Below are 144,179 nucleotides of genomic sequence, written 5' to 3'. Positions count from 1 at the left end.
CCCTTAGAGTTCATGGTGGGTGATTGCATGTGGCTTAAAATATCGTCCATGAAGGGTGTGATGAGGTTCGGAAAGAAGGGCAAGCTTAGCCCAAGGTTTGTTGGCCCGTTTGAAATCCTGAGGAGAGTAGGTGGAATGGCGTATAAGTTGGCCTTACCCCCTAAATTGTCAGCTGTCCATCCGGTGTTTCATGTTTCCATGCTTCGCAAGTACATACCGGATGAGTCTCATGTGATTTCTTATGATGCGCTAGAGTTGAGTTCGAATTTGACTTATGAGGAGGAGCCGACAGTTATTCTAGATAGGCGGCTTCGTAGACTCAGGACCAAGGAGGTCACTTCGGTCAAGGTGCAGTGGCAGCATCGGCCTGTTGAGGAGGCGACTTGGGAGTTAAAGTCTGATATGCAGGCTCGGTACCCTCAGCTTTTTGAGACCCCAGGTACTTTATTTTATCTTATGTTCGAGGACGAACATCCTTTTTAGTGGTGGATATTGTAATGACCTTGAGGGTGATTTTCGTAAATTTGTACAAAACACGCGTGAACAGTAACACGCGTGAACAGTAACACGCGTGAACAGTAACTGGGCAGAAAATGCCCCTTTCTTCTCATTTCAATATTTTTCAACATTTGTTTGAGTTCTTGAACTCCTTGAGGTGATTTGAGAAGAGATTTTTGAGGCAAAGTGTTGGGTAAGTGATTTTTGACCTAAAACCTTCCTTTTTCATTAAGTTTTTGACGATTTTAACTCTTAAATTTTAGTTTCAAACCCCAAAAATCCTTGTTTCTTCCCTAATCCGAATTTAAGGAAAATTGTGATTTCCAACTCGTTTTGAGCTCTATTTTTATGGGTTTTTCAACCATGAGTTCCTTATTACCAATAGAATGGGATTGTTCAATAAATTTACAGATTTGACCCTTTTCGAAAATAGTTAATTTTTGGACCATTTTACCCCCGGTTCCGAAACCTATCAATATGGGTGTCATTGGACTCCTTGTGATGTGTATGTTTCATTGTTGATAGTGGGTTGTCATTCCGAGCGCTGAATTCGAGAGTTACTTGTCCGGTGGAGGTATTCGAGTGCGGTTTTGGCAATTGAGGTAGGTTTGGCTATCTTTCTTTGAGATTGAGATGGGGTAATTAGTCATTCATATGTTATAGACTTTGGGATGGGGTTGTAGTATGAGTTGAGAATGTTATATATATTGTGATGTCTGTGTGAAGGCTTATTTATTAATGTGTTGCCATGACGGGGTTTATTTGTATTACATAGCCCGTGTGGGGGCCTTATTTGTTATCTTATTTGCTTTGAGAGCATGTGAATTATGATTTGCCTAAGAGAGAGGCTTGAGTATATTATTTGACTTGTGATGCCGCCTGAGAGATTGAGTTGGGGTTTTGAGCATACTTGAGTATTGAAATATTGTTGAGAAAGGGGTGAATATTTAAATGAAAGTGTGTTCTTCCCGTTACTATTTATTGAGGGTGAATATCATGTGTAGGTTAAGTATTGAGAACTTTGAACCTTATACCACATGTGAGTCGATTATTACTTCCATGCATATGTGTTTTGATGCATTCATCCTCATTCATCATATCATGAAACATGGAAAGTTGAGAAATATGGAAATTCCTTTTGAGAAAGAAAATGAAACACCTTTAAACCTTTGTATCTTGAGTCCCTGGCCGAGGCAGTTTTCCGGCAGGGTAGTGGATGCATTGTGATCCTAACCTTTGTATCTTGAGTCCCTGACCGAGGCAGTTTTCCGGCAGGGTAGTGGATGCATTGTGATCCTAACCTTTGTATCTTGAGTCCCTGACCGAGGCAGTTTTCCGGCAGGGTAGTGGATGCATTGTGATCCCTTGACCACGAGGAAGTGGCAAGGATAATGAGATATTGTGATTGAGTTATATGGTCTGCAAGACCCCCATGTGCCTTGATTGGTAGCACAGCTCAGCAGGTGTATACGACAGGCTGTGCGACAGTCTTGATTCCACCGTACCACCACATCATTGCATCATCATATTGCATTGCATTGCATTGACATTTGTGCTGCTTGAATTATTTGATTAATTGTGATTATGAGTTGTTATTATACTTTATTCGTGCCACTATATATATAAACTGGCGGCACCGATGCCGAAGTGGGACTTTTCTATATGCAGGTGGAAGCATTCCTTAGTTTATTTCATAGGTTTGATTAATTCCTTATACTCAGTCAGCTAAAACCTACTGAGTACATGTGAATTGTACTCACCCCTACTTTTGTGTCCCTTTTTGATGCAGATACTAGTCGGGGTATCCCACATGGCAGTTAATATTCTAGCGGATTGTGTAATTCTCATATTAGTGGTGAGGTCCCAGAATTCGGATCGTCACTAGTCTATCTTTATTTTTCAGTCTTTTGTATCATTCAGAGACTTATGTTGTATCTTCAAATTCGAACCTTGTATTAGATGCTCTTTATACTTATGACACCAGGTTTTGGGATAATTTCTTCATTGTTTTTTTTTCTTTTTATTTAAATCGTGGAATCACTTTCCCCTTTGGGAGTTTTGTATGAATTTTATTTTTAGGGTTACACATCAGATTGGGTTTTGAGATGTGTGCCATCATGACCTCAGTTTTTGGGTCGTGACACTTATTTAATTTGACCTGGATTGCCACCTAACTTTGACATGTAGCATGATTTTAGTGGCTTATTTAATTTGACTTGGATTGCCACCTAATTTTGACATGTAGCATGATTTTAGTGATTTATTTAATTTGACTTGGATTGCCACCTAACTTTGACATGTGGCATGAAAATGTATCTCTAGGATGAGATGATATTGGGCTTAACAAAGTGGAGTCATCTTTATAGCCCAAATCAATGGATTTAGGTTTTTAATTAAATCCACATTTATTGGGCTTAAATAATTGACCCAATTTTATTAATCCAAAATATTTATTTAGACTAATATATCTTGAATTTAATATAAATTGAACCATTCTACAAATTTATATTTAATAAATTGTAAATGATTACAAACACCTCCTTTCAACTAATAAGAACTCTCTTTTTTATATAAACTTAACTCTCTCAATTTTTTCTTCTCTTATCTTACATTTCAAAACAAAGAAGACCTCTCTATTTATAGGAGAGAAAATCATACAAAGATGAAAAAATAATAGAATGCCATCATTATCATCATTTAGTGTACCATTATGATTTAGTGCATCATTATGATTTAGTGCACCACTTATTAGTGATAATTAGATTAAAAATACATAATAATATGATTTAGTGCACCACTTATTAGTGATAATTAGATTAAAAATACATAATGGAATGATTTAGTCTTGCACTAAATAAAGATGATAATGAAAGATATTTTTATGCACTAAAGAAAGAATAATAAAGATGACATTAAATGTCATCAATGGACAATTGCTAAAATTGCAATTTAATAAAATGTTAAAATGCTCACACTAACAATCCCCCACTCAGCTGAAGGAAGATTACTATACATAATGAAGGTGTGATTTGCATTGAACCTCCACTTAGTGAAACAATAACTTTTACTCCAGAGTTGTAGTGGTCTCAGACTTGAACTATGACTGCTTAAGGGACATAAAATATTACTGCTCACACATAATAATCAAGGTATTGTCACGAGCTTTATAAGCCAGCACATTATGGCCTTGTGTTATCCCGGTTTTATGAGTGCTTTTGAGAATAGGCCTAATTCTCATAAGAAGCGGCCTACTTCCATACTCACATAGGTGAAATCTGTCGAGAGTGCTTCTGTAAATTTAACACTCCACCCATACGAGCTACAGATTTTCATTAAGAGTTTTTTTAAACTCAACCTCCATAATTCACTACACGAAACAATGCACTCACATCATAGGGAGGGAATAAAAAATAGTGTATTTTTTTTCCACAACAAGTCATCATATGATTCGTTTTTCCCATTAAACCTGGTTATAGGATCTCTAGTCTCCAGGTTGGGTTTCTTCATATATGACTCATGAATTTATAGGCTTCAATTCCATCCCCCTCGATGTGCTCCAGACCTTTTCTCTTGTTAAGGCCTTAGTAAGAGGATCTGCAAGATTTTCACAAGATTTGACATAATCAACATTAATGGTACCACTTGTCAAATACGATCTTACATTACTATGTATCTGTCACGACCTAGCCCCGTGACTAGTGTCCAAATTGGACCCTCGTATACACACATATTATCTATAGTCAATCGGCAATTAAGCATGATAAAGGATTATATGGGTAGCACGTTGTCTCAAACTGTTACTTATATATATACTAAAATCACCTATTTCTTGGGGAGTCTTAATTGTCAAAAATAAGATAACATAATATGTAAGCCGACAAGGCTTCCATTCTGAATGTAAACGTCCAAAAACATAAGTCATACTAGTACACCGGACAACATCTATATACAACCCACTCATATGTCTACAGACCTCTAAGAGAATTAACAATAGCATATGACGGGACAAGGCCCCGTCGTACCCCTAAATACACAATATATACATTATAAGGATTAGTACCCAAAGTTTGGGCTCCGAGACAATGGAGCACTTCAAACCCGTTGAGTAGAATCCTAAGTTGGCGGCTCTCCAAAATGAGTATTTGTACCTGCAGGCATGAAATGCAGCCCCCCGAACAAAAGGGGGTCAGTACGAACTATGTACTGAGTATATAAAGCATAAAATACCGTAAAGGAGATCACATCTGAAATAAAGATTCAGGAGTCAAGTATCATAATCAATAAATCACTGTACCTATGTCTTATAAAATGAAGACATGCATATCATCATCATATATCGTACCTGGCCCGTTATGAGACTCGGTGTCACAATTATATCAATATATCGTCATATGTATATATATACCATACCCGGCCCTCTAGCAAGGGACTCGGTGAATAGAGTAGTGTACACTGATACCGTACCCGGCCCATTATGGGACTCGGTGCCATAATCATATCGTCATATCATCATAATATCATATTATCATATCACGTACCCGGCCCTCTAGTAAGGGACTCGGTGAATAATGTAGTGGAATCCATACATGATAACATACCCGGCCTATCGTAGGACTCGGTGAATAATACCATAACAATATGCACGAATAAGGTATCATTAGCAACCTTGCGAAATTTGATCATTATCGGAGACTTAATAGAATAAGCAAAATAGTCCATCATTTGAAAACCAAGACAATAGTCATTATGAATCACACCAATTATGGATTATACTAAAATATGAATTATACCACAACATGAGTTATACCAACTAGGATGGCTGGAATCATACACATGAGTCAAGACATAACAATATAAATTTTGAAAATCAAGAACGGTAGCCATCCGAGTATATCTACGAATACGAGTTTCTTTGGAATTTAAGCATACGTCATTCGTTCGTTTCATATGGATCATGCCAAAAGAAGAAAATGTTAACTTTACATACCTTTAGCGTTTATACGTATATGTTGTCCAATATTGTCTCAACCTATATTAAAACGTTAAGCACTATGATTAAGCTATGGACAAGAATAAAACGTAGTCTATCGTTAGTAGGTTATTTCTAAAAAAAATTGGACAGCACCTCCCCTATACCGCTCACTTTTCCCACTTTCAAACCAGCCATATAATCATCAACCAATATCAACAATCCAAAATATTGACACAAAATAAGATTTATTATTCATGTTACCAAAGTAGTAAATTCGGAAAGTCAAGTACCTCACGTTGTATCTAAATTTTGAAAATGAAAACGGAAAAACTGGACTTTATAACCTTCATGAAACATTTATATCTCTGTCTTAAGTTTCCAATGCAAAAGAAATCAACTCAAAATTCATTTTCTACAAAGAGATATCATCAAAATACGAACAGCTATACATGAAGGAATTTTCAATCCAGAATCTGGACAGAATTTGTCTTATGATTCATGCTCAGTTTTTGACATAATAACAGCAGATATAGACTAAGACATAAACATAAGAGTTGTAGGTACGTGTATTAGCTTTCCAAAACATGTTTAATATCTAAAATCGAAGGTCTACACAATGAGATATTCTAGAATTACTACCAGCTACTCAATTCCAAAAACGGGTTTGAACATTCAAAATCTTCATACACCTTTTTCCTCCAAATTCAAGAACAACAACTCATCAACAACATCAAAACAATATCAACCATTATTATACATCATCACTAACCTAATTTCATCCATTTAATCTACCTAAAACAACCCTTTAACCCATAAATCTCAACAAATCACCAAACTAGTTTATAACACTATTTTCTCCGTTCTAATCCGTTAAAACTCTAACTAAACTTGTTAACAATGAAAAGGAGACTTTAATATTACCTTGAATTTGCAGCACCACATAAAATCTTCTCCTTATTGGTTGATTTCTAGCTCAAATTGAAGCCAACACGACGTACAACAATTTTCTCTTCATGAGCTTCGGATTTCGGGACTTAATTTTGGTCGGATTTGGGATTTTTCTCAAGAACTCCCTTTCTCTCTCTCTTTGGAAATTTCCAGAATTATGTTGATCTTTGTATGAAGGAATAGTTACAAAAAATCAGATTTAATTTTGTGGGTATTGGGCCTGACCCGAATTAGAATTGGGTTGGGCCGAATTCACTATTTAGTTTGGCCTGTCAGATTTAAAACGTCTATATCTTATTACTCCGATATCACATTTCGTCCCACGACCTATGGTTGGAAAGATATTTCAATTATCTACAACTTTCATGTTGAGAGTTTTCCCAAATTCTCAAATTATAAAGAGGTTATGGCCTCCCGAAGTCAGCTTACCCGAAACGTAACTTTAAGAAAAACATATTTGATGGCTTCTATTTTGATTCGGCTTAAGGGTCCTTCTTGAGATGTATTTTACTACACATAATTTATTCATATAACTTGGCATCTACAACAAATCATGTCCTTTTAAAAATTCAAAATTAAAAGCCCTTGAATTTATAATCGTTAGCTTACGAATAATTCAAAATGCAAAAATACGGAATGTAACATTCTTCCCCCCTTTAGAACATTCGTCCTCGAATGTTAAACCCGCCTCATAAAGTCTTATAAGAAATTTGGGGGAATAGTCTTTTTTTTTTTTTTGCAACAACAAATAGTTTCATATGTCAATCAATATAATTAATCGAGAGGTTTAGATTACCTGTAGGCGTAGAAAACAAGTGAGGATACTTATCCTTCATCTCTTCCTCGGCTTCCCAGGTCATCTCTTCTCTATTGTTATTTTGCCATAATACTTTGACGGAAGCCACATCCTTAGTACGTAACCTTCTGACTTGGCGATCAAGTATAGCTATAGGGTTTTCCTCATAAGAAAGCTCCTCCATCACCTGGATATCATCCATGGGGAATACTTTAGAAGGATCATCAATGCATTTGCGAAGCATCGACACGTGAAAAAAAGGGTGCACTGCTTCCAAATCAGATGGTAGGTCCAACTCATATGCAACCTTGCCTATTCTACGAGTAACCTGATAAGGGCCAATGTAGCGCGGGCTAAGCTTTTCTTTCTTACCGAATCTCATTACCCCCTTCATGGGTGACACCTTTAAAAATACCCAATCACTAACCTGAAACTCTAAGGGTCGACGTCGATTATCTGCATATGATTTCTGTCAACTCTGGGCTGCTAATAACCTTTCCCGAATAAGCTTGACCTTATCAACAGCTTGTTGAATCATATCAGGTCCGATTAACTTAGCCTTACCAACATCAAACCAACCAATAGGTGACCTGCACTTCCTGCCATATAAAGCCTCATACGGTGCCATCTGAATGCTAGAATGGTAGCTGTTATTATAGGCAAACTCAATAAGTGGCAAATGGTCATCCCAAGTACCTCTAAAGTCAATAATACAGGCCCGTAACATATTTTCTAGCGTCTGAATAGTGCGTTCAGCTTGCCCATTAGTCTGAGGGTGAAATGTTGTACTAAGATTTATTTGTGTTCCCAATCCCTTCTGAAATGATCTCCAGAAGCTAGCTATAAATTAAGCCCCTCTGTCTAAGATAATAGATATGGGAATCCCATGAAGTCTTACTATCTCTTTGATAAATAACCTCGCATAGTCCTCTATTGAATATGTAGTTCTAACTGAAAGAAAGTGGGTTGATTTTGTCAGCCTATCTACAATCACCCATATGGAATCATACTTCTGTGTAGTGCTAGGTAAGCCTGTAAAAAAAAAATCATATTAATTGCTTCCCAATATTTTCTCAAGTGTTCTCTTAGTTAATTATGCCGTGCATAGACCTCCTCCGTTTGTCGACTCGCTTTAGTTCATTATAACGCACTCCAAGTTCTACTAGTAAATCGAAATTTCACCAGGGTAATATTTTGGTACTCCAATATTCTTTCTTTACCCTACTATGACAATCCGTATTCTGGAATCCTCGGCATCATGTGTAACTTTCTGACTTTGACTTGAAGGTCTTTAACTATCATTTGTTTTTACCTCTTGATCTTGATCTTTTGGGTTGGTTATCAATTAGTGTTAAGGTTCCTTCATCTTATAACCTTACCGTCATCCAGTAACCAGTAACCCGCCTATTCTGATTGTCTCGGTTAAGTCATTTCATAATTTCCTTTACCCTAACTGGCAATATTTTAGGCATAATATCTTGAGTCATTTCTCTATTTTTGACTCAAACTTTTCTATTGCCCCTTTACTCTAATTTTCTCTTACTTCTCTTACCACACATACTATTGCAATCTTTATACGAATATGTGTAGGTGCTTAAATCAGCCCAGAAAATACCTAAATGTCGCCACGTTAGTCTTTATGCAGTCCCTATATTTTCTCTTACCTCTTTCAGTTGATATCAGGACTCACCTATGGCTTTTGCCCCCAATACTAATTATATCTCTATAGTTTTTCCTCAAACCATCTTATACTTTTCTTTGATGTATCCGGAATATTGCAATCGCATTGTGGTTACTAAATTCTTATTCTGCTTATCAAGTAATCACTTGATATCACCCTTAGCATACCAATATTCATAGGCTGCATAACCAATCTTGTAGAATTTGTACAACGTGTATTCAATTCTAATCATAGTCTTTCCTTCTCTTGGCTTATTCTGCTATAAATTTCTTATTGTACTAACACTCACTTGCTGTCTATTTTGTCATACTTGCATCCCTTCCTTTACTTACTATTAAGTTTTCTCATATTCTACCATATGAGAGATTTCTCTCCTTTGCTACTTGTATATCCCAATCTTATTAGCCGATAATTACGTTGCCAACATCTCAACCTCTAATCCAGTATAACCTTGCTATCATTTATAATATCTTCGAGCTACTTGTTACTATTCTCATGTTGTATTCGTCCTTTTTATAAGCATCCATCTTTTGATGTCACACTATCCAAGATCTTTACCAATAATTCTGAGCACCGTCTCAAATATCATCTTGGTTTTATTTTTCCATTTATTGTTGACTTTCAAATTTTTCTAACTTGTTCCAGCATGGGATCTCATATGAAATTTAGGTGTTCACCTTAACGTGTTGCAGTGTCAGTTAATTTCATTTTACAGTTATATTTTTCTCATCCACTTCCCCCCTTTAGGGTGTACCCATAGCATTATCTATTTATATTCTACTCTATGTCCCCATTTCAAATTTTCAAATTCATGCGATTCTTTTCCAATACATTATCTCTGTCTTTCTTTATATCATCAATAACTTAGATTACCCATGTACGAAACCTTAACACAATCACAAGGTGATGAGAATTTCCGATATATAGTACAAAATCTCGTCTGATAAATGGTACTCAAATGATATAATTAATGTAGCAATTCATTCAAAGCCACATTCCATTTATTCTAATCAGTAATTAGCTAGTGTTTATAATCGTTTTAAATTCTCTATTCGGTAGCACTTATATTCTAGTGATCAGTGTTCCAAGATTTCTTATAACGCTATCTTTATCTCAATAGATATCACATGTTCCTCTAGTAAACTCACAATACATCCGTTATTTTTGCAAATCTACATTTCCTATCATCTAAGGATTTCACTATTTTTCGAGGTGAAGTCACATATACACAATACTCCTTTATGCCTTATACGCTTTCACCCTTGTCGTGTACCCAATACTAACTTTTAATCTTACTCAAAATCATATCCATTAGCCACTTTTCCGCTAGACTTTACTTATTTTCATAACGATTCTCATCATACTCACATTATATTCTGTTCTTACTCAATCCCATAGTGTAACACTTTTTAACCTTATTCACGATTCTTACTAAGGGTCAATTATACTCGGTGGACTAAGCGTACTTAACCTTTTTGTAAATTATCCCTTAGTATCAAAATCCCTTTCGAATCATCCTAGCATTTCATGAACAACACATGAAATACATGATCCTGAATATTCCACAAGTTTATGTTTTCCATTCACCAGTTCCATCTCCAATTAATTGGTTAAGGACTAATAAAATGTTATCATAAGGCATTCTTCAACCACCACCAAAAGGAAGCTAGAATCCAACGAGCACCACCGGACCTCTTAATGCTTGATGCACCTGGTTTACCTCCAAGGTTATTCTTAAATTTTGAATGAATTATTTAATTCACAAACTAATTGTTGAGTGCCTTGTACTTCTCAATGGAAGTAAAACTTAATTATGAGACGTATTTTTTTTTCCTTCAACAAAAGCTTCTTTTAAGGAAAACATGCGATTGGAAGTTATCTTGGTTCGTTTAAATCAATTCTAAATAGGTTTTTTCCGAAATAAAATTTCCCAAATAAAAATGGTGTCCCTTAATGATGACATTGGGGTATTTCTTAACTCTTTACTACAACACAATAAATTTACCTCATGGTTATCAACCTTCAAAATATATTATGAACTTATGCCCCACTTTCTCTTCTTTTTTTTTTTTCTGAAAAAAAAAATGGGTAGAGTTTCCTCTGTATTTCTTACTATCCCAAAATTTGCACGCAGAAAATACCAACAATGCCTCACAGGTTCAACATATATATATTCATATCATATCGCAGCCACACAGGGCACCCAATATCAACAACAGTATGAAAATGATGGACTTACCTCTTATGTCCGACTCGAACTGCACCTGTTACACTTTCATGTCTACTTTTTCTTTCAATTTTCAACTTTACATTTCAATCATACTTCAATATGCTTACCTTATCCACCATACCTCTTTCGCATCATTACTTACCCGTTTATTGTGTAGCTTCCAATATCATCAATCGTTTTCTTCTATCGATGTCGTTCTTCAGCTGAAATCAAAAGATAGAAAAAAAGAATTTCATGTCCTATGGCTGGGCTCTATCGCACGATCTTAGATATGAAAGAAAGGCAACGTCCTAAATGTCCTGTAGCCTCCTGTTTGTAGATGTGGTGCACAACACACCGATAAACAAGACTCTACTAGACACGGTCTGTAAACACTCCGAGGATGAACTGCTCTGATACCACTTTTGTCACGACCTAGCCCCGTGACTAGTGTCCAAATTGGACCCTCGTATACACACATATTATCTATAGTCAATCGGCAATTAAGCATGATAAAGGATTATATGGGTAGCACGTTGTCTCAAACTGTTACTTATATATATACTAAAATCACCTATTTCTTGGGGAGTCTTAATTGTCAAAAATAAGATAACATAATATGTAAGCCGACAAGGCTTCCATTCTGAATGTAAACGTCCAAAAACATAAGTCATACTAGTACACCGGACAACATCTATATACAACCCACTCATATGTCTACAGACCTCTAAGAGAATTAACAATAGCATATGACGGGACAAGGCCCGTCGTACCCCTAAATACATAAATATATACATTATAAGGATTAGTACCCAAAGTTTGGGCTCTGAGACAATGGAGCACTTCAAACCCGTTGAGTAGAATCCTAAGTTGGCGGCTCTCCAAAATGAGTATTTGTACCTGCAGGCATGAAATGCAGCCCCCCGAACAAAAGGGGGTCAGTACGAACTATGTACTGAGTATATAAAGCATAAAATACCGTAAAGGAGATCACATCTGAAATAAAGATTCAGGAGTCAAGTATCATAATCAATAAATCACTGTACCTATGTCTTATAAAATGAAGACATGCATATCATCATCATATATCGTACCTGGCCCGTTATGAGACTCGGTGTCACAATTATATCAATATATCGTCATATGTATATATATACCATACCCGGCCCTCTAGCAAGGGACTTGGTGAATAGAGTAGTGTACACTGATACCGTACCCGGCCCATTATGGGACTCGGTGCCATAATCATATCGTCATATCATCATAATATCATATTATCATATCACGTACCCGGCCCTCTAGTAAGGGACTCGGTGAATAATGTAGTGGAATCCATACATGATAACATACCCGGCCTATCGTAGGACTCGGTGAATAATACCATAACAATATGCACGAATAAGGTATCATTAGCAACCTTGCGAAATTTGATCATTATCGGAGACTTAATAGAATAAGCAAAATAGTCCATCATTTGAAAACCAAGACAATAGTCATTATGAATCACACCAATTATGGATTATACTAAAATATGAATTATACCACAACATGAGTTATACCAACTAGGATGGCTGGAATCATACACATGAGTCAAGACATAACAATATAAATTTTGAAAATCAAGAACGGTAGCCATCCGAGTATATCTACGAATACGAGTTTCTTTGGAATTTAAGCATACGTCATTCGTTCGTTTCATATGGATCATGCCAAAAGAAGAAAATGTTAACTTTACATACCTTTAGCGTTTATACGTATATGTTGTCCAATATTGTCTCAACCTATATTAAAACGTTAAGCACTATGATTAAGCTATGGACAAGAATAAAACGTAGTCTATCGTTAGTAGGTTATTTCTAAAAAAAATTGGACAGCACCTCCCCTATACCGCTCACTTTTCCCACTTTCAAACCAGCCATATAATCATCAACCAACATCAACAATCCAAAATATTGACACAAAATAAGATTTATTATTCATGTTACCAAAGTAGTAAATTCGGAAAGTCAAGTACCTCACGTTGTATCTAAATTTTGAAAATGAAAACGGAAAAACTGGACTTTATAACCTTCATGAAACATTTATATCTCTGTCTTAAGTTTCCAATGCAAAAGAAATCAACTCAAAATTCATTTTCTACAAAGAGATATCATCAAAATACGAACAGCTATACATGAAGGAATTTTCAATCCAGAATCTGGACAGAATTTGTCTGATGATTCATGCTCAGTTTTTGACATAATAACAGCAGATATAGACTAAGACATAAACATAAGAGTTGTAGGTACGTGTATTAGCTTTCCAAAACATGTTTAATATCTAAAATCGAAGGTCTACACAATGAGATATTCCAGAATTACTACCAGCTACTCAATTCCAAAAACGGGTTTGAACATTCAAAATCTTCATACACCTTTTTCCTCCAAATTCAAGAACAACAACTCATCAACAACATCAAAACAATATCAACCATTATTATACATCATCACTAACCTAATTTCATCCATTTAATCTACCTAAAACAACCCTTTAACCCATAAATCTCAACAAATCACCAAACTAGTTTATAACACTATTTTCTCCGTTCTAATCCGTTAAAACTCTAACTAAACTTGTTAACAATGAAAAGGAGACTTTAATATTACCTTGAATTTGCAGCACCACATAAAATCTTCTCCTTATTGGTTGATTTCTAGCTCAAATTGAAGCCAACACGACGTACAACAATTTTCTCTTCATGAGCTTCGGATTTCGGGACTTAATTTTGGTCGGATTTGGGATTTTTCTCAAGAACTCCCTTTCTCTCTCTCTTTGGAAATTTCCAGAATTATGTTGATCTTTGTATGAAGGAATAGTTACAAAAAATCAGATTTAATTTTGTGGGTATTGGGCCTGACCCGAATTAGAATTGGGTTGGGCCGAATTCACTATTTAGTTTGGCCTGTCAGATTTAAAACGTCTATATCTTATTACTCCGATATCACATTTCGTCCCACGACCTATGGTTGGAAAGATATTTCAATTATCTACAACTTTCATGTTGAGAGTTTTCCCAAATTCTCAAATTATAAAGAGGTTATGGCCTCCCGAAGTCAGCTTACCCGAAACGTAACTTTAAGAAAAACATATTTGATGGCTTCTATTTTGATTCGGCTTAAGGGTCCTTCTTGAGATGTATTTTACTACACATAATTTATTCATATAACTTGGCATCTACAACAAATCATGTCCTTTTAAAAATTCAAAATTAAAAGCCCTTGAATTTATAATCGTTAGCTTACGAATAATCCAAAATGCAAAAATACGGAATGTAACAGTATCCTCCTTATAGGTCTGGATTTACCGTTGTAATAACGATTTTGAACTCTATCAATTGTTGCAGTGCTATCACAATGAATTAAAATTGGAGGAATTGGTTTTTCAAAATAAGGTATTTGAAATAATAAATCTCTTAATCAATTCGCTTCCTCACTAGCTGAAGCTAAAACAATTAGTTCAGCCTCCATGGTAGAGTTAGCAATTATAGTTTGATTTTTTGATTTCCAACAAACAGCACCACACCCAATGTAAAAATGTAACCAGTGGTAGAACAAGAATCACCTGCTAGAGTGTTCCAATCTGCATCAGAAAAGCCTTCAAGTACAACAGGATATTTTTTATAGAACAAACCACAAGTTTTTGTTTCAATTAAATATCTCATAACTCTTGTTATAACATGCCAATGTTAATTACCTAGCTTGCTAGTAAACCTGCTAAGTACTCCTACTGCATATGCAATATCAGGCCTAGTGCAATCAGTCACATATCTCAAACTTCCAATTACGCTAGCATATTTCTTTTGATTTATCACATCATTTTCACTTTGAAAAGGAAACAAGTGTACACTTGAATCAAAAGGAGTTAAAACATGCTTGCAATCAAGAAAGTTATATTTTTTAAAAATTTTCTCAACATAATGTGACTGGTCAAGGAAAATTCCATCACATGTTCTAGTAATTTTTATTCCCAGAATAAAATTTGCCTCACCAAGATCTTTCATATCAAAATGGCTTCAAGAATGTTCTTAGTATTATCAATAACATTCATATTCGATACAAAGATCAATAAATCATCAACATATAGACAAATAATAACATGTGTATTATTCCAAGACTTATGATATATGCACTTATCACACTCATTTGTTTTAAAATCATTTTCAATCATGCAGGAATCAAACTTTTCATGTCATTGCTTTGGTGCCTGTTTCAAGCCATATAGGGATTTAGTAAGTTTACATATTTTTCTTTTTTGGCCTGCTTCAACAAAACCTTCAGGTTGTTCCATATAAATTTCTTCATTAAGTTCTTTATTTAAAAAAGCAGTTTTTACATCCATTTGATGAATATGCAAATCAAAAATTGCAGCCATAGCAATTAAAAGTCTAATGGATGTAATTCTTATAACCGGAGAAAAAAGTATCAAAAAACTCTAGGCCTTCTAGTTGCTTAAATCCTTTAGCAACTAGTCTAGCCTTATATTTATCGATTGATCCATCTGGCTTTAACTTTTTTTGTAAGACCCATTTGCAACCAATTGTTTTACAACCTGGTGGTAAATCAACTAACTTCCAAGTTTTATTAGAAATTAGTGATTCCATTTCATCATTTACAGCCTCTTTCCAAAAAATAGAATCATGCGAAGATAAAGCTTCTTGTAAAGTGAAAGGGTCATCTCCAACATTAAAAACATAAAAATCAGGCCCAAAATCTTTTTCTACTCTAGCTCTTTTACTTCTTCTTAACTCAAAATCATCAATTTCTTTATTTTTTTAAATGGAAGAAGAAGAACTAGGTAGTGATAAAATATTTTGTTCAATTCTTTGACCTCCACTATTTTTAGAATCAAAAGGAAATTTATTTTCATGAAAAATAGCATCACCTGATTCTATTACAATATTAGCTTCAAGATTAAAAAATCTATAGGCTGTACTATTTGAAGCATAACCAAGAAAAGCAAAAGTAGTAACTTTCTTACCCAATTTTGTAATTTTGGGATTCATTAGCCTCACAAAGGCTAGACAACCCCAAACTCTTAGATATCCCAAATTTGGCTTGTGACCTTTCCACAATTCAAAAGGTGTTAGTTTAGTCTTCTTATGAGGCACTCGATTTAACACATACCACGCAGTCAAAATAGCTTCACCCCAAAAATTCAAAGGTGCATTTGACTCAATAAGCATGGCATTAGTCAATTCAACCAAAGTTCTATTTTTTCTTTTCGCTACATCATTAGATAAAGGAGAATAAGGAGGAGTAGTTTCATCAATTATTTCCAATGATCTAACAAAAGAATTAAACTCATTTGACTCATATTCACGGCCTCTATCACTTCTAATTCTTTTTATTTTCTTTCCAAACTGATTTTCAACCTCATGGAGAAAAAATTTAAAATTTTCAAAAGCATCACTTTTATTTTTCATTAAGTAAACATATGTAAACTTAGAAAAATCATCAATGAAAGTGATAAAATATCTATTTCATCCATGAGTTAAAATTCCTCCAAGTTCACAAATATCAGTGTGAACTAATTCTAATAAATCAGTTTTTGTTTCAACTTTAAAATGAGGCCTTTTAGTGATTTTTGCTTTACTAAAAACTTCACACTTTTCAAAATTCTTTTTAATCACTGGGATTAATCCTAAATTACTCATGATTCCAATATAACGATCATTAATATGACACAAATGAGCATGCCAAAAATTAGTAGAAGAAAGCATGTAAACAAAAGTAAAATTTTTATTCATTTCAACATTCAGTTTAAACATCCCATCACAAGCATACCCCTTTCCCACAAAAATATATTTTTTCACAATTAAATATTGATCAGATTCAATAATCTGTTTAAAGCCTGCTTTATTAAGAAGAAAACTAGACATCAAGTTTTTTCTCATGAAAGGAGTATAAAGTACATCTTTCAAAGTTAATATCCTTTCAGAGGTAAAACACAATTCGACATCTTCCGTTCCAAGCACTTGAGTAGTATGAGAATCACCGAGCATGATGGTTTTGGGCTCTCCAAAAGGAGTATATTTTTTAAATCAATCTTTTTCATAACAGACATGACGGTTTGCACCAGAATCAGCCCACCATCCATCAACATTCTCAATCATGTTTATGTCTGTAATCATTGCCACAAAAGGCTCTTCGGTAACGTTTGCCTGAGGTATAGGACCACGTTTCCGGTATCTGCAAAATCGAGCAATATGCCCACTCTTGCCACAGACAAAGCACGGTCCTTTATCATAAACTTGTTGATTTTGTGCTTGGCTATTTTCACCATTATTTTTCTTGGGAAGTCTACCATTATTTTTCTTGAACTTTTTCTTCTGAGGCTTCAAAGAGATATTTTTGTTAGATTCAGGAGTAGCATATTTTGAAGTAACTAAATTTACCTTCGTTGTGATGTTGCTCTCTTTATTTTGTAAAAGTGTATCTTGGCCCCTTGCCTCCTCTTCCATGCGGATTTTCATGATCAAAGTCTCAAGAGAGGTTTCCTTTTGTTTGTGGCGCATAGTTTTTTGAAACTCCTTCCATGAAGGTGGAAGTTTGTCTATTATGCCACAAACAATAAGGTTGTCTCCAATTTTGACTTCCTCGGACCTGAGCTCTCCAACGATCATTATAAAATTTTGAGCTTGGTCTATCACTGATTTATCATCCACCATTTGGAAAAGAAAAAATCGACTAGCAACATATTTTTTCGCTCCAGCTTCTTCGGTATCATATTTACTCTGCAATGCTTTCCATATTTTCTTTGCACTAGAGTAAGTTCTATCATAATAATCATAAAAATTATCAGATAGACAATTAAGAATATAATACCGACACTTGTAGGAATCATTATTGTACTTTTCCACTTTCTCTTGATGAGAAATTAGTTCATCGTTATCCATGGAGAGGATGTCAACTTTATTAGGATTTTTTTGAGTTAACACATATGAAACATTGAGAAGACTTAAGTAGAAAAGTACTTTACCCTTCCATCTCTTGAAATGATTACCATTAAACCGAAATGGTTTGTTTAGATCTCCCATCTTGATATCCGCGGATTTTTCAATTGTAGCCATAATGAATCTCCTTAAAATTGTTGGTGAAATTATAAGATTACAAATTACAATTGAAAAATAAAATGAAGAAATTAACTTCAATTCTTGGCTGAGGCGCGGATATCTCGCTCTCTTTAAGGAGATTCAAGCCCACTGCAGTAAATCGTTTCACTGGTCTAGCAGTAGTCCTCTTGACTTGTCCCCTCAAGGATACAACAGCCTTATCACAAAAATGTAACTCAACAAACTCTCGACAAGAGTTGAGTTTAAAGCTTTACACAAAGAACACCTCCCTTCAACTAATAAGAACTCTCTTTTTTATATAAACTTAACTCTCTCAATTTTTTCTTCTCTTATCTTACATTTCAAAACAAAGAAGACCTCTCTATTTATAGGAGAGGAAATCATACAAAGATGAAAAAATAATAGAATGCCATCATTATCATCATTTAGTGTACCATTATGATTTAGTGCACCATTATGATTTAGTGCACCACTTATTAGTGATAATTAGATTAATATTATAAATGAGGAAATCTGGGATAAGGTTGGAGTGGCTTTGGTGGAGGACAAGTGCACGAAGCAAATCGGACATTTGAAGAGGAGATATTCATATGCCATTGGGAGATGTGAGAGACTGACTATGGATGGTTTTAAAAAAAAAGTACAGATAGACCAAAATAGTATTTGAACAACATTGATTAGACAGGACATGACACAGTTCCAACTTACTGAGTACATTGCCTTAGATAGAAGACAATGAAGGATACAAATTAGGTGGGTATAGATATGTTGTTGTTACCAGAAAATTGGCACCTGGTTTCACAATTCAATAGAAAACAGTCATGTGCCTCTTTAAATTCAGTCCTTTAATATAATTTGGGAGTTTCATAAAATAATAACTTATTTACAGATCCAATTGTAAACTAGGATTGGTCCTAAAAGAAGATCTAGTAGAAAAAAAGTCGGTATGGGTATAATATGGACGTCTTTTCGACTTTTACTAATGTAGCATATATATGGTTAATTAAATAGTGAACCTAAAATAAATAAATTAAAGAATCCAAAGAAACAAGAAGTACCTAAACCTATAGCTAAAAAGTGATAATATATTCAACTTGTTCCGTAGAAAGATTTTGGCAACAAAGATCAGAAAAATTTACTAACCAAAGCCAAACTATATATGCCAATTTTAGTTACAATTAATAAGGTACGTAGTAATGAAAGGCTTCATGAGTACCGGGGGTTCATCCGAATCCGACCTTTTTTGGCAAAAAGTTGCACTATATATATTCATGTTAAAATTAATATCTTTTATGCATAACAATAGATTTTGAGTTCTCTTGATTTCTTAGTGTGTTTACTTCTTTATATTTTGAATCCATTAATCAAAATTCTGGCTCTGCCACTGCTCACGACAGGAGATGGAGGGTGCTTACCATCTGAGCAAACCTCTCTTTGTCCATATCTATAGTAAATGTTTAGTCTACTTAAATTCTTCGTATATTTACTTCTTCATATTTTAAATCTCTTAATAAAATTTTTGACTCCGCCACCTATACTAACTATTTGACATGTCTCGTATGTTTGTACCTTCTTTTTCCTTTTGGCCAGCTCCTTTTCCCCTAAATATTTTGTCCAGAATACTGTGAAAATCTCTGTATCAATCTATTAGTAAAGACCACCTGTCACTTTTGTCTCTTTATTTCTTTTCCTTGGTTAATTAATTATTACAAAACCAATAGATATTGATGAAAAGATGTTAGTTAAAAATTTAATGTCTACTATTACGCGTAATTAGGCAAGTGTTTAACATAATATCTTCTAGGTTTGATGACATTGTAGAGAATAGCAGAAGAAAAGTATATCTGGGAAGATCTTCTACTAGCCCTAGATTGTTAATTAAGATCGGAAGATTCAACTAAACAAGAGAAAGCTAGAAAGGAGAATGTGTTTTGGCAAGAGAACTTTGTTATGGAAGAAGACTCTTTTATTTTTGTTCTTGGGTTGATTACAATATTTATACTTGTGTGGGATGGTTCTACATATTATAAGTTTTAGACTATTCTATGACTTACTACAAATATATAACTCTCTAAAATATCTACACATTTCTTAGATACATCTACAAGAATATTCTAGTAACTTTATCTTCTACTCTAGAATATCTAGACATTTCTTTAAGATAATTATTGTAGATACTAACCCTATTCTAAAAATTATACTAGAAAAATCTATGATATTCCAAAAAATCAACTTTATCTTTTTTCACGGGTTGTTGAAAATCGACGTCTAAATTGTAAAGAGTTTTAGTTTCTAATTAAATGATTGAACTAGAATTAGTGCATGCTTATCACTTTAAACAGCTAATTTCATGGATGAATCTTTTTGTTATTTTAATCTCCCAGATGAATAATAGTTATAAGATGCTTGGTTTGACTCATTTTCATTATGTTTTTAATTGTACTTTGAACATGATATCACAACAACAGGGCCTAGAAAATTGTATTTTTAAGATTCCAGTTATTAATAATTTTGATTTTGATTCTTGTGATATTTCGTTAGAAATATCTAAATCTATTCACGAATTAATTAGAGAACTTTGATGGAGAAGATTCAATTTTTCCTCTTAAAACTAAGGTTTGATTTGGGAGGATGAATCGATTTGTAAAATGAGAGAAAATCGGATTAGGGTTGATTATATTAAAAGTCGGGTAGGTTATAAATCGGGTAAGAATTAATGACCCATAATTTAGTGAGAATCCTAGTTAACAACACTTAGATGGAGGGATTAGTCCCACTTGGCTTACTACATCACTAAAAATTTGGATTGTTAACTCTTGAGTATATTTGTGGTCTCTTGAGATAACGGTAGGGACATTTTTTATCCCAAAATATAACGAAGGGTATAATTGGTCTATTTGACATAGTTCAAAGTCAATTTTAATCCTTTTTCGTTAATAAATTCATAATATACTAATATTTAATTAAGAGATTAAAGCGCAAATTTTCCATACGACAACAATTACACCCAAACTTTCCAACCCCAAATAAATAGAAAGAAATGAATGAAATTAAATAAAACAAAAGAATTTAAACTTTGATAATGACAAAAAATAACAAGCAAAGTCAATTACGGTTCTGAGAAATAGCCAATTGAATAGTATTAAAAAAAATGAAGTGGGAAAAAAGCTTTTGAAAGGGATGGAGAAAAAAGAAAATTAACTTAAACATCAAGATGAGTAAAAGACAAAAAGATAAGAATAGGTTCTTTTAGTAGTAGAAGCAAATGAAGAAAAAAAAATAGGAGCAGGTGAAGAGAATATATATACACACCTTACTTTTATTTTTTTTAATCTAGTGTTTGGTACGGTACCACATGAGAACCCAATTAATCTGGATTCATAAAAAATATTTCAGACCATGAATTTTTTCATAGTCAAGGCTAGAAATTGAAATCTCTGATTAAGAAAAAAGTAACATCATCCAATGCACCACATTCTTGCTTATGTTATTATTTGTATTTCCTAGACTATAAAAAATTATAATAGAGTGATAAGTACTTCTTTAATTTTAATAAAAAATTTAAATTTAAACTCTGGATATATATAGACCCCAAAAACATATCGACATTGGGTGGAAAATAAATAAATAAATAAAATTATTTCTTAGAAGTAACATGTATATGTTCATTCCTCCACACTATAATGATCATTACAATTATATTGTTGTGATCAAGTTGTCCTCATATACTATTCTTCCTCTTTGATGATTAATAGACACATGCTTTGAACACCTTTTAGGGAAGATTTATGGAGAAGCTCTTTTTATTAAAGTTTTTTATCACATATTTTCTGCCAATTGCTTGATAGGTTTTTGTTTTTTTGAAAATTAGGAATGAGTTTGAGTGTCAAAAGAATTTACTCTTCTTCTTCTGCTGCTGCTGTTTTTTCCATCTGCTCCTTCCATTTCTAAATATTTGTCATGTTTTTTTTGACACATATTTAAAAAAAACATAAAGTAAATGATAATTTAACTAAATTATCCTTATTTATTACTCCATCAATTTAATATTTCTTTCTTTTACACCACATTAATATCTCAATATTTTATAATTAAGATAATTAAGTAAAGAGGAAACTAAACAACTAATTATATCTTGATCTTTTTTAAAATGAAATATTATGAATCATCCAAGAGTGTTCTAATTAATGATCATGTTTTTGATCGATGCATATTTTGTGCGCGCGCACATATATATATATATTATATATATATATATGATATATCGTTCACTTTCATGAAAGTAAAACCATCCATTGATTGATGTGGACTTGGCTTATATAATTTTTACTATTCTATTTAAGATTTTTATGCGCTACACCTAGTAATCTCTTACTTTTTCCGATTACTTTATATCAGATTCATGTATTTAGTTAGTCAAGAATTTTTTTAAAAAAAATCTAAAATATATGATATTGTTGACCTAAGGTGTATAATATGGTATCAGAGTTTACTCATACTCCTGATAGTCAATCCTAGATGAGAAGGGGTGTTGAGTCTTCCACATTAGTGATAATTTGGTATTTCCATAAGGTCATGCCATAACATTTTGTAAAATTATATATATTAAAAATTTAAGTAATTATTTTTGTTAGGAATAGCAGTCGACATATTTAATAAGAGAGAGGCAACTGCATCGCATTAAAACAAAAAGCGTAACGTTTTTTGGGTTTTGCGTCTGGTAATTACTAATGGTAGTATTTCTTAATAGTGACAGCTATATTTTAATCCACACTAACCCCTACAATTATAATCATTATTAGGCTTATAAGTTGTGATGTTGAGATCAAATTGTCCACATACTTCTCTTTTTGTGACTAACACCTACATGCTTTCCATTATTTTCGAGGTAATTATCTAAAAAAAGCTCTTTTTTGAAGAAGTTTTATCAATCATAAATTTTTAATACTCTCTCCGTTTTGTATTATTTAGCTCTTATTAACTTGACATATGACTTCGTGAAAGTTTTTTACCAAATTATGTTTTGGAACTTTATATTTAATTATTACTATTTTATGTAGTTATTTAATAATAAGAATAGTGTGAAAAAAAATATTCTTCTGATTTACTAAAATGTATTAAGTAAAATAAAATATTTATTTTTGATAATGAAACCAAGATAGTACTTTTTTTTTGTTTTTGTAAAGGAATAAATCATTTGCCTATTTTCTCTTGTTACCATCTTGCGTACATATTTTTTGCTATTTGAGGAAGTTCCAATCCATCTATCAATTTTACTATATGCTCCTCAATATCCTGCACAAATGACCAAATTAAACACATTTGTATTTGGTAAGGAGGAAAATGTTTTTTTACGAATTTTTTTTTTTTTTTTTAAAAAGTAAGTTTCTTATTTTATTTTTATCTTGTTCGTTATTTAAGTTTAAAAAATATTATCTTAAAATTATTTATATGTATTTTAAATAAAGTATGAGAAATAGGGGTAAGCGTAGGAGTGTGGAGTGGTGAGGACGGGGCTTTTGAGGAATATTTTTTTTCATTTTTAAGAAATTTCTTTTTCTTAAAAATAATATTTTTTTAATAAATTTTGACTAATCAAACATAAGCATGATTGGAAGGCTAATCTTGTTATTGATTGAATTTGAAAATAATTGAGCGTTTTACATCATTTGACATGTTAGTCAGTCAACTAATTACTTGATCACTATAAAATTATGTGTACCCAAAAATATGTATTTAATTATATTCTCAAAACAAGATCAAGAAATATGGATAAGAGAGAACCCATTATATTCATCCAAACAAAAAAAATTGCTCCCAGACGCTTTTTTCCAACTTCTTTTCTTGAAAACTTTTTAAGGAAAAAAAAAATAGAAACAAGTAAAAAGCTTGCAAACTTTTCTAGAAAAGTTTGTGGTCAAACTTTTCAAGAAGAGACTTTATTTAATAAGGTATCCTATGCCTAAATTAATAATTTCTCCGTCCATTTTGAGTTGTTTAGTATTGATTTAATATATTTCTTAAAAATTATATTATTATTTAAATTTAATAAAAATAAAATTAAAAATTAAATAATAAATTATCTCTTATATAGATTCAAATCCTTCAAGTTGCAAACAAAAATAATGGTTTTTTTTTGGGAAGATGCAGAAAATTTCTAATGTTATATATATTTTTTTTGTTTATTTTTTGATTGGACAAAAAGAGGGTCTCTTATTGAAGATAGTTTAGAAAATCAAAGAGGAGAAAATACGTTTTTGAGATAGGAATCGATATCTAATGAATTTCATGGTTCCATTAGAAATGAAAGTATCTAAAATAAATTTAAATGGAAGAAACGTGATCTAGAGGTGAATTCAAATCTTAAACATGATTGGGTTCAATCTTTATGTTTTTAATTATCATTGAGTCTATTGTACTTTTAAAATTATGAAATTTAAAAATGTAGAACTTGTTGTTTTAAAAAAAGAGTTTACTTCAATTTGTATTTTTAAACTATTGTCGGTAATCAAAATCTCACTTTGATTATATCGTGAGTTTGATTGATACTGAAATGACGAGTGAAAACTACATAGTTAATCTCAACTTATTTTAAATTAAGGCATAATTCTAATTGTTACTCGATTAGTCATTTTTTTTATTTTTCATTCGATATCCGATATCCACATTGAAGTTTAATAGAAGCGTATTATGAGATTTCTGAATTGTTTGCGAGTTTCCTTATTTCAGATTATGTAAAGTACCCAAGGGCGTAAGCCTTTCGGCTGGTTTAAGATGATGAGAAAGAAATGAAAGTCCATTTCGGGTTGATTCGATTCCCCCGCTTGGTATTAAAGGATTTACATTATAATTTTTAATTATCTACAATCATACGAGCAAAAAAAAAAAAACAGACAGACCGACAACAAGAATACATTAGTTTCTAAAAATTTAAAATAGAATACACATGAGTTTCTAATTTCAGCGCCTACATTTTTTGTTTAAAAAACATCACACTCATAACTAATTCTGACAAAATTCAGATTTCAGAACAGAAAATCTAAACAAATAAAATAAAGAAATGAGATTTAATACTGTGGGTTTATTCCGGGTGTCAAATAAATGAATCAAAATGAACTTAATTAATAAATAAGTGAGTTATAGATTAAATTAATAAATAAGCTAATTAATAATTAATTTAAATTTTAAAAAATTAAACAAATTATATTTTCATAAAGTAATTTTCTCGTCATTATTTATCCTAACCCAGAACAATAGTTACAGCCCAATGATTCTTGTGCCATTTTCTTTTTTGTTCTTAAAAGGTACACCTTTCGTACACACGCCTTATTTGGTCCCCATAAGCAAAAATATCTGTACTTATCAATTATTTTTATATGTTAATTTATTTGATATATATTTTTTATTATTTTAAAAAGAATGATATATTTATAATTAGTAATAATTTAATTAAAATATTTATTTATTTTTAATGAGATAATTCATAGTAACGTAGATATTATGATGAATTTGAGATAACAAATTTAAACTTCATCTCAAATTAAACCACATCACATAAATTGAAACGGATGGACTATTCTCTTTTTTGTTTTGTTTTTTACTTTATGTTCGGAGTCCGTATTGGAGTTCTGATTAAATTTGGACAGCACACTATAGGGCTTATTTGGAGATGGCGTTGCCAATAAAATTTTCTTCATATGCAAAAAGTAATTTTATCACGACACCACAATTCAGATCGGTAAATGGACTACTATGCTATTGCTTTTGTAGGCACTTTTATGGTTTTCCATGGTTGCAATCTAAAGTCACCTTCAAAGACAACTATTATTTTTCATGATATTCTTCAAAATATTACCTCCACATTTAGTGCTCTCTACTTTGTCCCACTACCCATATCTCCATTCGTAGTTTCCTTCAACCCATTATTACATCATTTCTTTATTTGTTTCTTGTAATTAGTGCCTTCTATTTTGGTCCCACTCTATACCCAAAGTATACAATTTTCTACAATATGACTTTTGTTATCTTGTCACATCTCAACTAAGTAATATTCTACCTAGAGCTGGATGGGCTTATAAGTTAGTTAAACTAATTTATAAGTTCTTTTTAGCTTATTGTGGTGTTTGTCTAATGTTAACTTTAAGCCATAAATTTCTTAAAGTCAATCAAAAATAAAAAGTTAGAATTTCTAAAAAAAAAATCTGAGTCCTTAAAACTATTTTTTTTACCATAAAAATTACTTTTATATCCCTTATATTTTAACTAAATTCCCAAACTACCCCATTTATTCTTTTAACCCTAAAATTCACATTATTTTCCTCATTTCTTCGGCATAAGCACTTTCATCCAAACACTCAACTTTTTATTTATAAAAATAACTTTCAGTACTTCAAAATTCTAAAAGTATTTCATACATAAAAGTTATTTGTTTTAAGCCCATCCAAACGGGCTGCTAGTTGTATACTTGTTCAGCATAGGTGTCAGGTTACTAACAAATCGTTTTAATCGATGGGATAATGAATTATAATTTCAAAAGATTATGAAATTATTTATTTGTCTGTGAATATTAGCTTATAGTGATATCATTTATGATATTTATTGAGGTTAATGAAATAAATCAAGAGTATAATTAAACTATAATTAAAAAAACTAAATATTTCTATATCAAAAATTAAATATATACAATCTGTTATAATTTGTCAGAATATATTTTCATATATTCTAACATCTACCTTCAATAGTGGTTTCAAAGATGTAGTTGAAGCGTGCTCGTCCAAAGTCTTTTCTTATAAAAGATAATTAGGTCATTCTGCTTCTTCTTTTTTTAAGTCTATTTTTGTTATTGGAAGGTTCATATTTTCGTTTTGATTTTTCTTGTTGGTTTGAAAATGGATTCCAGCTTGCACATGCGAACGACTCCACTCTTAAGAGGCGTTCAGATATGAATTTGTAGAATATATTGGAAAATACTCATTTGTATTCGAATTGGCTATATATAATATAGTGAATTTTATTTTGATGTGAAAAGAAAATTTTTTTAAAAGGCATTTCGGTGAAAGAGGCTGGTTTAAAAATCATAATAAGGTGAGTGCCAAAATGCTAAATAAACACTTTAAAAAGAAAAATAATAAAGAGAAGGATAAATGTATACACATATTTATTAAACATCATATCAAATAATTAATAACAATCCAAATCTATATTTTTTCTATATGAAAATAGAAGAAATAGTGTGAATTGATGCCCAGACCATAAGGGTCATGCAGATTTGACTCTCCTAGAATTATAATCTTCATATAATTTTGTTAGCCAAGAAATCAACTCCTAATTGTAGTAATATTTTTATACCACACTACGTGGGATAACAATTTCGAAAAAAAACAATACAGGGCTAAATTAACAAAATGACAAATTTGCCCTTGTCAAAAGCTCTTCTCTCAAACTTTTTTGAGAAACATTGAATTAAAAATAAAAATTTATCCTAATTTATCCCGTTTAAACCAAACCACATTTTATATTAACTCCGTTTATTTCATTTTTAATCCAATAAACCTAACATCTATTAATAACAGTATATTCACAAAATAATTCTGTCATTATTATAATTTCCAGATAACTTATTTTCTAATCAAATTATAATTCATTTTTTGCTAAAATTTAAACCCTAATCTTTCAAAATTTATATTCACTTCATGATCACTAAATCATAACTTTGTTGATCCACAACTTAATTTAATGATTCATTTCTTGTAAATTTAATCCTATTTGCATGGGTTGTGATTAGATAGTTACCATCCACCATATGCCAATGTTTTATCCATATTTATGTAACTTGTATATTGTATGTTTATTTTGTAATTATATACCGTCCAGACTATAACTTTACAACTGTTTAATTCAATGTTAACGCTAACTTTTTAAATCAGTAATGACGTATTGACTTATAATTTTGTTAGTATTTTTTTTAATCTGAAAAATTTTATTTTATTTTACCATTCATAAGAAGGTAACCACATATTTTTGTTAGTGGGGTCTTTGGAATCTTTATTTATGTGCAAGTCAGGCGGTGTCTTTTCTTTACAAGTTGCATTTCTTAATTACACGTTTTAGGTTTTGTTTGTTATCACTCACATCTAATTCACTAAGCAAATTGACTTAACAAGAATTGATTATTTTTTTTAAAAAAAATGTTGTGGTTAAGGTTACATTGGAGCAGGCAATGCGGAAACCAGAGCTGGTGTTATAATCATAAACTATATATATAATTGTGATGGGATGAATAATTTTTTTTTATAAATTGATCACTTTTTAGTTCGTGACTAATTCAATTATGGAGCTAGGTGTACACTATTAAGTTGAGACTCTTTCGAAAGTGAGATACCGTGTTGGTCTAATAAATCTAGCTAATTATTCCTGGCTTCCCTCTCCCCCTTACTTCACTTATTAAATGGAAAAAATAGTCTCGATATTCTGTAAGTGATTTGATTGAGTCTATATAGCTTTGCTCCTCTTGTATTCTGACCTCATTTCTTGATTTAAGATCTCGATTTTGATCTCAAAGAATTAAAAAAATCTCAATAAATAATGTTTTTCCTTTTAATAGGCCTTAAGTGGATGGTACTAGAAAAAAAAACCTTATGTATATAATTTGTTTTTTTTTTTTTTTTTGCATGTTTACAGCTTTTCGTTAAAAACAATTTGTTCAGTATTTTTTTTTATCCCCTCACTAGGAGTATTGGTGGAGCCACCTTTTGCTAAGGAACGTCAAATTTTAATATTTTTTTTGTTGAAAACTTACATTATTTAGTAAGGTTAAAATTTTTATTTTATGTGTATACTTTATATATTGACTCCCCTTGTTTATCAATAAAAATTTTGGATCCGTCAAGTTAAAAAGCTTTCACCTTTTTTACGTTCTTGACGACTCAAACTCACCAGCATGGACCAAAACTTATTAAACTTGAGTTTAGTCCATGAGACCATTCTCATATCAGATTGAACCCAAAGAACCGACCCTAAATCAGTCATTATGAGGGAGAGAAAGAAGGGGTAGACAGCCTAATTATCATTGTTTGGTCAACGCTAACTTAGGCTCTAGGTGCAATGAGGAGCCAATACCTGTAGCTTGATCACTCCACAGTGAATTTTAATAAAGCCTTAATTAAACAAACTAATAAATTATTTTACAAATAAAACTAGATCCTAATCTTGTTTTAAATATTTCACATTAATATATATGGTCTGTGTCATTCTTCAATTTTTAATTAATTTTTGTCTTGTAGTTACAACCATGCAATAAAGATTAAAGCAGCTGATTTGCATTTTGGAATATTTTATTAAACATAAAATCTGTCCTAACTTTTGGTGTCAATGGCTTATATTTCCACAACTTCCCTTAAGGAGTGTAATAAGCACTACTCAACTTTTAGTATTTGAGATTTCTTGAAATTGATAATGACTTCCTTGAATTATGTTTTTTTTTTAAATTTGAGTTTACCTGTTGTCACTTGTACTTTTATTACGTCCGGTTTTGTCTTAAGTCAAGGTTCTATTGGAGAGAACCTCTTTACCTCACCTCTAAAATAAAGATAAAGTCTACGACCCTAGACCTCACTCCGTGGAAATACAATATGTATGTTGTTGTTTATTTCAGTTAACAATAATATCAAGCTTTTTTTGTTTTCAATAAAAGGACAAGTTTCAGGACCATTGAATTTTTTTTATTATTATTATTTAATTTTTTTGTTGGTGATTTTTGATATGCAAGTTGGAGGACAGCATATATCTGTTAGTTTTTTTGGCCAATAGTTTTTCTGTCCTTTCCATTTGTTCTTACTAAGAATCTTCTTTGTTAGAAAGTCTAAACAAATTGACAACCTATTTTCTAGCCCCCTTAAATACATAATACATATTAAACTCACAACAACACTTGCAATCTTGAAACATTTACTTAACTCTCTTCTTTCTTTTGTTCCTGTTTTCTTGATTGTCTGTTATGCTAATGAAAACAAGAAGGGGCAAGAGATCATCTCAGGTGTGTGTTTTCATGTTCTGTTTATAGTACTAAAAGTATTAATTAGTCATTTGATCAAATGGTAAGCTGAGATTTGGTGTTTTGTTTTTGTTTGTAGGCCTTTTGGCCATCCATTGTGATGAAAAAGTGGCTGAATATTGCACCTAAGGTGTATGATTTTAGTGAAGATGAAGTTGACACTGAAACTGAGAGCGAGGATGATGGTATGCAAATTTTCATAAGTTATATACATGAAAAAAAAATTGTTTCTTGATGTTTGTTTTGTTTTGAAACGAGGTTTTTCGAAAACAACCTCTCTATCTCCGTGAGGTAGTGCTAAGGTCTACGTACATCTTACTTTCCAAAATCCCACTTGTGGATTTCACTGGGTATGTTGTTTGTTGTTGTTGATGTTTGTTTTGTTCTAGGATTGATTAGTTGTTTTCTTGGTGAATTTATAGCTTGTTCACTCAAAGATGAAAGTATGATTGAAGATCATAGACATCGAAAACCGGGGAAGCTTAATGAATGCCAGACTCAAACAACAGGTACTAATGAAAATTCCAACGAATACATCAACCCCTTTTCATAGATATGTGATTTCTGTTTTTTGCTTATAGTGGAGCTTGACTTATCAAGTAAACGGAGACTCATCAGTTCAATCATTAAGTTTGTGTCTTATTTATACTAATTTAGAACTCCTATTATGATATTGACTAGTTGAACTTTAATTGATCAGGGAAACCTTCAGTTGAGTATACACCAAGACACAGGAGAGGGAAATCAGAAACTTTGAGAGCTCAGTATATTAACACGAAAGAAGTGAGGTTTGTCTTTAGAATCAATTACATGGTGGTTTGATTCTTTTATTTTTCGGACCTGAAGTCCGGTTGGAAGAGTTAAGTGATTTATATTAGCCCTGATTTTTCTGCAGAGTTACAGTTGGAACTTGGAATGTAGCAGGAAGACTTCCAGATGAGGATCTTGATATTGATGAGTGGCTTTGTATGCAAGAACCAGCAGATATCTATATTCTTGGGTATGCATAAAATGTTTTTAGGCACTTTCCAATGAACTGTGTATCAGATTTCCTGTTTTCCTTAGCTTATGTGTAATCCTTCGCGCTTTAAATCCACGTTGAAGAGTCCCAACTTTGAGTTAGCTTGAAAAATCCTCATCTCTTTGAGCTAGCTTTTGGGATTTAGTTAGGCCCTATTTTCATTTCTTTAACATGATATCAGAGTCAAATCAGAACCCATCCTAATTCTTGTTACTTAATGTTAGGCCTCCATATTAAAAATTGTTCACTCTTCAGATGTCCAATCCTGGGCGTATGGGAGGTTGAAGAGTCACACATTGGGCTTTTACCGGGTGGGTGGTCTCTTTTTATGACTTGGACATTTCTCACCTCTTGAGTTAGGCTCAAAATCCATTTGCTGAATCTATCCATTTTATATGATGTAGTTGTATATGACCTGAAACATGTTGGTTGTTGAAAATTAGATGAGATAAATGAGTTCAACCTAAAAAGGTTGTATCTGCTGTTTACAGATTCCAAGAGGTGGTCCCTCTGAATGCTGGAAATGTACTGGGAGCAGAAAATAGAAGGCCAGTTCCGAAATGGGAGGCGATCATCCGAAGAACGTTAAACAGGACAGAGGAACCTGAAACTAAGCTCAAGAGTTATAGTGCTCCACCCTCTCCAGTTTTAAGGACTTCTTCTGCTGATGACATAATTGCAGATGTTGCGGATGTGGTTGATACTCCTGAACTGGATAGAATGGAAGATGAGGCATCACTTGACACAGCTTTGATTTTCGAGAATAATACTATCAACCTAGGAAAGAATCTCTATTTAAAGAGGATATATGGCATTGATTGTGACAGTAGATTGGATTGGCCTGAACGTCCCCTGGATGCGACACCTCAAGTTCTTTCTTCTAATTTTAAGTTGAGGAGAGTCTTCAGTAGTACCGCGAGAGTTGGTTTTGGTACCATAGACAATCCTCTTGCTTTTGACACTAGTGGATTAGACGGTAGAGGGTTAAAAAGGGTGCATCAAAGCTCAGGAAACTTAGGATTGATGTGGATGGATCAAAAAGAAGAACCTGTAGTTCTTGATGCTCTTTCTGATGGCTCTGATCAATTTTGTGATGAGGAAAATGACTTGTTTGAAGAATTTCCAGAGGTTCAAGAAGAAAATTCACTTCTAAATCATACAGTGAAGTCTCGTCCAATGTATGTACGTATTGTCAGCAAGCAGATGGTTGGTATATATGTATCAGTTTGGGTACGTCGAAGATTGAGGAGACATATAAACAACTTGCAAGTCTCTGCTGTTGGAATTGGACTTATGGGATACATGGGCAATAAGGTAATGCTTCTTCTTTCAGTATGTATTTATTGTTCAAGTTGTATAGTACAACTAACTTTGGGAGATCCTTTTCGATACTCAATGCTTATCAGCTAAGACAATCAGACTCCCCCCCACCCCCTGCCTCTTTTTCCGACCCCTTTATGTATCTGTTGATACTTCTTTGTTGAAATTCATCAATGGAAATGATCCATAAGCCAGTTAAAGAACTAAGAGCTGACTTGTTAGTGATGCTATTACAGGGATCTGTTTCTGTGAGCATGTCTCTTTACCAGTCGCGGCTATGCTTTGTTTGTTCTCATTTGTCATCCGGACAAAAGGATGGAGCTGAGCAAAGGCGTAACTCTGATGTCAATGAAATCATGAGGCGTACTCATTTCTCATCCATATTTGACACAGATACAGATGAACCACAAACAATTCCATCTCATGAGTAAGTACTCTCAGTTGATTCTGGTAGGAATTCAATAATCAGTTCAGTATTTCGCGTTAAGAGATGTTAATTCAGCAACTACTAACAATATATAACTTAACTTCAATATCTACAGTCAGATATTCTGGTTTGGAGATTTAAATTATCGAATCAGTATGGAGGATGCTGAGGTACGGAAGCTTGTTGCCAAAAAGCAATGGGATGAACTTCTCAACAGTGATCAAGTGAGTCAAAACTAAAATTTGTCTTAAGTTTTCATTGTATGCATAAGTTCCTAGGAAAACTAAGCTAAATAGTGTTGCATCTCATGAGCAGTTACACAAAGAACTCCGAAATGGACATGTCTTTGCTGGTTGGAAGGAAGGGTTGATTAACTTTGCTCCAACTTACAAGTATGAATTCAACACTGATAGATACAATGGTGAAATTCTGAGAGAAGGGGAAAAGAAGAGATCACCAGCATGGTAAGTGACAAGTTTGAGAGTCAAGAAGAATCGCGAGAAGCATGACATAAATTTTAGTAACTGAGTATTTTCTTCACGTTTATGCAGGTGTGATCGTATACTTTGGTTGGGAAAAGGTATAAAACAGCTGTTTTACAAGCGCGCAGAATTAAAGCTATCAGATCATAGGCCTGTAAGCTCAATGTTCTCAGTAGAAGTGGAAATATTTAACCACAGAAAGCTACAGAGAGTTCTCAATGTTAAAAGTGCTGCAGTACATCCTGACATTCTGCTAGAAATTGGAGAGTACTAAAACATGAAGCTTTCTGCAGATAACTGACATTAGGTGAGTTGCTAGAATACAACTCGCGACGAAAAGAACTACAATAAAACAATGAACATATCATATATTAGAGTTGGCTACAGGAACATGTATCTAATGTTTGTATAAATCAAGATAGTCAATGATACAAATTTTTAGTGAGTTTTCCTTTGTATCGAACTTTTTGCTAGCTTTGAAACATGGGCCGAAGGAAAGAGGGATTTTGATCTGGGACATCCTATAATGTATTTTTCATAGGCTTGTATCCCAGAGTGTGAATTTAGTTCATTCTCTTTTTATTATTTCTTTGTTTGTTTACATTTCCCTATTGAAAAGAAGGGAACAACTGTATATTTTAGTAGCATTATGTCTAGGTAGCAATTTCAAAGTTTGCATTTAGAGTAAGTATTATGCTTGTAACTTGATTAACTGAACAAGGTCAATTGAATAAAATTACTAATTGCATTCCCTTCAATCTTCATTAACTCATGGAGGACAGTTCTGACTGGCAAAGGCTCAGAGACACTTAAATTTGGCCTCAGCTGCCAAATAAGCACTCCAACTTTGAGAGAGCACATCTACACAATTCAACTTGGTTTCAACTGACAACTAAATACTCTAACTCGTTCCCACTGTGTCTCGTGGACACCGGAAGCTTATGTGGCAAATAAATTTTGGAGATATCTAGATGATCATTTTGTAAGTTGGAGTGTTCAACTGACATAGTGAAAACAAGTTGATATGTTTAGATGTGCATACTCAAAGTTGAAATATTTACTTTTAAGATTGAGGCATATGAGTGTGTTTATGTATTATACCAAAGGGCTTATTCTTAGTCTATGGAAAACATTTACATATAGATTAGTTGTTTAAAATTAAAGCTCTTCAGGCTACATTTGAGGGTTTGTTTTTAATGATTCAAAGATAACTTTTTCTGATTTCTTGAAAAACAATCTGTTTATTTTTTTTCAAACCAAGCAGTGACAATCTCTGAAGTCTTTTTTATTGCTTAGACAAAAATATCCAACAGTCAAACCTCCTTCAATAACAACATTGTTTGAACACTTTATTTAGGTTGTTACAGAGAAATGTGATATAACATAACATGAAAAATTGATTCCATAAAAACATGGTCGCTATAACAAAAATATTGTTATAGAGGGCGGTTGTTATCTTGCTCATCTATGCATTGTCAAAATAACAAGAAGTTCTGAACAAATATTCATGCACATGATATTAGAATCAACTTGTCTGTCCCTTCCAATAGGTCTCACTGGACCAGCTTCTACTAAAACAAATAAATGTCAATAAAAGAAAGCTCCCTATGTGTGGCAAGAGTCAAAATTCAGACAGGACCTGAAGCTCGGACAGGAGTTTCATATCGAGGTTTGGCAAAGACGAGGGATAATGTCACAGCAGCATTTTCAGGATTAATACTATGGCGTAACGGTCATCAAATTTCAGAGCATGAATCAATCCTAACTGAAAAATAAGTACATGGCCTACCATCGTCTTATCCTTCCAACTATCTAACTTAAGAAGAACAAAATATTCTAAAAATGGACTTATCGTAATTTGGCTACAACCAAAAGACGAGCGAAAAAAGAGAAGAATATGTTCACTCTGCATGTCAGTCACCTCTAAGGTAAAGGAAAGATGCATGCCAATGGAGATGTCAACTGATGGAAGAGCAAACGAGAAGCTAAACGAGTGCTTCGGTAACCTGTAGGGTTGCCAGTATCTCTCCTACCTACTGGAAAATGCTACTCACAGAACAATCATCATGCACTCGCCAAATTGTTTCACCAAGAAGATTTGCAACTGAAAGAACAGTCAGCTGTGGGAAATAGTTTTTTTCCATCGCAGGAATTGTGTTTGTGACGATGACCTCTTGAAAAAGGCCACTTGACAACCTCTCAATCGCAGGAGGGCTGTCAAAACAAGAATACCAAATAGTAAGTTAATATAAAGGCAATTCAAGCAACACGCTTAATAGGACAATTTTCACACAAGATAGATTGTGTTAAAGTGGATCCATTTTCTTAATGCAGTATAATGTGTCAATTAAATGAGAAATGTTACCTAAAAACAGCATGAGTACAACATGCATAAACTTCACGTGCACCCTCCTGATGCAATAGTGCTGCGCCTTTGGCAATAGTCCCTAAGACCCATAAGCATAAAGTTAACAAATAATTTCAAACCTGACCTCATAACAAGAACATAAGCCAAACAAAAACGAAAGAAACTCCACAACGCACATGTGCACCTAGTGGAAATCCTAATTGAGACAAAATTAATCTGAAGAAGATGCAGAAATGGAAAAAAGATAAACATATAAAACTAAAAGTTTTTAGGCAAACAACTAGAGATAGAGGATACTCAATAGATCACCACAGTATTTTCTTAGTTCACTGCTTCAGTTAGTGCCCATGCTAGAAAGAATGAAGAATAATAAACCATTTTTGTTTTCCAGGTTTTGGATTGACCGGATTATTTGATTAATGCGTCCAACTAACCTGCTGTGTCAATCATGTCATCCACCATAACAGCAACTTTTCCTTTAACATCACCTATCAGGTTCATAACCTGCAACACAACAAAATAATGACTCGAGGACAAAATAGGATGCATTGAAAGCGATGTTGCGAAGAAATACAAACACAGTTTAATGCTTTATGTAGTATAATAGCTTATAACATCGTTTCATTTGCATTCAAGCATATCTTCTATGGGGGTTTTCCCTCTGTTGTTGGATGCTCAACTAAGAGATGTAAGCAATAAATTAAAGGGCAACCGGGTGCACTAAAGCTCCCGCTATGCGTAGGTTCCGAGGAAGGGCCAGACCACAAAGGTCAATAGTACACAGTCTTACCCTTAAAAGGAATAATTAGGATGATGATCCCCACATAGAGCAAACCATATCTAAAAGCACCAAAATCATGTTGAGATAGGCTAAAGAAGAAGTGCAGATAGATGCATGTCATAACACAATCAGTGACCCACGAAAAATAATTATTTGATGTCTTAGCCAATATTTAGCATCACATAAAGGAGTTACGTCCATATAATTCATACATTTACAGTATCTTCTCGGTACTTTGTTTGTGGATTACATTACTTGTCCCAAAAAAGGAATTAGTAATAATTTACTTGACTTGGGAGGAATGCCTATAAACTAAGAGAATTGAACATAAAAATACTGCCTACTTTATAGAAAAGAACTTTTTTAGATTGCTAGTCATTTGCAAGCCATAATAAACAGTCCTGAACCTATACAGCATTTTCAGACAGGAGGATCTCAAAGGACCTTCTCACCTTCCATCATTCCCCTTAAAACATGGAAAGGCAAAAGAGAAGGAAAGAAAAGAAGAGGAGGGCGGGGTGTGTGTGTGCGTGCGTGTGGGGGGAGGAGGGGATTGAACCGATAATGGTAAACAATTGTAAGGACAAATCATTGCTAGAATTTTTAAGGAGAGGTTCACCTCATCTATTGCGAGATCAGAACTTAAGACATTGTTTCCACGAGGAAAAAAGAAACAGAAGAAAACCCTCGAAAATGCATATCAACGCAATAAACTGCAGTACCAAGGTTTAGCTTTGTATCTACCTCGGCTACATTATGCCCATGCCGCCTTTTGTCCACAATGGCTAAAGGTGCATCAGATAACTTTTTTGCGAAGGCTCGTGCTCTAGCAACTCCGCCAACATCAGGAGAGACCACTACCAAATCATCAGAAGAAATTTTCTTGCTAGCAAGGTAATCAAGGACAACAGGCTGTGCACGCAGAGAATGGAAACTGCTTATTTGCCAATTTAAAATGGACAATACTTGAGCATTTATAACAGTACAGAAGAGATTACCTGACAGTACACATGGTCCACTGGAATGTCAAAGTAACCCATGGATTGCCCAGAGTGCAGATCACAAGCCAAAACACGATCCGCCCCTGCTTCAGTTATAAGGTTCGCAACCAATTTGGCGCCAATGGATTCACGACCTTGTGTCTGTAAAAGGAAAATTTATGATTATTAGAACGTAATAAAATGCAGTAAAACTTGTCTGCACATTTGTAACTCCTTAGAGCCAACTGAAAAAAACCCAATGCGTATGAAAAGAAAGTAGTAAAAAAGGACACAAAGAGAGACTGTCCGACATAATCATTGCACCAACTCAAGAGTAATGAACACTAATATATTGAACATCCAGAAGAAGATGCAAGAAAATAGTGTCAGTACTTGTAATCATAAGTGCACAGAGAAATGTCAGGTTAGGCTCTACCCTCCTTTTGTAATCACTTTTTGGGTATTATCATACTGGTATATAGAGGTCAATGCTACACCCATTCCCACTTCAAGGTGGAGTAGAAACAAATAAAAGGAGACGAAGAAACTTGACCAACAAAATCTTGAAGCTTGCAAGTTGCAAGCATATAATTTGCAACAGAATCTAACTTGCCTTTCTATCAGCTCTGGCATATCCAAAATATGGAATAACTGCAGTAATGGTCTTGGCAGAAGCCCTTCGGCATGCATCTATCATTACCAGAAGCTCCATAAGGTTTTCATTGGCTGGAGGACATGTGGATTGAATCAAGTAGACATCACAGCCTCGAACACTCTCTTGCAACTGAACATAAATTTCACCATCAGCAAAGCGCTTGATGTTGACCTTTCCCAGCTCAAAGCCCATGAACCAAGCAATTTCCTAAGTGACAAAAATGCTGCATCAGTTGTAAAGAGAAATATAGAATAAACTTGAAAGAAGTCGGATGGATTTCATAGCTAGAAGTAACAATGATCCTTATATTTTGAAGATTGAAGAGAAAAGTAAATAATTACTAAATTAGCATATGAAGAATTCTTCCAATGGAAATTTCAGATATCTTTGTAATTGTGTCTCTTTCCTACTAAGAGAGAAAACAAAGAAATGTTCCTTAATCTTCCATCTTTCTATGTTCTTATGCTTCGCCAGGTATTCAACCAGTTAGATTCTAGAAAGTAAGACTAGAAACAGAGGAAAGAACATAAGAGTATTAAATTCTACACCCACTTCTTATGCAATATTTAAAAGGAAGAAAATCTGAATAATTGACGAGGACTGAAAATTTAAAGCTAAAACATCCAGCCTGAAAGTGAACCATTCTACATCCCAAAATCCCGAAACTATATCCCTTGAGTAGGCTAGTCTGCTTAGAATAGTCAAGAACAATATATAAGTGGAGGCAGTCCCCCAAGGACTTGTTTTCTTTACATGTTAGTAAGGCTATTCCAATTTCAGTAATTAGTTAATAACAAATTTAAACCACTGAACTTTTATTTTGAAATTGAGGAAGCACAAAACTGTGACATTCTGGAAGGGAAAGTCAATATGTCATTGTTCACACTGCATGAAGTAATTAAGAAGATCTTGCTTGTCATTTAATCAAATATGATTGAAAGATATACTAAACTGAATTTGGAAATCACAAAGCATTGAATAAAATACAGTGAATACACATAACTCCATTAACAATCGTCTGGTGTACCTGAGAAAGCGAAGGATTTGCTGTTCCAGTGAATATCTTCAGCCTATTATTGTTTCTACTAATTGCATTCTGCAGGCGACTTGCTTGCAAGAACTTTGGAAGTGTTCCGTCATTGATGATTGGCACGTGAGGCTTCCCATTCACGGGTTCACTTATTTCACAATTCTGATACCCAAACAAATGATATAAGATAAAGAGATTTGTAGAGGTATTATAATAATAAAGCAAGCATCATAAGCACCATAAATTTTTCACCAGCCAAAGTTGGAGCTTGAATAAACTTCCAACTCATATCACTGAATCCAGAAAGGAAGAGCAAACTCAGGTTCCTTTTTCTTTTATTGGGTCAAACTCAAATTCCTAATTTGTTCTAAATTGCAAAATTCATATAAATAGTCAATTTTTTTGATCACTTTAACGTTTTTCAAACTATCCTTCACTTAACAGTACAAGAATAACTACGACCCCTTAAGACAGATATCTGAGAGGGTGTTTAGGTTAACTTATATAAGCTGGTCAAACCAACTTATAAGCACCAATTGACTTATCTATATGTTTGGGAAACACCAAAAGTGCTTATAACCCAAATCATTTAAAAAGCCATACAATGTGCAGCCCAACTTATGTCTTTAGCTTATAAGCACTTCGGTTTGACAAGACTTATAAAATTTTATCCCTAATAACTTTTGAAATACCCAAAAGAACTCTTCCCAAAACAAATCCTAACTTCTTAGGCATTCCATTTCTACATTCATCTTTCTCCTTGTAAAGACACTTTTTAATTTATATTATTTGTGAATAGCTTCAAAAGCATTTGTCATTTTAACCATACACATCAATGGTTTATTAACACTTTCAACAGTTTTAAGTTTTATCCAATCACATAACTGCTTATTTGTAAAATCAACTTTAGCACTAAATACAATTTTCAGCATTTACATTCTTATGAGTCGCTTTCAAGAAGAGCTTCTACATAGAAAAGTAAGAATATCATTTAAAAAGTAAAAACAAATAATAAAGGCATCTTAATAAAACAAAGGCTTAATACATCGACAACCCCTTAAACTTGCCAGAAAATTTTCAGTTAGACACTTCAACTACAACCTGTTCTAATTGAGCGCCTAAATACATGATAAAATCTTTATATTAGACACTTTCAGCTCAAGTTTTGGAAATCTTTTTGCACTAGTTCTCAAGTGTCCACTACATAGATAAGTTAACCACTTCAATTATACAACCTACTCAAACTATACCCATGAGCTTCAATACGCCATAAAACCTTAGGCATATCCCAATTGGGGGTGATGTGTACAATTAAAAAGAAATGACACACCTAATAGACACATGAGAATGCGTGCAAAAAAATAAATCAAAACTTAGAATTGGAAGCGTCTAATAAGAACATGTGTTCAGGTCCTCAATCGAAACAAACACAATTCGAGTGTCTAAATGAAATTTATTGGTTGTCTATGTATTAAGCCTAAAATAAACAAATACCCATAAGCAGCATAGCATACAGTTTTCAGCAACCAAAATTGGAGCTTTAACAAAGTTTCAACCGATAAAACAAAAACATATAAAAGAACAGAAATACTTTTTACTGATCAGGAAATGTAAATTCATTTCCATATGAGCGATATACTGCACAATCAATATAAAGAATCAATTTTTCAGAGACCCTTTATATCAAATAGGTACCAGGCATTGTTTTACATTAAACAAAAACAAAAAAAAAATTAATTCATGTAAAAGGACTTACAACGGAGCTGGGAAGACGGGTTCGTTTGGGAACGAAGCTTTTATGAATGAGAGAAGAACGAGAAGGGGAAAATAAATGAGTAGAATAAGAAGTTGAAGCTGAAGAAGGGGAAGGCAAAGCCAAGGAAGAAGCCATTGAAGAGGGGATTTTCGGAGCTTTTGGCTTGGTTTTCACCTATTTGTATGGCGCTGCTTTATTTTGTGCGTTCCACTTTTGAGATTTTGTTTATTAGGTAAATAGCAATTTCAATATGAGCTGGAAATAGGAAAACCTTTTTGTATTCTTTCATTTTTTTTCCATTTTAGGAGCTGTTACTCGTTTTTATTTTTATTTGTTTATTTTATTTTTCATTGGGTGTTAAATATTTACAGTAAAGCTCGATTGTTTTGGGAAAAGAACACTTGTGCCCAAAAAGAAAAATTATTTACAAGCGGTTATTTCCTTGTTTTTATATCCGTTGTTTTTAACTGTTAATTCGTGTTTACTGTTTGATATCATCGGAGTATTTGATACTATCGGAGTATATATACTCTGATGGTATTAAAGAGGAGAAGCAGTCTTTCAGTGAAAACACTACTCAATTACTCTTTAATACCATTAGAGTATATATATAACAGACAGCGTTTAAGTGAAAAGATTGCTCAATTACTATTTGATACCATGAAAGTATGTAGATACAATCAAGAAAAAAATACTTGATTAAGTGCTTTTTAAAAATTAATTACTGATTTTAGCGATATTTTTTATTTATTACCATTTATAGCAATATATAGCAATATTATGATAAATCTACACTTGTATTAAAAGTGAATTATGCATACAATATAAATGTATTATAAGTGTTTTAAAATATATATTATGTTTGTGTAGTAAGAAACTAACATAATGTATTATAAGTCTATTAAAATATGTGATAAATGTATTATCCATCTATAAAACTTGTATTATATATGTTTTATAAATAGTTCTCTGCAATATGTATTAAAACTGTATTATAAATGTATTATAAGTGTTCAGTGAAATTATTTTTTTATTGCTATAAATGGTAAATATTTTTTTAATATTGTATATTTACGTAAGTTTCCCTACGATCAAAGTATGAGCCCGTTTGGATGGACTTATAAGTTGGTCAATGTTATAAGCCCTTTTTAGCTTATTATGGTGTTTGGCTAATGTTAATTTTAAGTCATAAAGTTCTTAAAGTCACCCAAAAATAAAAAGTTAGAAATTCTAACATTTTTTTAAGTGCTTAAAGCCATTTTTTTTACCATAAAAATTACTTTTATATCTTTTATATTTTAACTAAATTCCCAAAGTACCCTTTTTATTCTTTAACCCTAAAATTCACATATATTTTCCTCATTTCTTCACCCAACGTCCTAGACAAATTCTCCCACCAACGTCTGGAATTCTCCTACCAACAAGATCCATCTGCTTCTTCCTCTATCACTCCACAATCTCCAATAATTGTAGCTGAATAAGGTCTCAAATAACCAATAGTTTCACCAAGAAAAGGCCAACCCATGTCCCCTGGTGGAAGATTTGGAAATTTTTGTTTTCTTTTGAATAGATTAAGAATAATAAGTACTGTCAAGATTAGGGGAACAAGAAAAAGAAAAAACTCCAAATCAGACATTGATGATTTCACTCTTTTCCTTTTCTTCGTCTCTGTTTTTTTTTCTTTTTCTGTTTTTCAGTTTGAATACTCAGTAGACTCTGTTGCTGAAGCAGAGGTAGGAATAAGATATTTAGTATTTAAGGGTATTTCAGTCATTTTGACAGAAAATAAGTGTTTAACAACACTTATTTGCCAAACACCCTTATTTTCAGCATAACCACTTTTATCCAAACACTCAACTGTTTATTTATAAAAATAACTTTCAGCACATAAAAGTTCTAAAAGCACTTCATACATAAAAGTTACTTTTTTTAAGTCCATCCAAACGAACTCTATATAGATATAATGAGAGTATATTTTCCTTAAATTTAATTTGCATATGGCAAGGCCTATTTTAGAGATAATGCTTTTAAGTAAAAGAAAATTTTATTTTCAAAAGTCAAATTTGAGACTTTAAACATAAGACGGGAATAATTGAGTTTGTTGTTTTTTTCTGAGAAAAGTAGCCTTAGATATATTACTTCATAATATGTTGTACATGTCCGTAAAATTCTTACGCATCTTGTACAATCCAACTTGGAAAATCAGAATCCCAAGATACCTTATGCAAAAGGAACAGAGAGAATTTAGCTATATTATGAGCTAGTGAATTACATGCGCGAGAGAAATGTACAAAGTTGATTGCTTCAAAAGAATCCATCAATCTCCATATATCCTCGCAAATAGTCGCTATCTCCCACAACATTATCATCTGTTTTTATAGCATTTGTACAACATTATCTGCATCTGATAGTATAGGAACCTTTGACCAGCAATTTTGTAACGTTTTTTTCCGATGCTTGTCGAATTGTTGGTGCTTCACCGATGATGACCTTCCCCACAGATTGAATTGGAGCACCAAAGGCATGAAGCAAGTGACCACAACTATCCATAGCCGTCATTCCAATGCTTGCCTTTTCCTTTTTCACATGCAGGCCTGCATCTGTAAAAACAACAATCCCATCTCGTGCCATAATAATATTCCCATCCTCAGTTTTATTAGGCATGCAACTTAAAACTGATGGAGTTAGCAAAGCATCATTATATTCTTGGTAATCAAACATAATCTTATTAACTATATCAACAGGTACAGAGACATAATTTCTTAAGTCCTGCGGGTAAAGAAATAATGCTTAAGTCTATGTTTTCTGTTATTCCTACGTATGCATTGTCTTGTTTTCAATTCCCTTAGAACCTATGTAAACAAATTACTGCTATTTTCTCTGATTTCTGGTAGGAATGAAAAGAGGAGAAAAGAAAAACGCAATATGAAAATTGGCAAAATCTTTGTTAGGCTAAATTCAAATAAGGTCTTGGTTTTAGGGATTTGAAACTTTTTAACAAGGCTTTATTGGCTAAGCTTGCATGGAGAATTTTAAGTCAAGAAGAATCCTTACTTCATAGGATGCTCAAAAATAAGTATTACCCGAACACGTCTTTTCTGAATACTAGTTGCCCCTCTTCGAGTTCGTGGATTTGGAAAAGCATTATTTGGGGTAGATATTTACTGCTAAAAGGAATTAGATGAAGAGTTGGAAATGGGAAAAATATTAAGGTTTGGAATGATCCTTGGATCCCCAATTCAAATGGCTTTAAACCTCTCCATGGACAACAAATTGAATGATAAATATTCTTTTTCATTTCTTTTTTTGGCATTTAAAATATTATTTAAACTTACAGTTGCAAGTCAATGATCTTATTGATAATCAAAATCATATATGGAATGTTCAGGAACTTCATAGATCCTTTTGTCCTAAGGATATTAATTCTATTCTCTCCATCTCTTTATCTATTACTGGATCTTCAAATAAAATTATATGGCATTTTACCAATTTTGGTAAGTAGAGGTTAGATCTGGCTACCATCTAGCCAAAGATCTAGCTCGTTGTTGTGATACGAGTATTAGTAGGCCTCAAGCTAGTTCTCAGTCTTTCTCAAAACCTTTTTGAGAATTTTTATGGTCACTTAAAGTCAAGAACAAGTATAAACATTTTCTTACAAAATGCATTCTAAATGTCTTACCAGTTAACGATATTCTTTCCAAGAGATTGCCTTATATTTTTAATGCTTGCTAGGTGTGTGGAATAGAATTCAAAACAGTTGATCGTATGTTTTTCAGGTGTTCGAAAGCTCAGTTAGTGTGGAAATTGTGTTCTATCAACTAGCCTGATTTAGAAAATGTTATTGATTTTTTGATTTGATAGCATACTTTGTTTTCAAATACATATCAATACCCTGATTCCATTGAGTTATTGAGCTTAAGTGTGTGTTGTTGATCGACAGTAATTTAGTCAACAATCTAACATCATACTTTGATTGTGGAGAAAGGTGACATGGAATAAAAAGTGCATAATTTTGGGCAACGGCCCAAAGGGCCCTCATAAAAGGAAGCAAATTTGAGCAAGAGTTTTCCAGTCATTTGTTCATAATGCTTCTTCGGTCTTAATTTCTATGATATAATAAAAAATATAATGTGATTTGGAATTAAAAAAGTTTTAAGTTTTTTAAATAAACTTTTTATATTTATAAATTATACTAATAATTAACAATATAAAAAATCTAAAAAGTAATATCAAAAAAATTTGATTGACTTGATAATCATAGCCTAAAATCAATAAGTAGTTTACGAAATCAAGTGTTTAAAAAATTATATGAATTAGTTAACTTTGAATCTTATTGCATATAACAAAGGATCTTACGATAATTTATATAGTGAAATACAAATTAATATGATCAAACAAATAAAATGATATTTTTTTTCTCAAAAGACTCCACGCATCTAGTATCAATTGTGCCACATAAATTGGAACAGGCAAGTCTATATTTTTTAGGTCTAACTTAGCTTGCATTTGGACATGTGATATGAAGTTATAATTTTGAATTAGTGTTTGGACATGTAATTTTTTAATCCCAAAATCTCCACAAAAAAAAAAACATGATTTGAAATTCTAAATCATGATTAGTCATTTTTTTTAAAAATGTAAAACTTGACCAATAAATTTATCTTTTATAAAAAAAGATACATCATTTTAAATTTAAAAAAAAAAATGGACGTGAGAAAATTATTCGTACCATGTGTCGACACCAAATTCATTTGTATGGTTTATGTCTAACTTTTAGAATTTTGAATATCAAATTTGGAGGTACTGTATTTGAAATTAATTTTACAGCAAAAGTGTATTGGTGAAATTTCTCAAAAACGCTAAGATTAATGAAAAACTTGTTCGAAAGTTAGGATATTGTTTGCACTAATAACTAAAGTTTAGATGATTTGTTAGGACTTGTGACAAGTTAATTCATCAGAAACTCGATCCAGCAAAATATTTTTTATAGTAAACCTTGGAGATTCCTCATTCGCTAAGATTACTTCTCCTAGTTGTTCCTCTTTCCAAGATCACTTCTTCCATCGATGGACAGCTTCCTATTTGTAGTTTCTCGGTTTACCACACTAGATTACTTCCAATTTTTCAAGTTTGCTGAGGTAGCCAATCGGAAGTTGGTGAGAGAATAGAACAGTTATGCTATCAGCCCCAATGAGGTCTATCCGTTCCAGGCTTGGACAAATAGAAAAAATGGAACCATATCTCATCTTTATATCCAAGGTCCTCATCATCAGGGCAAGCTACTTTCAAGTCTTCAAGTTTACGAACGCCTAGCCAAAGACAGGCAAGTAAATATATTGTAGACTATCACAGGAATTTACATGAGTTTCGGGAACATACTATTTTTTTCTGACAGTGGTCTTCAATAAATTTGTCAGTGGATCACAACCATCCAGGCAGAGATCTTTCAAATTCTGGAATCCATCCAACAGTAACTCGGTCAGCACATTCTTGGAGCCATTTCCGCTTGACAGTACCCATTCGCTGTTTCTCAACAGGCAGCAAATCCAATCACCCAATGAGGTCATTTCAGTGACATGAAGATCTATATTTCTGTCACAAGTATTCGTCAGCAAAGACAGGGTAAACACACCCATGGCGCACTTTTTAAAGTGTATCGTGTTAACTTGGAGCAAAGGTCCAAGTTACTGTGAATCACGTCTCCAAAACATCCAATTGAGGTTGGTGCAGTCAATTACAATTAGGATGTAACTTAAGTGTTCTAATTTGACAATATATAGTTCATATAATGAAACTAGTCTTGATAAGACCCCTGGTGAAATCCATTCAAGTGTTGCTTCCTCATTCAAAAACTCTTTAACATATTAGATTGGTCAATTTTCCTATCTCCTTTGTAACATAATCTTTAATGTTGAGTGTTTCTAAATTGCCAAGTTTGTCAATCATGGATATGTCAAATCCAAACTTAAATAAATCAGAAATATTTGATAACAATCAAACCGATGCTGGAAAGGCATAATGAGCTTAACATATTGAGACATTGAGTTTACTCATTCCAACAAAAGATTATCTTGTAATCTAAATGGATCAAGTTGCGGGCATTGAAACAATTGACAATTGACTGTATTATTCGTACCTAACTTATCACTTTCCAAGAAATCATAGCTTAGATTAATTCATATTCCAGGATACTTTTTGCTAGTGAAATTTGACATCGTTGAATGTAGGCAACATGTTGCGTTGCTTATGATGATCAGTTGAATTAACAATTTTCTGCCCAAAGAGAATCCATAACTCCTTTCCGGATAAGGTTCCAACTTCCGCGATTTCACAAATATTCCGATGACACTTAGTCAATGTGACTTTGCATTGATATTTGTGGTTAATGCATTCGGAATTTCATTCTGAATTTTTTTTTAAGTCTGGTTTGTAATGCACAGTCCACAAAACAACATCATCAAACAACCTTTCCTATTTTTCTTTCCTACTCCACCCATACCACATATCCCGATAATACTAAAACTTACCTCTTCCTCTTTTGATTTTCTTGATTCAAACTCCTGTTCATCTTTAGCTCCAATTCCAACAGGTGGTGCACGAGAGCTAAAATTAACATAATCTTTGCGTTCGGTTTGAATTCCAAGCACATCCGCTGCAATTTTCTTAGCTCTCCTGCTCAGCCAGTGGCTGTTAGATCTACAAAATTGCAGATCCATGTATGAATTTGAGAAAACCCTAAAAGGGAGAAAGAGGGGAAAAGATATTATTTCATTGTGTAATGAATTGGTCTGTACATCTGTGATCTGTCTAATTCTAGAGACTTCACTAGGCATATTTACCTTTAAATAAAAATGGAAATGGACCGGGCCGATCCTAACTTGGACCTGGATCAGCATCTGAAAATATGGGCCGATGTCAACACCCCCTCCGATTGTCTGAAGTTTTGACCCGATGTTTTTGTATTTGCTCGGTAAATTAATATTTATTAATTTAAAGAGTGTTTTTTAAATTCAAGAAAGGTTAAATTTTAATTACATCAAAATTATTATATTTTACTTATTTATTTATCATATTTATTGAATTATTATTAAAAAAAAATATTATACGTAAAGTACAATGTATGATATTCGATTCACTTTAAAAAATTTTTTAATTGATTCATTGTTTATTCATTGTAATGTTTATTGTTTCTTAATCATCCTTTGGAACTAGTTACGCGTAAGGAAGCACTTACCGCGTCTAGAACTCGTCACAATTTTTTGATGCAGTTCGAGAAGACAACACCGAAACATTTGAATGTAATAAGAAAAGTTAGCGATGAACTTCAATTAAATTTGAATTTTAACAAAAAATAAAAAACACTAATCATATTTCACTAAATTGTCTTTCTTTTTGCAATTTTAAAGAGTTTTTAATTTATAATATTAATGGAATCATATATTTATAAGGGTCTTCCGAAAATATATTATCTTATTATCTTATCGAAGTCTTGAAAACAGCCTCTGGCAGAAATGCAAGGTAAAGCTACGTACAATAGATCCTTGTGGTCTGGCCCTTCCTTGGACCCTGCGTATAGCGGAAGCTTTAGTGCACCGGACTGCCTTTTTTTATCTTATCAAAGTCAGTAATTTTTTAACTAGCCCAAATCGGGACCGGAAGAAATTATTATTTTAGAAAGTTTATTAATTTACCGAATATTAATTTAGAAAGGTTCTACGTATATATTGGAGTAGTGCATAACCCTAAGCTTACAAAACTTATATAAAAGTACATTACAGCTGAATTTCACTTAGTTAAAGGAAACAAGATGTATGTAAAATCACTCTAATTATGTTTATACAAACTTGAGGTTTACTAAACGTAATTACATCTTCTAATGTAGCTGCAAATACATTTTCACAACATAAGGCTGAGTGTACCTCTTCGTAGATAAATAAAAGGAATGCATTTTAATTCATATTATTCATGTGACCACGAACTAATCTGTTTAACTCTTCTTCTAGGTAATTTTTGTCTCATTGAGTTCTTGATTTTAAAGTAAGTTAATCCTTAATGACGGAGCTAGAATTGTTATTAAAAAGTTTAAAATTAAAATAATATATCAAAAAAATTCAATATTTAATATATGTATAATAATTTTAACCTTATATATATAGTGTTTTTTTCCGACCCCTTTCATCCGCTTGGCTCCTACTCCTAAGGTCGACTTTACAAAAAAAATGTTGCCTCATGCCCCAAATCTTTTTTGGGGAGAGATTTTCTAGCTATAACTGAATTATTTAAAACAAATATTACTATTTTATAAAAGAAAGTAAGCTTTTCACAAGAACCTTTTCAGATCGAAAATTAAGTAGAAGTTGTTGACTAGCTTAAAAATAGGACGCTTCCAACCGATAAGAATTTGATTTGACGTTTGAGATATGGTCATTTCATTATTTAGTTTTTCAAGCTAGTATTGAGATACACAATTAGATTTTTTTAAAATCCAAATGTTTATATTACAACAACACCAATATATTCAATTAAATTTTATTAAATGGGATTTCAAGAGGGCAGAGGTACGCAGATTTTATCATTACCTCGTGAAAGTAGACATATTTTTTTCAAAAAATCCCCGATTTGCATCAAACTCAAGTAAAAAAGAAAAACAGCGAAGAAAACATAGCAATAAGAATCATAAAGTCTACGAGAAAGAAATAATAACAACAAAAAAATAGTGTGTTAATTGAAGTATAAATAAACAACATATGACAAGAACTACAAAGGGTATGACTAGTATTACGACAAGCACTAACAAGTCTAAATCTTCGCAAAGCAAGACAACACTATACCCCTACTAACCTTCAACTCTAATGCACAACTTTCATTTCCTCGCTAATATAAAGTTGCGTCATGTCATGTCTAATCACCTCTCCCAATCATTTTTGGTCTACCTCTACCCGTTCGCGTACCCCCTATAACCAGTCTTTCGCACCTCTTCACTGGAGGGTCAGCGCACCTCCTCTTTACATGTCCAAACCATTCTAGTTTAGCTACTCTCTTCTTGTCTGCCACAAAGACCACACCTACTTTTTCCCTGCTAATGTTATTCCTAATTTTATCGCTCCTAGTATGTCTATACATTTATTTCAACACCTTATCTCCGCAACATACATCTTTTGAACATGTGAGTTTTTGACTGATCAGCACTCCACCCTACAATAATGTCGGTCTAACCACCACTTTAAAAATGATATTTTCGACAAAAATATACTTGTTAAGTTATTTTAAAATTTACTCTAAAATTTTATATTTTATAAAAAGATTCATCATTATGACCCCAATTATAATTCTATCTACCCGCCTTTTCATTAAATGCATTCCTATTAAAGAGATCGTCAGTAGAATGTAGGAAAATCATATTAAGAATAACTAGTTACTATCATTTTTTTTTAATCTTCTTAACTAATTGTAATAGCTAGTAATTGCGTTATAAATTTGTCACACCCCAGGAGGGTACCCTAAGCATGACTGGCATTCAGAGACTATTGCTAGTCTCTAAGAGAAGACACTTGGCCTGTTCACGCATTCATTTAATCAACACTCTATCCGTTAGTTTAGCTGCAACGGCCGCAGAAAGCAATTCCTCTATGGCAAACTTAACTCATCAAGAAAATAACTCAACATGATATCAAAATAGATAACTTATAGAATAAATTCAAATGCCAACAATCTATCTAATCCAATCAATAAGACTAGTATGAATGAAACTAGCCAAAAGACAATATCCAATCAACACATCAACAATCTAGTCTATAAAGTTTCTATCAACTGTCTATGTGGTGCTAATGACAGGTTCATGACTACCTCAAATCAAAATGAAAAAACTGAACTCAAAGTAGGAATAACATAAGTGGTATCGTCCGAATGTAGGGGAGGACTCACCAATCAGCTGAATGCGAACAGATCCTCAACGGTGCACCTGTTGATGATCTCTAAAACTTGTTTCTGCTTTATGAAATAATGTAGGTCCAAATAGACGTTAGTATATGAAATATACGAGTATGTAATATGATCGAATGAAACATGCATTAAGGTAACTCAATCAAGAGTAAAAACTCAATCAGGATGTCATAAGTCTAAAGCAAGAGTAAGGTTCAGACAGAGATCAATCATATACAATCTCATCCAATCAGAGGGGAGGTCATAAGCGTCTATACCGTAAAATCGATTTTCGACGGAATGAAAAAGACATATATGGTAGAATCGTAACCATAGAATACGACCCTAAGAGTACTATCAAGACTTATATGAGAGTTTCTCTATCCGACAATATCACTTATGAGCCAGTAATTGTACAATAAGCTCGTTGTTATTGCCACAATCGTCCAATACTTTTCCAGGATAAAAGGACGAATCAACTAATCATGAATCAAACAATCAATCAAGTCATATCATGTCAGGATAATAAAATAGGGAAATATCCGACTTAATGGTTCAATCCTCTCCTACATTTGGCGACGTAGTTATTGAGTTTGAGTTTTTACTTGCTATTACCTAATTCGGTACTCGATACTCCTCCCAAAACTCAATGCTCATAAAACAATCAATTCCAATCAACCAATTAATAAGTCTCATATGAACTCTAATCATTTAATCAGTTTTATCCAATCAATCCTTTCAACCAATAAATATTCCAATCATTCCTAAACATTCATTTAATAGTAGTTGAGACAATTATTTATGACAACATTCAGTTGAAAATATTCAATTGAGTTCAATTATGAAGATATAAAGGATTATCAAGTTTCATCAAGACTATCATCATGCTCACATCCCAATCACAATCATGCATTCACAAGTTCAAGGCTCTAGACTCAATCCTTAGGCATATATATCAAATATTAGTCAAAATACTATTAGGGCTATTGAAATAAGTAGTTTAAATCATTTATTGAAGAAACAAGTTCGTAGAAAATATCAATTACGCGATATTATGTAAAATATGTTAAATTTAAGGAAATTCTCAATAACTCAATTCATATGAAAACTCAAACTCATTTAAACTCTATAATATATACATATATATATTATTAGTCCAAATCACTCTATTCATCAATGCATAAAAGTCATCATCTGTACTAAAAAATATATATATAGAAATCATGATTATCAAATCAACTAGGATTCATGGAAAAATAGACATGAACGACAATTTCAATCAAGTGAGAGATAGAAAACAACAACAATCTCAATACATAATTATACGGAACTCAATAAAAGAAGAATTAACTCATTCGAAATTCAAGAAACCAGGTTAGACTCAACTCTGTCATGACTCCGACCTACCGTGACTGGTACCTACAATAATTTGAACAAACTTCTAATCTTTCAGTCGAGGTCTCTCTGCAATCGGCCGAATATGCCCTGTACTCAACAAAAAGGCAGAGCAAGAGTAGTATCAATACACAAAGATACGATATATATACTGGTAGAATCACGCAGTTAGCCAGTAAACGGTTCATAGATAAGTAAATTCAACACAATAGGCATATACATATACAGAATAAGTGAACAAATCTCAAGTTTAACTATTATTCAGCAATATCACAACTCAATAACTTTCACATGCTATAAATTCACACCATGGTTCTCTCAAGGGACCTACAAATAATCAAATTTGTGTCGGAACGTGACACCTGATCCAATTATGTGTCAAACGTGACACCCAATTCAAATATATGTCGGAACGTGACACTCGATCCAAATTATGTATCGGAACGTGACACCCAATCCAAGGTACCACAATCACAAATACATTCAGTATTTATAATATTTATATCACCAAGAATAAGTTCATCATATAAATAGGCCAGCAAATGATCATTTCACACATAATCTAGCATGTTTCCCTATTCACATACATACATGCATATCATGAAATAATTTAACAAGTATATGAAACACATATAGGAAGCTAGACCATGACCTACCTCAAATTCTAGCTTCAACAACCTTACAATGCAAGAGCCTTTCCTTTTCGGGTTCTTTCTTCTTGTTCTTGGTCTAGAAAACAGTAAATACATATAAAAGATCAACAGAATGACCCAACTATCAGAAAAAACAACATAATTTCACACCTTATGCCAATCCTTGATCCTAACCTTACCCTAGGGCTAATTCCCACTATAGATTGTCAGTTCAAACCCTCCCCCAATAATTACCACCCATACTTTCTAGTTTCTAGAAATCAAAGTATGAATCTAGGGAGTAAGAACCTTAAGAGTGGAAATCCGTGCAAAATTGGCAGAATTTGCCCTAGGTCGCCTCTTAAAGTTTTAGAAACTGATTTTGCAAAAAAAAATCATTTCTGGACTTTTTCATGACTTAAGTCGTGCGTCCCTTTCTGACGGGAATAATTCTGCTCTGGCGGGATATACAAAAATAGTGAGCTCAACGTTTGTGCTCCAAGCTCCCATTTCACAACACACCCCTTCCAAAGATGTATTAAAATTATACCCTGCACGCCAAATTCAATTTTGAGAGTTTTATTCGCTCAAATGCAATTCCATAAAGCCGTAAATGCTCGTATCATCTTGGCTATCAGCCTGTCTAATCAAATTATAGATTTGATCTTTCATTATTCATATGATATCCCTAGACTTTACCTAATTCAGAATTCGTCCATATCTTGCCTAGACTCAAATTTTCTGAAGTTACTATCCAAAGTTTTCTGGCCCGAAATCATTTCCTATATGCCTATTTCTAATGACGGGGAAAGGTCATTACAAAATCATTCTCAACAATAGATAGAATTAGATGTAGGGCACGTGGACAAACTCAATCCAACATTGTGGTTAGCCTTACATACCTTATACACTCCTAATTCTTGAGAAAAGTGAGATCTTTAGAGGAAGAGATGGCAAGAATGCGTTTCTTGAACCTTAGAGGTAGATTTTCTTGAAAACCTATAGATTCTATGGGTAAAAGTTATTAATTGACGTTAAAGATGAAGAAATTATGGAATTCCATAGTCAAATCTAACCTTGGATGATGGATGAACCTTGGAGGAAGTTAGTTTCGTAAGAACTTCTCTTTCTAGGGTAACTATTTGAACTAGGAAGAGGAACTACGTCTCTAGAGGTTATTAAAAAGCCGCAGGCAAGCGGGCAAGCGAAAAATGCTTCGGGCGTTCGGCAAGACAGTGCTCAGTAAAATAGGCATATCTTTTTACTTCTAATTCCAATTGATGCAAACTTGGTGGCGTTGGAAGGAGAACTCATAGACCTTTAATTTGATACATCATGGGTCACCTAAATCCTTATATATTGAGAGATATGGTCATTTGAAATTGACCCAATTAAATTTTTTTATCGAAACTTAATCGGTAAGGAAGCTTTCAGCTCGACTTTGTGCTAGAGGATCCTTATGACCTTAATTCATCTCCAAATCTATTCTCATGCTAAAGAATTAACCCCCACACATGCACACAATTATGAATCATCTAGTACAACCCTATACACATATGAAGGATGGCTCGGTCTTAGCTTAAAAAAATTGAGGTGTGACAAAGTTGTTTTTATTTAAATACTGTGTTATGATTTTTGAATAATGTATTATCTAATTCATTTAAAAAATGATATGTTTTTGTCAAAGTTATGAGTGTTTAAAATAGTTTTTAGAACTTAATTATGTGTATAAATCATGTTCCATATTTATTTTTTTTTAAAATATGTTTTCAAAAACTATAGCGACACACATATTGAAATTTCAATCCAAACTTCATTCAAATCTAACTTGTGTTTGGACATGCCATACAAAATTATGATTTCAAATCAACTTTTAGACATGTCCCTTCTTTTTGTAAAAAATTAAAAAGATGGGTCTTTTGTTTACAAAATATAAATTATAGATCAAGTTTTGTATCTTAAAAAAAATTGAAACCATGATTTGAAACTCAAATCATGCTATTTAGAGAATTTAAGATTTTAAATCATGAATTTAAGAATTTAAAATCTTAAATTCTCTAAATAGCATGATTTGAGTTTCAAATCATGGTTTCAATTTTTTTTAAGATACAAAACTTGATCTATAATTTATATTTTGTAAACAAAAGACCCATCTTTTTAAATTTTTACAAAAAGAAGAGAAATTTACATAAATGTACTACATTAAGAAAATATTTATCATTTATAGTAATAATATATTTTTTTTACTGAACACTTATAATACAATTTTAATACATATTAGCGAGAATAATTTATAAAACTCATATAATACACGTTTTATTCATGGATAATATATTTATCACATACTTTAATACACCTATAATACATTGTGTCAATTTCTTACCAAACAACTATAATATATTTTAAAACACTTATAATTCATTTATATTGCATGCATAATTCACTTTTAATACATGACAGATATATCATAATATTGCTATAAATAGTAATGAATAAAAAATATTGCTAAAATCAGTAATTATTTATTAAAAAAATATTTTTTTCTAGTTAATTTTCCCAAAAAGAGACTCCTGTTGGGCTTGAGATTTTTTTTTGTACCACATGAGAAAATTATATTAAAAAATAATTAGTTATTATTATTATTGAGTAATTAATCTTTACAAAGTTATGTGTATTTGAATATTTGAAATCAAAAAAATTTATTTATAAAAGAAATATGAAGATGTGTGATTTATTAATACCACACCTTAGCCTATTTTATATGTTATCTATGCTCTATGATTTACTCTTTTTATAAAACTATATTAGAATTAAATAATTTTTGATAGTTTTCATAGAGGTGAGATTTTCATATTTATAAAAAGATATATAACTTAAAATTTTCAAATTATATATCAAAACAAAATTAGCTTCCAATCAATTTAATTTTAAATCATAATTCTATATCACATATATAAACAGAATCCTAATAATTGATTTTTAAATCATAATTCTATATCACATATATAAACAGAATCCTAATTTCTCAAAAATATCTGAGAATGTAGGTCCCAACGTTAGTTAATTGTGGTGTTTGTCCTTATCACACGACAACTTCAATCTGTTTAACAATGCTCGCCCACATCCATTGTCGTTATCCTACTTGTCATAGTTGTTATCAAACCAGGGATTTTAAATATCATAATATATGTTGCTATAAGAATTTTGGACCCACTCTTCAAAGTACACATCTCGTTTACATCGACTAATAGTACACCTAACAATTAACATTAGTATATACGTTCATTCGTTTATTTAAATTTATTTACTTTGAACTTTACCTATTATTTTAACTGTGAAGAAAATATAAAACGAGTCAAAATGGAACCATTTTCCAATAATGAGGAGAGTGTGAAGCAAACGTGCGGTGCGTGGAAGCAGGGGGTGGTGGGGACGACCTACAGTTAAGTAGGGCAGAAAGGAGAAAATGAATCCTAGTCGCAACTCTCTCTATTTTTTTTCTGAGCCGCTCTCTCACTTCTCTTTTCCATCATTCACCACATAAACACACAACATTTCCTCCATATTTCTTCTCCTTTCTCCATAGTTATCAACTCTTCTATTATTTCTTCTTTAATGGCGACATTGAATCTGCCTACAGGAGGACTACATGCCGCATTGAAATCCGACGCGGCTAAATCGTTGGATCGGCTTTCATCGGCGAAGAACATAGGTGATTTGTTCTTCTCGGATTCTCGTTTCTACAGGAAACGAATCAACGGTTTGAATCAAATCGTGGCTGTTAAATCACCTGACCATATTCGTGGCGCTAATAACAATGTTCATGCCAGTTATGATGATGATAACAGTAATTTCAATGTACCTGTTACGTCATCTGTAAGTTATACGCTTGGAATTTTGCTAGTCAATTATGTTTTTTCTTTTGAGTTGTTGATGTAGTTTTCCAATAGACAAATTTTTATTTCAAAAAAATATTAAAAATTTGAATCCCGAAATTTCAACTGTCACATAAATTGGCATGGAGTATGTATTTATTGATGTACCTGTTAATGGCCTATTTCTGTTTATTGATGGACTTTTTATTTCAGCTCTTTATGGAAGATTGATTAATGACCTGTGGTTATTCCTCTAGATTTTTCTGGCAATGGATGCTTATTTAGTATATAGCACTCTGTTAGCCTGTATATTACACTTTGACTTTCATTCATTATCAGTGGTCCTATGTTTGTGATTTAAGTATCTTATAGCTAACCAATGCAGAGTGGTGTCCATGAGTTTGTCTTAGGTACATGTGAGCTTGCTTTGTGGAGCTGCTGTTTTTAATTTTGATGTCTTATGTTCATCATAGTAGTATTTTCAAAAGCAGGGTTACTCCATTGGGTCATTAATACAATTTTTGAAGGTCTTGAGAATTTCATCAACTCTTTATTAAAGTATTTTGAAACTCCCATAATAATTGGTGATACTGAATTTTATTGGAACTGCAAATCATATTGACTCATGGTCTATATTTTTGGATATCCCAGAGAAGGGCAAAAAGAGGAACAGATGAAAACGAGAGTAACAGTTTTCACGTTTAATAGATGTTTTCTATCTTGAGCAAATGGAAACTTATATTGATGTATTGTTTTTCGTTATCAAAATTCTCCCTTTTCACCATTTGTTTCCTGTAACAGCACATACTTTGAACATTCTAATGAATCCTTTTTCTTAAAAGCAACTTATGGTAATTTTCTCTCTTCTGTGGTTCAGTCCAGTGCCTACAGTCTGGGAAAAGAAAGTGTATATCTGAACTCTCCAAGAAAAACCAAGATAGTTTGCACAATTGGTCCCTCTACAAGCTCAAAGGAGATGATCTGGAAATTGGCAGAAGCTGGAATGAATGTGGCCCGTATGAATATGTCACACGGAGACCATGCATCACATCAGAAAACAATTGACCTTGTTAAAGAATACAATGCTCAATTTGAGAACAAGGTTATAGCAATAATGTTGGACACTAAGGTAATGCTTATTATTAGCTCTATAGCTGCAATTATTAGTGTATGTTTAAAATATGATCGCATAGTTCCAAGCACTCAATGTGTGACCTAGTGGTCAATGAAGTGAGTGTAAGCCTTGAAAATCATGGTTTAAATCTCAACAGAGACATAAAAAACTAGGTGATTTTTCTCATCTACCTAAGCTTTGATAGGCAAAGTCACCTGATAAAAGTAACAAGCACCCGGCGGAACAATCGAGGTGCACACAAGTTGACCCGGACTTTAATGTTATAAAAAAAGAAGAATCAGTTATAGGATACGTCTAATATTTTCTCGATTGGAGTGGGTTATTTGAGTCCAGCAAATTTTTGAGATGACCTAAGAATTTCACTATTTCGATTTAGCTAATCCTTGGGAATAACATGAGAAGGGTTGGGTGATGGTAGAAGAGTAATCAAGGTGAAGGGACAAAACAATATATCCAACTAAGACTTGTACTCCTTTCTCTTATAAACTAAGCCTAGGACGACTAGATGGTAGAAACTGCTTTTCAGGTGATCTGTTCGGTATGTCAAGGGTTGATGGACATGTGACTGATTTCCTTAATATTCTTTTTCGTGTTCTACCAAAGAGAACATAGTGAACACTGAAAAGCCTGTCCATTTCCTGTTCTTGTAGCTACCACTTATCACTAGCATCTCCAAGAAATAGACTTGTAACTTTTGGGAATGTGGAACTTAAAAGCTGATATTCTGTTCACTTGGTTTTGGATTCACAAGTTTGCGAATGGGTGACGCAATTTAATTTTGTTTTTTTTCAACTGGTATGAAAGTCGTGTTGGAACTGAGCTATCGACCAAAAGGAAATGAAAATTGAGATCCATTTTCTGTTGATTGTTATTTTCATCTCCAGTTGTAAAGAATTGCTAATGTCACGTGTTGTCCTATAGACAACTGAAAAATTAATGCATTGTGGATATTTATCCAGTTGCCAATTACTTTTTTTATAACCATGTGTTCTTTGTCATGCTTGACCTTTGTTTTATTATGAAGATTGTGAAACCTGTGACGATAGTTTTCCACTTCCCAAGTGCAATGTTGAAAGTAACTTGTTTATTTAGTGGTTTAAAATGAGACATACGTTCTAGGACAATTACACACTTCACTAACGAGCTCCTTCGCGTTATATTCTTTTGTTGCCTATGATATATCTTGCAGGGACCTGAGGTGAGAAGTGGAGATGTGCCACAACCAATCCTCCTTAAGGAGGGTCAAGAATTCAACTTTACCATTAAAAGAGGAGTCAGCACTGAAGACACTGTTAGTGTAAATTATGACGATTTCATAAATGATGTGGAGTCGGGAGACATACTACTCGTTGATGGTAATTGAATTTCTTCTAATTCATTTTTTCTTGATAAACACTATTTGCGTTGCTAAAACATTGCTATAACACAAACAATGTTTTTAAAAGTCAAATCTGGGACTTGCTTCAGTGCGAGAGACTTAAAAAACGCCTTTGGGGTGAATGCGGGTGGCGCTTGTCTAGTCTAACAGTTCCTGTGCAATACTGGAATTGTATTATGTAAGTAAGTTTTTCTTGGTTAGTAACTAATCGGAGCACACAATATTGGAATTGTATTATCTAATTATGAATAGTTCTTGCAAGATTATATATCATTTTGTGATTATTTTGGAACGTAGTTGCATCTCAAGCAAAAAAATCAATAATGAGAAGAGTGCTCGTTGGATCCAGATTTGCTATTTTTGTCTCTTGGGGAAAAAAATAAACTTTTTGTTTTGTAATCTCAATTACCTGCTCTTGTTCATCCAGGTGGGATGATGTCGCTAGTTGTGAAGTCAAAAACCAGCGATGTAGTGAAATGTGAAGTTATTGATGGGGGAGAACTGAAATCAAGACGGCATCTGAATGTAAGAGGAAAAAGTGCCACCCTACCTTCAATAACAGGTTTGTTCAAATTCTGGAACCCCACCTCCCTATAATATTTTACTTACTCATTTTTTCTTCTAAGACCACACTTTAGCTTGATCTTTTTTTGCAACTTATATAGAGAAAGACTGGGATGATATTAAGTTTGGCGTGGACAATCAAGTTGATTTCTATGCTGTTTCCTTTGTGAAGGATGCAAAGGTGGTCCATGAATTGAAAGATTACCTTAAAAGTAAAGTTTCTACTACCTATTATTTTTTATTTTTTGGGATAAGGATCTCCTACCTATTATTTTTATGGATGTAACCTTGTCAAAGGCTTTCATAGTTGCATTCCTTCTCCTTTTTTTTCTTCTAAACTTGGAAGAGCTACTTTGCAGGTTGTAATGCAGATATTCATGTTATTGTAAAGATTGAAAGTGCAGACTCCATCCCAAATCTCCACTCGATCTTAACTGCATCTGATGGGGTTAGTTCAGTGTGTTGAAAATTTGCATATTTAATTAACTTCAGTACTCATGCTATTTTTCGTATGTCAGTGTGTGACAATGTGTAGGGTAAGGCTCCGTAACGAAAATGATAGCAGTATTATTATTGTCTTGTTTCTATTTATCGAGTGATGGATGATGCAGTGAAAATGTTGGTGCAAAATACAATGAATTTGATCTCTAATTTGCTTTCTTATTTCTTGGTATACGTGTGTTGAAGTATTTCTGGCTGCAGTAGAAATTATTAATAGAAGTAGGAAATTTTACTGTAGAACTATAGTTGTAACTTATGAAGAAGGGATGGTCAATCTTCTTGTGTAGTTCTAGTTGCTTTCCCAGAACCCTGATTGTATTAATGGGTTGTGTCTCAAAGGTTTTGATTGACAATTATACTGGTGAAGTCATTTGTTTTATTTAGCAGATCAAGATGCCAATCTAAGCCAAGTTACTTGTACTACATCGATTTGATCTTTTAAATGACAACAACAATTATTTTAAAATTTTTTTGGACATCTTTCTAAGTTGTATTATGCAACTGTTGATAGGCAATGGTGGCCCGTGGTGATCTTGGAGCTGAGCTTCCAATTGAGGAAGTCCCACTGCTGCAGGTAATCTCAATGCTGATGCATAGAGCTTCATTTCATGGGCCTTTAAATAGCTGCTATCAAGTGCGGAGATGGTGAGATCTTTATAATACCATCTCTTGCTAAAGAAGACTCATGTTCCATCACATATCACATCATCTTGGTTAAATCATTGCTCTTTGGTCAATATGGTGAACAAAATATAACTAAATTATTGAAGGGAGGCGAGTAATCGTTGAATATATTTATTTAGTATTACTGTTGGTTTTCACAAAGTTTATGCTGTTAGGGGTCGTTTGGTAGAGTGTATAAAAATAATGCTAAATAGAGTGTATTAGTAATGCTTGTATTAGTTATGCTTGCATTAATTATAGATAGAATATTTCTTATGCATTGTTTGGTTTAGTGTATTTAAAATAGCATGCATTGCATAAAAATATTTACTTACAAAAATATCCTCAATAATTATGGTGGAAAAGATATAAAAAAGATTTTGAGGGGTAATTGGGTCTTTAATCATGTTAATGCATGCATTAAATCCCCTTGCATTACTAATACCTAGAAATCCATGGTATTAGTAGCACACACCTTAATACACAATAAGAGTGTACAACTAATGCAAGCATTAATTATACATAACATGAAAAAGTGTACCAAACAAGGTACTACTAATACACCTAATTAATGCATGCATTAATTTTGCTAATATACTCTACCAAAAGACCCCTTACAGTCCCATCGCAAGTTAACGAGCATGTTCAAAATACGCATAGGTTTACAATTTGATATATTTCCGTGGCATCATGTTTTATCATATCACTCAATTGCATAGATTTTCTATCAAATGTTCCTAGTAATTCGGGAGGAGAAACGCAGCTCTGACACTTGTGAAAAATCTACATGTTAGTCGACCTACTGAGCTGAGGAGTTTCCTGTTTTGAGCTATTTCTCCGTGTCAGTTTGTGTACTTGTTTTTCCAATATAAAGAGCCGTTGTGCCCAGCGAAACAAACCTGTCCTGTTCATTCAGCCTTTTAACCCCCTGTGCCTCTGCAGCAACCAAACCCCATTGCAAATATAGGAGAATTATTGTTCTTCATTAATCTTTCTTTCATTCAGCATGGTTTTCTTTCTAACTACATTTACACCTTTTTCTCGAACTGAATGTTGTGTGGTATTATCATACTCTTGTGAAAGATTAGTTAGTTATCGTGAATATTTTGTCATAAGAGAATGATTGTTCTCATTCCTGATGTAAATTGGAATAAACCAATACCGAAACATTCACTAGTTTAGGAGGCTATAGTTTCTATTTTTTAACATAATCAATTTGATTCTCTTAATTAATACAATATAATAGTAAGTGCCAGAATTACTGAAACAGGATTACAGACCACTGAACTGCATTCCTTCTGGCTACCATCAATGATCTTTTCTCTTGGAGAAATTCCTTCCTCTGCAAACCCTTTTGTATCTTACTTCATGAATTTAGTCAGAGAACTGAGAAACTGCTATTACATGTATCCACAGGAAGACATTATTAGAAGGTGTCGGAGCATGCAAAAACCCGTTATAGTAGCCACAAACATGCTTGAAAGCATGATAGATCACCCAACCCCAACCAGGGCAGAAGTCTCAGACATTTCTATTGCAGTACGTGAAGGCGCTGATGCTGTAATGCTTTCAGGGGAAACCGCTCACGGGAAGTAAGTGTTGTTCTAGACACAAACTATTCCTATTAGAATCCTTTCTTTTTATTTTGTATTTTTTATGTGTTATATTGTGTTATATTCAGTAGCCTGGAATAGATGATTTGTAAATAATGAACCATCTATTTCCATAAATGCATAGGTACCCGCTGAAGGCAGTTCACGTGATGCATGTTGTGGCATTAAGGACTGAGTCAAGCCTACAAAACAGCACTAGTTCTCCAAGTCAATCTGCCGCCCATAAGGTATATATACGGTGTATGAATTATATGTAGTGTAGTTCGTAAATTTCACGTTTCGTTTGCCCTTCTCTCAAAAAGAGTTATATGTATTATTGGATCTTTATTTGTTTTTGTTCTATGAACTCACCATTCAGTCAGCGGGGGTTTTTATTTCCTGTTTTATCCAACAGGAAATCACGTTCAAATCTTATTGTTACGCACAATGCTTAATCTGTTTGATATATTTTGCAGAGCCATATGGGTGAAATGTTTGCCTTCCACTCTTCCACAATGGCTGATACCCTTAGCACTCCCATCATTGTCTTCACAAGAACTGGGTCCATGGCAATAATTTTAAGTCATAATCGGCCTTCATCAACAATATTTGCTTTCACAAACAAGTAAGTAACTAAAATTTGGTCATAATTTAGTCTAATTTAGTCTTTTCTCTAGTCACAATTATAGTCTTTACGGACTTCTCCTGATTTGTTCCATTTCTGAGCTATTTTCTTCAAGTAAAGTGTTAAGTTCTTTCACGCTATATAAAGAATAATGTTACCTCTGTGCTGAGCTGTTGAATAAAACATTAAACTTAGTTAGCAATGGCTAGGGGTGTCAAATGAGCGGGCTGAACTGAATTTGAGCAGGTCAAAAATGGGTTGAGTTAATAAGTGGGCGTGCCAATAACCTGCCCAAAAGTTACTTGGGTAGAAATGAGTTGGGTTAAAATGAGCTAGAAAGTGTTAAGTGGGCGGGTTGAACTGAATTTGAGCGAGTCAAAATGGATTGAGTTAGTAAGTGGGCGTGCTAATAACCCGCCCAAAAGTTACTCGGGAAGAAATGGGCTGGGTTAAAATGAGCTAGAAAGTGTATCATAACCCAACCTCCCATTCTTACTAAGTTTTAGTTTCTTTGGTTGTTCTTTTATAATTTTTTAGTACCTTGTAAAACTATTTTTTTCTTCATTATGTCTATAAATATATATCAAATAAAAAAATGACTTTTTAAAAATGTTTTGACAAGATTTCTGATGGGTCAGTTTAAGCTACATATCAACCCAATTTTATTGATTGGCTGAAACGGGCTGAGCTAATAAATGGATGGGTCAATTGACCACGGTCATGATTTCATGGGCTAATATTGCCACCTCTAGAAGTGACCACTCCATCTCTCTATTTATCTATCTATATGTGTTTATGTATGTACTTATTGACATAGGACATGAATTATCTTTTATGCCAGTGAAAGGGTGAAGCAGCGTCTTGCTCTGTTTCATGGTGTTGTGCCTATATATATGGAGTTTTCAGAAGATGCAGAGGAGACCTTTTCCAGAGCTATCAAGCTTTTAGTGGTTAGTGACGTTCTCCTGTCTTTTTAATGTGTTTTTCCCTCAGCATTTCATGTTTGAGATTGAGGGTGCTCCATGCACACACGGTTAATTCTTTTGTTTCGTGCATCACGTAGAGCAAAAGCTCGGTGAAGGACGGACAATATGTCACTCTTGTCCAAAGTGGAGCACAACCTATCTGGCGTAGGCATTCTACTCACCACATACAAGTTCGTAAGGTCCAAAGTTGATATGTGTATTCTTTAGTCGAATCATGTTGAGTGGTAGACATCTAGGATACAGTTTCTTATATACAGTTCCGCATTTGATGAAATTGGAGAAATCTTCTTAAAAGTTAACAATTTTGAGATACAGATGTATCTGTTTTGGCATTGTTTGTATCATTTATGTATGAACTTCTTAGCAAATCTGAGAATGGAAGCTTAAGGTTTAGCATCATTTTAAGTTTATCATCGTCAAAATTTCATTTGGATATGTCATGGTGTATGAGAAATCAGAAAATAATTACTATATCAGGATCACAGGCAAAGCAAAACTGAACTATTTAAAGATTTTTGGAAACAGTTTCCTCTGTGCCTGGGTCAATTCCCATTCCAGAAGCTTGCATTCTTTTGATTGTCCTCGAATCCCCACAGCAGAATCATATTTTGCAGTTAATGAAATTGGTACAGTTGAATTTATAAAAGAGATGCCTGATGCTCAAGAAAATAGTATTATAGCTGTTGTATTGCTTGGAATCAGAATGCCTTGAGGTCGAACTTGTATTAAAAAGTAAATCTGTACATAAGTTGAGGAGATATAGTTCTTCCTCTTATTTATTTATTCTGGCAAATATGCCTAAAAGTATGACAAAGTTACATTAAACTTCACATTTGTCTTCTTCTTTTACTTTTTGAATCATTTCACCACCATGCTTTATAGGCTTGTACCACTTGGCACAGGTTGTGAAAGCAACTAAATCTAAGATTGTCAAGCCAGCTAACAGAAAGTAAAACCTGTCTAAGTGACCCTCATTGAGGTTTCCTGGGATCCATCCAGACATGTTATCAGTTGTAGAAATTTTCATCACAACGCTCACGAGTAAGCTGCTCACGTAGTTTCCTAGTGATATCGATGTCATGCACAGTGCACTTCCGAAGCTTTTGAGACCATCCGGTGCTTGCTCGTTGAAAAACTCCAGCTGTCCTACGTACATGAACACTTCCGAAGCTCCTATCAAAGAGTACTGAGGAACCTGCCAGAAGATACTCAGAGAGCTTGAGCCTTCACAATGTGTGCAGTCTTTTTTAGCATACTTTAGCCTGTAGCATTCCACAATTGCTGCTGAAAGCATTGCCATCACAGCTATGACAAGTCCGATTCCCATCCGTTGAAGTTGAGTTATCCCTTGACCCTCGCCCTTGATCTTCTTAATCTTTTTGACTACAGGATCAAGGACTCGGCGATACAGGAATATTAAAACTGCTACACTCATGATGTCAAAACTAGACATACTCGCAGCAGGAATCCTGAATTTTCCAATGGTAGTTTTCATGGCGTCACCTTGCTCAACGAAGATGGACGCCATCTGCGTGAAAACTACAGAGTAAACTATAGTACATAGCCAAATTGGCAACAGCCTCAAAATGCACTTAACCTCTTCAACTTGTGAAATAGGGCAGAGGCGCCATGGGTTGCGATTGCTCTGCTTCTCATTGTCATGTTCTTTGGATGTGATCAGGGCCGCTCTGTCAAAGAATCTGCGTTTTAACAACGATTTATTAGAACGGGAAAAATACAGAGACACAAGTTCTTTGAACATTAGTGTTTTGCTACTCACTTGAAACCGTGAGTATGGAGCATTTTTCTACCAACAGTTTTGGAGCTCTCATCATCGCCTTCATATAACGTGTCTTCATTCTCTAGCATTTCTACATTCCACTTCTTTGATGCAGCGACTATAACCTGAGAAAACCTGATTATAGGATTGCCACTAGACCTGAAGTGCCTATACTTCGCGGTGCCTCCAAGAAAGAGCATCAATCCAGCGAAGGCAGACGCAGAAGATGCCCAAAAACCAAGAGCCCACATACCGTCATCCTCAAAGTAGTCTAAAACGGTGTTAGAGAAAAGTGAACCAAGGTTCAGCGCCAGGTAGAAGTAGCTGAAGAAGGACTGTTTGGATTGTTTCTCCTTAGGATCACATGCATCGAACTGATCAGCTCCAAAGGTAGCGATGTTAGGTTGATAGCCTCCGTATCCTAGAGCTATCATGTACACAGAAATGTAGAATAGACTAATCTCCATGTTTGAACGCTCTCCACATAGAGTTGTTCGATCCCCACAACCTTCCGGTTTGAGCAAGTAACGTTGTGTTGTCAGTGATAATAATACTAATCCCTGTTAACAAGTAATTGTTGCATTAATTAATAGTAGCTGTATTTTGAGAAAGTGCTAGATGTTTGACACAATTCTGTTTCTATACAATTTTCATGGCTTCCAAGAATTCAAGATCATTGAATTCGGATGTGTTGTTTTCTTTAACATAACTTTTCAACTATTTACCTCGTAAATACAGAGAGGTTGTTTCTGATAGACCCTTGACTTAAATAAAGCATTTCCAAACAGTTTTAAAAAGGGGATTCATAATCACTACTAATATACAACATAAGTTAAATTAGCATCATCATAAAATTTGTGTCAACTTGATTACTGTCATACAAAATAGAACAAAGGGAATTAATACTTAGTGCAGTTAAAGTACTCCGTATCGACTTAATTACATTTTATATTGTGTCATTAGCTTTAATTAGTTGCAGATGTACTATGACAAGTAGTAATATATACTTACAGTTACATAGATGACTTGAAAAATGGCACAACTTTTGAATCTTCCCCAGTAAGAGTCACTGAGAAAAGCGCCAAGAAGAGAGAAGATGTAGACAGTGCCAGTCCATATGCTCACATTATTCGCAGCTTCAGCGTTGTTTTGTTGCAGCACTCGTGTTAGGAACAACACCAAATTCACTCCGACACCAAAAAAGGCAAGAGTAGCTAAACCTTGATTCACTAGATAAAATCACAAGGAAATAAAGTTATAAAACGGATTTACAAAGTTAGGCGATACTTTTGTTGTTCAATTGATAGAGACAAGATTGTTTTATCCGTGTTATATTCTCGTTTTCTCTCATATAGTGCTAAGTCAATCAATTAAGGCTAAGACAGAGTTGTCTATGAGATAGTTGAATCAATACATTTGGTCATGTGGATGTTAAATTCCCCCGAGTAGTGGAATTTAACATTGGTTAACTAGGTAAATCGATCAATCAAGCTTAGGGGAATGTAACATCCACATGATTAAGCATGGTTAACTAGGTAAATCGATCAATCAAGACCCAGACACACTTGTGAAAATGTGTAGAACTTTCAACTATATCCTCTCAAGTCTCAAGTAAGATAAAAAAAAACACCACAAATTGTTCCAAACTATTTAATAGAGTACTAGGTTTGATAATTAGGTAGTAACAACAAACATTTCATTCCTCTCTCTTCCAATCAATTTCTTGTCAACAGGCTTTAATTCTTAGTTAATAGTTAATATTCGTGATAATTGTACACCTAAAAAGGTAGTTAACACTTACAAAGGTAGTTAACCATGACATTGACATGGATGTGATATTCCTACTTCATTTAAATTCATTCAATAGTGGAAGGTATCATTTTCTACACTATGTTGTGGAAAGAAATAAAGGTGCTACCTCCTTCCGTCCATTTTTACTTGTCCAGGATTGACTTGGAACACCTTTCAAGCAACAATAAATATAATGACAATTTTACTATATAATTCAATGTTTTAAAAATGCATTAGAAATGACTATAATTAGTAACAAGGATAAATTAGGAACTAAGTGATAAATTATATCTTGGTTTTTCAAATTGGATATCCATGCATTTTTAGGAACGAAATGATAAATTATAACTCTTGGTATATTGGACAACTAAAGTGGACAAATTAAGTAATATTTTGTTTCCTCTTTCATTACCCCCCCCCCCCCCCCCCTTAAATCAAGTAAGTACCTAAGCAAGCACTCAAATGTCAAAACTTGCCAACACTATGCCCTAATGTCAACTTGCCAACATGATATGCCATAATGTCAAAATTTGCCAACCTTATGCCCCTTTTGTGAATTTTGGGTGTGCGAAGTACTTTAATCATAAAATATTTTTCTTCGATAGACCTTATGTGTGACCATATTGTCACCTTATTGTTTTTCCAAGAAAATAAAGCACTCCTAATTATCAAGACATGCCGATTGACTTTTCCATTGTTGAATATAAACCACTTTCCATACTCTATTCCCAACTAGTAGAATGATCAATCAAGGCAGGTAAATATCCTCCATTCCAAACTTGTTACTACACTCAAGAAAGGCAAGGTATATATGACTAATGACCAATCATAGAACATGATACGAACAAGGCTTATTTACCCATACATCTTTATACCTTTAATACGATCATCCTTTTGTGCACTATACGCCAATGATAAGAACACTTCGATTTGTTGATACGTTTTTCGACTTTTAATACGCTATCCTTCTATGTAGTAGTTCAACAACCAAATAAAAAACGTTACAATTAAAAACACTTATATTCATTGATACACCTTTCAGTTTTAACACTTCATCCTTCTACGTACTAATCCAATGACCAATCAAAAAATAGTATAAAAAGACTTCATGTTCATTGATACACGTTTCAGTATTTTATACGCCATCCTTCTACATACTAGTCCAACGACCAGTCAAAAAGCCGTATAAGGACACTAATATTCATTGATACTTTCAATTTTTCAATATGTCATCCTTCTAATTAGGGTTGTACAGGGCAAACCGATAAACCACACCAAACCGACAAATCGAACCAAACCGGAAAAAAAACCCGACTAGTAGTTTGGTTTGACTTGGTTTGGTGTTTGGAAAAAAAAACCCGACCATTATAGGATTGGTTTGGTTTTAACTAAAAAAGTCAAACCGAACTTAAACCGACCCGATTATAGATATACTACTTTTAAATTATGTTATACATAAAAATATTTATTAAAATATAATTTATATATTTTTTTAAAAAAAATTCATAATTTTTGTTTTCTTTCTTACATTTAGATTTGGACTTGAGAAACCATCTAAATAATATACAAAAAAAGTCCATCTTATAAAGTTATTTATAAAGTTAAAACTTCAAACAGTGTTCTGCTTCCATTTTATATGTTGATATTTTGTACTAGAACTCTTTTTAAGAAGCATTGCTCTATGCTTTTTATTAGATACTATGAAAAACACGAAAAACCCGAAAAAAACTGAAAAACCCGAGAAAAATTGATATTGAAAAAACCGACTTTTATTGGTTTGGTTTGGTTTATAGATTTAATAACCCGACACAAATGATTTGATTTGGTTTGTAAAAAATTCGAACCAACCCGCTCCATGTACACCCCTACTTCTAATGGGCCAATTAATGCTTATATCAAATAGGATCCAAACCCTATATATTTACACATGTTCTCCTCTTGCAACTTGACATAGTTATAGCAAGTTTGGCACTAAAATTAAGTTAAATTATACAGTATCTAGTTAATGCACTTCCATTTTGTTTTCCTTCAACTTTTTTTATTTAACACTCACAAACTTATTATACATGAAATACACACACAAAAAAAGAAGTAAAAAAGTAAAAAAGAAAATTAGGATAAGCAAAAATCCAGATCAATGATGGGGTCCACCAAGAACAATTTTTTGTCATTACATGACGTGGCACCCACATTGACATGAATATATTTACGTGTCAGAAATGTCTTTTCTATTATACTGCATGCTTTTGTCACCACCCCCACCCCCGTAACTAACCTCACCCCCACTTTTCTCTCTTGTTTTTTTCCACTGAATTTTTGCTATTACTGCCAAAAAATCCTATCACAAAGTACAGAGAAACTTGAAGTTCCTTCTCTGAACTCTCGACACCCCCCCCCCAACTCCCCCACATAAGTTTCATATACATACAAGTTTTATTATATGTATATATATATATATATATATATATAATTAGAGCTGTAGAGAACATTTTTTTGACACATGTCCTTAATATCTTACTTGTAAAACTAGTCTTTGCTCTTATAAATCTTTGGCATTTTCCCCATATGATAGCTGGCTTTATTTATTACTCAACTCTCACGGTTTCCCATAGTTATCATCTTTTTCTTTTCTTTTCATTTTATTTATTTGTTTTTACACTAAAAATAGAAAAGAAAAAAAAAGAGTAGAAAGTAAAATACATATTGAAAAAGTTGGAAACTGTAAGGAAAACTTGAAAAAAAGAAAAGAGGAAGAATTCTTGAAGTTGGAATTATGTTTGGACACGCATTTATAGTAGTTATATCCAGTATAATTCTATCAGTGGAGTGGAGTCTCCCTTCTTGGAGGAGTAGAATATAGTCATATATGCGACTTTACCTTACCTCGTGCGGTAAAAAAAAAGTTATTTTCGGTAGATTAAAATTGGTGAAAACAAATTTTCAAGCTTGTAAAACTCATTTGCAAAATCTAACCAAAAAATTAGTCTAATGTATAATTTATTTAATTTTTTAAAAAGGGATTATTACCTTTCCCCAAGCCAAATCAAAAACAAAGGAAAACAAAAAAAGAGTCAGTCATGAAGTCAGAGAATTAATACCAAATACAGAGTGTGACATATCTTAACACATATTTTAATGTGGGAAAAACTATAGTTTATAAAAGAAAAGATAAGTGCATTGAACTATCAGTTTTTTTTCCCCCTCTTTCCTTCTTTTTTTCCTTTTTCAAGAAAAAATTCAGTGTGTTTTTTTGTGTTAAAAAAAAAAAAAAACTTACATAGAAGCATAATTCCAGCTAGCCATTTCCCAGTTTTTCCTCTGTTTGCAGGCATTCCATAAAAATCAACAGTTCCATCATTAGTACACTCTTCTTCTCCTCCTTTCACCTTCACCTTTTCATGATCAAAATTTCAATTCCAACAAAAAAGAAATTAAAAAAATTTTAAAAATACAAAAAAAAAAAAACAGACAAGTTAATTAACAAGATTTTAGTGAGTAAATACTAGATAGGTGGTCATTCTCTTTTCACTTTCTTGAAAAAAAATATAGAGAGAAAAAAAAAAGAAGAAAATGTGTTCCCTTTGCATGAGAAGATTATAAAGATAAAGATATAGAAATTAAATCTAAAATATGTGATTTTCTCTAGAACTAAATATAGGTGAATGGTTGGCACTAAGAATAAAAAAGAGAGAGATTGATTTTGATAACTAATTAATACTCTTGGTCATTACAAGAAAGAAAAAAAAAGATGAAGAGTAGAAATTATTATATATATTACCTCTTTGGAGAGTTCCAAGCAAGCCATTGATGATGATGACTCAAAAAAAGATTAATTACTTCAAAGAGGAGATGTTTGATAGTGGAAATGAAGAGAGAAAGTAAGTTGGTTGAGAGTATAGATGAAAGTGAGTGACACATTTGTTTGTATTTATAGAGGTTTGAGGCACTTATAAACTCTTAACGGTGGAGATTAACTTGGTGGTAAAACCAAGTCATAGAGAAATACTAATAATTAACTAAATAAAAATGTGTTATCTTTTTTTATCTTTTTAGTTTTTAGATGAGATAATCACATATTTTATTATGATATCATTATGGTATTAAAGTATAACTTATCTCGATTTTTATTTTTGGTGTTGGACTCTTCATATTAAATTATATTGCTTGCGCATCAGATGTCCAGCCCCAAATCAAGTCTGAGGGAGGTAAAGAGTCCTATATCGGCCCTTTAAGGATGATTGATTTCTTTTTATGATGTAGAAAATTCTTACCTCTTGAACTAGCTTTGAGGTTGAGTTAGGCACAAAATTTATCTTTTTACAAATTTAAATTATATTTATACACTAACATTATAAAAAATTATTATATGTAATAACTGAATTTAATTAACTTTTTTAGTAAATTATTATTTATCAAAAAAATTAATTATTGTAATTACATACTATCAATAAGTGGTCTCATTATATAAATATTTAACCTATATTGCATAGGATTTAAACTCTTTTCAAAATATTGTTTAGGACCGGGGTGGGGATAGAGTAGTGGAGAAATCAAGTTAATAATTTTTTATATGCGTAGTACTTTCCTCTCTCAATTTATATGATTTACTATCTTTTCGAATCAATTCAAAAAAATAACATATTTTATATTTAATAATAATTTAATTTTAAAATATCTATTTTATCTTTAATAAAACTATTTATAGCTACACAAACATCTATGACTTATTTTAAATCATAAATTTTAAAAGTTTTTCTTTTTAAAACATCATGCCAAGTTAAACTAACTCAGGTAAACTAGACGGAGAGTATAATTTTTTGAGGTATTCAATTGATTACTTATTCATTATGTGTTGGGGTGGGGGTGGAGGTGGAGTTGGGAGCTTAATTCTCTGTATGATATAAGAATACTATACATGACACCTAATATTGAGGGTCCCCTTCTATATCCCTCTTGTCTTTAAAATGGTTGCTTTCATTTTGACACATGAAACATTCACTCATTTCAAAATGTTTTAATTTTGTTGAAAATGACTCTTTAATTATTAATTAATTAAGCATCATGTGCATAATTAGTCTTTTCTTTCCTTTTATTCGCTTTGAATTATCGTTGATATTTATATCTAAGATCTTATAAGTTAATTGGTTTTCATTTCTCCAATTATATGAAAGAATTTGAACATTAATCAAGATTAATCGATTATTAAGGGAATGGGTGAAATAGCTTAGGCTCGATCATAACAAATTACTCAACGGGCTAATGAGTAATTTGGACCAAAATTAGACGCTTAATGGGCTTCGTTGAGAGAAGAGAGTATCCGAGATATAACCAATTACTCTTTCTGTTCAACTTTACTTGTTCAATATTAACTTGACATATTTCATATGAATCACTAAATAGAAAGATAATTTTACTATATAACTCTTTGAATATAATAATTATAATGTTTTGGCAAATGAGATGGAAAATGACTATAATTAATGATAAGGATAACTTAGAAATTATCTTTTGTTTTTTTCAAATAAAAATGAACATTTATTTTTAATATAGTGATAAGTAAAGATGAACGGGGGAGGTAATGATCAGTTAGGTTTAAATAAAGAAAGCAATAGCACAAGTACGATTACTAAAGTTTGACTCTAATATTATGTGAATGAATATGAGCATTTAATCCAGAAATGTAAGAAATGAGTAGAGCGCAACTCGGGATAGTAAATTCTTTTTGAGACTCGATCTTATACAGTCGATAAAAGTTACATTTATTATTCTCTAAGAAGCTCTATCTAGACAATGTTTTTTTAATAATCTTGGAATATTCATTAGACGAATGAAAAGGTTTCCTTTTTTAAGAATAATATTATCTTTGCATATACTAAATACGAAACAACATCGTTGTTATATATTCTCAATAGAGCTAATTAAGCACCTACATAATTTTTATTCTTGAAATGATTCGAACAATCTTCTTGAAAGAGCTTCAATTTGGTATGAGAATAAGAAGTTGATTCCAGCCATTGATAATTGATGTATATATTTTTTTGGAATAATTAAGCTATTATTAATGACTCAAGTTCTCTAGATTTGCAGCATCTTGAACTTGGGGCTCAATTATGTTGGAGGTGGATAAGATTCCAATAAAAAAATTGATTACTCCCTCCGTTTTTTTTTACTTATCAATTTTTGACTTGGCACATCTATTAATAAATCAATTATTGATAAGGTGAGCTTGTCATTTTACTCTTATTAATCACTAAAGCCATAATCCAAATTCCAAAATATTTTGATACCAAAGATATTAACGCTCTCAATAAATTGAGAGTATAATAGGTAAAAAAAGATTATATTTTAATTTCTTGATTTGTCAAATTTGACGAGTAAAAAGGAAAATCAAATTAGAAAATTTTTGACAAGTAAAAGGGAACAGAGGAAGTATCTATGTTCAACAATAGTTGTCAACTATTGATTTGTCACACGGTTATGAAGAAGTAAATGATAGGGATAATTTTACCAAATCACTCTTATTAAATACAAGTCATTTAAACATTGAAAAATGAATAGTATTTAATAAAAAGTATAAAATAGATACATCGTGATAAATTATTTATTGGTTTTATAAATTGAATAAATAGTGTTGGATACCCCAAAATAATATAATGAATAAGTAAAAATGGACGGGGAGGATTTGGCCAGAACAATTTTGTGCTAGCAGTAATGCGGCCACTCTTATTTGTAATGATGCATAATAATTAATAAATAAATCTCTATTTAACAAAAAAAATAATTAAAAAATCATCTTTCGTGAAACTGATAATTCTCAAGTTGTTAATAAGTCGCTCCCAATTACAAAATTCCAATATGCTAAAAGCATTTTCCAACTCTGCACTGATTTTTGGTCACATGGATGTTATCTATTTATAGATTGATCAATTTCCTAAAAAAGAAACCATCTCTGTCTCTTTAAAATATGGCCTTCCTATATATATTACTATTTTTTAAAAAATAAATAAATTATAATGCCTCTACTCTTTTCCCCCCCGGCCCATTATTTCCCATATTGGGAATGGACATGCAAAATACGAAAATTCTGTAATAATATTAAAAGTTTGCATCTTAATTTTTGAATTTGTCAAAATTAAAAATTTCGTGAGTTTTAAATTGGAACAGAAAAAAGAATGTACTTTGCAATTTTGTCAAAAATTTAGTTTTCATCCTTAGCATAATCTCTTTCATGTAAATTGGTTCAATACTTTTTAGTTCAGGAGAAATTATGTGTAACCTACATCAATTAAGTATTTATGACCATTAAAATCCACATGTTTCTTTTTGTGTATGCCATTTCAAAGTTATGCACAATTATAGTAAATCGACCCGTAGACGAGCAAAGACACTAAGACAAGCCTCATGTCATCACACCGTCATTCTCATACTCGTTTCATGATTAACTCTGATACTAATTAACAGGACTAAAAAAACAACTCAATTGCACTCATACGCTACAAAACTCTAATTCATTCTATCGATCAATTCATCAATTTGACCCTCCTTTTTTTCTTCTTCTTATGTTTAATTAAAAAACCATCTAAAATCCAAGTTAATTTGAAATGTGGTGAGTAAAATAAAACTCAATTCATTTACAACTCACTCATTATTCTTGCACGTCACTTGCACTATGATCATGATGACCTTAAAGATGGTGTCACTCTTCTTAAAGCCGTCTATGGATATCTGATTACGAAACTGTTTCGATTGACTTATTTTAAGTGTTTGAATAAATTTAAAAAATTAAAGTGTTTATAAACACTTAATTTACAGCTAAATGATAAAAATAAGCTAGACTCTAAATTTTGGAGCAAAAAACTTTATTTATTAGGGGTTTTCTTCAACACACTTATGGAGATAAAAAACAAACAAACAAAATTTACATACGGTGGAAGAGAGTCAGGTATTAATCCATAAGGTTTGTTTTTAATTTTTATATAGCCTTTTGACTTGTATTGCATCTGTTACTCTCTTTATTTTTCTTTTTATTTGTCCAACATGCTTTTTACACTCTATATAGAAAGCATCTAGTAAGGGTGTGTTTGGAGTAAAATTTTTTAAATTATTTTTTTTCTGTTTGTTTCGTAAAAAAATGAGTTTTTTTTGTTGGTAAGAAAATAAGTTCTTTAAAAATGAGGAAAATAACTTTTCTAATGAAAGTAAGAAAAATAAATTCCGTAAGTGACATTCCACGGGTTGATTGTATCCTTTCTACATTGAAGAATTGGTGACAAGATGAAAATTACTTTTGGTGTAACAAGACGAAAATTTATTTGGCAAAGGCATATTGTTCTTTCTTCATAACACAAAATGATTCTTTAAATTTACAATGAATCAAGATATTTTCCATTTTTAGGGTGGAAGAGATAATACATTATCCCCAAATTAAGATATATATATATATAGCTTGGTAAATAAATTGGAAAAAAAGATAAGAAATTGCCTAAATCAATGAATAAGCGTTTGATGAAAAGAATAATTTCCTACTTTTCTTCTTTTTCACCTTTCCCCTATATTTTTTGATGTTCTTTTCATGTGGATTATGCGTATCAACAGCCATGCAAAGGAATAAAATTTGATGCCTCCTGCCAATCAATTAGCATATTAAAATTCTTCTTGCTTCTTTTTTCTGTTACAGTTTTTCGATCATGCCTATATTATAAATATGTAGTTATATATGAGTAATTCAGCCAAAAAGTCATAGAAATTAGACTTTAACACGATCGTACGTCAAAGGAATCCTTTGCTCAGACTATATATAAGGTGTTTATTGTCCAGCACATATTATTAGATGTGTATAAACTATAAAGATATGAAAGTTAACCAATGAAAATATAACATATAGTCGGTCCAAATTTAGACACGTTGGCCTAAGGGCTAAAGATAGATCTTGGGCGGCTTATTTTAGGCATCCAAAAGGGTGATTATGGTTCTGAATGCAGGTGGTTTTAAATTTTTGATCCCGCTTTTTTCATGAATAAAACTTCAAGATCAACAAGTTTTGTCGTTTGACCTTAAAGGTACGGGTCAAAGTTTAAGACTATCATTTTCAAGATCACTAGATATTGTAGGCCAATTTGAGCTGTATATATAGTCTGAATTGATTCATAAAAAAACCTCTCAAAACATAATTACTTCTCAGCGAATGAAAATGATCAACATAATAAAATTCCATTGCCACCCATTCTAGGTAACATATTTTCATGCGTTTAGTATAACTATAAATAAATACTTGAGGAAGTGTGTTGAAAAGTTAATTAAATGAATAAACATCAACATATATATCATGCAGTTTAATGATGTAAATTACAAGAAAAATAAGTGATTCAAACAAGAGCTCAAAATGCATGTGATGGGAACAAAAATGAGAGCTGGATGACATGTAATAGACACACACACAAAAAAAAAGCAGTGAGCCAAATTTAAAGAAAGAAAATACACAAAGAATAGTGTTTAAATTGAAAAAAGTTCAATTTATACCATAGTATCCATATTGAGACCAAGAATTATTATAATCATCAAAGGATGTGGTACAACGGATGGGGTGTTTTTCTTAATTATGGAAGATATCGATTTTGAACTTTGGGTATAAATAATTCTTGATCGAGAATACTTCCCCCGAATGAGTTCTACGCGATGCAAATTTAAACTAATCATATTTAATATGGATATCGAACACTAAATGAGAATATATATATATATATATATATATATATATATTGTAAGAATATATACTATATAGAGACTACATATCGTTACCAGGTGATATTCAGATCAAATTTGGTCTTGACTCAACTCGTGCACTTTTGAGTGTCTAGATACCTAATTTTATTCGAACCATATGTAAACAAACTAATTTACAAGAGTCTATTTTTTAAAATATAATTATTTGATGTCTGAAATTCAGTGATTCGGCTAATCTATCGTTACCTTTTTTTCTTCTTCTCATTTAGGTTTTTCTTCTACGTCGTATTCTATTGTTTTTTATAATATTATAGGTTTATCGACCCAGTAGTTTGGGTTTGGGACTTTCATGTTGGAAGTCACAAGTTCGAAATCCTTTGCCAGCGAAAGCAAGGGGTTTGCCTTTTGGGTCGAGCTCGTCGCACCAGACTTACCTAATAGGGGTTACCTCTCTTGTGTGGTTTGCGAACTATTGCATAGGAACGGAGGTGTTACCTTGTGCGCACCCAAAGGATAGCGATTGTGGGTTTTTCTTGTCATAAAAATAAAATTAATGTATGACATTATGTAATTAACAATGAAGAATGATATAACCTATCTAAATATTATATTTATCAAAATAATGTATAATATAATACAATAAAATACGTTATGAAACGATAGGTTACAACCATCCAAACAAACTGTTAAATCAGTAATTTACGCATATTCTTTTTATGACTACAACCAACAGTCCTTTGGTCCTACAAAATTTAGAAATATTAATTAATTTACAGCATATGTTTGGAGATTGCAGTTGTTCTACCTTTACATGGAGGAATATATATATATATTAGGATCCATGCACACACAATAAACATTTGGTTACATCTAAATATTCCAATTGCAAATAGATTGATGCCTTTCTTATCTTAGCCATAGAAACTACTATTATACAAATATATGAAATTTGGTGATTGACATTAATTCACATATTTTGGTGCTAGCCAATTATAGATATCCGTTATAGGACTACTATCAAACAATCAATTCCAAAGATATATTGATGCTTTTCTTTAATAGTAGTTTTTTTTTTTAATTGGGAGTATACACTATAGTAAAAACAGTTTTTTAGCGGCAATTATTATGTACAATAACAAAGAGTATTTTTTATTAATTCCATCCCCACCACTCCATCCTCAGCCCCATAATATTTGTCTAGAATATATACTTACTCTTTTAGATTAAATATCTTTTACTTATTTACCGAAGACAAAAAAATCAAATAGAAAATACCCATTTATTCCTAAAAAAAAACTTTTCCATGAAATATATTTTCCTTAGCAGCAACACCTAAATGGTCAAGTTGTTTTCATTTAGACGACAGCAGTGAATCATGATACATTATAATGGTTATTATTAGTATCACACAGATTGGCTATGAATTGAATAGTGAAAAATGAAGTAACTGAATGACCTAATTTTCCCCTCAAATTTTATTTGATTGCATATATATATATATATATATATATATATATATATATAAAGGCTTCTTCAGCATGAATCAATAAGAAACAAGGGGTGCGTTTGGTAGGGAGGAAAATATGTTTTACGAAATAATAACATATTCAGTATAATTTAAATAAATGAGATATAGAGAGGGTAGATTGTACCTCTACCTAAATTTATAGTATAAAACTGTTTCTAATAGACCCTTAGCTCAAAAGAAAGAGGAAAATATGTTTTGTGAAATGTTTTTAGTTTTTACGTTTAGTTGGTTAAAATATTTGGAATGTATTTTCTCAATAAACAAACTTTTAAAACTAACAAAAAATGACTTTTCTGCAGAGAATAGGGAAAACCGGCTTCATAAATATGCATTCCAAGTTCATTGTCTCCTCTAGACTCCTCAATTAGTGACGGAGCCAAAATTTTCATTAAGATAATTCAAAATATGAAAAAGCAATCATACGAAGAAGTCGAACAGAGTTCAACATTTAATATATATACATAAAAAATAATTTCAACCATATGTAAAAAATACAATATTTCTGCGAAGAGTGTTTGATAAACCCTTGAGCCGTTACTAGCTTCCCCTCTGCCCTCAATGCCCCAAACCCTACCCCAGTCACTATTGACCACCCACCCCTGCCCTTATTCCTACCCAATAGTGTTTTTTAAATTACATATAAATGTTAGTTCTTGAGATAGTATTATTTTGATTATTTACCAAATATCAAAATATAAGTAAGAAATTTATTTATTTTTCATAAAATATAATATTTAAAATAAAAGATACTTTCCATAATTAATATTTTCCGTCATACCAAACACATCCATAACTGTAATATATATATATGGCTAAGGGGCAAAAACTTCCATCAACAAACATTTTTGGTTTGTGGGGCTACTTAAGAAAAAACAAGAAACCTTATATATGGGGGAAATTAAAAGAAGAAAATGTGGACACACCGATATATTGTGTTAACATCATGCCTTTTTTTTCTAACACTAAGATACGCAAGCAATTTAGGACATGAAAGAAAATAATTAAGTGATCGATTTCTAGTTTGTTTGTTTTTTTTTATCAGCCGACATTTGAATTTTGAGCTGGGGATAAAAGAATTTTGTAGTCCTCCGTCTTATCACTCGATCATCAGACCTCCATTTAGTTTTATTCAAACTAACATTAGTCATGAATAGATCACCCAAATTAAAATATACAAATAGTGACAATTACATTATGAAAACTCACTTTCGTTGTGACCCTGATGAATTCAATCCAAGAATCTTCTCTAAACAATCGAAGTGTTAAATTCTGATGTAACCAACTAAGCCAAACGTTATATGAAATAATAATAATAATTGTCAATGAAGAATCAAGAATTCTTGTTTTCCTAATTAAAACCCAATTTTACACTTAACATAATGACTCTGAAATGCAATTGCACCCAGTGATATTCAGTTGCCAATTTTGAACTTATTATGTATGCAATCACTATGGATAGGCTAAATATTTTGAGTCCATTTGGATAGGTTTATAAATTTTTAACTTATAAACGTATAAGCTAAGTTAGAATCCTAAAAGAGATAGCGACTTAGTTTATTCCCCTACTTTTCCCTTTTAATTTTAGGGTCCATTCAATACGATGAAAGTTATTTTTTGATATTTGATTGGAGATGTGTAAAATATTTTTTCAAAAATAGAGTCTTGATAAAAATTTGCAGTGTTGAATATGAATGATGTCATGATCCGAAAATGAACGTGATGATGACACTAATTTTTTCTCATCAAAACAAGTTAACCAAAACCCAACAAAAAAGAAGATATTTGGAAATGGGCCAATAATAATAGTAACATAAGCGCGAAAAATTTAGTCATTCTCAAATACCCAAAATCTTATTGTCACGTGCACAAGCCGCTAAAATAATTACAGGATTGAAAGATAAATACAGGTCTTAATGTTTTTGTTTCTCAAATAGAACAAACCATAGGTAAAGAAACAAGAGGGTCCGTCGGGATGACAAGCAACTACCTCTCAATGTCACCTCAATAAGCCTCAGAAGAAGATGAAGAGAAACTAATACGCGGATCTGGGCTTGAAACCTTTACAAGTGTAGAAGTAAGGAGTGAGTAACAACAACACGGTACTCATCAAGTAACCCAATAAAACAAGGTAAATCTAGATAGAATACGAGAATTTCTTCCATCCAAATTGAACCATCATAACTACAACTTGCATAGAAATCAACCCAACCTAAATATTCATAATGCACAGTTCACAAGTTTTATAATCACAGTCCAATCATTACATCTCACTATTTACAAGTATCACATTTATCAATCACAAGTATCAAGAATCATCAAACATAGATATCAAGATTATCATGTACAATTATTAAACGGGAATCATGGAAAACACCTCTAGTTCTGTGTACTCCCGGCAAAGACCTCTACATCAATAACACTTGCCGGCAATGATCTCGGCATCAATAACATTTGTCGATAATGACCTCGGTATTGATAACACTTGCCGACAATAATTTCGGTATTCATAACACTCGCCTGCAATGACCTCGACATCAATAACATTCATCGGCAATGACCTCAGCATCAAAATAGTATATTTCATCACAGTGTTTTAGAATTGGTGCAAATAGGTGTGTTCGCACAATAATGAGAGAATGACAAGTTCAAGTAATTTACAACCACAACAAAACTATCAAAACATTTCTTCAACTACCACATCAATATCAACATCACAAAAATTCACACTTCTCAACACATTGCCTTTTTCTTTAACCGCAATCTACAATTCAGATTAATCAATTTGAGTAGTTAACCCATCACCTTGCTCACATTACCCCCAACATATACAACAAGGAGGTTTCAAGATTCTACAAGATTTACAAAGTCTTAGAGATTCATTTGCCTTAATCAATCCAAGACTTGAGCCTTCCCCTTCAGAACGGTAGCCAAATCAACACAATCTATTCAAACAAGTTATCACAATGAGATTTAGGAACTAACAACACCATAACACATAATTTGAATAAATGGGTCAATTCGACTCAAAAACTCAATTCCAAAAATAAGGTTTGAATATGGAAATTGTTAATAGGTTACCCAAAATATTTGAAATCCATTTCAAAAACGGTGTTGTATTCAACACAAAATCACCAGTTTACTTTGTAAACTCAAATTCTTGAAAACCTCTTATTTTGACAATCAAAAATCCAAAGTTTTTATGTTAAAATCACCATTGATAATGGAGAATTGAAGATTTTGGGTTACAAACACTTACCCAAAAGATTCACTACAAAAAGCCACTTCAAAATCGCCTTCAATTGTTTTCCAAACTTAAAATGGGAGAGATGAGGTTAAACCTCAAAGTTTCAGACCAAAGCCTTCTCAGATCTCGCTTTCGCTAATCCAGGGTCGCTTACGCGATCATCGTGATCTCGACTCATAATGCGTTTAAGCAAACCCCAAAAATAACTGGCCTCTCGCTTTTGCGACCCAACCTTCACTAAAGCGAAGGTCGCGAAAGCGGCCACACACTCGCGAAAATGAAGGTCCGGGGGTCGACCCATTGCAAACGCAGCCTGTACCTCGCGAAAGCGAACAGTCTCCATCTAACGCGAGGTACCCCAGATATCAGCAACCAATAGCCAACTCTTAAACTACCGAATAGACCCTCGGAATTCGTTCGAAACCCCAAGTACACAAACCAGATATGATACCCAATTAAATTTGACATTTCAAAATTAATGGATCCATCAAAACACGAATTCAAGGTTTATTTGATCTGAAACTTGTAAAAGTCGCAACAAACAAACATAACGTCTAAACAGGCCAAAACAAACTCGGGACCTCTGAAAATTCAACCAAGACCTCCTATTGGCCTAAAATCATCCCTTAAATCCAACATAACTATCCAAAATTTGATCCGAGCATCCAAACTCCGAATGTTGACTAAAGTCAACCAAAAGGCTAAAATCTCAACAAATTTCAACTTAGGACCTCAAATCCGCAAAGGGACTCTAAATTTGAAACCGACAATTTTCTTAGTCCAATTTCCATATTCTGAGACTAATGGAATCGACAGAATTCCATTCCGAAACTCGAAACTCGAAAAGACACCAAAAATCACTTTTTAACAATTTAAGTCTTTCATAATTCTAAAATTTCCACACATCACAACTTTTTATTCAAAATTCGAATCAAATTTCATAAACCAGTTAGAAATGACTCGGAAAAAATATCAAAAGGGATAAAATTGTCATTCCATGCAAATTTCCAAAAATGGCAAATCGGATCATTACAGATGAAAATATGTATTGGCTAAAACTGTAATATGAAGTTAAGAATTGAGATAATTGTAACAGATATGACTTTTGAGTTCTATCCAAAGATGAGGCATGTCACGTTCATAACGGAGGGCAGAACACAAAAAAGAAGTGATAGGCCTCTAGATTGACAAATTTTTAAAGAAAAATGCAATTGATATATCATGTGAATTTCATATCAGAAAAACAAAAGAAAGTAAAGAGGTTTATAAGGCATAACCCAAGTTAACATAATACATATGTCTATGAGCTCAATAATAACATAGTCCAAAAGATAATTCCTTAAAACCTATACTGAACAAAAATAAATAATACGTACCCGTGACTCGTGAGCTTGGATCGATCATGACAAGGAAAGTACTTGCCTACTTCTAGGGACAAATATTTTTCTTTGAAATATATTTTCTAGTAATCAATAATTAGAAAATTATTTATTTTTAAAAATATTTTCCAATTCATACAAAAAGTTAAACAAGTGTATATTCATTGGCTCTGCTTCAATGATCTAACATTCGCGTTTGATCGTAATTTTAACTATTTTAATTTTATTTAAAATTATTATTAATAATATATATATATATATATATATATATATATATATATATATATATTTGATCAATTTTGTCTTCAACTATTAAAATGTTGAGTATTTTGAAATAAATATTTTTAATAAGGAATACACGTATTTTGGAATGAGGAAGTAATACTTTTCACTTTCCCATTTAAAATTAGGAATCTGTCTGAATCAACCATAAGCTACACTAGCTATCAAAATACAATTAATTAGGATCCAATTATCATGAAAAAAATCTGTTATTTTCATTCTTTTTTTTTCTCCTTTTACTCTTTTTTTTGAGGGATTTTATTAGGGTTTAAAAGTCTTTGAAGTAATCATTAACTATCGTCATCCTTCCCTTTTCTTCTTCTACTTGCTCTGTTGGTGGATCATGTCACATAAGTTATAATAATGAGACAGCGATATATGCATTTCACCTTTATTTAAAGAGTTTAGGTTTCGTACATTATAAATATAACTAATTTTTTAAATTATTAAATCATTCAAATAATCTATACTATATTAAAAGCATTAAGACCCTTAAAATGCTGATCGAATTTTTTACCCTTTATTAAACATTCTTTCTTAAATTATTATTACATCAATAATATTTAAAATAATAAAATATCCTAACTAAATTAGAATATATGATTTTGAAATTAATTAAAGTTATCATTATTAAATTATAACGATCCGAACCGCCGTTAATTAAGAGCAGAAGAAATCGCAAGAAAAATAACTCAATTGGGCCCTATTATCCCGCCAGAGCGGGATAGTCCCGCCACAGTGGGGCCATTCCAGCGAGATTCCTGCAGTCAGAGCAGGAAATCGTGGGACAAAACTAAAGTTGTGATTTTCTTATTTTCCCATTTCTTCCAAAGGGTAAGTTGAGGGAGAGGGTTACTACAAAACCCCCCCAAAAAGGCTGCTCAAGACTTGGGAAGGAGGGGATAAGGAATCTCAGCCCTGGAGGAATTCCAACCAGTAGATTTCAAGCTTTTCTTGCCCGTTTAACATCTGGAACCAAGGATTGGAGCCGATGTATCTCTCCACTACTGCTTGACGCCTAGGTAAGCTAGGCTTCTCTTAGCTGAATAGTTGAATCTATACCCATTGCGTAGTATAAATAGGGATTTAATGAGAGGTTGCATAATTAGATTCTGGGTCACCTGTCACGGATAGAAATTCATGTGTTATCAGTGGTCTAACTTGAAGTGACCTGAGTAAGAAAGTTGTGTAATGATTTGGGGGAAATTGGCAGTGGTATTGTCGCATTTGGACTTGTGTATTTGTAAATGCCATAATTGTATGTACATTGATAGAAAATATGAGAAGAATTGTGATAAACCTTAGGGGGTTAATAACCTTGATGAGTTAGTGCAAGACCTGAGTTATTATTTGTGTATTATTCTGTTTGCCTAAATAAATTGTAAATGTGAATTTTATGGTTGAGAGGATCGGGTGTCACATTTTAACATGTTTTTGGATCGGGTGTCACGTTCCAACACATTAATGGATCGGGTGTCACATTCAGACATATTTTTTGGATCGGATGTCACATTCTGACACATATATGACTGAGTTTAGGTCCTCTTTGAGGGCCAAGTCTGTGTGTGAATGGTCCCATGAGAGGAACTAATGATATATGTTAATTGTGGAATAGTGAGTGTAGCTGTTAATGAACTAAAGAGTAAGATTTTATAAAAGAACCAAGTCGATGCTATGGGTGTTAATAGTTGAGAAATGAGAGTCAGCATAGGCTTATTCGGGAGTAAGAACGTAAAAACTTGTGATGCCAGGTTGTGATACACGGGATATTCTATGTCTTCGAGCTTAATAGGGGAGGTAGCTTGTTGGTAGGGAGTTGTTCTCATGGAGCTTCGATCAGGTGATAATGATAGTAATAGCTGTGGCATAAGAATCAGAGTTAGTTATGAGGTGTGATTATGAGATGGCTAGGTCATTATTTTGTAAGGTAAATGGGCCTGTAACCCACAGGTCTAAAGTTCGTAAATCGCAGTTGGTACTGAATCCGTGGTTAGTAGAGAGGTGAAGACTATAAGGGTGGGAGTAATGAGTTTTATTAGCAGGTTAAGGTGGACAAGTTTATAAAGCTTAATTGTTTATGATCTCTCTTATTTTCTTCTATATATATTATGCGGTGGATATCAGATTGATCGATGATGCCTACTAGTACGTGTTGTTTGTACTGATACTACTCTTGCTATGCCACTTGGCATAGTCTGATTGCAGGGTCAGTGGAGTTCCCTAGGTGAACGCGACGATGATCCCCTGACAGCTCCAACTTTTCCTTCATTGTGGTTGGAGCTGTGTCTTTTCATTTATCTTATGTCCTTTTCAGTAGAGCTATTGTATCTATTTAGACTAGCATCCTTGGAGGATTTTAAACAGAGTCTTGTATAAAACTTGAGTTGTGACTTATTGTTGGCGTAATAGAACTTCTTGATTTATTATTTAAATTTTCTGTAACTTCCGCAATTTTTATTTCATATAAGAAATTAAGGGTTCTCCTACTTAGGTCATAGAGTGGATGCCCGCACGGCCCGATGGGTTGGATCATGACATAAATCTCGATTTATTTGTAATAGATAAGAACTGTTAATATTTTTATTACTTAATATTGACTAAAATTTTACTTTTTAAATCTTTTCTTATTAAACTATATTATCCTATTATAGTTAAAGTTCAAGAATTACTCAAATATGAAACACGAATAATAAAAAAAATTAATTTGCAGTGGAGTTTCATTGTCCTAATAAACTTGAGGAAGAGGAGTCCTAAATCTAATAAATTTTTTGAAAGTGGGCGGGAAAAAAAACCTAAACAAGCGTGAAAAATATTTAATTTGTAGAATTCATTAGGCTTACACAGTGAAAAATAAGGACTTTTAAACTAATAAGATATACAGGAATAAGTCTAAATTATAGGAAAATTAAATATCTATTTTTAATATTAGGAGTTTAGTTAATTTTTCTTTTAAATGCAGAATTCTTTTAAGTGTAGAATTTATTAGGTGTAGAATTTATTATATATTTAGTATGTCGTGTATTTTTCAAAGAAGAATTACATATTATATTACTTATTTCTAAATAATTTTCTTCAACGAACTTCAACTATTCTTGGTTGTCTTAATTAACTGTCTTCTCAGCGTAGGCACGTCCTCTCTCTTTATTTTTATTATAAAATCTTAATTTCACGCAATGATTTTTTGTTTTGAATGTTGTAAATTATTGTGGTTATTTATTCTGATTCTTGTCATGTAACAAGTTCGATTTTTTAAATATTTATTGTAAAAATTATACTTTCATGCAACGATTAGTTTTGAATGATACAAATTATTTTAGCTATTCATTTTGATTCTTGTTATGTAACAATTGTTTCTTTGCATTCTTTTATAAATATGTAGTTTATCAAATTTATGACAAAGAAAAAAGAAAAACGCAATACATTATTTGAGACTCTATACATGAATTTTAGTATTGTACTTTTTCACATAGTTTGTAAGAATATAATTTTCTATCTAGGATTTTGATAAAATCTTTTGTAGGATGAATTCTTGTTACATTTTTATAATGCTATTAATGATTGTTTCAGTTACAATATTATGTACGCACGTACTCTAAACTAGCATTTATAAATAAGCTTTTTAAAGATATAAAATTTAAAATCTTAAAAATAAAATATATAGTGGATTGAGTGCTGAATTATTTGCTCACACGCTTAGGTTTGATCAGCAACTTTCCACGTGCCCCCGCTTATGCTTTAATCTCTGTGTATATTGATTATACGGTTGTTATACATTGAAAATATACCAATTATGGAATATGACTACAAATTAATTATTAGAGTCAAGAATTCATGAAAATAATAAACATACAAATGGATAGTGATAATTTAGATATCCACAATATCCATCTGAATATCCATTCTTTAGTGGGTAATATCTATATTTGATCCATTTTTAAAAAGTCGATTATCCAATCCAAATCTAATGGATCATCCTTGTTAAGTTACTTCGAAGAAAAGTTGTATATCTATTAAAAAGATTATCCAATAATTAGTTTATACTATCAAACTAAATCATATTAATTAATTTTGTCATCGATTATACCAAACATACACCCGAAAATAAAATAAAATACTAAACTACGACGAAAACTCACAAACTTCCAAAATTTAACGAAGACACAAATTATTATGGGTTGTGGGTGCAACAAAGAAGTCGTCTTTATACAAATAGCTATGCGGCTAAAATTATTAGGTAACAAAAGGGGAGGGATTAGTGTGTTTTATTAGTGAGGACAAGCCGATTTCATTTTCAACAATCTAATGATAGGCTTCAAAGAGTAGAGGCATCCACCATGCAGGCGGCCACGGGTCATAACATACTCTTTGCATTGACAAATTCACTTTGGAGTTGACTAATTCATTCGGTCAATCAGCGGAATATGTACGAGATATATATCATTATTTACGCTCGCTTGCCTAGTTGTATCCCTTCATAGACGGAATCTCAGTACGAGTATATGTCAAGTGTATAATAATTGTACGAATTATATAATAGTTATGTTGGATACATTTTATTATGGGGAATTTTCACATACAGTCACTCAAAAATATCTTAATTATGTTCCATAGCTATAGTTTATTTATTACAATTTGTAGCTATAGTTATAGCAGCGTTTGTATAATTCGCACAGTATTTGTATATGTTTGTATAATTCGTTATACAATTCGCAGCTTTTGTCTAACATTTGTATATTTCACTATACAATTCATGCACAACATTTGTATAATTCTCTATACAATTTGTAGTGTTTGTATATTTCGCTATACAATTCGATCGCACACAGCATTTGTATAAATTGCACGAATTATACAAAACTCAACTGTATAATCGCGCGAATTATATAAAACTCAAACTGTAATTACAACTGGATGTTTGCCGCGAGCCATAATTAATTCAAACTATAGCTATGTTAGCTAATTAACTAATATATATTTGCGTATACGCGTAATTTTCCCTTTTATTAATAATGAAACTTTTTTTCGAAGGAGTTACTTTAAGTTGTATAATGTAAAAATCTCTCAAAGGATTTCCTCCTTGATCCACCTACACATGCAGGCCTCTTTCAAAATTCATTTTATTGGGCCAATTTATAGCGGGCTACAAAAAAATATATAATCAAAATTCAATCCACATTAGCATGTTTGAAAAATTATTAAAATTATTAACGTGTATAAATGATATTTTTGTAATCTACATGCCAACCTTGAGCTAATTCAAAATGATTTCTAGTGCCTACAATTTATATGATACTAAAGGTTCTCAATGCTATTGTTTCATTTACTGTTTCATATATAATTCAATGTTATTTACTTTACTCTTTGTTGTACTTTCAATTAATTGATTTGTTTTTAATTGACTTTCTCTGATACTTCAGCATAATTTGAATGATATTTGTGTTACAGTTTTGTGACGTTATTTTCACCCATTGTGAACTAAGTTTTTTTTTAATTGATCATTGAATAACAATTTTAGATAAATATTGAATGTAGCTACCAGATATCATACGCTTTGAGTGGCCGAAGTCCGTGGAGCCCGGACTAAATTCGAATCACGCACTGCAAGGCCCTTTCGCGGGTGGCGTTCCTATCAGGATTTTCTCCATACTCAGTGATCGAACTTGAGACCTCTGATTAAGGGTGAATCAGTCCCACCACTGCACCAGAACCTATGTTGGTGCGAAAGAATAAATCATTTCATTCCAATTGTGGAAACATACATTTCAAATGGTACCAAATAAAAGTAAATGCATGAAATTACACTTAATGATCTTTAAAATGGGTGGTATTGAATATTTAACCGTTGGTTTGCTTCAAAAGGCCCAATCCAGTTAAATGTTAAAAATGAGTTAAAGATAGGGCCCACTGATAATTGGAATGAGTAATGAACACCAAATTATTTTGGTTCCTACAAAATTTTATGAACTTTAATTTATTTATTTTCAAAGGACATTCTTATGTTTTATATCAAACTAGAATTAATTTACATGTTTGTTATATAGTTTAAGTAGAACACAGTAATAAAAAATTAGTATACTAGCAAAGATTGTTCAAATATTGCTCTTGAATTTAAGGCGTAATATTCTAGTGAATCTTTTAAAATTTCTCAATCCACTACTAAGGGCTACCCTTTACATCAAGTTGGACCATATCTTACTGCAAAGGGAACTGACCACAGACAACAAAAGACAAGCAAATTGGCATGCAAAATTAAATTGTGTACTTTTTAGCATATGGAAGAGGGCATAGGTAAAATATAGTAATTTCATTTTCAAGACTGAAGAAAGAAAGGGATGTAACAAATGTGTAATCCTTTCATTTCTTGTGTCAACATGAATAACAAATATTCCCCGTCAAAGTTTTGCCTTCCCTTTGACAAAAGTAATATATGAGCTTTGCACTTGGATTTTCTATGAGTCAATATATAAGACAAACATATAATGTCAAAAAAATCATCATTCCTTCAAATATATATATATAATATAGTCTAAGTTCCCATTTAAAATAGGGGACAAAGTACTTTATATGTTCAGATTTTGGATGGTAAGTTTTGATAGATACCTATTGAAAAAAATTGTTATTGGGTTAGGTCCATTCATAAAGAATGTTAATTAGCCCGTTAATACTTTAGCTGGCCTTCCTTCTAAAACCTTAAGATATAAATACATCATACAAGTATTTGAGAAACAACATGAATATTTTCCCCACGCCTAGGTTTATGAGAAAGAAATTTCTCTACATCTTCTAAGAGGATATTTAGGCTGTGAAAATCATATATATATATATATATATATAATTTTGTGATATTCTTACAACTTATAATTTTATTCGTGGTTGTAATGGAATCTATTTCCCACGAAGAAACTTGTAAGTCTCTTAAATTAATGTGTGCGTTCAATTCTCACCAAATATATAATAGTAAATATATAATAGTGAGAAATTTTTGTCAATAATCAAAGTAGAAGTTGGTAAGATTGAGAAAATAGGTAGAGTTTGCGTGTTTCAATAAGTTTTCAAAATGGTGCAAGACATATCAAATGTACATATGATAGATAGAAAACTCAAATTATAGCAAAAACTAAGGAAATTAAATAAGAAAAGGACTTGTGTTTTTCAAAGTGAAAGTAACATAAGAAACTTCATGGACAAATTCAAAATCCATATTGATTTCAAGATTCTTTCTTCATGCAATGATGAAGTTAAAAAGTAAAGAGGAAAGTCTTTTTTTTTCTTTTAAACTTCTCTTTCTTTGGACAAATTCAAAATCCATATAGATTTCAAGTTTCTTTCTTCATGCAATTATGAAGTTGAAAGGACAAAGGAAGATCTTGTCCTTCTTCTTTTAAAATCTTTGCTTTCATTTTTTGGTAATTAATTATTTTACTATTAATCGATCGACTATTTAATTATGTATACCATCTTATATAAAAAGCTCAAAAAGATTAGACGCCTATATTTTGACATACTTCAAATTTATATATTAGACTTTTCTTTATTAGGCTAAGTAGTGAAAATATTTTGTTTATCTCTATAAAAAAAAGGTGTTTTCCGAGATGTTTATTAGAAAAAAAGAGATGTTAGAATTTGAGTTTTGAATATAACGAACTTTCGATATTTCATTTTATAAAATAGTCCATACTTAGCAACCAAGCCTTAAAATGTATTTCCTTTGATAACACAACTAAATTTTGTATCCATTTTATTTAACCAAAAATAAAACAAACTATATATAACGACCCCATTTCTTGTCTTCCCATGTTCTAAAGGAAATAGGAGAAGTTGAAAAGTTGATGTAGAAATTTTTTCCTTTAATTGAGACAAACCGAAATTAGTTATATGAATTGGATAATTGAGTAGGTAGTTGACCTTATGGAACCATATATACACATATTTTCAACTTAAATTGAACTAATCTACGCTCATTTAGTCTCTTTTTCTTATAAGATTAGGAAAATTTTCACCTTTGATTTCCTTTTTCTTCACAATTGTCCTGCCAGACACTTCCCACTTTTGATTAAAAAGAAAGAAAAATTAATTAAAAAATGGAAAAGATGAACAAGAACTAATATTTAAATAACCCTTTTGAGGATGTGGATAAACCAAATTAAATTTGTTGTGTGTTCGGAATGAAATCATCCCAAACACAACTAATGCTATATTTAGCCATGATTACCTATAACTCCTTCATCCTTAATCAAGAGGTCTCGAGTTCGAATCCCCTTGGGTACGGAGTTATCTTTGTTAAGGAGCTTTTTACCTCCCAATGTGGGACTTTCCGTGCGAATCCAAAATTTAATTGGACTCTTCAATGTAAATATCAGACACCAGATTAAATAAAAAACTCCTACAGAAAAGAGGCTTTAAAATAGTCTAGAATAACGAAGGGAAAAAAAGTCAAAAATACAGATGCTCGTGTTTAGAACTTTACACATGTAAGTCAAATTTTTTAATTTTGTTTTTTAATGCATATTTTCACATTTCATGAAAGTCAAAATATCTCGAATTCAAATTTTGTATATGACGAAAATCCTCTTAATTAATTGATAGGAACAGTAAAGCCCTTATGGTGGGGTTTCTATGATGCGGATACGCATTAATCAAATCACTGGATTAGGAATACTAAATAGTTAATTAAACAAAGAGACATTTATATAAAAAACTGATTGGATTTATTGTTTATTTTTTTCTAGTTGATATACATAAATTAAATATAGTTATACAATTATTATATATAAATTATACACATATTATATATTCGTCGATATTTTTTTTAAATTAACTTGTTTGCTGGATAATTATTTACGTTAATTTTCTTAAACAACAAAAAGAAGTATTTCCACAGAAAAAAGATATGTGTATGAGTTCATATATGCAAGTCCAAATTGGAAGCCACCAATGCAGTCAATGTACAAGTTGAAATTAAAATGTGAATGTGTAGAGAAAGAATTGGCACAGCTGCAATGTTCAAAGTACGTGACCAAATTATGAAGTACATAGAAATTGTGCCATTTGTAGCAAAATGGGGTTACTGTTTTTTAATTTATTTTCTATCTCGCGTCTTGTATTGAAGTCTGATTAACTCAATTTGAATTCATATCGAGTAGGACCTATTTGGGAATGGTGTTTCCTACCATAAAAATTTCTTACTCAGAGCTAGAAGTCAATCAAGACCTCTGATCAAAAGAGAAACATAAATAGTATACTTTGGTACGTGTAGCAATAGAGTTCTCTTTTTGTTTTTCCATTCAATGTCCAAAAAGCGCATTGGATTCTCGAATAAATATGGTAGCGCTCTCAACAGGATTTTTCATACTCAAAGTTTGAACCAAAAACTTATAATTAAGAGTAAAGCAGTTTTAATACGCACCTCAACTTTTGTTGGTGTGTTGGCACATATTTAAATGCATATTGAAATGACAGGTTTTAATTAATTAGGTAATGAATTTGAGTGAAGACCAAGTGGATTTTCAGTGGTAGTTGCACTGCCACTCCTTGACGGCACGTAATTAACTACAAACCATAGTCAACCACGTTCTCTCTCAAAGTCTTCCAACCCAAAAATAAATAAATTGAAATTGGGGAAAGGATGGAGTGATAAGTGAAAGAAAATAGAAAAGAAACAAACTATACTATATTATTCATACGTCCAAAAGTCGTAAGTTGGACTTAAATGAATTAAAATGTGAGTAATAACTTAAACAGTTTAATTTTTATTAAGTTTAAATTGTTTTTTTATTATAATTTTTGTATTACCTAATAAAACTAAAAGAAAATCGTTATTAGTATTCTCTCTATTTCATATTAACTGAATTTATGAAGTAACACACACTTATTAAGCAAAAAAAATTAAGATATAAATTGAACATTACTTTTCACTTTTACCCTTTTAGTAATTGTTTAACTATTCTTGAAAATAGAAATAATTCAAAGTAAAATCATAAATATGAGCAATTAACGCTATTGAATTTATCACCTAGAAAATATTAACGAAGAGCAAGAATGAAAAAAAGTTTAAACATTTATCTTGAAATGAAAAAAAGTTCAAATATTTATCTTGAACTTTGAACAATTCACTGATTTTGAACTATGAAAATAAAAATAAAAATATATTTAATATGGATTAGAGGAGTATGTTTTATATATAATTGTTGTGTCTAGACTCTAGTATAATGTAAATGGAAAATGGAGGGAATACATGCTTTGGTGAGATACGTTTCTCCCTCATTGGTTGTGGAAAGAGAAGTTCAAGCGTTTAAATAAGGAAATACTTTTACTTATAGTTAAAAGGGTAGGAAAGAGGGACCCCCTTGCACTGTTGTTGTCGTTGCGTGGCTTAAAAAAATGATTTAGAGAGAAATTGTTTATGGGCCAAAATTTAATTTCTTTAATTATTTTAAATTAGCCAAATATCAACAAAAAAATATAATTTGATTTATTTCTTTTTTATTTTGAATGGTCATGATCGTTGAAATTATATTGTTATAAACCTATTTTGCCCTGACTATCTATTTTGCTAGTACCAAAAGGACATACTAACTCACTGAGAGAACAATAAATAATTCTACTTTGTAAAATAATCCAAACACTAAAATAAGAGCTAGTCAAATTACCCATAAAAGCAACAAAAAAAAAGGGTCTAAAGAAAGTAGAAACTTCCATAATGCTCTAATTTTGAGGAAATTACAATTGGGAGTCATTATCAACTTCTATTGTTGATTTAGCTTCTAGATCCACAATGGGTTTTGTTTTAATTACTAATTGTTTATAAGTGTTTCTTTTGTTTATTTATTATATGTTGCCTTTAGCACCCATCTTAGTGTTTTACCTAATAATTGGATTATCAAAGATTACAGAGTTATTGAGTTTAAACTCTAGAAATATATATATAATAGCTTCAAGTAACGATTGTTTTACCTCAAAATGAGATTTTTGTGATGTAAATTCATATTAGGCAGGTCTCAAAATTGATACTTAACATCAAGCGGAAATAAAAAAAAAAAAAACAAATACCAAAAGAGTAAAGACTTATAAAACATAGCCATATTAGATAATGCCTCCCCCAATTATTACTATTTTGAATGTACCAAATCCAAGAACTTTACATCATATATGTTATTTTTTATGGGAAAAAATTTAAATATGTCTTTGAATTTTGAAAAAAAAATAATTTACGTTATTCGTTAAAAATTTGGCTTATTTATGCTATTTCTATCTAAAAAAAGGCTCATCCATGTCATTATTTGTAAACTAAAAATATTTTCCGTTTTGCAAAACTATTTTGTACACATGGTCAATTATGATTCGGTAACGTCATTAGCTAAATTATTATTTAAAATGGAAAATGTTCAAATATGTCATCGAACTTTGAGAAAAGGCTCGTCTATACCATCCGTTAAAAGTTCGGTTCATCTATGTCATTTCAGTTAACAAATAACGGCATGGATGAACTTTTTCTCAAACAAAAATGACATAAATTAGCCAAACTTTTAACGGATGACATAAATAAGCTTTTTTTAAAAGTTTAATGACATATTTAAGCTTTTTCCATTTTTTTTATTTTTTTAATTTCTCACTTTGTTATTTGATATTTACTTTAAGATCCGATTAATTTAAATTTACGAATTTAGGATAAAACACTGTGTCAAAGAGATTCATTGCACTACCATCATATATCTTTATAATATAGTACTATGATTTATTGATGCACTATCATCATATAATATAATTTTCTTTATTAGCAACATATTTCCATTTCTCATTTAATTAGTTATTGTTGATTTAGCAAGTCAACTCACTAGCTTTGATTCTAAGATTCTTTGGTCTGCCACTGTGCTATATGAGTTGGTGAATAGTGGTGTTGGTATCATTTGTCAACTATATTTATTTCAACATAGTGGAATAAAATTCAATTCTTTAATCCTTAATTGCTTTTTGGTTTTCCTTTTTGACAAGAAAATGCATCTTATGGAACAGTTTAAATGTTCTGTTAGATCCCTAATCCATTTACAGCCAACAAAAGAAACATGTTTAAAATTGGTAAATAGAAGAATGTTAGGATTTTAAAAATTGCTTATTTTAAAAAATGCTTTTGCACTAATATAATTTGTGGTGCAATGATGAGACTGCTCCACTCTTTATGAGAGGTCTGTGGTTCTAGCCATACAATTGAGAAAATCCTATTGGGAGCGTGAGAATGGACCCTGCAGTACGCGATCCGAATCCAGTCAGGATTTCAATATGGATACTGAACACCGGGTGGGAAACCCCCCAAAAAGAATTGCCAAATAGCTTTTAAAATAAGTTTTTTTTATATATAAAAAAACAAAACAGTTTGTGTTTCCTTAATTAATTTCATAAGTAGTAGTATTGTTTTTAGCATTTGAAAAGGAGATTACATTTGGTCAATCTTTCAAAAAAGTGTTTTGAGTGTCAAAAGTAAAAAAAGAAACAACTTTAAAGTTCATTTAACTAGAAAAATAATTTCAGATATTTTTATGAAAAAAATTAATTAATTTTGTTTATCTTTAGTTCAAATTTAAAATATTAAGTTTATTAGTTAATATAAACATAATATAATGCAAAAAGGAAGAGGATAAACGAGTTGTATTAACATTTATCGTGAATGGTCCACATTTAACTATTTTTTCCCCTAAAAAAGATAGTGTATGCTATAAATTAAACCGAAAGAAACCTCCCAATCACTTGTGAGGGTATTTTTGGTCAGAACAAAAAAATTGATTTAATAATTTAGCCACTTGTCCCTTTGATATAACTAAAAAATAAATATTTATTTTTATTTGTCTATTTTAGCAAATGAGGAGAAATTTATTATTTCTTTTAATATTATCTTTAAGTAACTACATAAATACTAGTAGCCAAATTTAAATATTGCTCCGTCCATTATTAAGGTTAATTTAGTATTCTCTCCGTCCATTTTTTTTGTCAATATATTAAAAAAAGATAATTTATTAATTAGTTTATTTTTATTATTAATTATAATTTTTCAATGCATTTCTCAAAGCATCAAAATTATTATATTCATAGAGTTATATATAGAGAGAGTAAAATTGTCAAAGAGGTTTTCTAAGTCAATATTAGACAAGTAAAAATTGGACGGATGAAATGAAATAAACTCCTAATATATACTTTTAAAGGGGAATGACAAATTAATATGAGTCAAATAAAATGAAATGGATTGATAGCGGAGGCAAGATTTTCAATATGGGGGTTCAAAATATGAAGAAGGAAACACATGAAAGCCGAAAGAAGTTTGATATCTATTATATACACATAAAAAATAATTTTAACTATATATAAATAGTATAATTTTTTTACCGAAAGGAATTTGGATGAACCCTTAGCATCATGATGGTTCCGCCCCTGGGTGAAATAAGCTCCTAATAAATACTTTTGATTGAAGTTTTTTATTTGAAATTAAAAAAATAAAAAATTATTCTAGTGGTGGAGAGTTTGGAAAGGGTGTGGGTGTAAATATATATTTCTCTAAATTACTGTATTCGGTTTTATTTTAAAGAAATTTGGTTCTATAGAAAACAAGAATATTTTTAGAAAACCAAACACAACTCTGGAACGACTCATCCTAAATTAAATCAAAAACAGAAAAATTCTCAACAAAATTACTTGTTAAAATCTAAACTAAAGCCAAATCCAACAATTATGATTTAAATAAACAAGGAGAGAAACTATAAATTATTAATAAGCTACCTACCAAAAGATTCTAATGGATTTTATTACCAAACGATTCTTTTTATTGATAATTGCATAATAATTTCCTTTTCATTAATAATACTTCTCTTTCTAATAACAATAAGGTCGTACTCCGATCCGTCCATCTCAAATTATTTATTGTGATTTTTAAAAATTATTGTGTCAAATTGTTTATTCTAAATTCTAAAAATAATTATCTCAAAGTATTGCTCAGTCCGTTGCTTCTTCCTTTTCAGCTTTTTATACCAATGTGATTTCATTCCAGGTGCATATTTATTTTCATTATGTCTTCCCTGATCATGATTTTAAAAATAATTATCCCAAATTCTTTGTTATTTTAAAAGTTTAAGACAAAATTAATTATATTTTTCTATTTTATTTTTAATTATAATTATTTTGAAGACTACAAACACCTCAATAAAGTAAGATAACATCTTATAATATAAATAAGAATGAGATAATCAAAACCTTTTTTTAGTTATTATTTTCTTAAAAGACTTATAGAAGAGAAACACAATAAATAATTTGAGACGATAAAGTGTTAACATATTCTAAACCACTACACTGATTGCTAGATGAAGGTTAAGTTGTTTAATCAGACAAAACAAATTAACGACAAAAAAGAAATTGATTTTAAAAAAAAACATAGCTTTATCTAATTTCTGAACTGACAATTTGACGTAATTATCAAGAAAAATAATAAAAAAAAGTCCGACAAAGATGAGATTATTTCAAACTTAAAATGGGGACCAATTCAACATTAAAAAAAACATAAATTATTTGTCAAATTGACCCTACAAGTTTAGACTCTTTTCATCAGAACGTTGACCAACAGATGCCTTATGGACCCCATAATTAAATCATCTTTCATATTCCTAATGTACGTGCATTATCCAAGATGACATAATGAGCTAATCTTTAACAAATTTATTTATTTAGTTATTGACCTTTTCTTTTATAAAAAAAAAAAAAGGAAATTGTTGGCGTATTAATGGAAAAGAACTAGAATTTAAAAAGACCCCTTAAATGAAGAATACGTATTTTTTATTATTTTATTCTAATAATTGATACTAATACTTTAGGAAATGTTTAATGAGACATTAATACGTGGGAAGCAAAATATAGTTTAGGTCATTACCCTCTTAATAAAAAATGTGGAGCTAATTCTTTGCGCTTAATTTAAATAGTTTATCAATTTAAAATAAAAAGTTTGTTGGGATAAATCATTAAAATTGTTTTATTTCGGGTATTTTGTGGCTATTTCGCAAGTTCTTGAGCTATAAGAAAATCTTTAATAGTGTGACTTAACTTTTTCAAACTAAAAAAGGAAAATCTATGAATGAATGTAAAGTGATTGAAGAATTTGTTTCAAGACACTTATCAGTGTGATTGGTAAAATAAAATTATATGATAGTGTCAATAGTTTTAACAAGATTCAATAAATTCAGAAAGAAGTACTGTACTATCAAGTGTTGTTGGATAGATTTAAAAAAGAAGTCAAGAAAAATACTTTAGGTTATTTTAAATGAAAAATCTATCTATTTTGTTTTATGTATTTGTAAAAAGAAGTTTGATGTTGATAACTCAACTTTTTTCTTGGGCTGTTATATTTTTGCATTATTTAAGCATCCTCATTTGTAATATCATTATTGAGTGTACTTGTAATATCATCATTGAGTGTATTACAAATTTTGTGATGATCATAAAATATCTCTTTAACTCGTATTTTATTCATGCTTGTTAATTAGTGAGGTTCGTTACCTTATTAGAATTGGTAATATAAGTTCTAGCCCCTTCCCCATCTCCCCTTGTTTGTACTTATCTCTGTTGAGATTTGTTTTTTTTTTTGGTAATAAAAGATCGCTAGACACTAGAGGGTGGTATAAATTGACACACATATATCACCACATCAATGATGGAAAGGATTTTCGGCTTTCTTATATGGACCTGGATAATTCTTTCTATTTGAGCTAGTTTTTAGAATTGTGTAATGCCCAAAATCTATTTTTATCATGATATCAGAGTCAGGCCTCCTGATGTTGGACCCTCGAATAGATTGTTCATGCTCTACTATCCGTACGTGCGTACCTTGAGATCGGACTAGACAGAGTCAGGTGTGTGAGGTGGTATGAATGAATCCTACATCGGTAATGAAAGGAACCATGGGCTTCCGTATATGAAATTAGACAGTCTCCTCCTCCTTAAATTAGTTTTTGTGATTGAGTTATCCAAATTCTTTATCAAATCTCAAAAAGTTAATTCTTTGGTCATATTATTAAGTAATTAGTAGGCCCAAAGTACACATAGGCATAAACTTATTGTTTGCTCCAAGTGGTTTACTCACTTGTAGACAAATTTCTTCGATGAATTTTAATCAAACTAGAACTTAATTTCATAGTTTGAAAATAAGTAAGACGTGTTGAAATCAAGTAGTCAATCATTTTATATAGGTACATTAAATATCCTGTTATTTGGAACTTTAGAGAGTTTTCCATTTTTCTATATTTTAATTTGGCCTTGCCGTTTCCAAATTGTCCATATCTGATTAAAGTACATACATATTTCCTTGTGCATGCTATTGACTAAAATTAGAAAGGCATAAAAACCTATAATACTCGACTTTTAGTGAATAATACGTGTAGTTTTGTCCAATAAATATACTTTAATATTTGTATTTTATATTTATATGAAAAACCATCAACTGATCCTTCATGAATTATTTAATCTCCATCTTATGAGTCTCTTATAATTTATTGGAAAAAATAATTAAAAGTAGCAATAAACCAAATTTCGTATTATTATTAATAGTCCATGTTGCAAGCTATCATAGAACGAAGATTGTAGAGCACACTAAATAATTTCTTAAATAAAGATATTATGGAAAAGGTGGGAGTGGCTCATAGAGGATGAGATGCGAGAAGTGATGTTGAAATTATTCGATCATGAGAAAAGGAGATGTGCAGATACCTCGATAGGGAGGTGTGAGAGGTTGATCATAGTGGTATTCAAGAGGGGTATATATAAGTAGGCTAATTAAAAGATAGTTGAGTGAGGTGATTAGGCATGACATAACACAACTTCAGCTCGAAGACATGACCTTTGATACATATGACAATACGAAGATCAAGAATTAGAGTAGAATGTTAGTAGCTAGTCAGACATATTTCTTCTACGTTCTCAAAGTATTAGTATCATTCTTGTATTATCTTATTCTTGAATTTCTATCACTTCTTCTTGTTATTAGGCTCAGTTATCTTTTTATCTTCTTGTTATTTTTGCCTGATGCTATAGCCTCTTTTTCATTTTTCTTTGAGTCAATGATTTATAGAAAATAACTTTTCTATCTTCTCAAGATATAATTGAGATTTGTGTACACAATACACTTTTTAAACCCCACTTATAAAATGAGATATGAATTTATTTATTTATTTACTCATTTTTCTCCATCGATGAAAAAGTATATATTTTTTGTTCTTGAATTTTTTTTACCATAGAAAATCAGAACACGTATTTATAGGTGTAACATTTCTCAAAACGCTCATAAGTGCCTTAAGAATGCCTTGGGAATAGGCCGCTCGGGTAACGCATTATCCTTATTCTTTTTGGCAAATTTGAGTCTGAAATATCAATCAGGGGGTCAAAACCTGCAGGAAAATGGTCTCGGTGGATTTTTAGGACTCGTGTATTGAAAGATGAATTTTGTCAAAAACTGCACAAAACAGTGAGGTGTGCGGCAGCTCCGCGTCGCCCACTTGTTCCCGTTCAGTGTAATTTTTTCTCGAGTCAAAATTTGGCCAAAATCTCATTCGCTAAAAATTGACCTATTCGGGAGTAGCTCTGCATCACGGACCTGGGAGGTGTTTTTCGCCCGTATTCAATTTTTAAGTAAGGGCACTTTAGACTTTTCCCTAGTTGTTAGTTAATTAGTGAACCTGGACGTTTTTAGGGTCTAATTCTACTTTATAAACTACCCTAAACCCTTAATTCCATTTATTCTACTACAATTCACCTACTCAAATATTTCTCTCTCTAAAAGAGGCTCACAAGGACTCCATTGAAGACTTCCAAGAAATTCACTTAAGCTCTCCATCAAAATTTTCAAATTCTTCCAAATTCTTTTATCTTCTCACTCAAGGTATGTGGAGATTGATTCATAGGCTCTTTTCACCCATGAAGTCCCAAAGATTTCTCAAGTTTTCATTTAATTTACAATTGATTATGAACCCTAATTTTGATGAATTGAATTGGGCTGATTTGATTTCGTTTTTATATGTTATCAATGATCTTTATATGTTATATGTTATCAATGATCTTTATATGTATGTTCTCATATGAATTGCATGATTTCAAGTTGATTTATAGATGCTCATGTATAAAGCTATATTTTCAAGCTGTGATTATGAATTTACGATGAGTTTATGAGTTGATCATGAATTAAATGATTTTCAATGAAAGTTTTATATGAGTTAAAGTTGAGATTTATGATTCTAAAGTTAAAGTTATGATGATGATCAGAGTTAAGATTAAAAGATGTTTAAAGATAAATTGATAGGCAGTTCCTATCTTTTTAAGATGAGTTTATGAGCTTGTCCTAAGCCCCCGTCAAAGACTAGACTAGAGGCATGTTTAGACGATATTATGGTGTAGTCCGATTGGACGTTTATAGAGTTGATCTCCCCTAGTCCCATTCCCCACTTAATGATTACTTTCGCTCATGTTTATGTTGTTCTTTACCTTATCTATGCGATGTATGCTAAGATGGCTTATGGTTGGGGTCCCTCGCATCCCGATCGTCGTGTTACGACTAGGCCCTAGGTCGGGGTGTGACAATAGGATGCGTAGGGATAAAGCAACTGGACCAACTGAGATTTTGGCGAGATTTTGGAAGAGCACATGCGAGATAAGTGTGAAGTTGTTGATTGAGTCATTTAATGTCGTGTTCAGGAAAGCGAGGATGCCTGAAACATGAAAATGGAGTACGATGATTTCATTGTACAAGAATAAGAGTGACATACAAAATTGCAATAACTATAGAAGTATCAAACTGATAAGTCACACTGTGAAAGCTTGAGAGAAGGTGGTGTAGATGAGGGTGAGGAGGGACTTGACTTTTTCCGAAAACCAATTTAAATTTATGCAGAATACAGTCTCCTACTAATGAGATTGGTGGTATAATATAGGAAGAGAAAGAGGGACCTACAAAAGAAATTCACTTAGTAACTTAATCTAATTTAGTTTCAAAAATTGATCAAATTAATTCTTCAAAAATATAGGCGAGGAAGCATAAGTAGACGTTTGATCATGAAAACAAACAAAAAAATTACTTTGTTTGCAAGTTTTAAAATTGGAATTGAAATTACGTTTGATTATACTTTTTGCGAGATTTTTTTTTTTAAGAATTTATAAAATAGGTAGCTTCCAAATTTATCAAAATTTTGGTTCACACACACCGCGTGTAAGATGCTGCCTTGTCCTTTTACCCTCTTAAAGAAATCCCAACAAACTCTTTGACTTTCTCTGCCCCCATTTTATTTAGTATTTTTTTAATTAAAACAAAAACAAACAAAAAATTGTTTCTTTTAATTCATTACCCTTTTTTCCCGCCTTCACATGCAAACTTTACCTTTTCTTCCCATTTAAATTTCCTCTATAAAATTATTAAATATTAATTAAAGCGTATTTCTTTGACTACTAAAGTCCTTGGTGGGACTTCCCAATATTATACAAACCCCCAAGCAAACATTTGTTTAGCATTATATTGGAATATTATATTTACATGAATAATTAATTCTTTTTATCTTAATCTAGTAATATTTCTTTATTTCTGAAAGTTAAATTAATTGTAATCTTTACTTTGAAAATTAATAATAGTTTCAATGATTTCTAAGTCACGATTTTAATCTTTTTTAAAGTGTAAAAATTTGATCTATAAATTTATATTTTTATATTTAAAAAACTCATCATTCAATATTAAAAAATCCCGATGGAATTTAAGAAAATCAACGTACGTTCATTGGCTATTTTTACGCGTAAAAATGTGCAGAAATTAATAAAAAAAATATTATTTTTTAAAGAAAATAGCTGGATGAACGTCGTGTTTTTCTTGGTACAAAAACTAATATTTGTTTGTCAATTTTTTAAATGCAAAACTACAGTTGAAAGTATAAATATATTAACCTAAACATGAAAATTACTGTGGTATTTTTATGTTTAAAATAATACCAAAAAAATAAAGTTAGAGGATTAAAATGGAACAAGATAGAGATGGAGTGCCAAAATAAAAATCGAAAGCAAATAGAAGGGTTATTTATATATTTAATATTTTTGAAACTTGAAGTTGTGTTAGAACAACATTTAAACTTTTATAAGTAAAAATGTTCGAAGATAGATTTTTAAAATTTGATTCCAATATTTATAATCAAATAGATAGTAAAAGTGAAAGAAAACAATCTAAAAAAGGATAAAATAGTCATTAACAATTACGAGAACAATTCATCGTTTTACTGTCATAGACGATATCGACTAGAAACAGTATCAATTTGGACTTGACTTTTGAGATTTTTATTTTATTATTTTTTTTAAAAAACAAAAATACAAAAGAAAAACCAATAGTCAGATTCAGTCACCCAAAAAACAACGATAAAGACAAAACCACTCCATAAAGACACTAAAATGTCCCTCCATTCCCCACCTTGACCCTACTCCTCCTTACTTTAAACTTCTACATTCTTCTATTTCACCATACCCATTATCGTCATTTCACCATAAATTCACCACCTGGATGCCTACGTGGACTCTCACCCCTGCCCCCATTTGCCAGGTCAGCACAAGCTTTTCCCTAAAAAGGAAGGAGAAAAGCATAAAAAATGGCCCCCTATTCTCATGTTGTTGAGTGGATTCAAATGAGTGGCTACGTCATACTAAATAGAAATAATGCGTGAAGATATTTGAATACTTTTGAGAATATTTGATTATATTGTATAATGAAATTTATTGGGTTATTGTTGTTGTTATCGTATATTTAAATAAAATAATTTATATGTTAATTAGATTTATTTTATTCCTCTGCTAAATGAAATCTTTTGGATTTGAGTTTTTCTAAGTTGAATTGTATATGATGGTAGGGATACATTCAAACTTATGTAATTCCTAATGTAAAGTGGTTAGTTTTAATGAAAAAAAAAATTCTTGTACTTTTTTTTTTGTCTACTATGATTCAAGGGTGAGTCAAGTAAAAAAGGGAAATTTATTAAATTTTGATTAAAAATTACTTTAATTAAGTTATATTTATATATATTCAATAAATAAATATTGAACGCTCATCATTATATTACTTCATATTTTAAATGATATGAAAATTCTGACTCGGTGTGTGATGTTTCTATTCGTGAAGTGATAATGAAAAACTAAAACAAATCAAAAACACCGGTCGTCTTCATCTTCTTCTCTTTTTTGGTCCTTTTTTTTTTCAAATTATATTCCTTTTTAACTTCATCAGCCCGCAAAAACAGTAGTACAAAAAACTACTCCACTCTCTCTCTCTCTAAACCTCTGCATACATATAATTTTCTCTCACTATATATCTCTCTCTTTCAAAAACAAAAACTCAAGAACTTAAACAACTGTTGCGCCCTTTTGTTAGTTCTATAAAACCCAGTTTTTTTTTTTCTGGCTAGATTTTTTTTTGGGTTCTGGGGTTGGAACATCGTTAGTCAAACTTTGAAAAACTTGCCAGATATAGATAAATTTTTGTACGTATATAGAGTTGTGGGGGTGGGGGAGGGGAAATGAATCGAATGTGATGGGAGGAGGGTTATCGCAGCTGTTTCCGTGTTTTAACCCGGCGGTGAACCGGGGTGAAACGGAGGTGATCTTCGCCGCCGGTGAACCGCTTGATGAAACCCTCGGCCATTCCTTCTGTTATGTGAGGTCATCAGCTCGGTTTGTATCTCCCACTCACTCAGATCGATTTGTTTCACCTTCTCAGTCGTTACGGTTTGATGAACCAGCTCCTCTGAGGTCGAGGCCGCTTGGTCCATCGGAAACTGGGTTTCGTGCCATTTCTGGGGCTTCCGTCAGTGCTAACACTTCTACTCCCAGAACTGTCCTTCAACTTGACAATTTTTACGATGATGCCACTGGAAGTGATGCTGCTGGTGGTCTTGTGGGTTTTAATGGTGGTAATAATGTTAGGGGCAGTGTTGTAAATGGCTTTGAGAGTACGTCGTCGTTTAGTGCTTTGCCGCTTCAGCCGGTGCCTCGAGGCGGAGTCAGCGGCGAACCGTCTGGTCCAATGGAGAGGGCCTTTTTCATGTCTGGTCCGATCGAGCGTGGGGCACTATCTGGACCGCTTGACGCTACCGCCGGCTCCGACGGCGGCGGCGGAGGTAATCGGGTTCCGTTCTCTGCTCCACTGGGTGGAGTTTATGTTAAAAAGAGGAGGAAAAAGGGCATTTCGGGAATTAAAAAAGCCTTCTACAGGAATTTCTCCGAGAAGAAACGTCCGTGGGTAGTACCGGTGAGAAACTTTGTCAGCGGCAGGAAGGACATTGCGGCCGCCGTGGACTGTACACATGATTCGGATATGGGCAGCGAATCCAATGTTCAATGGGCATTGGGTAAAGCGGGGGAGGATCGTGTGCATGTGGTTGTATCGGAAGAGCATGGATGGCTATTTGTTGGAATTTATGATGGGTTTAATGGCCCTGATGCCCCCGAGTTTTTGATGAGTAATCTATATAAAGCTATGTATAAAGAATTGGAGGGTTTATTTTGGGATAGTGAAGATACTAGTAACCCAGATGGGGCAAATCCAAGTTCAGAAAGCCAAGTGATTGCCGCGAATTCGAGCATACCCGATTCTAATCTAGTACCGGGGGCAACTATTAGCGGGGTTGGTGGAGTAGAAGAAGGTGAAAGTGAGTTGAATTTGCAGCAGGTGGATAGAAGGCCGTCAAAGAAGGTGACTTTTGAATCAGGGGAGATAGAAGTTAGGAGGAGGAGATTGTGGGAATTTTTAGCAGAAGAGGACCCAGAAGACGGGCTTGATCTTTCGGGTTCAGATAGATTTGCATTTTCAGTAGACGATGCATTAAGTGTAAATAATGCTGGTTCAGCAGTGAATAGGAGGTCGTTGCTGTTGTCGAAATTGAAACATGGATTGTTAAGTAAGCACAAAGAGAGTAAGAAATTGTTCCCATGGAAATTTGGATTGGAAGCTAAGGAGAAAGTTGAAGAGGAGGAGAATAGAGTTGAGGAGGAAAGGACTAGTAGAAATCAGAGGAGGCGAAGAACGGGTCCAGTTGATCATGAGTTGGTTTTGAGGGCAATGTCCAGGGCTCTTGAAGTTACTGAGTTGGCGTACTTGGATATGACAGATAGAGTTCTTGATCGATATCCGGAGCTAGCACTTATGGGGTCTTGTTTGTTGGTTGCTTTAATGAGAGATGAAGACGTGTATGTAATGAATGTAGGAGATAGTCGTGCTATTGTGGCAAAATATGAGCCTGAGGAGGGTAGTTCTGCTTCAGAATCCAAAGGTCCACGTAATGGCGAGTTGACTGTTGAGGGCATTGTTGAAGAAACCACAAGTGTCTGCAATGAGGAGAATAGGGTGACAAATGAGGCACCTGTTCAGGGTATGAAGCTGACTGCATTGCAATTATCCACTGATCACAGCACTAGTATTGAAGAAGTAAGGTTCCTTAGTTCCCTTATACGTTATTTATGATGCTTGATTAAATGTCTGAGCTTTAATGTGCGATTGTATTTTGAAGCAAATTGGTTGATTTAATGCAGTGGGCGATACAATTTCACTTGGATAAATTTCCAAATGGAACTTTGAATGCTGGTTTGTCTTAAAGTTCTATCGGTAGAGATATATTATGCATCGTCTGCCTTATTGTTATCTTGTTGCTCACTCATTCTTGATCTAAGTGTATTCAACTCTTAAATGTTAGGGTTGGTTTGCTGGTATAGGCATCTAATAAAGACTTCTGTTGACTTCTAAGGTGTTTCGTACTAATGCTCCGCTTTCACTTATGTTGACGATCTGAAAATGGATCCCCCATAGCATTAAGTGCTTCTTCTAGAACCCAGTGCAAAATGAAAGCCAAATTAACAAACCCCAAAAAGGAGCGTAGCATATCTTCTTTTTCAACGTTCATTTGTGGGAGCTTTGATCCCTCCTGTTTCTTCCTGCTGAAAGACATATAGATCTAGGCAAGTCCAAATAATTTGTGTCCAATTTGATGTTAACAAATTCTTCAAGTGGTATTCACTTTTCTTTTCCAATTAGGTACAATTAAAATTGGGCTTACCAACTCAGCAGGCTGTTTAATGAATTATTTATTATAAACCACATCTATTCCACTTGTCTCAAAGATATTGGCCATACTACTTGTTATAAACTAAATCAAGTGACGATCAATTTGCAGTTGCAGCATACCAACTCAGCAGATTGTTTGATGTACTAGTTATCATAAACCACATTTATTGTCACTTATCTCAAAGATATTGGCTATACCACTTGTTATAAATTACATCCAGCGACCGTTAATCGGAGTTCTAATCACCTCGACTCTGAGATGACCATTACTAGCGACTATATTCTCTGCAATTTTAAATTATGTGAATATGAGTGTCCAGTTTTATATGGCTAGAACAACTTGCTTGGTGTCAATGTAGGGGGAACTTTTAAAATCTGATGCTTATGGTTGGTCTGAATTGTCTGCATAACTAGGGTGGTTTCTTGTCATGTGCTGCTTTTTGATTTTTGTCATCCTGATGATAATGATTTGATATCAAAGAAGCAAGTACTTTGCATTTTGTGACCAGCCAATTCCTAGTTGTCTTACTTGGAAGAAGACAAAGGATTAAGAAAGCTGGAAATTAACCAGTATGTGTAAATTGACCATGTTAAATGCTGAACAAGAAGTCTTGGTACCCTCTTGCAAATTTCAAATTAGGTCTAGTTTCATTTGTGCGTTTACTGATATAATCTTTATTACCGGCAATTTACTTCAAAGCAGTATGGGTAGTGAAGCTAGTTTTTATGCTGATTTTAGTAATTACATTGAGAGCATAGTTTAGGATTTAGGTTTTTAATCAATTTCTTATCCTTGGAGTCTGGAGATAAACCACTAATTCAAATTTAATGAATTATTTGTGATGGCATGAAACAATGGAAATTAACTTGTGTCTCTGCAGCTCTTAAGGGGTGGCCATAGTGAGATACAAGGGCTCTGCTTTAGGGTTTACTGTTGCCTTGAAATTTAGAAATCACTTCTTTATCTAGAATTGTAGCAAGCTTGCAGAATGCACCTTCAAGTTTTACGAACAATTTTATGGTGAATCTCTACTGTTGTACTTGTGGAACAATACCAATTAACTAATATGAAAACTTTAAAGCTATTAGAAGAGTCTAATGGACTGAAAGGAGAACTCCTGTTCAAGAAATCCAATCCAGCATGTGTTTGTGCAACTTAATTAGAGAGCATCTGTTGTACAGTGTTTGTGCTTGGGCGAGAGTAGTACTAGGATGGTTGATCCCCTAAGAAGTCATTTGTTGTACAGTGTACACAGATGGATAGACCTATTGATGCAATCACGTGAAAGTTGGGTTGAATGCTGATTGTGCTAAGAAAGTAAATATAGCATGATAGTAAATACAAAGTTTGCCGATGGGGAGCAGGGTGTATGCTTTTATGGACTCTGGAAATTGTGTTCTTCAGTCTACCTTTCCTAGTATTATTCACATACATATAAAGGTGAGTATGGTGACTTTCCCCTTCACCTGCCTGCTATGAGATGTATGTTTTATGTTCGATTTTGTTGTGCTATGTATAGTTTTATGGTTACAAGACATTAATGATGAAACTAGTCTTCTTATGCCGTTTACTGTATATTACTTGCTATTGCTTATAGCATATGTCTTTCTGCTTATGTTTTAACAAGACCTGCTTCTTGGATATCTTTCTCTGACAATTTCAGGAAGTTACTAGAATTAAGAGTGAGCACCCAGATGATAGCAATTGCATCGTCAATGGTCGAGTAAAAGGTCGTTTGAAGGTCACTCGTGCCTTTGGTGCAGGCTTCCTTAAACAGGTTGGTCTTCACTTTCTTCATTCTGGAGCCTAATCCCAAAATCTCCTCCTTTGCATCAAATTTCACAGTTTGGAGGCCTGTTCTTCTTAAACTTGGATACAGAATTCCCTCTTTGACATATTGTCATTTTGTGTTCTACATTCATTTGACCTGTGTTCCTTATGATACATATATTTCCATTTATTGACTGCATTTTAATGTGGAGACGAGAATAATTTTTTGCATATTTGCTGTACTTCTTTGGATGCACAATTGAAGAGCTACATACATTTTAAAACATTTTTGTTGCTAGTGTCCCTAACATTTTAGAATATATGTTCGTGCAGCCTAAATTCAATGATGTATTGCTAGAAATGTTTCGGAATGTGTACATTGGCAATGCTCCTTACATTTCTTGTACACCTTCGTTGCGCCACCATAGACTCTGTCCAGGGGATCAGTTTTTGGTGCTCTCCTCTGATGGCTTATACCAAGACTTGAGCAATGAGGAGGTGGTCTCTCATGTTGAGAATTTCATGGAGAAATTCCCAGATGGGGATCCTGCTCAACACCTGATTGAGGAGCTTTTGTTCCGTGCAGCCAAGAAAGCTGGTAAGTTTTCTGTCCACTCTTCCTGTGGGGGGGGGGGGGTGAGGGTAAACTAGTAATTTTGTGACCTTGCTATGCGTTGGAGGTTGGGATGCTTGTTTATTTCTGAGCACCCTGAGTTCGTGCTATGAGAATTATCTGCCAATGCAGTCTTGTAATTTTTGGTCCTCTGCAGACTACTTTCTGTTATCGGTTCTTTTTGACCTTAGGTAATTTTTGATGAAATCAGAAAGGAAAGGAACCTACAAAGTCAATCAGAAATTTGGCCTCCTCAAAATGCTCTTTTTTGCATAAAAAATTACAACAACAAAACAATTAGTCTTATAATCTTTCTATTGGAGCTCCTTCAAAACATTTTTAATTTCTTTCCTTCCAAATGGTCCACCATGGGTTCTGTTCCATATTATCTTCCAGGAAGAGGTTCCAGAGCTGTCTTAACTATCAGAAAAATAGGACTGATACTCTCCACCTCTTCTCTACACAAGTAGCATCTATTACACAATTGGATCCCCCCTACTCTGAAGATTTTCTAGCATGAGACATGCTTGATGAGCAACCATCCAAGAGAAAACCAGCTAATTCTTCATCCCTCTCTACTTCTGCTTGTGTTACCTTTACAGTGGGTCATTAACAGGGTAAAGCACGTGCTTCTTCCAGTTGACATGCAACCCAGATAATGCCTCAAACTTGGTCAAGACTTACCTTAGTTGTTACAGTTGCTGCTCATCTGCATCGAATAAAATAAGTGTGTCATCGTCATATAATAAATGGGATATTCTGGGAGAGTTGGATCTGTAACAGGTCTTAACTGTTATCTATTAGTCATTTCTCTTGGGGGCATTAAATTATTCCACTTCGGATGCTGTAGGCAGTAGCACACAATTATGTCTAATATTGCTTAATTTAATTCAACGACTAATTTTGTGTCTAGCTTAAGTTCTATTAACTAATGACAGATATTCCTCTCTGGGTTTTGAATAGCCTCCTTTGATCAACTGCACTGATGATTAGTTCAGGTCTTCAGGAATTAGCTAGTTACAAAATTCATCTACTTTCTAAAATATTTTTTTGAACCTTTTTTACTAAACTCATAGAGCTTAATAGAGCATGTCTGTTCAACAGATCATTCCTCTCCTTGGTGTTTTGGTTTGACGAGTATTTGAATTGTCTTCTATAAAAAATAAAGGGTCTCTCTGCACTCGTGCTCTTTTTTCTTAGTAATGCTCCTTTCCCCACGAGAAACCTAAACTCATATCTTGTGCTTAATATTCCAGGCATAGTTAGAAATAAATCAATTTCAGGCCTGGAAAGTTCTTCCCTTTTCCTTTGCACTTGCATTCTGCAAGTTTTGCAGTTGTGTACTGGTCTTTTAGGTTGCGTTTATCTGAAGTGTTCGAAAAGATAAGTTTGCAGCTCAGTTTTTAAGTTTTCAGGAAGCGTTGTTGGACCTGTTCTTGCTAAAAAAATAGTTTGATTTTTGTTTCTTCTTTAAAACTGATTGTTAGTGATTACAAGGGATCAAGCAAACTATATGCTTGATTTTGTGTTATTACTACCCTAATTGTTCTTAGCCTTCCTTTTCTTTTGCTGCCAATGGGTCTGGCTGTATTCGAAAATTTAAGAAGCTTGAGTATTATATTGCCTTTTGTGATTGCGTTTGCTATGCAGCTGTTTAGAATTCTCTTCTCCTCCGCAATGTTTTGGTTATAAAAGAATGCATGCTCCCTGCTCACGGAGCATGCTGTTTAGAAATTTGCTTCATCTTTGTCTTTCTCAAAAAAAATATTCATGTTTTGAATATGTTGCATTGATGTAAGTTATGTTAGCAGCTATTGTCATGGGCTTACTATGGTTGTGATCTTAGTTATATGCATCACCTCTTATGCCTAAGCTCATCTTTCACTTACCAACTGTGTGCACTCCTAGGTTTCTGGGACACTATTAATGGCATGCTTATCCAAGCTTTGTATAGCTGTGGAATATGAAGATTAATATTTGCTTAGGCTCCGTTTTCACAATAGTATGCTTGGCAGCTTGATTCTACTGCGTAGAATTTTATAACCAATAATAAAAAGTTTCTTCTAAATATGGAGAAACTTGGTTTCATGGTTATCTTATGCTGGACCCTCTGTATGATTATTTTTTTCGGTTATGACATGCCAGACACCTGTTCTCAAGCAGATTTAATTTTGTCTGCAGGAATGGAATTGCATGAATTGCTGGATATCCCTCAAGGAGACCGCAGGAAGTACCATGACGATGTTACTGTTATGGTGATATCTCTTGAAGGAAGAATATGGAAGTCGTCGGGGAAATACCTCTGAGTTTTTACAACTGGTGGCATCTGTGCAGCGATGATATCCATGTGTAGTGCTGCTGCAGTTTTGATCTTGGGTTGAGATCTTTGGAAAAGCGAGGAAGCTGGATAATCACCCAGTTTCTTGAGGAGCCGTGGTGGTACCCCCGACCACCAGGATGGGCGTTTTGAGGATCATTTGAAGTCAACATAAGCACAGTGGTCTGCTTATCCTCTTGACAAACAGCCAAAACTAGTGCTAGATATTGGGGAAGGCTCAGTGTAGCGCGTCCGCTACACTGAAAGTAGAACTTGTGTAGAAGAAAGAATCAGTATCTTTTTGCATAGATTTTGCATAGAGGATACTTTCATTCATTCGAGTTCGTTTTTTCTTTCTTTTTTTGTCCCCCTCATCTTTACATTTTAAAGCCAAAAGAGAAGTGCTTGTTGGTGGTTAGTTACAGAGCTTTAGGCGAAAATCTGTATTTTGGAGGTGGATTTCCACCAATGCGGTTTTTACAGAAGAGAGGAAAAGTGTTGTTGATACCCTTGTGTAAAGTTCATCATACAAATGGGGCATTGGGAAAGAAAGAAACACTTAGATATCTTTATGCATATAAGTTTCAGTACTTTCTTTGTAAGATAACTGGCAGCATAATTTCAGTTACCCAAAGTACATCAATCAAGTTCAATTGAAAGGCATAATCCTAATTAGTAATTTCAACTAAGTAAAAAAAAATGATTTAAGCAGTTGCAGCTGTCTTTGATTGGACCCATGACACAACATCTTCACGAGTTGCAATGAAGAAACCAGCCTTTTCTTCACTCTGTTTGAAAGGAGCAGCAAACTTCTCCACATGAGAAGCGAAGGCATTTGCCAAACCCTGTGAGAACTTGTGAGTACCAGCTCCTGTGTTTGCCGATAACACTTCCGGCAAGGGCTCTTCGCTTTGCACAATTCTAGCCAGTGTTCTCATCCATTCTTCAAATGCCGTTTGAGCTGCACCAACAGATAGTGCTCGAACGTTCAATCGCCATTCTTCTGGTGTCTTAGTATGCAAACCTGGGTATAGTCCATATACAGTTCCCAAGTAGAGGAGCTCGTGAGCCCTCTCTGCGCGATTTCTGTTTCTGCATATATCAATTAGACAATTACAGAAGGGCCTTCTAGCATCATCTGATGTATTAGTCAGTATGGACCTGAACTCTTCTTTCACCATGTCATAGCTAGTGCTCTCATTTTCTAGCATCTTGACAAAGGTTACCAATCTTGGATTAGCTTGTTGTAGACAAGCAAGGACCTTATCTGCATCGTCGCCCTTGCAATAGGATACAACTGAAAGCAAGCATCCACAAAGTCTATCATCTGGCTTGACTCCTCTCTGTACTGAAACTTCAAACACCTTGACCAAATCATCTATCCTCTTTGCTCTACCAAAGCACTGAACCAAACAAGTGCATCCCATAACGTTAATCTCGATCCCTACTTTAGACATTTCCTCGAACAATGCCATAGCTTTCTCTGCATTTCCTACGCTTCCATATATGTTAAGCATTGCTGTATAGCTCCAACTATCAAGTCTACAATGCTCCGACTTCCTCATATCTTCAAACAACGTCTCGGCCTCTTCCTCCAACCCAAGATCTGCACACATACTCAACAATGTATTGTATAAAATGAAGTCCATAGGCCATCCATTAGACTTCATTCTTTCCCAAAGATCCAAAGCATCTATAGCCCACCTTGCTTTCCCATAAATCTTGATTAATGCTGTTAATGTCTTCGCATCCGGGGTAAGCCCTGAATCCACCATTTCCTCAAATAGACTCCTAGCCAAACCAGGCTTCCCTGCCTTGCCCATTGCTTCTAACAATGAATTATACACAACCAAATTGGGCTGCACTTCAAGTGACTTCATTTCTTGCAACACAAACCTAATACCATCATAATCCCCAGCTGCACCAAACACTTTAGCCAACACAGCAAAAGCAACAGGGTCTGGAGTCCATCCACTAGCTCTCCCTCTCTCATACAAGCTCATTACCTCCTCAACCTTTCCCAACTGAGCATACACATCCAAAACTGCAGAATAAGTGACTTCATCAGGCATCAAACCAGTCTTATACATCCTCTCAAACCACTCCACTGCCTTGTCAAAAAGATTACACCTTTTAGCACAAGTGATAATAGTAGAATAAGTAATGTTATCCAACTCAATCCCACTTTCAATCATCTCAAAACCTAGTTCCTCAATCTGCTGAAATTGCCTCCCAAACCTCAAAGACTTCATAGCAACATTATAAAAGATAGTTTCAAGTGGAAACAAATTCCGGGTCTTGATCCAATTGAAGAAAAAAAGAGTCTTTTGCCATGGCCTCAAGCTATTAAGCACCAACAAAGCATTATCTCTAGTGGGTGGATGTGGGATATCTTCAAGAACAGCCAAGAAAGCATCATCAGAAAAGTGACACTCACTCAACCTCCTAGCAAAATTCTTAAGATCCCTAATTTGAGGATTATAAGAGTAAGAAGACCTCTTCTGACGCTGTAAAGACAACACAGAAGGTTTAGGTCTAGTGGGGTTTACCCAAGTAGACTTTGGTTTAGAAAGAATTCTTGCCTGGTTTGGTGGGTCATCAAGAATGGTGTTGGAAAGTGGCTTTAGTTGTTCAGAAAGAGAGGGGCTTTTTCTTGAAGAATCAAATTCAAGATTTAGATTTGGTTTTGGAGATTTTGAAGTGGAATTGCAAAGAATAGTGAATCTTTTGATGGCTAATCTTGATGGTTTGGTGGAAGAAGAACCATAAAGAAGCTTTGTGTCTGAACTGTAAGGTATGCTGCAATGGATGTCTAGACCAGTAGAGAATTTTGCAGCCATAGAAGAGTTTGGATTTGGAGCTTCAATGGAAATGCATCTATTTTGTGGATATTTTGGCACCTTATCTGGATTTTCACTCTTGGTAAAACCCCCTAAAAAAGGCTAAAGCCCTACTAGATCTTTTTCAAAAATATTATTTGGAAAAAATACCTAATTGCACCCCTTTATTTATCATATTTTCCCTTACTTTTATCCATTTTAAAAAATTTTAAAAATTTCTTCTTTTCATCCGAATTCATTAATTCAGTAATCCAAATATATTAATTTTGATTCATAAATTATCTTTATGTTCAATGTATCATGCTTTAAATGTTACTTGCTGATACATAAAACTCTAATTAATATATTCGAATTACTAAATTAATGTATCTGAATAATTAACCCTCCTCTGCACTATACATTAACACTATGTGATTCCTAAAAAAATGATAATTAACCCTCCTCTGCACTATACATTAACACTATGTGATTCCTAAAAAAATCTCTACATATAATTTTGGGACAAGTAGATTGGATTTCTATACTAAATGGGCTGTCAGTTTTGTAAATGGGCCAGTAGTTTGCCTATTGGGCTCTACTTTCGGGGACCCCGTTGTTTTGGAAAAAATTAGGGATGGTTCGAAAATTGTATACTATTATTATTATGATGAATTGATGATGTCCTCGATCAACAATCTTTCAACGGACTACTTTTGCGATGTGTGTTACGTGAAGATAGATGGCTTTAGGACTACTTATTACTCTCTCTATTCAATATTAACTGAATTTATAAAACAATGTATATATATATTAAGAAAAATATTTAAAGACATAATTTGAATCATACTTTCCACTATTGCTTTTTGTAAATTCATAAATATAACTTTGCAAGTAGTGTGATTTATCTCTTAGAAAATATAAAACTTCAATAAATGAAAGGGCAAATATGAAAAAAGTTTCAAACATCCATCTTGAACTTTGAACAATTCAATTATTTTGAACAATGAAAAATTCCTCAAAAATTCAATTAATATGGAATAGAGGGAGTAATATTTAGCCACCTTTTGAAATGTTATTACAAAAAAAAGAAAAAAGCTTTTTAAGATGTAATATCTGCACAAAAAATTCACCTAATTAACACGTGGAGCAAACTCCATGAATGAACTTTTATTAATTCACATTCCATAAACGATTAATGAAGTTAAAACTTTCGCAATTTAAGTGTGAAAATTTCTTGGAGTATCAAATTCGATGAACGATTTATGGAGTTCAAATCTTTATTTATTTAAATAAATATTAGTTCAAATTCCGATAAAAAATTTCTCAAGTTTTTCCGTGTTTTAGCTAGGAATATTTTTGTCAAAATGTTATTTCCATACTAAAAAGTGTCTGAAGACTAAATCATTTTTAAAACGATAGTTAAAACCTTATTAGCGGTATGAAAAATAGTTATTTGCCAAATTCTTCCACTGTTTTTGGGATAATAGTTTTGGTTATTGAGAAACAAACTTCTTAAAGACATAAAAATAAGAATAAAATTGCAAAGAACTACAAATTAGCTGACACCATTTGTTAATAAGATTATCTTATTTTTTTCATTTTATTTTCCAGGAAGCAAGAATGTTGAGATGGATGTGTGGGCATACGAGGAGTGACAAGATTAGAAATGAGGCTATTCGAGAAAAGGTAGGAGTGGCCTCGGTGGAAGACAAGATGCGGGAAACGCGACTGAGATGGTTTGGGCATGTGAAGAGGAGAGTCCCAGATGCACCAGTGCGGAGATGTGAGAGGCTGGCCATGAATGGTTTCAGAAGAGGTAGGGGTAGGCCGAAGAAATATTGGGGAGAGGTGATCTGACAGTACATGGCGCATTTACGACTTACCGAGGACATGACCCTAGATAGGAGGGTGTGGAGGACACACATTAGGGTAGAAGGCTAGTACATAGTGGTTTTATTCTCCCTTATTCGTAGGCGTATTAACGCACTATCATTTCTTGCATTCTGTTGTATGTTATTTATGGTATTTATGTTATTATCCAATAATAATATCTACTGTTTTTGTGCTTTGATTATACTATTGTTTGGACCGTTTTCGTCATCTACTTATTTACTCTAATATTCTTGTCTGACCTTTTTCTATGCTTTTATCGAGCCGAGGGTCTATCGGAAACAGCCGTCCTACATTGGTAGGAGTCAGGTCTGCGTACACTCTACCCTCCCCAGACCCCACGATGTGGGATTTCACTGGGTTGTTGTTGTTGTTGTTGTTGTTTCCAGGAAGCAAGAAATGTTGGAGTATTAGATTGGTCAACAATCAAAAGTTTTAGTTGAGAACAACAACAACAAACTCCGAGTACTTCCACGAGTGAAGTCTGAAAAGAATAGAATATACGCAGATTTTAATCCTATTTATGAAAGTACAACAACAACAACCCAGTGAAATTCCACAACGTGGGGTCTGGAGAGGGTAAAGTGTACGCAGACCTTACTCCTACCAAGGTAGGATGGTTGTTTTCGAAAGACCCTCAGCTCAATAAAAACATAAAAAGAGGTCAGATAAGGCTAAGAAGTTCAAAATGATATGGGAAAGCAAATAACGAAAGCGACACAGACAAAATAGAGTAATCAAAGTACAAATAGTACAGAAAGTAATAGATAATAATAGAAATCAGAGCACAAAAAATTATAATGCGCTAATGCGCCTACTAATAAGGAAGAATAACACGACTACGTACTAGCCTTCTACCCTAATGTGGGTCCTCCACACCCTCTTATCTAAGGTCATGTCCTTGGTAAGCTGTAACTGCTCCATGTCCTGTCTAATCACCTCTCCCCAATATTTCTTCGGCCTACCTCTACTTCTTCTGAAACCATCCATGGCCAACCTCTCATACCTCCGCACTGGGGCATCTGTTTCTCTCCTCTTCACATGTCCAAACCATCTCAGTCTTATTTCCCGCATCTTGTCTTCCACCGAGGCCACTCCTACCTTGTGTCGAATAGCCTCATTTCTAATCTTGTAGCTCCAGGTATGCCACACATCCATTCTCAGCATTCTCATCTCGACAATTAGGGGAACTTTTTATAATAATGTATATATTCAGATTTCACTCAATAAAAGACAGACTTATTTTTTTTAGTTTCCACTCAGTTGGTATCCATTTTGAAGCTCAGCTAATTTAGATTCATGTCGGGGTAGTCCCATTTTGGATGAGTAAGACGCTTTCTACCAAAGACGATCTCATTCTCAAAACCTAAATCGGAGACCTCTGATTAAGAATAAAAGAATACTTATCAGTCCAACCAAAACTCTCAAAAGTATAAAAGCCAGACTTATACCCTCTATGTTTTCATTTAATTGGATATTGTTATTAGTATATGTATAGTAATTTTAGCCCATTAAGTATGTTTGCTTTTTGTTTTTGAAAAATTCACTTATTGCTCTATGGATGGATAAGTGTTGAAGAATGACGAAAGTCCACATTGATGGTTAATGAGATAGGTGGACTCCTTATAAGGTTTGGATAATCCTCCTCCCTTTGAGCTAACTTTTGGGGTTGAGTTAGGTCAGGTGCCACATCTTTACATGATATCAGAGCAGAACCCGTTTTACTCTATGTTGGGCCCCAAAAATTAAAATTGCTTACGCAGTAGATGCTAAGCATTGAGCGTGAGGTGGGGTGTCGAAGAAGAATGACAAAAGTCTCACATTGGTGGTTAATGAAATAGGTAGACTCCTTATAAGGTTTGGACAATACTCTTCCCTTTGAGCTAACTTTTGAGGTTAAGTTAAGAGGTCAGGAATCATATCCTTACACTTTGTTTCAAATCGTGTACGAGACTTTTAAAATCATTTTGACAACAATAATCACTTAAAAGTTTATGAGAAGGTAAATCTTTTGTCACCATTCCGTGCACTAAAAACAACATTCTCTAATATATTTTGTGGACATGATATTTAATTACTTTTATTTATATTATAATTTGCTAATTTTTAAATAAATATAAATTATGCACGTCCATATATCAACTATGTTAATTATGTCCTTCAAGTTCAACAGTTGTAAAGTTTTCTTAATAAAGGACAAAAAATAATCAGTAATGATCACTAAAAAAAGCCCATCAACTGATTGGAAGCAACTACAAAGTTGAATGAATGCGGTGAAATGATGTCAATTCAATGATATTTGTATTATTGGTAAGAGGGAGCTAGAGATCTCTTGACTTGACAGCCCAAATTTCATTCAAGTTCACATTTTTTTTTTTAGCTATTTAATATCCGCATTGGAGTTCGACTATTCTGAATTCATATCGGATAGAGTTTCATTCGGAGGATAGCAATTTATACTAAAGATTTTTTCATATCCAAAATTCGAACCCCAAATCTTTGATTAAGAGAAAAACAGTTTTCCTCGTGGTAATGAAGGTATTCAAGTTAACACCAAATTAACAACCATTGCATTTATTGCACCAGGGCAAAGTCAAAGAGCGCAAGATGTTCATTAAAATTCTCCCCTACATCTAAAGTTAATTATATATATACCATCTGTCATTAGTCTATCGATCTACATGTCTAGGATACTTATACGTAAAATTTAGTCAAACTTGGGAGCTCGGCTTAATTCACTTGTATTTAGTTTGGCTAGACTCAACTCTATTTTATTTCGGTCAAAGCTCCACTTGATGTAGTGATCTTAGTCAAAGTTTCGCTTAATTCCACTTTTTAGCATTTTAGTCGAGCTACTTCGTACGTTGGTCGAGCAACTTCGTACCTCATAAAGGAGAACAACAGCAAAGGATTTTCTAATTTACTGCTATTGCCTTCCTTCCAGAGTTCCCAAACGAAAAAAATAGTAAGCATAGACGTGACGTAGCCAACTTGGGATTTAATATCTATAAAAGTACTTTTAAAAGACATAATATATGCTCGAAAACAAACAAAGAGATAATTTGGGTTCGTTGCTATTTTATATAAACAGAAATAATAATGAAAGAAGAAATAATTAAGGTGACATTATAAAGAAAAATAGGTCTAAATTCAGCCCCTAAATATCCGCAAGTTATTAGATTCATTGACCCAAAAAAGAGTTTAGTCAAGATTTGCATAAGCATAATTATTGATTTGATGACTATATAAGGACAAAATAAAAGGTCATTAGACATATCAACTTAATTAATTATATTATTTTCTGATTTTTTTCAAAATTCCATGAAACAACCTCAAAATTGTTCTAATGACTGAAGATTAATTTAATTTAATATAGTATAATGAAGATTGACTTGCCGACAGGAGGCAAACATAGATGGCCTACATGGAGGATGACGTGTATGAGATTAGTGGTCTAATTAAGTCTTTGGCATTAATAATTACAGTAAGACTAACTGTAATTTCACGAGTTGAAATTATAGGTAAAAAAATAATTTTAAAAAGACTAATTGTTGTGATTTTCTTTCCTCTTTATATGTATTTTTTTTCTTGTTTTTAGGGAAGAAAACAAGAGCTCAAGTAAAGGCAATGCAATACACGTTTGAAATAAAGATAACCAAATCTTTTTTTGTTTTTCTTGTTTTGTTTTTTATGCTAATTTATTTATTCCTCTTCACAAGTAAAAATGACCAAACGATTTATCAATGATCGTTAATCTTTTAGACCAGAAATAACACTTTGACATGAAGGACAATGTCTAGTGTCAAACTAGGTCTTAGGCCTAATTCACATTTCAAAAGATTGATCAAGCATTATAAGAAGTTCAAGATTTCATTTATTTATTAATGTGGGACATTTCAATCATCGATAATTTTTCTTCACATCTGAATCCGAATATTTTTTATCTGAGGTTCCACTGTCCGATTAAGTACGCGCACATTCATGATCGGAGGCATTTTTACCCCGAAACTATCCGATTTCTTGGTGTTGGGGGTAGAAAGCACCACAACTAAAGTTTGATATGATGATAAATAATGAAAATAAATTGGACACGAGAATTTTACGTGGAAACCCTCAAACAAATAGTGGGAAAAAACTATGGTGTAGAAGGATTTTTACTATTATAATATGGAGTACACCGGTCTCAAATACAAGGAGAAAACAACAATTAACACTCCTTTCGTATAAAAGGAACAACTACTAAAAAACACACTCAAGAATACAATATTTATCTTGGTGTATAACTCTCTTTGTATTCTTACTCTCTCTCTCCTACACAAAACTCTCAAAGCCCTTAGGACTACATTGTGAATGCTACCCCGTTATGTTAGAAGGTATGAACTTATATTTATAGAGTCATAAATATTTTTCTATAAGAAAAGGACTAGCCAAAATATAGGGGTATACATGGACCGGATTGGTTCGATTTTTTTACAAACTAAATCAAATCATTTGTGTCGGGTTATTAAATTTATAAACCAAATCAAACCAATAAAAGTCGAGTTTTTCGATATCAATTTTCTCGGTTTTTTTGGGGTTTTCAGATTTTTTTGGGTTTCTCAGAATACAATATTTATTTTGGTGTATAACTCTCTTTTTATTCTTACTTTCTCTCTCCTACACAAAACTCTCAAAGCCCTTAGGACTACATTGTGAATGCTACCCCGTTATGTTAGAAGGTATGAGCTTATATTTATAGAGTCATAAATATTTTTCTATAAGAAAAGGACTAGCCAAATATAGGGGTGTACATGGACCGGGTTGGTTCGAATTTTTTATAAACTAAATCAAACCATTTGTGTCGGGTTATTAAATTTATAAACCAAATCAAACCAATAAAAGTCGAGTTTTTCGATATCAATTTTTTGGTTTTTTTTTTGGGGTTTTCAGATTTTTTTGGGTTTCTTAGGTTTTTCATAGTATCTAATAAAAAGAACAGAATAGTGCTTCTTAAAAAGAGTTCTAGTACAAAATATCAACATATAAGATGAAGGCAGAACACTGTTTGAAGTTTTAACTTTATAATATAACTTTATAAGATGAGTTTTTTTTGTATATTATTTAGATGGGCTTCTCAAGTCCAAATCTAAATGTAAGAAAGAAAACAAAAATTATGAAAAAAAATTTAAAAAATATTTATAAATTATATTTTAATAAATATTTTTATGTATAACATAATTTAAAAGTAGTATATCTATAATCGAGTCGGTTTGGGTTCAGTTTGATTTTTTTTAGTTAAAACCAAACAAATCCTATTATGGTCGGATTTTTTTGCAAACACCAAACCAAGTCAAACCAAACCACTAGTCGGATTTTTTTCCCGATTTGGTGCGGTTTGTCGGTTTGGTGCGGTTTATCAGTTTGCCCTGTACAGCCCTAGCCAAATATATGGAAACTTTGTGTTTTTCTTTTAGGAAAAGAAAAATCCAATTATACTAAAAAATTCTTTTATTTTCCTTTTTCTACCTACTTTTTTCTTCTTTGAATTTGACTTTACTTAGTAGCCTTTGTTGACTTTTCTTTCACTTGGTAGCCCTGCTATGTATATTATGCCAAATTAGATTTGGACCTAACTCACACCTTAAAAACTAATTCACTCAAAGGAAAGAGGATTCCCAATCCTTAGAAGGAGCCCATGATTACGTGGGACATTCTATTCATCACCTAGCAATAATATAGAGCATTGATTATTTTATTAAGGGTGTTTTGGCAAATGTTTTCAAGGAAAACAAGTTTTTAAAATGAGAAAAATAGTATTATTCATAGTGAAAGTAGGAAAAACAAGTTTCATAAGAGATATTTTACGTTGATTGTCTCCCCTCCAACCTCCAACAAACCCACCCCACTACCCCACTATCCCATAGTGTCTGTCTAGATTATATATAAATAATTTTTGGGACAATATTTCTGCTTATTTACATAACACTAGAAAATTAGGAAGAAAAATAGAAAATCACTTATTTTTCAAGAAAATCTTTTTCGTAAAAAATATTTTTTTTTCGTATCAAACACGCCCTAGTTATTTATTAGTTTGACTCTTTTAAAATAATCATATGCATTTACCAATTATCAACTAATACTATGGATCCACAACATCATCAATGATTTATAGTGTCACATATTGGAATTTAAATTCCAACAACCCAACTTCATTTAGCTAAGCACAAAAATGACAGCTAAAAAATTTCTCCCAAGTAAAGAAATAGTAGCCGTTGGTTTGAGACAATAATTCCCATTTGCCAATTGCCACCATGAAAATGAGACAAAAGGGCCGAAAGAAGGTGTAGACTTATAAGAGAATTGAGACAAACATCGACAAGGATGTTAAGGGTGCAAATAACAAATTAAAAGCCATGGGAATAATGGTCTTTTAAAAAAAATATATTTCCAATTCCCCATAAAAGGATCTTATCACCTTGGCACTCATTTGACTTATATATGATGACAATATATAAAAACAATAATTAAAATTATAAATGTATTTTAATCTATCATAGACTCTAGACTTGTAACGATAATTTATTTTGTTTGCTAGGTTAATTGATCTCAATTTTTAGGAATGTTAAATTAGGTTTTGAGCCTAACTCACGTCTCAAAAGCTAGCTCAAAGGGAGGAGGATTGTCCAAGCCTTATAAGGAGTTTACCCGTCTCATTAACCATCAATGTGGACTTTTTGTAATTCTTCAACACCCACCTCACGCCTAGTGCTTAGCATATGGTGCGTGGATAATTTTAATTTCGGGGGCCCAACATTGGGTGAGACAAGTCGTGCTCTGATACCATGTTAAATTAGGTTTTGAACCTAACTCACACCTCAAAAGCTAGCTCAAAGGGAAAAGGATTGCTCAAGTCTTATAAAGAATCCACTTATCCCATTAACCATCAATGTGAGACTTTTTATCATTCTTCAACAAAGAATAATTGTATGAAGTTACATTTTAGGCGATTAATCTAATATTTCAGTGTTAAAAGATAAATTCTTGTGTTGGCGAAATTAGGATTTAAAAATTATAGATCCAGGATATATTCTAGATTTTTAAGTTTTTGAGTTCTAAACAAAATTATATATACATATTTAATAAATTTCTTTCAAAAAATATAAAATTTGAACTAAAACTACTAAATTCGATGGAATCCACCCCGTCTGCCCTACACTAGCTCCGTCCCCGTGTGCTTCTACTAGAGTTGATGCTTAATAGTTTCTGTCATTATCATTTGATGATCAGTGACGTCATTATCTTGAATTGACGAAACTTTTTTTTTGTACGTTGGATTCCCCTTTCACACCAAAAAAATCTATCTGAAATTCCAAATTTAAAATATTTTTGGTACAATTTCAAATGTCGCCTTCTCATTTGGTTAAGACCAAAAGAGTTGTCTAGTACACTTTTAATTCTTTTCATTCATTCTTCCTTTTTTCATGAACTTTTTTTATCTCTTTAGAATAGTGGATGAAGCACATAACACGGTTTCAGAACCTGTTATTGCATAATTTCACTTTTATTCTTTATGTTATTTGATTATGCTTATTTAATCTTTATTTATTTGAAGTGTGTGATTTTAGTCTTTGAAGTTAACTATTTAACAAAATGATTATTTGATAATATATAAAATAAAATAAAATAAAGTGTTGGTGATTTTAAATGCTTGAAGAATTACGTATATAAAATTAAAATTATATTTTATTCATTAGCTCTATTTTATTCAAATGCTATATGCTCTGTTTTTTATTTCTTAACGACTCGTTCTTCCTCTCTTTTTCAATGATTACTAATCAAGGTTAAATACGATTACATTTGAGAGTTTAGTGAGTGGACAGACTCCTTAAGGCTATCAATAGTGTCCTAACAACTTTCACTCTTTAAAAAATTTAACATTTAATTTTCATTAAATTAAATTTTTTTATCCACATAATTCTTCAATTATTTAGAATCACCAACTGTTCAATTTATTTTATTCTATATATTTCAAAATATTCATTTTATTAAATAATTAACTTTTGTTAATTCCAAGGACCAAAATCGCACACTTCAAATAATTAAATGTTAAATGTGCATAGTCAAATAATATATGGACTAAAACTGGAATTATACAATAATACAGGGACTAAAATCGATATTTCCTTTATACTTTTAATTATTTTATTTTAGAAAAATGTTAAAATTTGAGGAGTTGAGGTGAAATATAGTATTTACTCTTAAATTCTGAGATCAAATTATATATATATATATATATTTGTTATTTATCGAAATATATCGAGTAATTTACTATTTGCATCCCTAAGACTTATACCTTATTCTATTATTTTTAATGATTTGCAGTTTTGCACCCTAATTTCCTTAGTTCTTTTGTAAAATCATAGAAAGTCTCCTCTTTTTTTTATTATTTACAAGAATAAAATAGAAAATTACATATATAAAAAGAAACAATATCTTGGGTTAATAAATAGTATATCCTTGATGGGGGCGAAAGTTAATATTACTTTAACAACAATTTCATTATATTTTGGTTATTATATTTTTGCCTCATGGTGTTGAAAAATTAAAGTTCTTGATATTAAACAGTTTCCAAAAAGAGATTTCAACTAAATCATTTAATGATTTTAGGCAAAAAACGAAGTTAATGTTTTTAAGAACATAAGGTGGATTTTTGATATTAAACAATTTTCAAAAACAGATTTCAATAAACCAGAATCTGTTTTATAGTCAGAAAACACGTTTAAACTATAAAAGAAACAACAAATTATTTCGAACTCACAAAATTTACTAGAATTACTTTTTTCGTGTGTGTTCTTAAAGAATTTAATTCCTTTACTGTACTTAAGGCATAAGGTTAATTATTTTCTTTGAGTCCGAGTCAAATGCAAGACTTGTCTTCTTCTCAATCTTTTAAAAACTAGAAAAATAATAATTTTATATTGTATAAACACAAAATCTTTTTTCTCTCTTTGATCAACAAAGAAAAAAATTTCTATACAAAAATAAACTTTATTAAATTTTTTATTTTTCTACATTTCTTTTCTCTCCATTTTCCATTCACATCATATAGATTAAGGCCAACAATATTTCCACATAATTATTGAGAGTGGTAATGCTAGCTGAAGACAAATCTTTTTCAATCTCTTTCTTTTCCTCGCATCTCGTCTTGTGATATATACATGACCAAAAAGGGGAAAAATATTTTATTATTCTTATATTCATAGAAAAAACAAAATGTCTATTGGCTATAACAATTGTAGGCCTATATTGTCTACTTGTCTGGCTAATATGAAGTATATAATATATTAATATTGTAACGTGCCTCTAATATTGCACTCTTTTATAGTCTTTCTCATATATATTAATTAATTAGTCATGGAACACATGCTTCTCCTTCCCCAAACACATATTTACGAGATGATAAAATATGATAAAAGTTATATCTAAAATTAGTTTGCATCAAAATTGATATATCGATTCACCTAAGGGTGCATGTTTAATATTAAAGTGAGTTATTCATGTTCAAGTAAGTTTCAATAATATCATTATCACCGTTACATATATAGAGGGTCGGGTACTTGTGGATTCAAAGCAGCCGTTCCTAATGTTGCTTTTTTAGAGAAAAAAAATGTTGAAGACAAGAAAATATTCCTAACTTGCCAAACTCAGTATTTATGTACTTGCCTTGTCCATATATGGAAACTGGAAAACTAAATAATCTGATTCTTTAAAGAAGTGTGTCATAGCTAGGATTATTTGTCTATGTCTTTTTATATAATTTACATTAACCAATAATATTGTTTTTTTTTTTTAATTTCTTGGTCTGTAAAGGGTTTTATAATAAACATCCAAATCTCTTATGCTATCGCAGTAATATCATAATCTGAACATCTTTTTTGTGTGTTCTTTTTGATAATGAGATTAGAGGACCTTTATAAAAAGATGTGTTTAAATTATTAAATCTAGTAGTTATAGGTGGTGCTAGAATTTGCCCTATATATTTTTTAAACTTATTTGATAGCTATCACAGTTGTGTTTTAATTCAAAACAATTTTGTTGGTACGCAATGTTTTCTTGTTAGAAAGAGCTATTTTATATCTGTCTTTTTCTTGGAGAAAACTTTTGGACTTTTATAAATAGAAGATCATTTATTTTCATACTAAGAACACGATAACATCTACAATACAGTCGTGTAAAGAGTTTTGGAATATTTTTCTCTCAATAGTTTTTAATCTTTCATTTATATTAGTTTTCTCATATGTAGAAAAACTGATCAAATCATATTAAATTGTTAGTTATTTTAGAATAGTTTTCTTTGTGATTTGATTGATCATCGTCAATGTTTACAATTAATAGCTTTCGTATTACTCTCGGAGTATTTCGAACCCAACAAGCAAAAGGAATTGATTTCTGAGATGGTCAATCATATACTAGTTATCATTTCAAAAAATCATTTCTCTTCTTGCTTTAATTTTCTTCAATAATAAATAATAGTTTATGAAATACTAATTCTTAGTTGAATAACCATCTGCGAAGTTAAACCATGAGAAGTTTAGACTAACACAAATGCAAACTGAGTTTCTTTTAGAACCCAAAACTACTTTCATTTGCTTCCAAGTTCCAACTATTACATCCCAACTTTATATTAAAGCCTTAAGCCACCTTTTTATATCACGTAATTTCCAGTAGTTTGCCCTTTTTAGTGTCAATTGTATGTTTATTCTTTTGTTGTTACTCATATAATGCAAGGATTATCAATGTATCTTAACCAATAGTACGTAGCAAGACAGTTATCTTATTTTTTTAAAATTATAACTAGTTCACATATTACGATTATAGTTAAATAATCATGTGAATCATTCAGAATAAAATAACTTATTTATGGTTAGGGAAAAAAAAACAATTTAGTTCCATCACATCAACATTCTTGTTTTGCTAATTCTATTGTCAGTCTGCCTATTTAACATGCTAGGCCTAGGGATTTAAGGTTTCAACTTTACTAATTGAATGTGAATCCAAAAAAATCAAAGTAGAGTTTTCCACAAAGTTGTACACTTTGGTCACTATTAAAAAAAAAGTGTGAGTGATAATCTCATTAAGCACTTTAAGGACCTTTTCTTTTTTTTAACACTGGGCCATAGCATGACACAATCACTTCCATTGAACAAAGGAAAAAAAAAAGCGATTTTGTCTATTCATGATGATGTGGAAGGTTATAGAGTGGGAAAAAGTGACCAAAATATTTGGAAGAAGACTCTATAGCACAACAAAGAAAATTCAAAAAATAACCATTTACATAAATAAGGGATAATATTTGTGCACACCTTTGATTTACACTAAATCAAAGAAATTCACTTTATGAGTCATAAATTGAAGGACATATACCTATTCATCATTAAATATTTACGTCAAATCATATAAATTTATTATAATTGAATAGTTTAATAAAGTGAAAATACATATTAATTAACTACGATTATATACTAAAAATATAAGTATAAAACACATGTGATGTATCCTAGGCTAGACATGAATCGGAAAGAGTAACTTTCCTCATAGGAGAAAGGGTGCGCGACTACTTAGCTTTGCGTTTTTCACCAGGTGCGCGCAAATAAATATTTACCAAATTAAAGTGAGAATATATATCATTACAGATGACCCTTAAATGAAAGACCATTTATACTATTTTGCTTTCATTGATTTACACGATAACAAAAATATTTTTTAGCGGCAAGAAATATGTATATTAATAAAGAGTGTTACAACTTTTATCTGCATTAGTTAATTGTCATTAGATTCAATATAGCCATAGGCTTTAACGACATTTACAAAGAGTGTTAAAATATAACTGTCACTAGTAATTGCCTCTAAAAAACATAACTAGTAGCAATTAAGCTATTGTCATTAATTAATTGCCGCCAAAGATCATTTTTTGTGTAGTGTTAATATAAATGTCTCTCTACTTCATCTCTGAAGTAGAAATAAAGTCTGCATACACTCTATTTTCTTCAAATTTTCCTTCGTAGGACTACACGGAATATATTATTGTATTGATTTAATATAAATACCTTTGTGTCAATAAAGTTTTAACTGTCACTAGTGCTTTGCTTAGGTAAGATATAACTGTTTCCAAATGTGAACTGAATTCTAGTTTTTGTGTGTGGGGTCATTGTTGTGGAATTTTTGGTAGCTTCAGACAAGTTACAATTCTTTCGGTGTTCATATTTTTGAACTGTTGGATTCTCCATAGCCTATAAAAGCCTATTCAGCCTCCTTTGTTATTACTCTACCCAACTTTTCTTCTTCTTCATCAAACTAAATATCCTTAGTTAAAAAAAATTCTCAATTTAGTCACTGTTTCTTGGTTTAGACCATTTAAATTCATCAATTCTGTAACTTTTAATTTGTTTTAGCTTCTTGGTACTTGTAAAGATTAAATCTTGTTTTTTTTTCCCCAAGGAAGATGATCTTGTTGTTCCAAGAATACATTTTGTGGAAATTAATTGTAAATCTTGAGACAAAGTTCAGTGTTGCAAAAAGCTTTTATTTTTGGATCTTCCAGATTTTCAACAGAAATAGCTGTGGCACTTAGTTTAAGTGGAAAAATATTGTCTTGAAATCTTGTGTCTGCTCTGTTGCATAGCTATTTTTTGGAGAAAATTCTGTTTTTTTTAAGGAATTGGGATATTGTTACTTCATGTCAGGAACATCACTGCCTCCGGGATTTCGATTTCATCCAACTGATGAGGAATTGGTTGGATATTACCTGAAAAGAAAAACTGATGGACTTGAAATTGAATTGGAGGTTATTCCAGTAATAGACTTGTACAAATTTGATCCATGGGAGCTTCCAGGTACACACATTCTTGATCAGCATTTTTTCCTCACTTTGTTCGTCTGGTTTTGGCTTGACACTGAGTTTAATAATGTAAAAAGGATTTTTGAATCTTGTAGCAAAATGATGATCTTAAACATGTCAGGTGGAAAGTTAGAATTGTGTCTGTTTGAAGAAAATGTGAAACATACATTTGTAATCTGTTATTTTCTTTGGCACTTTGTACTAAAAATGTGTTGCTGCTGCAAAGTTGTTGCTTTATTAGATTATCTTGTTTGTTCCTTTATTATCTTTTACCAGATGGATTGTTCTGTGGGGGCATATCTCTTTTTACATTTGAGAAAGTTAAATTATTACTGTATCTACTAAATTATCAACAAGAAAAGCATGTGTAAAGCAACAGAAGTTTCTCATTCTAGTTAGTTCATAATTGCTTACTTTGGAATTAGGAGTTTTGGGGATTCTGATATCCTGTTCTTGAATGCAGAGAAATCTTTCTTGCCTAAGCGTGACCTTGAGTGGTTCTTCTTCTGTCCTCGGGACAAAAAGTACCCAAATGGCTCAAGAACTAATCGAGCTACTAAATCCGGATACTGGAAAGCCACAGGGAAAGATAGGAAAGTAGTCTGTCATCCAGCAGTTGTTGGCTACCGTAAAACACTAGTTTTCTATCGTGGAAGAGCTCCGCTTGGGGATAGAACGGATTGGGTAATGCATGAATATCGTCTCTGTGATGATGTTACTCAGGGCACTCCAAGTTTTCAGGTAAACAGAATCATCTTATTTCAAAGAGACTTCTGATTTAGTAGTAGTAGAATGCAAGAAAATGATCATATTCTGTAATTTACTTGTCTCCAGGGGCCTTTTGCACTTTGTCGTGTCATAAAGAGAAACGACGTTTCATTGAAGACGAAAGATGTTCAAGGAGTTAAGCAGGTTGGATGTAGTACAAGTACAACCAGTGGAGCATTTACCTCAGTAAATGAACCAATTGTTGTTTCTGATGAAACGCCAACTCAAAGCGCATACATGAGCAACGACAGTAATTACTCGACTCCTATTACTTCTCCTTATCAGACAACACAATTTGGGGATTATGAGTCTGCAATAGGGGCTAATTCTGCAAACCTCTGGATGTCCTCTGCTATGATTCTTGATTCATCTAAGGTATCTACATTCAATCTCTCTCGTCTTAGTTCATTCGATCCTGTTTCAGTCCTGCTGTTACTATGAGACTGACACTATTTTGTGGATGAATACAGGAATGTCCTCAGGGACAGAATGCATCAAGTTACTGTCCACAGTATGACTTCCCGAGCATGACTCCCTCGCAGCCTAGTGATCAACATGAGTTCACATCAAATTCAACTTTCCCGAATTTTAGAGGGGAAGTTGAACTTTCTGGTGACTTAAGTAGCTTTGGCTGCATGTCTCCTTACTCGATTCATGGAAGCTACGTGGGGTTTTATGGCAACGAGGACATGACATATGAAGGTTTCGACCAGAACAACTCAAACAGGAATTCAAATCTCTTCTGAAGACGATAAGGCAAAATCTATATAGCGGCTTTTGGAAGATTTTTTATTTGGTTTATGATCATAGGAAGACAATATGTTTGGATTGAAATAACTTTTGTTGTTCTCTGAGACAATAGTTTTTAATGTTTGTCTTTAGAGTCGTTCGATTTTACAACATCTCTGAGTCTAGTTCCCCAAATCAATTCTAAGCATAACGTTTCACATTGTTAGTGAAGAATGAAGTACTATGTTAAAGCTAATATAGCACAAACTGTCTGCAAAAGTATAAATTATCAGAATATTTCTTGTAAAAGTAATGTTTGAGCTGCTTTAATTTGTGCATTGTTTGTACCTTGAATTACTTATCACATCTCTAATGATTGTTTTACACTAAGTCTTTTGTAAAAGCAACTATTGAGTGGTTGCATGTCAACCTATTTGGCCAATATTTTCAACCAAATAAGTACTTTTTAAAAGCGATAACTAATTTGCTAAAATACTATCAAAGCTTATAATCTAGTGGTACCAGTAAAAACTTTTCACGCCATAGGTGTATGCTCAATTTTTAACCGTCCTCCTTCCTTCTTCATTTTTCCTAATTCCTCAATGTAATCGTTTTTAAAAATAAAAATTGCTAAATGTGTCCTGAGATTTATAGGAAATTGTGATTTTCCCCAGGAAGAATTTTTTTATGTACAATGAAGAACAAGAGAACACTATAAGTAACTATCAAGCAACGGATATAAGAAAGTAAGCTAGAAACATTTTGAAAACTTTACTAGGCTCAACTTTTGAGTTTTAGATTAAGGGCTTTAATTTTAATACTATCTTTTAATCTCTCCAATTATAATGTGTTCATCATGCCAAATCTATCATCATTTGATCAATTATTGACTATCAAGCTTCCACTTAATTAGTTAGAGTTTGGCTATAAATTTAATTGAAACCCGAAAAGATGTGTTTTTTGAAGTTTGTTGAAAAATAGTTTTTAGAATTTGAAAAGTTGTATTTGAACATGTATTTTATTTGGAAATAAATTGAAGTTTTATGGGTGAAACTGAAATTTCACACGAGTTTTTAAAACTTGAATTATTTTTTTGAAGATATATTTTCAAAAACTCACCAAATTTTATAAACAAACAATGTTTACAATTTTTTATCTTTTATTTTTGAAAATCTACTCTCAAAAAATCTATAGCCTAACAAAAACTTACATGATCACATAGCGTTGTACTTCCAAAGAAAGTTGAGCTTCAAAACAATTTTTCTTTTAAAGAACCATATCTGTTCCTATTGAGTAAAGCATACAAATCTTTTTCTTCCTCGAATTACAATTTTTATTTATTTATTATTATTCTTTTTTTATAAATAGTTTCTATATTAATCGTTAGAAAATTACTCATTTAATTAATTTGAATTCGTGATAGGTAGGCTCACTAAAGAGATGAAACTTTCTATTGAAAGCACTTTCACTCTCGAGAATATTTTACATTAAATATATAAATACACCAAAAGTCTTTATATGCGATCAATATTTTTGATCGTCGATGCATATTATATAATGCTGGATGGAATCAAGTAAACTTTGTGCAGTAAGTTTCTCAACCAATAAATCAACCTTCAAATTCAATTCCCATCAATTCATCAAACAAAAGTGAGAATTAAAAATTGTTGCTTCAAGGTTCTTGGGCACAAAATTCGAAAGATAACTTTTCCTTCCTTGGGTGATCAGAAAATGACTAAAAGAAGTGATACGAAAGTAAAATATTTTATTAATAAACTCATAAATCTTAAAAGGAGAGTTATAATTTTCTGCATTTAAAAATATCTAGTAACACATGTATTTATAATAATACGAAACTTAACTTCAACTCAAAACAGAAAAACACATTCCTAAATGATTATTTAACTACAAATCATAACTAGACAATACCAAACTCTAAACAATTTTGAGTTGACAATTTTGATTTTCTATTACTTTGAATTATTTTTCCAACAGATACAAAACAAATCAATCTTTAGAAAAAGTGTAACTAAAAGCTCAAAATCCATTTATTGAAAAAGAAGAAATTAAAGAAATGGACTATATTCCTACAAATATTCCTCCTTCCCACCCCATAAATGGTTCAAATATATATAACACCATTGGCATAGGGAACTATTGAGTTTTCTTTAGTAGGGAATAAATAATTCTGCAACAAATCATTTTATTTGATGTATGTTATAAAATATAATATACTTGGTTTACAAAATTAATTGGAAAGAGACAGTGAGGCAAAATTAGGAAGAGATAGTGAGCCAAGAGAAAAGAAGAAAAATTGTAGTGTGTATTTTCTGTCTATCCGTTCTTTTCATATATCCAAAGAATGGCCAAGAATGGCCATTTATATAAGGAAAGAATACAAGTTAATCAACTTGTCAATTTGCTAATCAACTTGCCAATTTGCTTTAGTGGATCCATGAAATGTTCATGGATCCACTAATCCATTTGTTGTTTAACACTCTCCCTTGGATGTCCATGTGAAATGTACCTCATTAAGAATTAATATACATAGATGTTGTGCCTCGTTAAAACCTTACTAAGAAAAACCCAGTGGGAAAAAGCCTAGTGAAGGAAAAAGAGTACACACATCTGATAATATACCTTGAGTGCTGCCTCATTAAAAATCTTACCAGGAAAATCTGGTGGAATAAAACCTTGGCTAAGGAAAAAGAGTACAGCGCGTATTTTGCTCCCCCTGATGAAAATATCACTTAACATCTCGAAGACGACGCATTCCAATTTTGTATCTCATTTTCTCAAAGGTTGAAGTTGGCAATGCCTTGGTAAACATATCTGCTAAATTGTCACTTGAACGAATTTGTTGGACATCTATTTCACCCTTCTTTTGAAGATCATGAGTGAAAAAGAATTTTGGTGAAATATGTTTTGTTCTGTCTCCTTTGATGTATCCTCCCTTCAGTTGAGTTATACATGCAGCATTGTCTTCATACAATATTGTTGGAGCGTCTTTTGTCAAAGAAAGGCCACATGTTTCTTGAATGTGTTGAGTTATTGATCTTAACCAAACACATTCTCGACTTGCTTCATGAATGGCTATTATCTCTGCATGATTTGAAGAAGTGGCAACCATAGTTTGCTTTGTTGAACGCCATGATATAGCTGTACCACCACATGTAAATAAATAGCCTGTCTGCGATCGACCCTTATGGGGATCAGACAAATATCCCGCATCTGCGTAACCAATCAATTGTGATGGGGATTCATTCGAGTAAAACAATCCCATATCAATGGTCCCTCGAAGGTATCTGAATATATGCTTAATTCCATTCCAGTGTCTTCGCGTTGGGGAAGAACTAAATCTTGCTAACAAGTTTACTGCGAAGGCTATATCTGGTCTAGAATTGTTGGCAAGATACATTAATGCACCAATTGCACTAAGGTATGGTATTTCAGCACCAACAAGCTCTTCATCATTTTCATGAGGTCGAAATGGATCTTTATTAATATCAAGAGATCTCACAACCATTGGGGTACTCAGTGGGTGTGCTTTATCCATGTAAAATCTCCATAAAATATTTTCTGTATATGTTGATTGATGGACAAATATCCCATTTGCAAAATATTCAATTTGTAGACCAAGACAAAATTTTGTCTTTCCGAGGTCTTTCATTTCGAACTCCTTTTTAAGACATTTTACTGCCTTTGAAAGTTCTTCAGGAGTTCCGATAATATTCAAATCATCAACATACACTGCTATTATAATAAATTCAGATCCAGACCTTTTCATAAAGACACAAGGGCAAATTGGATCATTTTTATATCCCTCTTTTAGCAAGTATTCGCTAAGACGATTGTACCACATTCGCCCTGATTGTTTCAGTCCATATAAAGATTTTTGAAGTTTTATTGAACAAGTTTCCCGGGAATCTTTATATATTTCAGGCATTTTAAATCCTTCAGGAATTTTCATAAAGATATCGTTATCTAGAGAACCATATAAATAGGCTGTAACGACATCCATCAGATGCATGCCAAGTTTTTCATACACTGCCAAATTTATAAGATACCTGAAAGTGATTGCATCCACCACAGGAGAATATGTTTCCATATAATCAATGCCGGGTCTTTGCGAAAATCCTTGTGCCACAAGTCGTGCTTTATATCTTACAACTTTATTTTTCTCATTTCTTTTTCGCACAAAGACCCATTTATACCCCACTGGTTTTATACCTTCAGGTGTTCGGACTATCGGTCCGAAAACTTCGCGTTTTTCAAGCGAAGCTAATTCAACTTGAATTGCATCTTTCCATTTTGGCCAATCATTCCTTTGTCTACATTCATCGACAGATTTTGGTTCAAGATCCTCATTTTGTTGCATTATTTCCATAGCAACATTATAAGCAAAACTATTGTCGACAATTACATTATTTCGGTTCCATATATTTCCTGATAAGACATAATTTATTGAAATTTCTTTATCATTTTCAGGCGCCTTAACCTCTTCCAAGGTTTCATCAATTGTTATGTCTCCTCGTTCATCTTGAGCAGGTTCTTTCATATCATGACCATCTTGATTATTTGCTCCTTTTCTTTTTCGAGGATTTTTATCTTTGGAACCGATTGGTCTACCACGTTTTAAATGTGGTTTAGACTCATTTGCATTATTTAATTGTCCTATTGGGACATCAACTCGAATTGGAGCATTAGCAGCTGGGATATGAGATTTAGTAACTCTTGATAGGTCAGTGAATGCATCTGGCAGTTGATTTGCAATATTTTGCAAATGAATTATCTTTTGAACTTCCAGTTCACATTTATTTGTACGAGGATCTAAATGAGATAATGGTAATGCATTCCAATCTATTTCCCTTTTGAGCTGCTTATTTTCTCCCCCTAATGTTGGGTATACTGATTCATCAAAATGACAATCAGCAAATCTTGCAGTAAATAAATCTCCAGTCATAGGTTCCAAATATTTTATGATAGAAGAAGATTCATACCCAACATATATCCCCAATCTTCTTTGGGGTCCCATCTTTGTGCGTTGTGGTGGAGCAATTGGAACATATACCGCACATCCAAATATTCTAAGATTGGAAATGTTTGGCTCCTGACCAAAAGCCAATTGTAATGGGGAGACTTTGTGATAACTTGTGGGTCTGATCCGCACAAGACTTGCTGCATGCAAAATAGCATGACCCCATAATGAAATGGGAAGTTTTGTTCTCATAAGCATTGGTCTAGCAATTAATTAGAGACGTTTAATTAATGATTCCGCTAGACCATTTTGAGTATGAACATGAGCAACCGGATGCTCAACTGTTATCCCAATGGACAAACAATAATCATTAAATGCCTGAGATGTGAACTCACCAGCATTATCAAGACGAATTGCCTTTATTGCATAATCTGGAAATTGTGCTCTTAACTTAATTATTTGAGCAAGTAATCTCGCAAATGCCATATTACGAGTTGATAATAAGCACACATGTGACCATCTTGTAGATGCATCTATTAAAACCATATAATATTTGAATGGTCCACATGATGGGTGAATGGGTCCACATATATCACCCTGTATTCGTTCCAGAAATGTTGGGGATTCAATGCCCACTTTGATTACTGATGGTCTAGTAATCAATTTGCCTTGAGAACATGCAGCACAAGTGAATTCTTTAAACTGAAGAATCTTTTGGTTCTTCAAAGAGTGTCCATGTGAACTCTCAATTATTTTGCGCATCATATTAGAACCGGAATGGCCCAACCGGTCATTCCATATAATAAAATCATTTGAGTTAGTAAACTTCTGATTTACTATGGCATGTGTTTCAACCATGCTAATACTTGTGAAGTATAAGCCGGATGAAAGAGAGGGTAACTTTTCAAGAATAAACCTTTTGCCCGACATCATTGTAGTAATATAAAGATATTTATTCTTTTCATCATTTGTAGTCTCAATATGATAACCATTTTGACGAATATCTTTGAAACTTAATAAATTTCTTTGAGACTTACTACAATATAATGCTTCATTAATTGTTAAATTTGTTCCCCCAACAAGTACAACTTTAGCTTTTACGGATCCTTCAATTAATTTTGTGCTACCAGATATTGTATTAATATTAGCTTTTTTCATAATCAAATAAGAGAAATATTTCTTATCTCTTAAAATAGTGTGTGTTGTGGCACTATCAATAAGACACATATCATCATAATTGATTTTGGATCCAACTGAAGACTGAGAAATTTCCATATTCTTCATAAATGAAAAGAGATACATTATAAGAGTGTGAAAAACTAACAACATAAAAACTTTAAGATATTGAACTGCTTTAAGAAACACAGTAACTATAATATCATGAATGTGTGTGAAAAATATTCTTTACTGACATGTATTTTTGACAATATTGTATATATAAAGTATTAGCTAAAAAAAATTAGTACTAATATGACCTTAATTATAACACATGCGATAACACATATCTATGCAGATGGCTATGTGCCAGTATCAAATGATGTGAAAATCATATATACACAGTATACACTAATTTTATAACTTAATGGCTAATTTGACATATTTTAGCATCTTCGATCATGTATTATTATATGTGTTAATAAAGCTCATCAGATACTGGCTGCAGATCGTAAATAAATTACTATGTTAACACGCTTGAAATTCGGTTCATATTTCTTTATATAACTCAATACACTAAAACTTTTAATAAATAAACTTAATTGACAATTTATTTTGGTAACAAGTGTCATAGTGAGAAGTGTTAATCTAGGTTTTTGAATGGTATAAATATACAGCTAAAAAAACATCAAGTAATATTGTGTGATAATACTACATAAAAATGACAAATAAGTAACAAAAATAAATAACAGAGCATACTACATAATATAGAGCTTTCAGCTTTTACACATTAGTACAAACTATATGTCTCTTTGTAAAAGTTACTAATTATAAGATATATTCCTCGCCAGATGATAAATTCCTTAATCAATACTCATAAAGTCTTCAGCATCCAAATGAGTAATATTTGGAAGATCTGCGAAATCATCATCTTTATAAGCCATATTTGCCTCAATATTTTCATGTTTATTTGAGGGGGTTGCTTCATCATCATTATTTCGAAAACTCAAGTTTGCCTCCACATTATTATCTCTCTTTTTGAGAAAGGCTTGATAAAGTTTCACAAAATGTTCGGGCGTACGACATTCACGTGCCCAATGACCCTTCATACCACACCGGTGACAAAAATTGGATTTACCTCTGGAAGAATTATTTTGAGGACCTTTATTGTTCTCATGTTTATTTCCAACATGATGACGATAATTGATTCGTCCTCTACCACGTCCTCTCCCACGTCCACGACCACGGCCACGGCCGTGGCCGCGATAATTATTTTGTCTTGATTCAGACTGATTATGCGTTGCTACAACATTCGCTTCAGGGAATGGAGCAGATCCAGTGGGACGGGCTTCATGATTTTTCATCAACAAAGTATTATTTTGCTCAGCCACAAGTAAGCATGTAATTAATTCAGAATACTTCTTAAATCCTTTTTCACGATATTGTTGTTGTAACAACACATTTGAAGCGTGAAAAGTGGAAAAAGTTTTCTCAAGTAAATCATTATCAGTGATAGAGTCTCCACATAATTTTAACATGGAACTTACCTTGTGGATCGCAGAATTATACTCTGTCACGGTTTTAAAGTCTTGAAATCGAAGGTGAATCCAGTCATATCGGGTTTTTGGTAAAACCGTAAGTTTCAGGTGGTGATACCGATCTTTCAAATTAGTCCATAATTCAAGAGGGTCTTTTATAGTTAAATATTCAGTTTTTAATCCTTCATGAATATGATGACGGAGAAAAATCATGGCTTTTGCTTTATCTTGGCTTGATGCGTTATTATCTTGTTTAATGGTATCACCTAGACCCTTAGCGTCAAGGTGAATTTCAGCATCAAGAATCCATGATACATAATTTTTTCTAGAAATGTCAAGTGCCATAAATTCAAGTTTTGATAAATTTGACATGATAAAACTAGGATAGAAATTAATTTTAGAAATAGAAAAGACAACTAAAATAAAATTTCTTTAGTAGATATACCTGATATAGAGATTAATTTTTTGGAAAAAATTAGGATTTCGTGCTGATAACGTGTTATAAAATATAATATACTTGGTTTACAAAATTAATTGGAAAGAGACAGTGAGGCAAAATTAGGAAGAGATAGTGAGCCAAGAGAAAAGAAGAAAAATTGTAGTGTGTATTTTCTGTCTATCCGTTCTTTTCATATATCCAAAGAATGGCCAAGAATGGCCATTTATATAAGGAAAGAATACAAGTTAATCAACTTGTCAATTTGCTAATCAACTTGCCAATTTGCTTTAGTGGATCCATGAAATGGACATCCACTAATCCATTTGTTGTTTAACAATGTACTCTTTTTGGACTGTGCTTTTAAAGCTAAAAAAAGGTTCTTTTGCCCCATTAACTATTATCAATTTCTACTATGGAATCGAAGATGTGCAGAAGAAGTAAATTGATTTTTTTTTTTTTTTTTTAAAGCTTTCCTTTTGAAGTCAAAAGAGCAATTAGGTTGAAAACTAAATAATTTCTAACATCTACTTATCCTTATCCTTAACATTATAATTATAATATAGATTAATTTTAGGCATGATTATCGAAAAGATAACATATGATAGTGTTGTTTCATATGAGAGTTGTTTTTATTTAGTTATATGTTTTAGAAAAGATCACTATAACCTGAAAAATATGAAAGCATAAAGTGTAGATATCATTACACAAATAATAAAGTATGATTTCTTATAAAAATACTTTTAAAATATTAAAAAAACAAAATTAATGCCAACGTGTTTACGCCTAGAACTTACCCCCCAATTCAATTGTGTACACCTAATGAATCTACGCCTTTAGTTTGCATCCCAATACATTTTTCATACACCTCGCTTTGGGACTCGCCCCGAAAACGCCTATATGTAGTATCGTCAAGATTTCAATCTTCGTACTTCATATGACTATAAACATTTCAAATATTTAAATGATTATTTTTATAATATTAGGCTTTACGAAAGAAATTACAGATCAAGTCTGTTCTGCAATTAGAATAGATAAAATAGTTTTAACTGAAGATCCTAACAATTATCAAGTTCACACAAGGACTTGAACAAGGAAATAGAACATTTTGTTTGGAATTACAATGCTCTTTCTTTGAAGCATAATACTTTTCCTTCAACAACAACTGAATTGGTGAAAACTGTTGGAAAACAACCCTGCAATAGAGAAGAAGCAGCGATAGAGAACATGAAGAAAGAAGAAGAAGATGAAGAAAGAAGAAGCAGCAAACAAAAGAAGAAGAATAAAGAAGAACTAGGAAGCTGAAGAGTTTTAACTCTTCAGCCTTTCATTTTGACACGTACAGGTGGCAGCTCCCCATCCACATAAATTCCCACAGTTGGAATTTGAACTCATCCAATTAAATATAGTTATGCCCATATAATTATGGGCAAGTAAAATAAAAACTTGTACAAATAAGACAAATGAGATCCATGCTTTCTTGTCTCTATTACAACTATTATGTATCTCTATATAAGAAAATGTACATATGATGAATAAATACACAGAAAGTTTTCTTTTTCAGCTTCTTCCTTCTTCAATTTTAACATGGTATCAGAGCACTTCTAAGCTCAATCTGAATCTGTGTAAGAAACATCAATACCACCTTCAAAATCTCTAGACATCAATATCATCTTCAAAATCTCCAGTTAGACAGAATGCTTGAAACAACTCAAGTCAAGTTAGGAAGTGGTGAGAAAGGAACCACATATGAAAGCAGTCATCCATATTACTTAAACAACTCAGACTCACCTGGTATGATTCTGGTCAACAGTGTTTTTAATGGAAGAGGATATCCAGGTTGGAGGAGATCCATCCTCTTATCTCTATCAGCCAAAAGGAAACTTGGCTTTATCAATGGAACCTGCAAGGCTCCAGAAATGGAATCTGCAGACTTTGAACAATGAAGTTGTGTCAATGATATGATCATATGTTGGATATCAAATGCTCTATCTAAGGATATTGCAGATAGTGTGATGAATTCCAAGACTACAAAAGAACTCTGGGACAGCTTGGAATAGAGATTTGGCAAATCAAATGGTGCCAAACTCTACCACCTGCAAAAGGAATTAACAGGTATGATACAAGGGAACAGTGACATTGCAGCTTACTTCACCAAGCTTAAAAGATTATGGGATGAGTTAGATGGGATAAATGTAACTGTGTGCTGCTCATGTGAATGCATTTGTAATGGGAAAGCCAAGTTAACAAAGTCACTAGAAGATCAAAGGTTGATTCAATTCCTAATGGGATTAAATGATGTATATGCTCAGGCAAGGGGAAACATACTTATGATGAATCCCTTACCTAGAATAGATGTTGCATATTCCTTACTTTTGCAGGACGAGAATCAAAGGGAAGTATGTGCAAACACAAATTGTATCTTTGATTCTGGATCATTTATGGCAGTAGGTCAAGCAAAACAGCAAAACAACAAACTAATTGCTGAGTTTGCAGCATTCATGGCTAGTGGACAGGGGAGAAATGCACAGAGATTCAAACACCAAGCAGTAAGAGGTACAAACACATATCAAAAGTATGCAAATCCAAGCCAGAATCAGAGATATGACAAGGCATAGAACAAGTTTAAGGGTAAGAAAAGATATGATCCAAATCTATCATGCAGTTATTGTGGGAAAACAGGGCATGTGCAAGATGATTGCTACAGACTGCATGGATTCCCTGCAGATTTTGAGTTCACCAACTCCAAGAACTATCAGCCACAGATCAAGGCAAACAGAAGTTTGACTCAACAAACAGATGAAGACATTGGAATTAATGAAGGAAATTTTGAGGAACAGTTCAGCAAACAGCAACTTGCAGAAATGATGCAAATGTACAAGCAAAGCAAATCAACACAAGCAGGAAAAATAGAAATCAATGCAAATGCAGTAGCTGGTACCATTCTTAAATACTCAAACTCTGTACCCACTAATCTTCAACAAAATACTTGGATAATTGATTCAGGAGCCTCAGAACACATGTGTTTTGATCCCAATTCCTTCTTATTTTTAAATCCTCTCCCTATGCCTTTGAACATTAACTTACCTAATTCCTTCAAGGTAAGAGTAACTCATACAGGCAGTATCTCCATTTCTTCAGGACAGGTCATCACTGATGTACTACTTGTGCCAGATTTTAAGTATAATTTACTTTCAATTCACAAGTTTTGTGTTTAGTTTCAGTATGATGTCTTATTCACTGCTACTGGATGTTTCTTGCAGGACCTTTCAATGAAGAGTCCTCAAGTTTTTGGTGAAGTTAGAGAGGGACTCTATTTATTGGATTCTAATAGTGACAAATCTAGAAGTATTTTTAATTCAAATCATGTATCTTCAGATCCCATCTCACAACCATTTTCAGTTTTTCATTCAGTACATGCTAATGCTACTCCTAATGTAAAACTTTGGCATGTCAGGTTGGGACACCTTCCATTTTCAGCAATGAAACATTTAAGTTTTCTTTCATGTGAATCCAATTCTGATTTTATTTGTGACATCTGCCCCAGAGCTAGACAAACTAGATAACCTTTTCCTGCTAGTAGCATAAAGTCCACATACATTTTTGATTTAATTCATATAGACACTTGGGGTCCCTACAAGTGTAATACTTACAATGGCTTCAGGTTCTTTCTCACCATAGTAGATGATTACAGTAGAGGGACATGGACATTCTTACTAAGTACCAAAAGTAATGCCTTTTCTGTACTAAAGAATTTTCTATCTATGGTAGAAAGACAATTCAATGTAAGGGTTAAAGTGATCAGATCTGACAATGCCTTGGAATTAGGGAAAGGGACACAAGAATCAGCATTTCTTGCTTCTCAAGGAATCTTACATCAATTGTCTTGTGTTTCTACACCCCAACAAAATGGAACTGTTGAGAGAAAGCATAGACACCTCTTAGAAATTGCCAGAGGATTGATGTTTCAATCCAAATTGCCTAAGTCCTACTGGGGAGAATCTGTTTTAACTGCTACTCATATCATTAATAGACTGCCATCTAGTGTTCTAAAGGGAAAGACACCTTATGAGGTATTACTTAAACAGAAACCTGCCTATGAACATTTAAGGA

General features: G+C 32.6%; 8 protein-coding genes and 2 long non-coding RNA genes across 12 annotated transcripts; 4 read left to right on the top strand and 6 right to left on the bottom strand.

The window, feature by feature from the left end:
* Nucleotides 1-4,335: 4,335 nt before the first annotated feature.
* LOC129888483 (uncharacterized) lies at nt 4,336-6,986 on the bottom strand. Its single transcript, XR_008766671.1, has 3 exons — nt 6,392-6,986; nt 5,486-5,527; nt 4,336-4,646 (listed from the first exon to the last, which is right to left on the bottom strand). It is a non-coding gene; the product is annotated as an uncharacterized LOC129888483 (long non-coding RNA).
* Nucleotides 6,987-11,916: 4,930 nt separating this feature from the next.
* Nucleotides 11,917-14,366, bottom strand: LOC129888482 (uncharacterized). The gene is made up of 3 exons (XR_008766670.1): nt 13,750-14,366; nt 12,844-12,885; nt 11,917-12,004 (listed from the first exon to the last, which is right to left on the bottom strand). It is a non-coding gene; the product is annotated as an uncharacterized LOC129888482 (long non-coding RNA).
* Nucleotides 14,367-30,082: 15,716 nt separating this feature from the next.
* LOC129889725 (type I inositol polyphosphate 5-phosphatase 2-like) lies at nt 30,083-34,269 on the top strand. Its single transcript, XM_055965134.1, has 10 exons — nt 30,083-30,249; nt 30,347-30,452; nt 30,690-30,776; nt 30,968-31,055; nt 31,163-31,267; nt 31,780-32,602; nt 32,845-33,035; nt 33,151-33,259; nt 33,351-33,499; nt 33,587-34,269. Exons 1-10 carry the CDS (start codon nt 30,211-30,213, stop codon nt 33,789-33,791), a joined length of 1,902 nt encoding a protein of 633 aa, XP_055821109.1. The 5' UTR covers nt 30,083-30,210; the 3' UTR covers nt 33,792-34,269.
* A 664-nt stretch (nt 34,270-34,933) lies between these two features.
* On the bottom strand, nt 34,934-41,312 carry LOC129889724 (ribose-phosphate pyrophosphokinase 1). Its single transcript, XM_055965133.1, has 8 exons — nt 41,088-41,312; nt 39,329-39,493; nt 38,260-38,508; nt 37,665-37,808; nt 37,411-37,578; nt 36,320-36,389; nt 35,883-35,964; nt 34,934-35,731 (listed from the first exon to the last, which is right to left on the bottom strand). The coding sequence occupies exons 1-8, from the start codon at nt 41,220-41,222 to the stop codon at nt 35,551-35,553; spliced, it is 1,194 nt and encodes a 397-aa protein (XP_055821108.1). The 5' UTR covers nt 41,223-41,312; the 3' UTR covers nt 34,934-35,550.
* A 4,914-nt stretch (nt 41,313-46,226) lies between these two features.
* On the bottom strand, nt 46,227-47,885 carry LOC129889722 (uncharacterized). 3 transcript variants are annotated; one of them, XM_055965130.1, is made up of 3 exons: nt 47,615-47,885; nt 46,467-46,679; nt 46,227-46,396 (listed from the first exon to the last, which is right to left on the bottom strand). In XM_055965130.1, coding segments are annotated over exons 1-3 (336 nt in total). In that variant the 5' UTR covers nt 47,737-47,885; the 3' UTR covers nt 46,227-46,395. The 3 variants fall into 3 exon arrangements, with proteins under 3 accessions (XP_055821105.1, XP_055821106.1, XP_055821107.1); XM_055965131.1 differs by having other exon boundaries at nt 46,467-46,610; XM_055965132.1 differs by having other exon boundaries at nt 46,227-46,610.
* An 8,562-nt stretch (nt 47,886-56,447) lies between these two features.
* On the top strand, nt 56,448-64,753 carry LOC129889721 (pyruvate kinase isozyme G, chloroplastic). The gene is made up of 12 exons (XM_055965129.1): nt 56,448-56,911; nt 57,788-58,039; nt 59,235-59,400; nt 59,851-59,985; nt 60,089-60,199; nt 60,347-60,435; nt 61,000-61,062; nt 62,568-62,743; nt 62,889-62,991; nt 63,220-63,368; nt 64,210-64,318; nt 64,432-64,753. Exons 1-12 carry the CDS (start codon nt 56,651-56,653, stop codon nt 64,543-64,545), a joined length of 1,728 nt encoding a protein of 575 aa, XP_055821104.1. The 5' UTR covers nt 56,448-56,650; the 3' UTR covers nt 64,546-64,753.
* Nucleotides 64,754-65,048: 295 nt separating this feature from the next.
* LOC129889720 (protein NRT1/ PTR FAMILY 7.3) lies at nt 65,049-71,868 on the bottom strand. The gene is made up of 5 exons (XM_055965128.1): nt 71,704-71,868; nt 71,203-71,317; nt 67,146-67,363; nt 66,135-66,694; nt 65,049-66,054 (listed from the first exon to the last, which is right to left on the bottom strand). Exons 1-5 carry the CDS (start codon nt 71,728-71,730, stop codon nt 65,175-65,177), a joined length of 1,800 nt encoding a protein of 599 aa, XP_055821103.1. The 5' UTR covers nt 71,731-71,868; the 3' UTR covers nt 65,049-65,174.
* Nucleotides 71,869-105,250: 33,382 nt separating this feature from the next.
* On the top strand, nt 105,251-113,383 carry LOC129889718 (protein phosphatase 2C 29-like). Its single transcript, XM_055965126.1, has 4 exons — nt 105,251-107,542; nt 109,840-109,953; nt 110,280-110,544; nt 112,741-113,383. Exons 1-4 carry the CDS (start codon nt 105,650-105,652, stop codon nt 112,863-112,865), a joined length of 2,397 nt encoding a protein of 798 aa, XP_055821101.1. The 5' UTR covers nt 105,251-105,649; the 3' UTR covers nt 112,866-113,383.
* Nucleotides 113,384-113,416: 33 nt separating this feature from the next.
* Nucleotides 113,417-115,852, bottom strand: LOC129889719 (pentatricopeptide repeat-containing protein At5g46580, chloroplastic). The gene has a single exon (XM_055965127.1). The coding sequence runs from the start codon at nt 115,714-115,716 to the stop codon at nt 113,581-113,583; it is 2,136 nt and encodes a 711-aa protein (XP_055821102.1). The 5' UTR covers nt 115,717-115,852; the 3' UTR covers nt 113,417-113,580.
* Nucleotides 115,853-129,922: 14,070 nt separating this feature from the next.
* LOC129888481 (NAC domain-containing protein 71-like) lies at nt 129,923-132,288 on the top strand. The gene is made up of 4 exons (XM_055963451.1): nt 129,923-130,457; nt 130,926-131,203; nt 131,297-131,605; nt 131,701-132,288. The coding sequence occupies exons 1-4, from the start codon at nt 130,301-130,303 to the stop codon at nt 131,974-131,976; spliced, it is 1,020 nt and encodes a 339-aa protein (XP_055819426.1). The 5' UTR covers nt 129,923-130,300; the 3' UTR covers nt 131,977-132,288.
* Nucleotides 132,289-144,179: the final 11,891 nt, after the last annotated feature.

Source organism: Solanum dulcamara, chromosome 5 (genome assembly GCF_947179165.1).
Source record: "Solanum dulcamara chromosome 5, daSolDulc1.2, whole genome shotgun sequence".
Taxonomy (NCBI): Eukaryota; Viridiplantae; Streptophyta; class Magnoliopsida; order Solanales; family Solanaceae; genus Solanum; species Solanum dulcamara.
Note: the sequence above shows the minus strand (reverse complement) of the source record. Positions and strands in the feature narration are given on the sequence as shown.

Excerpts from the sequence above, each read along its gene's own strand:
- LOC129888481 (XM_055963451.1), top strand. The coding sequence starts at position 130,301 with ATGTCAGGAACATCACTGCCTCCGGGATTTCGATTTCATCCAACTGAT. Across the intron at positions 131,204-131,296 it reads AGGGCACTCCAAGTTTTCAG|GGGCCTTTTGCACTTTGTCG; the intron begins GTAAACAGAATC and ends ACTTGTCTCCAG. Across the intron at positions 131,606-131,700 it reads TGATTCTTGATTCATCTAAG|GAATGTCCTCAGGGACAGAA; the intron begins GTATCTACATTC and ends GGATGAATACAG.
- LOC129889718 (XM_055965126.1), top strand. The coding sequence starts at position 105,650 with ATGGGAGGAGGGTTATCGCAGCTGTTTCCGTGTTTTAACCCGGCGGTG. Across the intron at positions 107,543-109,839 it reads ACAGCACTAGTATTGAAGAA|GAAGTTACTAGAATTAAGAG; the intron begins GTAAGGTTCCTT and ends TGACAATTTCAG. Across the intron at positions 110,545-112,740 it reads CCGTGCAGCCAAGAAAGCTG|GAATGGAATTGCATGAATTG; the intron begins GTAAGTTTTCTG and ends TTTTGTCTGCAG.
- LOC129889720 (XM_055965128.1), bottom strand. The coding sequence starts at position 71,730 with ATGGCTTGCTTGGAACTCTCCAAAGAG. Across the intron at positions 71,318-71,703 it reads GCTTGGAACTCTCCAAAGAG|GTGAAGGTGAAAGGAGGAGA; the intron begins GTAATATATATA and ends GATCATGAAAAG. Across the intron at positions 66,695-67,145 it reads TTCAAGTCATCTATGTAACT|GGATTAGTATTATTATCACT; the intron begins GTAAGTATATAT and ends ACTTGTTAACAG.
- LOC129889721 (XM_055965129.1), top strand. The coding sequence starts at position 56,651 with ATGGCGACATTGAATCTGCCTACAGGAGGACTACATGCCGCATTGAAA. Across the intron at positions 56,912-57,787 it reads ATGTACCTGTTACGTCATCT|TCCAGTGCCTACAGTCTGGG; the intron begins GTAAGTTATACG and ends TCTGTGGTTCAG. Across the intron at positions 63,369-64,209 it reads ATATTTGCTTTCACAAACAA|TGAAAGGGTGAAGCAGCGTC; the intron begins GTAAGTAACTAA and ends CTTTTATGCCAG.
- LOC129889724 (XM_055965133.1), bottom strand. The coding sequence starts at position 41,222 with ATGGCTTCTTCCTTGGCTTTGCCTTCCCCTTCTTCAGCTTCAACTTCT. Across the intron at positions 38,509-39,328 it reads CAAATCCTTCGCTTTCTCAG|GAAATTGCTTGGTTCATGGG; the intron begins GTACACCAGACG and ends TTTGTCACTTAG. Across the intron at positions 37,809-38,259 it reads ATGCCAGAGCTGATAGAAAG|ACACAAGGTCGTGAATCCAT; the intron begins GCAAGTTAGATT and ends TTCCTTTTACAG.
- LOC129889725 (XM_055965134.1), top strand. The coding sequence starts at position 30,211 with ATGCTAATGAAAACAAGAAGGGGCAAGAGATCATCTCAG. Across the intron at positions 30,777-30,967 it reads ATGCCAGACTCAAACAACAG|GGAAACCTTCAGTTGAGTAT; the intron begins GTACTAATGAAA and ends TTAATTGATCAG. Across the intron at positions 31,056-31,162 it reads ATTAACACGAAAGAAGTGAG|AGTTACAGTTGGAACTTGGA; the intron begins GTTTGTCTTTAG and ends ATTTTTCTGCAG.
- LOC129889722 (XM_055965130.1), bottom strand. The coding sequence starts at position 47,736 with ATGTGCTTGGAATTCAAACCGAACGCAAAGATTATGTTAATTTTAGCT. Across the intron at positions 46,680-47,614 it reads GAAAATCAAAAGAGGAAGAG|AAATATAGATCTTCATGTCA; the intron begins GTAAGTTTTAGT and ends TACTTGTGACAG.
- LOC129889719 (XM_055965127.1), bottom strand. The coding sequence starts at position 115,716 with ATGGCTGCAAAATTCTCTACTGGTCTAGACATCCATTGCAGCATACCT.